A 144,179-nucleotide genomic window follows, 5' to 3' on the forward strand; every position below is an offset into this window, starting at 1 on the left:
TTGACTCTCGACCCAAGCTTGGTTTGGGGTTATTCCATGCAGTAGTTGTTTAAATATTTGACAGAGAAGGGGGTGACCCCTTCTCAAAAATGGATAGTTATATCTCCCATGGTGCATTGCAGGATCATGGTTTTTAGAAATGAAACAACTGCTTTCTTGTTTTTCTCTCGATGCAAGAGATATTCAAGGTTATAGCCGAGGATATGGGAAAATGAAACACAGGAGAAAGTCATTTGCAGGTAACAAAACATGCAAATACCATCCTGTGGGGGGTGGCTAGAGGGAAGCAAGTGATATTTTGGAGTTGGAGGGGGTCTAGGGACTGAGTTTGTAACACAAAGCATTTTCTAGCATCTTAAAGCAAACTGCATCCCAGAAAGAGCATGTGTTGTGGGAGAAGGGAGAGAGCAGGCCATCTGGTGAGTGAGGGAGCTGACACTTTGGGAGGGCCTGGGGGAAAGCAGACAGGCAAGCATTGTTCCAGCTGTTTGCAGCTATACATGACTAAGGATAGTCAAGGATATGTGTAGCTCAGTACCTGCGGTTACACTATTTTTTGTTCTTTGCTTTGTTTTTTACAGCTATAGTGACGTTGGGGGTGAAAAGGCACTGGCCACGGCCAGTGACACAATTACCATCCAGGTCTCTCATCCATAAAGTAACCAGGACAGACCCTGCTTACCTTTAAAGTGAGAAAAGGGCCAGTCTCTTCAGGCCATGTTGACAATAAATAAGCCAAACTTACAAGACCTTTTGGAGAAATGGGGGTCCTCTCCTTGCTTTGAAGTGAAGCAGGGTCAATCTAATTTTGAAGCTTTGCAGGGTCAGTCTCGGGTTATTGCATGGATGGGGGACCAAATGGGCATAACAATTATTTTTCTTTTTTAAACCATGCTACTGTCAGTGCTTGAACATTTTGCACTCAGAGATAATGTTTTGCCTTTTGCTGAATTGCATTCTGCTATTTGTAGTCTCCCAGTTTATAATAAATAAAATAGATATTTTTACAGTAACAGTGGCCATGTTGCTTAATAAATGGGCACTCCTTACAATACTACTTAGAGAAACAAGGGGGCTGGATCCTTCTTTGATTTGAAACTAAGCAGGATCGGTTCTAGATACTGCATGGATGGGAGACAGTTCACATTCCCGAATGCCGTGTGTTTTCTTAGTTTTAAATATCTCGTAAACACAATATTGCCATTATTTTTTTGAAAACCATGCTGCTGTCATACCTTCAAAGTATTGCACTCGGAGACCATTGTTTTCCCTTTTGTTGAATTGCATTCTGGTAGTTGTAGTCACACAGTCAAGATGTGTGGACTAATGCCACAATTGTACACTTTTTGCCTAACATAGTTCTATAAGGATGTATATATTTAAGTGTAAATGTAGCATGTGTACCTTTCAAGTTAGCTTTATAAAGCAGAGTATTGTTAAAAGCCATACATGAGGTGAGGAGGCGAATTGATGATAGGGCAAGTAAGTCATGAGTATTTGCCCACGATGTGGCAAGAATTTTTGCAATCCTGGACACTGGTGCAGTTATTTTCCCCTGATTGTGGCTGCTTTTCAGCGCACCAGTAAAGGACACATGTGGGTGGACAGCATAACCTTTTTTCAGAGGGTGGACACAACCCCTTGGGTTTTGTTGAGGTTCACAAGCCTGCTCAAGTATTCGGCTACCAGAATTTTACTAAAGTTGTCATGTTCCCAGTGCAGACGCTTACTCACAAAGACCACAAGCACTTGTTTCGTATTGGGATTTCGTTTTCCAGGGAATATTTCACAACAGATTGCTGGATTTAAAAGGTGAGCACCTTTTCTACGTTGCCAGCATATTTATTGGGACATTTCCTCTCTCAGGTTATTTTTCTGGTTCACATTAACTTTTTTAAAAATCCAATGCTATTTTGGCTTGCACATATTTGTCTAAGGAGTAGTTCTATTGAACTACATTTGTATATTTCACTAAAAGATATATGTTCACTTACTGTGCATATATTCAAGAGTGCCAGCTTTTGATTTTCACTATTGGGGCAAAAGTACCTGGGCATATGTTATTTTTGCAGCTGGTCATTTTCTTCCCTTTTACATGCTGCTTAAATGCGGTTACTTGGGGTTGTGCAATCTATGACAATGGTCCCCAAGAGACCGGCCATAAAACAAGAAGCTTGTAGCACGCGCCTTAACAAAAGTGTGTAATCTTCAGCAAAAAATGTAATCGCACAGGGCATTAACTAAAAACATTGGGAGTTCTCAAAGCCTGCAATATTTGATCCATACTACAAACAATTGATATTTTGGCCTCTACAGTGAAAAATCACTGGTGACCTGGCTCTCCCATCCATGCAGTAACCAGGACCGACCCTGCTTAGCTTCAAAGTAAGGAAAGGGCCAGCACCCTCATGCCATGGTGCCTAATAAGCAAGGAAAAGTTACAAGACCACTTTGAGCAACATGGCCTGAGGGGGACGCCCCATTTCTCACTTTGAAGCTAAGCAGGGAAGTACAAAATGCAATAATGCTGAAATCCTCATAGAAGCAATGGAAATAAAATGTTGCTAGTGCCTACTGTCCATACTGCTGTATGGATTTTCAACAAACTTGTTTGAGGAGCAGCGGCTTGGCCTGAACACATGCTTTTGAATATTTGCTGTACATCTGTCCAGTAGTTTTTTAAAAAATTGACAAAAAGTAGGTTCACACTAAATTAGTGATATCTGGGTCTGGTTCGCAGACTCATTTCCTGATTCAGAGTCTGCGGGTGCATCTGGACCAATCAGAGGGTGTCTTGCTGTCTGCGGACATCAATGACACACACTGATTGCATGTTCAAAAACGTGATGTGCGTCATCGTTTTTTTTAATGCTCGCCATATTGGATGCACGGACAGCCGCCATTGTCCACGGACTGCATGGTGAGCGAAACCTCTGGAAATTACATTTGGTGTTATTTTGTGGCCGAAAGAGTGCCTGCAAAGTGTAGCAGAATGGAAAAAAAATTGATAGGGAGCTGTTTTCATAGGTGAAACAAGGCTGTGCAGGTGCCACTGAGTCCACAGTCATTTTTATTGTCCACAGATGTCATTTGGAGTGGGGGGCGGTTCTCTGTGAGTCTTATTATTTAAAGGTGTATTGTACATACTTATAGTAATTATAGGGACTGTACCGGGAGCATACAGCATTTGTAATATGGTGGAATTATTTCATTGAAGTGTATACCGTATTTATGCGTGTTGTACAATTGAGGATAGTGTTTATGGAATATTTATTTTTTCCTTTATGAGGATAAACAAAAGAATAAAACGTGGCATGGTTGCTTAGTTGGATAAGTGCAATATTTGTGGTGCAGTATTTTTTTTAAGAAAAGGGAAACTGTGTCCTAGTGGTAATGCAATGGCAGATAATAGTTGGAGCAGTGTTTGGTGTCTTATAGTAGTGGTTGGAAAAGAACAGTAGTTTATCTGTAAGGTGAAGGATGTATATAGATTCTTTGGTAGTACACACATCTGTTTTGAGCAGGTGGAAAATAGTGGCACAATAAGCAATGTCTTGAGAAAGGTTGCAAAGTATGACATTTATTAGGAATGAAAAATTGAAAATGCTGTGCGTTTAAAAAAAGGTATTTTTAGGAGCATTTTGTTGAAAGTTAAAACATTGCATGTGTGCCTTTACAGCAGCACTGTGTTACCCTTTTTGTAAAATAAAGAAAAAGCAGATGTAAAAGATTTGTTCAACACTTTTAAGCAGTACTTGTGTGGAAGTTCAATATGTTGGCAGTACAAGTAAGTAACTGCCAGTTGATGTGTCAAGGTGCAGAATGCTGCAATAAATGGAGTTTGATAGAGTGGTTAAAAAGAGAGTATACTTAGTGAGAAGCTTATTAAGGGGTAAATGGCAGCAGCCCTGTATATATATGTCTGTGAAAAATAATGTCTGTAAAAAATAAAAAGCATACATGTACTCTGGTGTCTTGTTAGATGCAGATGTTGTTGAATGTGCAAATAGAAACCTTGGAGAGTTTCACAGTATTTTGTAATGCAGGTGGCTGTGAGTAGCAGGTAATATGTACTCTGAAAGTTCTTGAACTGAGATGACAGAATTACATGTAGAGTTTTTGTATCTGATTTGTGAATGAATGTGTGACTGTTTGAAAGCAGCCAATAAGGGAGTGTTACAAACATAAAAGTAAAAACGGTGGAAGGGCTGCTTTGTGCTGTGGGCGTCCGTGGTCATTAGGGGATTAGACTATCAGGTTTCCTGGTTGTGGTGTACAGGAAGACAGGGTAGCAAGAGTTAGTTTTGTTGTGTGCCGTTAAGATGGCTTAGGGTATGGTTTTGAGAAGGGAGAGTGTCTGGATGGTGGGTGATATTTGGATCCGTTGGTTAAAGGTGCAGTGTGAGCAGTGTGGATTACCTGTGAATATTGTATCTGAAGAATTTGAAGTTTCCTTGTATGGAGTCCGAAAAATGAAGTGGGTGGAATGGCTCCTGTTTTGTGAGAGTATGGTTACTTTGAAGCATTCAGACATCACTTTAGTTTAGTGGGAGGCAACAGTTTGGGCCATGGCAACAGCATTTTCTTACAGTTTGCTATGAAGGATACATTTGCAAAGTTAATTTAACTGTGTTCATGCTCGAAGATTGTTTTTTCTAAAATAGCTCAAAACAAATGTGGAAACGTTATCATTTATTTTGTACACAAATCGAGAAAGCAAGACGCAATGCAAAACAAAGCTGTATGTGTTTTTTTGCAGGATGCTGGAATGACATTTTTTCACTATGAAAACATCAAGTTTGATATTGTTCATATTTTCCAAGGAGATGGAGTGCATTTGACTGATGTTGGAAATCAGATTTATCTTTGAATATGCAAAATGCATTGAAACAGTTTTTGTGAACACATGAAATATGTAGTGAAGTATTTTTTAGTATTTGTAGTAAATAAAAAGGAAAAACAGAAAAAATAGAAGCAGTTCTTGTGAAATTTAGAAAAAATAATTAAGTTCAGTAGAACATTTGTTAGTTCAGTATATAAACCCCCAACCATTTTAAAAAAGGTTCTTTTAAGAGCTGCCATTTTTGAATGAAAAACACATTTATTGATTTTTATTTCTCCATCCCACGGCCTGGAATTTTCTAGGTGTCTGCTGACTATTATAGTGTCCGCGGACTAAAGGGTCCTGTGAAAAAATAATGTGATATTTTTTTTAGTTTTCTTTTTTAACTGTGAAAGGTGGCTCCCAAAGGAACCTTTTATTTTTGTCTATCTGGCTTTTATATGTTTTTGGGATTCTGTTTTTTTTGTAGGAGAGGCGAGGTGGTAAGGTGGGGATGGGAAGTGTGGGAAGGGGCACAGACCACAGATATGGAGGAGCAGGTGGATAATGGAAGATGTTGGGCATGCCTTAAATCTTAGGTAAAGGGCAGTGTTTCTCATGCTCCTTGACCGACGCCTTGAAAGCACTCCGAAACAGCTCCCCCCTGCAGAGTGGTGTGTCACAGTACAAACAGAAGACTGTGAACCCCAGAAGGTAATAATCAACAGTGTCCTGTATGGCCTGCGAGGAGGCCGGTGGGATGCTCTGCACCAGAGGAGTGCCGTGTGTGGTGGCAGGAGTGGTTGGGGAAGATGGGGTAGAGGATGTTAACCTGATTCTCCCTGAGAAAGGACCAGCCTTTCTCAGAGGACCTGGGTGGTTGGATTTAATGTGGCAGTGCATGGAGTTGATCCTAAGAGTACTGGCCAGGTTTCCCACGACTGAGTACGACCCCGCACTAAATGCATTTCAGATTGGCAGTCCAAGCTTTTTGTACACCCCCTAAGGTGGTAAAAAACCACCACACCCATGATTCTCTCTGCGTGATGGAGGTAGGCACTTCCTCTACCTCATCTTCCTGTTCCTTGTCATCCTCTTCCACATCACCATGCCTGTTCACCTGCCCAGGCCCTCCAGCTGGTGGTTGTGGTGGCCCCTAGGAAGGAGGGATGGCCATGACAGATAGCATTGGTGCAAATAAAGCTGGTCTGCAAAGCAGGTGTCACATCTTATGCTCTCTCCTGGATAGCCAGATTGAGAATGACTAAAAGTAATGGGTGGGTCCCTTCAGAGGAACCGTCCGCAGTCCGCGAAAGTGTCCACGGACTACTGAGTCGAAAATAGGACTTGGAAAGTTGTAAAAAGTTGGCATATCAACTAAGAATGGGTCTTTTATATATGACATATCTCTGGCAGTGATTAAAACCTGGTGAACACATTATACACTCTGGCTTTGCGCCTTATTATATTTATGATAACACCCAACCAGTAAAGTGAAGGCAGACTACGAGCCATATATTCTACTTTGGAGAGATGTATTCTTTGGGAGTCAGGTGCTGGCTGTCCTACTTTTGCAGGCAGGCAACTTTTGTTTTGTTCACATATGTCTTAAATTGCATCCATACTATCCCTACTGCACTCAGAAAAATGATGCTAGGTGTTACTTGGGGGTGACCAAAATCATGCTGGGTGCTACCTATGAGGACTAAGGTAGCTCTGGCAGTGCCCCAGATGATGGAGTTTTTTTGGAAGCTGCCCTGCCTAGCCCTGGCACGCTTAAAGTGCAGAGTACTGTAATGGTTTAATCAGTTTTGAAGAGTAATGAGGGCGTTTTCGCTAGTTTAAACCCTTCCAATATGACTTTGCAACCAAGTCACAGAAGCAGACTAGTGTCAGTTTTATCATCTCATTCGTATACGAACAGGAGACGAATGGAAAAAAGCATTTCGCACCACGTTTGGTCATTACCAATATCGGGTGATACCATTTGGTCTTTCGAACGCCCCTGCAGTTTTCCAAAAGTTCATGGACCATCTGTTCGCTGGTATCCTCCTGCATTATGTCATCGTGTATCTAGATGACATTCTGGTTTTCTCCAAATCTCTGCAAGAACATCAGAGACATCATAGAGAAGTGCTATCAAGACTCCGACATAATAATTTGTATTGTAAAATTGACAAATGTGTATTCCATCAGTCCCAAGTCTCTTATTTAGGATATATTTTGTCGAACACAGGGATAGCTATGGACCCTGCTAAGATCTCAGCCGTTCAAGACTGGCTAGCTCCAACTACAGCTAAAGAGATACAACTGTTTGTCAGATTTGCAAACTTTTACCAAAGATTTATCCCTCACTTCTCTATTTTGACTTATTATCCTCTCACATCTCTTCTCAAGAAAGGGGTTCCATTTCAATGGTCTGCCAATACTCAACGGGCATTTGAAGAATTGGAAAGGAGGTTTATCTCCTCTCCCGTACTGATGACTCCAGATCAAGACAACCATTTTATAGTGGAGACCGACGCATCTCATTATGCCTTGAGAGCAGTGTTACTTCAAAAAGACCAGGATGGACAGGAACGCCCTATCGCTTATTTATCAAAAACCCTGTCCTCAGCTGAGTTGAATTACTCAGTGTTGGAAAAAGAGCTATTGGTGATCAAATGGGCTTTCGAGGAGTGGAGACACCTATTGTTAGGAGCAAAGCATACGAATGAGTCAGAACAGACCACCATAATCTGAGAGCCCTTCAGTATGCACAGACTTGTATTAGCAGATAAGCCCGGTGGGCTCATTTCTTCTCTCCATTTAGAATTCTTTTCACCTTCATCCCAGGAAGAAACAATCTTCGTGCTGATGCACTTTCCCGAAAGGAGATGGTACAGCAAAAACTGTTTAGATCGGAACCCACCTGTCCACAAACTCATGTGGCTCAAGTGGTAGTAACTGATTTTCTTACTCGTATCAGGGAACAGACAGGAAGATTGAATAAGGAACAAAGAGAGGAACTCTCCTCACTGTCAATGATTAAAGAGGAAGGATCTTACTTTCTAGGACAAAAGGTGTTCATCCCGAATGATTCCTTATGAAGAGAAGTCTTGAGAATGTGTCATGACTCCAAGGTAGCTGGACATCAGGGAACGACCACTACCCAGATGTTAGTAGAACAGTATTTTTGGTGGTCTTCCTGGAAAAAGGCTGTGACAGAATATGTAAACTCATGCCCTCGCTGTTTACAAACTAAAACCCCAGGTCATTCCCAATTGGGGAAATTGGTCAAAATGCCTTTACCTTCATGTCCGTGGCAAATTATTTCTGCTGACTTTATAGTAGATCTACCTCCCTCTGGGGGATGTTCCTCCACCATGGTGACGATTGATTCCTTTTAAAAAATGGTGCAACTCATTCCGTTGAGCAAACTTCCCTCAGCAGCAGAGATGGCCCAAGTTTTCATCAAGAGAATATTTTCCTTGCATGGATTACCTGAAAGAATTATATCGGACCGAGATTCTCAATATACTTCGCGATATTGGAACCAAGTTTGTCACAAATTGGTCATTTCAAGAACCCTTAGTTCTGGCTATATCCACAGGCAAATGGTCAGACAGAACGTCTGAATCAAACACTGGAAGGATATTTAAGGACTTATGTATCCGCCGCTCAGGATGACTGGAAGGAATTATTACCGCTCGCAGAATATGCCTATAATAATTCCTATCATTCACCAATCAAAATGAGCCCATTTTATTGCACTTATGGATTTCACCCTTCATCCTTTCCGGCGCCGAGCCATTCCTCTTCACAATTCCCTGATGTTGATCGGCTGATAAAACAGCTCTGCCAGAGTCATTCTTCCGCCCGGATGGTGCTTCAAGATTCACAAATCTGGGTCAAAAAGTTTGCAGACAGACATCGAACCTCCGCGCCAGATATAAAAGCAGGAGACTATGTGTGGTTGTCATTACGCTTTCTTCCACGACATTTGCTCCCCTCAAAACTATCACCTAGGTTTTTTGGGCCCTTTCGAGTCCTGGCCATGGTAGGTCAAGCGGCCTTCCACTTACGTCTTCCTACTTCGTGGGCTCAGATTCATCCGGTGTTTCACATATCACAACTAAAACCGGATAGAAGAAGTAGGTTTCATCCAAAGACTGCGGCCAATCCTTCTCCTATTTTATCTATCTCAGGTCCTGAATTTGAAGTGGCTAGAATCTGTGATTCTCTATATCACAATGGGAAGCTCCAGTACTTAATAGACTGGAAAGGGTATTTCGCCCGCAGAACGATCATGGGAACCTGCCAAAGCTATACATGCCCCTCGATTGGTAAGAAGATTCCATAAGATTCATCCAGGCAAACCCGGGGGAACTCCGGTTAAGAGGGGGCATACTGTAATTGTTTCATCAGTTTTGAAGAGCAATGAGGGCGTTTTGCTAGTTTAACCTCTTCCAATATGGCGTTGCAACCAAGTCACAGAAGCAGACTAGTGTCTACAGCAGTGGAGGTGACGGCAGACGAACATCGCAGCATGTAGCTACTCTTCTAGAGATTGCCAGACGCTCTGTGAGTTCACTTCAGGGAATTTACATATACTTTGTACTTCATTCTAAATCTCTGTCTGTCTACTCTAACTCGCTTAACCCTTTTTCTTGATCCTTAGAAGTCCGCTTCCGAACGGGCCCAGTCTTCAGGAACCGTTCAACGAATAAGCTCACAGTTTACTCAAGGTCCAGCCTCTGCTTCATTCAGGTCCTTTCACGTGTAGCAAGGGTAGGCTGTAGTTTGTTCTTCTTGACGGCTCTTCGAATCCATGGACCCTTTTTGTTCTGTGATATTAGCATTACAAGGGAGGTGGAGTCCTGCTAGCCTGCCTTCCACTACTTCAAACTAAATGCCTCTTTCACCTCTTCCATCTAGGGTAAGGGCTCTTGGGGTCCAACGGGGTTGATTTTCATCTCAGTTAAATCCTTTTGCTCTGTGGTATTGATTTCTATTTTTACATACATCCAGCAGAACGGAGGAACTTTCACCATCCATTCCAGAGACTGGAAACTACGGTCTGTTCATCTCGACACTTGGAGTTGGAGAGTACAGGACCCGCGCTCACTAGCAGCTCAGCCCAGGGTTTTTTTCACCCATGAGGGTTTCCCTGGGACTTCCTTCGTGATTGAGCCTTGACAGTGCTGGGCCGCGCAGGTTGTCTCAGGGGGATTCTTACTTTCCTCATTATCGTTATTACTGCTTCCATAGAGGTAACCCGGAAGAAATTGTAGGAGAATTCAGAGGCTTATACAGTTTATTGTATCTGTAATATTAACTTGGCAAACCTGTGTGGTTTCCCAGTAGGATGTGATCACAAGACAGTGTTTATACATATTATGTAGGGATGATTAAGTATAAGATTGTAAATTGGGGATTTGGAAAAACAGTGAGAAAAAAGTTCTGTCTAACAGTAACACTCCCCTTTTTCCAAGAGCTGGTTAAAAACACTACGGAAAGAAAAGTTGCTACTCCATGGGACTCACACAAGCATTCGGTAGGGCATAAGAGGTATACAATGGATAAACATGCTTCTGTGTTCCAATACTGGTATGAATATAGGCCTGCATCATAGAAAGTACAATTTTGTTGAATAGACTTGGTCTTCCATTATTCTCGCCATTATTCTTGGTCAGCCAAATGTGAAATAGAGTGTTTAGAAAGACGTGTTTTTACATTACGCTCTAACTGCGTTTTGATCAGATTTCAAGTGAAGAGGGAGAATAAACACCACCACTACATTGTTTGGTGGGCAAAGCAAGCTTAACCGAGTTAAGAAAGGGTGAGCGCAGAGCGCCTAAATGATTTTTAAATAGGTTTAAAAAAGCTGTATGTGATCTGCAATCCTCATTGAAGGTTTATTCTGGAGAGATGTGATATTGATGTGAAGGAGCAGAAGAAAGGGGAAACAGTGGGAGACTATTACACTTCTGTTATAGGCATTGCACCATGTGTAATTTTGCACATGCTTATGAACAGTATACATCTATGCTTCAAGGAGATTCATGTTCGGATGACTAGCTATGGGCGAATAACATTCTGTGCTGTTTGTGAAAAAAATGAACGAGAGGAGGATTAAAGTGTGAAAACGGACATCGGCAGGAAAGGGAGTGGGAACAGGTGTAACAACATTGAGGTAGACATTTACAGGCCGATTCATGGAATTCCTCACAAAAGTGTCGCACGCGGCTGGCGCACAGCGTGCCCGTGCGAATGTCTGCGCCAGCCGCGTGCGATAAAATCAATTTCCGTGCACAGCGTATTCATGGATTCTCGCCTCCAAAAGCAGACGTGGCGCAGAGTGGCGCAGCGACCCTGCAGCAGCGCCAGTTACGCCCCCAAGAACGCCCTTGCGCAAGGAAAAGCCATCAAGATTGCAAAACCATCGCAAAGGGCCGTGCCAACCCTGTACCAGTTTACCGGACTGGCAAACAGCAAACGCAAAGCGGGGAACGTGTATTACAGGTTTCGGGAACATACGTGCGCTAGAAGTTTCACACGCGATCTGGCCTGGGGGAGCGTGTGCGTGTATTTCAGGGGTGCGCGAGAAGTTCCACACGCGATTGGCCTGGGCGCGTGTAGTTCAGAGGTGCGCGAGAAGTTCCACACGCGATCGGGCCTGGGGGAGCGGGGTACGTGTATTTCAGGGGCTCGCGAGTGGATTTACACGCGATCGGGCCTGGGGGAGCGGGGTACTTGTATTTCAGGGGTGCATGAGAAGTTCCACACGCGATTGGGATGGGTGCGGGTATTCCAGGGCTGCGCGGGAAGTTTTACACGCTCGCCTACAACACGTATTCATGGAAACGAACGAGGCCAATCCAGAAACACGTACACCAGCAGAAAGTAGGCGTACGTCCACCCGCACAGCATAAAAGTGCACGCAAACAACAAACAAGCTCAGACGCCAGGATGAACATACCGTTCCTAGCAGCAGTGGCCGTGGGATACCGCAGGAGGAGGAGGAGGATAGTCCGGGCCAGAATTTTTACACCCAGAACCAGCCTTTTTGGGATGCCTGATGACCATGTGTATGGGAGGTACAGGTTTCCACCTCACATAATACTCGACCTGGTCAGTGAGTGGGAGGATGACCTCACATCAACCACCCTGTGCTCCCAAGCACTCAGCCCATTGGAGAAGGTCCTCAATGGACTGCACTTCCTGGCCACTGGATCATTTCAGCGGACAAGTGCCATAGTGGGGGGGGTGTCACAGGCCACGCAGTCACGCTGCCTACACCAGGTCTTGGCCATCATCACTGCACGCCCATCAGTCCGCAGGCACATATACCTGCCCAGAACACCTGCAGAAAGGCAGGCTGTTGCCCAGGATTTCTACAGGGTGGCACAATTCCCCAAAGTGCTAGGTGCCATTGATTGCACCCATGTGGCTCTACGTCCCCCCAGGGCAACTGAGCACATCTATAGAAACCGCAAGCACTGGCATTCCATCAACGCCCAGGTAGTATGTGATGCCAAGGGAATCATCACCTCAGTATACGCCAACTATCCAGGCTCCACCCACGACAGTTTCATCTACAGAATGTCTACCCTAAACCGGGACATAGAAGCTGGGCGGCATGGCGATACATGGCTGCTCGGTGAGTATAAATGCCACTGCGCATGCATGCATGTCAGATACTGAGTAATGTCACAACCCCACTGATGATACCCATCACCACCTCCCCAGGGGACAGTGCCTACCCTCTCAGCACCCACATGATGACCCCAATTCGGAACCCCACCACACCACCCCAGGTAAGATACAACACAGCCCACATTGCAACCCGGGGCATCGTGGAGCGCACATTCGGAGTGCTCAAGTCACGCTTCCGCTCCCTTGACCGTTCTGGCGGGCAGCTGTTATACGCTCCCCCAGTAGTGTGCAGGATCATAGTGGCAGCATGTGTCCTGCACAACGTTGCAACATGCCGGGGCCTGGCCGTGGACATGGTGGTGCCCCCACATCCCCAACCACATGCATGCCCACTGCGCATGGGAGGGGAAAGGGCACGGGGTGAGGCAGCCCGTACGCAGCTCGTGGCTAATTACTTCACATAAAATCACACCCCTGTGGAGTGCACACAGCCCTGGCACATACCAGCTGACAATCAATGATGATTGTAACTGACAATTATGATGTGTCAATGGACAGTCAACTGTCACAACCATACCAGCCTGAGATTGTACATCTGGAAGTGTTCCATTGTGTGCTTCCCTACCTACACAAACACCACCAATGCTGTGTTCAAAAGACACACTTCTATGCTGCTAAAATCATTACCCCCTTGCAAGACACAACATGACAACAGTGCCATGTCACCCAACCCCTCCCCAGCATCGCCACCCAACACACCATGGCATGACATGCCATGTGAGAGCAAACAAATTCATCCCCCAAACATGACACGTGTCACAAAGTACAGTGTCCCTAATGGAAACTGGCCACACACAATATGCCCACATAAATGTAGAAACAACATCACACATGACCAAATACTTACCACAATACAATCGACATAGCATAAACATGACAGTACTAAGGCAAAAAATATGTAGTCTTACAACATGAGAATGCCAGCACATCCACCACCTCCAACTGTACAGTGTTGTTGCCACGCACATCTGGAAGTCCACTGCTCACAACATGAGCTCCATCTCCAAAGTGGACGGCCTTGTGAAGACATGAGGAATGAACCTGCAAATTAGGAGGGAGACATGGATGCACAAGCACACATCAATACACCATGCAGTGCACAATACAACAACAATATGCACTAGGAATGTATACACAGTATTGACTACAGACTGCCCACACAGCTCATGGAAGTCCAACATCACTGTGTAATTCACTGCCACTTGGGCACACCCTTTGCAAGCTATGGAAACGGGAAGCAGGAGGGGTGTGTGTCTCACAAACCCAAGCATCTAACCCAAACTCAGGACAAGCCTACATGTGCCCAGCCGGAATACAGTGGATGCCCACGGGAGCCACCAAGGCAACACACTGCAACAAAAAATCAAAAATCAAAAATGGCCATGTGTGGGCCAGAGGGGGTGGGGGAGGCCACCCAGGAGGTCCGAGGATAGGGTGCCCACCAACAGCCACCTGCGTGAATGTTGCGAGAAAAAAAACACCTCCATGGGCTCATGGCCTGCACGGCTACTAAATAGTGGGAGATTCACTGCTGGATTCGCTCTCCTCAACCTCTGCTGCTGCTGCCACAGGAGGTGGTGGTGCTATGGGAGGCAGCCCACGCAAAGCCCTAGTTTGGTCCTCCATGGCAGCAAGCATGCAGGTCTGGAAGGCCTCTTTCTGGAGGGATATGGTGCGGAGATCCCCATGCAACACCCGACGTGTTGCCCGGACCTCCGCCCGAGTTGCCTGCATCTCTGCTGAGAGCGTACGGGTGACGCGCTCCAGCAGCTGTTCCGTCCTGGTGACAGTGGAAGCCTCAAGGTCCACAAGAGTCTGCCTGAGGTGCGGACCTCTCCCCTCTGGGCTTCCCTCTGTCCCTGGGCATCTATAGAAATTGATTCCCTCAGATTGTCCAGGGCCGCCTGTCTGTCCCTGTTGGACGCCAACATGTCCTCCCTGACTGATTGGCAAATGGAGTCTGTTGCCTGCTGTAGTAGCTCCATCTGCCTTTCTGGGGGGACAATGGAAGTGGCCACCCTCTCCATGGCTTGAGCAATCATTTCTGATGATGCTGCCTGTTGGTTGGCCATACCGTAAATGGATTGCTCCCATGCGGTATTGCCTGGTGGCGGACGGCCACCGTGTTGGCGGGCACCACACCTGTCTGGGGCAAGGCGAACTGCGCCTTGCTGTGTCGGCACTGCCTGAGGCTGCAGGACTGCATTTCCCCTCTGAACTGCTGGCCCAGGAACAGGATCAGATGTTGCGGAGTGTGGCCCTGCATCCGTAACCACCACAGGCGCACCTACCAACACTGACATCCCCATAGTGGGCTCTACCCCTGGTGCAGGTGGGTTTGACAGGACAGTATCCCTTCCATGAACACATACCTGCGAATCCACATAGGCCTCATCCGAATCAACACCTGAAAAGAGTTCTGGGGAGGTGCAGCCAGGGACACCCCTGGACAGTATGGCCTGCAGCAAGAGAGGGTTCTCCCCCACCACCAAACCACGTCCCCCACTGGTGCCTGGTTGTGCTTCAGATCCCTCCTGGGCCTGCACCATCTCCTCTCCCTCAACAGCATCAGGTGCGTCATCCTCTGCAAAAACATGAAAGACAAAAAATGGAAACAGGCATTAGCACCATGGCACGCTATTAGGCCAGACAAGCTACAGTACCAGTACTTCATTTACACATGTCCCACATGACTATAACCCTCCCATGCATGCACTGTCCATGAGTTGGAAGGGGAGGAAAATGTCAGACACTGATGACACCAAGATGGGAGAGCAACACATCAGCTGCATGCTGGCTAGCAGTGCCATCACACATTGGCCTGTGAGTGGCATGTCCAATACACATACATGACACATGCCATCACACAGATGGCATGTACCATAGGCATGTCATATATGTGACAATAGGGCAGAGTGATGCGCAGTAGAACCAGGTGAATTCCTACAATCAGCCTGAATGAACACAGCTAAATACGGAACAATGTTGTAGCAAGATGCCACTTCAAGGGCAACTGGCGCGATGTATGCAAAACACCTACTGTGGCCAGAAGGGATACTGTAATACCCAAATCCCGGGGCGCCGAATGCATTGGATGAAGCACATGCGTGGGCCAAAACACTCAGGCACACACACCCTGACCTGGCACTCAACCAGAACCCCTCCCACAAACAACATACACATGGATCACACACACATGCATGTGCACTCACCGGACAATGCCTCGTAATCTGGCAGTTCTCCCACACCTTGGATCTGCTCCTCTGTGACGTAGGTCCCAGCAACATGCTCATGTAGAGTGAGTTCTATGTCCTCTTGTGGAGACCCACCTCCAGTCACCAGAGTTGCGGCATGACTGGAGGCCAGCTTTTTCTTTGCCCTACACTTAAGGTCGTTCCAGCGCTTGTAGCACTCAACAGCTGTGCGCCTCATAAACCCAAGGGCACTTATGCTGTCCGTGATGGACTGCCAGTGTGCCTGACGTCGAGCAGGTGTAATCCTACACCCTGAAGTGACCAACATTTCGGCGTCATGTTCGGACACATACTGCACAAGTGCATCCAGTTCGGCATCATTGAAGCTAGGCTTCCTTGGCGTGCCGGACCTTGTAGCCGTGTCGGGGTCATCAGCCTGTACTGGACGAGCACTCTTCCTCTTTCTTTTTGTGGGTGGTGGGGATCCGGAGTGCCCTACGCCGCTCTGGACACTAGAGGCAGGAGCACCGGTGGACTGTGTAGTAGTAGTGTGCGATGGCACACTGACCACATGACTTTCTGCAGGCATTAGCTGAAGTGTGATGATGGCAGGGGGAACCTCAGTCTGATGTACCGGGACCAACACTGTCCTTGCTGGGAGAGTCAGAGCTGGGGTGGACGGAGCTGCAGCTGCCCCTGCAACCTCCCCACCCCGCCTACTCGGGGCAGCAGATGACATGGCTGCCCCTGTACCATGTGGCCTGGTGACACTGGCTTGCGCCGCCACCCGTGGCCTAGACTTGGCGACCTGGAAGTCAGCCTGGGAGTCACCCTGTGCTAGGTCAGGTGCCACAACGGGCCGGTCCAACAAGGGCTGAGCAGGGATGGTGTCAGCCACGTTTCCCTCAACCATGGGGGGGGATGTGTGTCCCTGACTGGTCCTCCACACGTGGGGGGCTAGGGGGAGTCTGCAAATCCTGGCCATGTCCCCTACCGCGCCCACCACGCCCACCTCTTGAGGCTCGGCCACCTTTGCCACCCTTACCACTTGCTCGCCTCCCAGCCATGGCACTGATGGAGTTGTGCGTATGGGAGTTGCAGTGGACAATTGTCCTGTGCAATTGGGGGTCAAAGGGGTAGGTTACTAGATGGAATTCGTACCCAAGTGCTCTAGCAAGGCTGTATGGAACCCCTGGGGAAAGATGACGGGTCACGCAACGCACAGGCACCCCTAAAACAGAAAATGACGTGCACGCGACCCCTCGTAGACCACGTGCGTGGGAAAAGGAACCTGCACTACGCTGTGGCACCCAGAAACACAAAAATGAACGTATGCGTGTCACACGCAGCCTACAATGACCTCTGAAGGGGTACGCTACACACAGGGCTAGCACAGTTGGTAAATACGTGCGCGACTCACTGTCTGCCTGGGAAAAGAGCATGAAAAATACGCGCGTGTGCGCGTTGGCAACACCCCCGCCAAAAGAAGAATTGTACACTGTCTGAGGAGACAGGACAAAAGGAGAAGTCAACGCTGTTTGAGGAAACAGGTCAAAGAGAAAATCAGAAAAATACTGACAGAGGTAACAGGGAGTACGAACTAGAAACGCTGTGAAGTAAATCGCGTGTGAACCGACAAGAAGTACAGATTTCACCCACTCGCTCTCCACGGGAAGCACGTACAAGGAAATGACATACTACACGCACCTTTTAAACCGCACCACACATCCAATGTCACTTCCGCGTATACGCACTGAGACACTATCCTCCAATTACGCGGGCTGACACTCGGACGTGCACTTTTTGGTCTTGTAACATTCCCTCGGGTACAGGGACACGCCCGTGCGTGTCACGTCACAGACGCGCCTGCGCTGTCAGGGCCTTTGGTCCAATGGAATCGCGTACACAGGCCAATCGCGTGTGGAACTTCTCGCGCACCTCTGGAATACACACACACGCTCCCCCAGGCCCGATAGCGTGTGAAACTTCTCACGCACCGCTGAGATACACGCACACGCTCCCCCAGGCACGATCGCGTATGTAAACACCCGCGAGCCCCTGAAATACACGCGCCCAGGCCATTCGCGTGTGAAACTTCTCGCGCACCCCTGAAATACATGCGCCCAGGCCAATCGCGTGTGGAACTTCTCGCGCACCTCTGAAATACACGCGCCCAGGCCAATCGCGTGTGAAACTTCTCGCGCACCCCTGGAATACACGCGCCCAGGCCATTCGCGTGTGAAACTTCTCACGCACCCCTGAAATACACATGCCCAGGCCAATCGCGTGTGGAACTTCTCGCGCACCTCTGAAATACACGCGCCCAGGCCAATCGCGTGTGAAACTTCTCGCGCACCCCTGGAATACACGCGCCCAGGCCAATCGCGTGTGAAACTTCTCGCGCACCCCTGAAATACACGCGCCCAGGCCAATCGCGTGTGGAACTTCTCGCGCACCTCTGAAATACACGCGCCCAGGCAAATTGCGTGTGAAACTTCTCGCGCACCCCTGAAATACATGCGCCCAGGCTAATCGCGTGTGGAACTTCTCGTGCACCTCTGAAATACACGCACCCAGGCCAATCGCGTGTGGAACTTCTCGCGCACCCCTGGAATACACACGCCCAGGCCAATCGCGTGTGAAACTTCTCGCGCACCTCTGAAAGACATGCGCCCAGGCCAATCGCGTGTGGAACTTCTCCCGCACCTCTGAAATACACGCGCCCTGGCCAATCGCATGTGGTACTTCTCGCGCACCCCTGAAATACACGCCCCCAGGCCAATCGCGTGTGAGAAACTTCTCGTGCACCTCTGAAATACACGCACACGCTCCCCCAGGCCCGATCGCGTGTGGGCCTTCTCTGGCGCACATTTTTTTCCTGCGCATGGACGCTACCGCCTGCTTTCGTGTGGCGGACATGTATGGGGCTGTGCGCGTCTTTGGCCGTGCGCTGTTTTTCCCTATTCAATTCCATGAATACGTGTTGCAGGCGAGCGTGTGGGCGTTCTGCGCACTTGCCTCCTGTACTTCCCCCGTGACGCCCACATTTTCACGAGTAGTTCCCCATTCTGCGTGTGACGCCCCGTGTTACGCCTACTTTTGTTATGTGCGCCGCGCTATGTGCGAATTCGCTGTGGCCTTATCGCACGGAGTTCGATGACCTGTGCGCCAGCGTGCGCCAGCATGCGCCGCACACTTTTTCAGCGCACATCCCACATTTTGCGCGTGCACGGACTTCCATGAATTGATGTGCGATGTTTTCTGTGCGATAATCGCACTTGCACTGCAATTTTCGTTATTTCACTGCGAATCGCACATTTTCGCACGCGTGCGCCGTTTTTTCGGCGCACATTCATTCCATGAATCGCCCTGTTAATGATGTGAACTTCTAAGGAGTGTGCAGAGCATGTACTAACATGTCACCATTTTTGAAGAAAACAACATTATGCTTATTTATGGTTTTGATGCATTTTGGTGCTGCAAAGCACTAACATATGTGCCGACGCCCTTGCTACAGAAGGAGAAAGAGAGAGAAAGAAAGAGAAAGAGAGAGAGAGGGTATGAGAATTCAGAATATCTAGTTGGCATGGAAACTAGCAACGTAACTGGCATAATTTCAAAGCAGCACTTATTGTTATTTCTTGTGTGTCTCCACAATAACAATCAGTGAAGGTTTGCCTTACTAGATTTAGCAATTAAGGGCCAGATTAATGGAATAATTTGCATGGAAAAAAGGGTACTTGCGTGCGAAAACTGCGCGCAAAACCACGTTCATTGATCATGTAATCGAATGCGCTGTAGTTTTTCATGGACTTGCATGGATTTCCCGCTGGCCCGGCATGTCTGTGCGAGCCGTCGAGTGCCTTGCGTAACACTCCAAGCAGGGGTGGGCGTGGCCTGTGCAGAGGGCTTGGAAGGGGCAGAACACCAGAAATGGGGAATTACTTGCGAAGAAGTGGGCATTCCGAGGTACGCCTACAGGCCTTCCCTCGCAAGCCCACTATGGCACGGCAAGAGATGTAGTCATGGAATCGATCGCGCAACCTCTCGGCGGGGAAATGGCCACGCAAGTCCTTCATTCAATCCGCCACCCGAAGCGTGCCATAAGTACATTTGTGCGTAGGATTTTTAGCGTACAGGTGGGATTGCGTGTCAGATTTCGGGATGTGTGTACTCAGTTGTGGTTCTGATGTAACGTAGGGATGCGCGTAAACTGTGTAGTGGGGAGCAGGAAAGTTTTACATGGGTTTAAATGCACATTTCCCGAGTTATTGTCAATTTTTCATGCGCATGTTTTCACGGTGATGGATACAGATACGGGGAACCCCACGCTGGCTCCCTGAGTCACTGGCCTGCTTTTTGGTGGTGGGGGTAGCTGTTCATGCTTCTCATGCTTTGCTTGTGGGCGCGTCGAGGGCGTTCTGGGAGCGACCTGCGAATACAATAACTTTGCGTGGTCTATTCCATGAATACACGTCCCGCATATTTTTCTTTCTGCGCGCAGGCTTGGGCAGTGTCGTTGTCGGCATGCGGCCCTTGCACGATTTATGCACCCAATTCCATGAATCAGACCGTAAGAGTGCAGAATTATGCATGCCAGGCTTCTGGTTTGTGGATGGAGAGGGGATAAACAGGGATCCACGTGCTGTGTCCTGCCACCCAGCTCTGTTTTTACAAGTAGTTCTTCCCGTTACATGCTCGCTGACAGCAGCAAACGCCAACCAGACACACCCCTGAGCATTCCAATGCTGTCGTCAACCACCCACTTGGTGTGAAGTAGTCCTGACCTAAAGAAAAGATACTGTGCCACCCATGGATAAGATTTAGCATCCCCCTGTGCTCGAAGAATCCCAACTGAAGGGAAGAGTGACAGCTGCCCTTTGAGGAAAAAGTACAACTTTCGAAAAAGAAAATCGTGTGTTTGTGTATGCACGTTGTGCATGAAATTGTGTCTAAGTGTGAATTTGATTTAGTTTGAATGAATTGGCTTGTGTCTGAGGTTGCATGTATTTAAAAAGTTTATGTCTCTGTTGTGAATTGAATCTGTGTGCGAGCAAGAGGGTCAAGAGGGTCAATGAGTGTGTGAGTGAATGTGCTTGCATGCATGCATCTATGACAGAGCGTGCGAAATGTGAATGCGATAGGTGGGGTGGACCTACTAGGACAATGAACGCGATGTACAATAGCGTGCTGGCATATATTGTGGACAACATAACAAAAAATTATGCATTGAAAATACTGTCATATCTTGGAGCACTGACGTAATGAACAAGTGTTTTGTAGTGCAATGGTTATTCCCCTTTCCCCGTGGCAGCCTTCCGACTTGCAAGCTGCCACGGGGAAAGAGGAATAACCCAGCTCAACCAGAAAGAAGGGATTAACCCCTGATTGGAAAGCGGCACAGAAGAATTGATCAAGCAAATACGACACATAAAAGAGGCACTGGGGAATGAATATCTGTCCGGTTTCGATAAAGGCCAGAGCCCAAAACACATGTTAACCGGAGGACAAATTTCAAAAAAACGTGCTTGGGGCAATCAATGAAGTACCACACAACGTTTTGGTGTATATCAGTGACTGAAACATCATGAACATGTGCATTGCGGTGGTATCACTGACATATATTGTGACTACCATCATGAAAATGTCTTACAGTGCCAGTGCTGGCACAGGCAGCATGAAAATGTGCTTTACAGGACCAGGCTTGTATAATATGTGGACTGAGGAATCATGAACATATGTTTTACAGTAGCAATTAAGGCATATATTCTGGGCAGAGGTATTATGAATATTTTGCACAGTGCTTTTCTGTATTGTTGCTGATCTCACTCATCCATCAACTGCATTTTTGACTACACTCCTCTACCCCCTCATTTCCCTCCTTCCACACTCTCATTCCCCTCTCCCATGCTCTGATTCTTCCTCTGCACTCTCATTTAACCCCTGAACATGTTTCCCCCTGCACTATCATTAATCCTCCCCATTATTATCATTCCTTCCCTTGTGCTCTGTTCCCACCCTCTGTGCTGTCATTCCTCCCCTGTGCAGTCAATCCCCCACACTGTCATTCCTCCCCAACGCGCTGTTACTCTTCCAACTGGTACCGTCATTCCTACCCCATCTTGACATTCGGTCCCGTACTGTCATTCCACCCCTGTGCAGTTATTCCTCTGTGTGCTGTCATTCCCCTTGCTGTCATGGCTCCCAACTTCTATCATTCATCCTACTGCTAACATCCATCCACTTGCAGTCATTCCTTTCCATATGCTGTCATTCCTCCCCCATCCTGACATTCCTCGCCTGCTGCCAATTGTCCCTTGTGATGTCATCCCTCCCATTGTACTTGTTGTTCTTCCCATGTGCTGTGATCCCTCCCCTGAGCTACAACATGCTCCACACTGTGCTTTCATTACTTCCCTGCACTGTCATGCCACTCCCTATGCTGTCATTCTACCAACTTGTACTATAATTCCTACTCCATACTGTCATTGTGACCCCCTGCTGTCATTCCTCCCCATGCTGTATCCTCCCACTATCATACATCCCCCGCTGTCACTCATACTCCCCTGTAATTTCTCTGATCACTGTCATTCCTACTCATGATGTCATTTCTCCCCAGTGTTGCCAGTCCTCACGATATTGCCATTCCTGCTCTACTGCCTTTCTTCTCCCATGCTGTTATTCCTCCACCTGTGTTGTCATTTCCCCACGCTGTCAATCCTCTTTGGTAATGTCATTCCTCTCCCTTGTAAGATGTATAAAACAATACTCATTCTGACTTCTGCTGTCATTCTACCATTTTTGGTCATTCCTCAAACAACTATCATACATTCTATCTCTGTCATTCTATTGCAGATGTTTTCATTCCTATCCCCATGCTACACTACCCACATGCTGTCATTCTTGTCTGTATACTTTCATTCCCCATGATGTCCTTCCTCCTCTGTACTGTCATTCCACTGCTTGTGCTATCATTCCTCCCCTACACTCTCATGCCTTCCTCTTGTGCTGTCACTCCTCCATCCGGTGCTGTGATTCATCCTCTGTCTTGTCATTCCTCCTCTCGTGTGTCCATACTACCCCAAAGTCTTTGGTATCACTACAAAATACTGAATCCCATTACTGTGAGGTAGAAAACCTTGCATGCAAAACAACAATTTTCCTCACAAAAATGGATGGGGGGTTCGATAGGGGTATTTAATAAAGTGGGGGGTGTGGCAGGGAACTGGTGGGTCTCTGCATTATAAATACAGAAATCTGTTCTTTTACAAGCAAGGTTTTTGACCTCACAGTAACAAATTCATACAGTTTCACATAGATTTTTTGTCTTTCCACCATGTTTTCTCATTTCTCCCCTGTGCTGTCAGTCCTCCTCCTGTTCTGTCAATCATCCTTCTGTGCTGTCATTAGGGTGCTCGTGCTGTCATTCCTCACCCTTGCTGTCATTACTCCCCTTGTGCTGTTGTTACTCCCACCGTTCCCTCAATTCTCCCCCAAGCTGTCATTCCTCCACTCGCACTGCCCTTGCTTGAAGTCTACCAAATAAATGTGGGATACAATAAGTGATACAAATGCCCAAACTATTGGCTTTGCCAATGTTTGTTTGAAGAAATATGAACACAGAATTGAGGGAAGTGTCTCATGTTGGTAAAAAAAGGGAGATGGTGTGCTAATTATGAGTTAAGAAGAAAGTGGGGGAAATGAAAAAATTGCTACAACTAGCTGTACCAACCGGCGTTGCACGGGTCTGTAGCGGACATGCATGTGGGGTCTGCTATAGACTTGTGTATGTTTTATTGTGTCATAGCTTCCTATTTTTGAGAAAATCACTAATTCGGCAATCTCCCGAAATTGCCTATACTCTAGTACAGCGCTGGACCCTTCTCCAACCCTGGGTAAGGCGCATGGGTGGATTTGGTCAAATGTCGGCAGTATTCCCCAGACTGGTATGCTGAACTTGTCTCCTAGTGTCCTATTATTGGAAAAGTCACAAAATCAACAATCTCCCAAAATCGCCTATACTGATAGCACAGACCCCGCCCTGTGCAGAGTGAATGCATGGGGTTGGTCAGATTTCTCTATCGACAGTACACCCCAAACTGGTATGCTGACCTCGGGCCAACATTTCAGCCTACCAACTGTTACGGGTCTGGAGCCAACCCGAAAATACAAACTTTAACACATTATTATATATAGGTATGAGGGAATGGGTTTGCAATTGATATGCTGGCCCACTCAGGAACTGACTATAGATGCAGCAGTAATGTGCTGTGTGAAAAGAATCTCCAGAGAATTATGTATGTTTAAATGACACTGACATATCTGCAGATGGGTTTGAAGATAATGTTGGTGAGATAGTCAGGCAGTTTAGAGAAAAACTGGATTTTAAACGTAGGAGCACATTGATGCAATTATATGTTATAGAAAAAGGAAAGGAGTCTTCTGAGCATGGGCAGAAAGGAAACAATATGAATTTGACCAAGAAGTGACGGTCGTGCATTTGAGTAGCAGGAAATATTTGTGAAAAAATAAATGATTAAAAACTTGTTTTCTGTTTTTTCTTTTAAAAGGAGTACACTATTGCATCTGATTACATAATGGTGCTGTGCCTTATGCAGCCAAGGTGTGCAGTGCAGCAATTATTATGCAAGAGGAAGAGCCTCCTGCATTATAAATGTGCCAGGATGAAGGTGTGGCCAAACAAGTGGGTTTCCCCTTTGGTTGAAGGAAGTAGGACAGAAATGTCTCTCTGTTGACCTGCACAGACCTATTAAATTGGTGATTATGGATAGTGGGTGTGGTTTCTGAAATTAAAATAGGACTTATGTTTTAGGAAAGAATTTCAGATGACTGGAATTTAATAGGGAAGAGTGCATCCTGTGTGAGAAGAAGAGTCGTGTACTGTGGAAAGAAAAGAAAATTCCGATGAGTCGGTGGGTTGCCAAGCCTCTATAAATCCACTAACGCAGCTGGTCCATAAAATGCAGAAACTCTGTCCTAGTATTAGAGGTGACAAAGCGAGCATTAGATCCTTTAATCTAATTAAAGTCACCACAATATAAGATAGTATCAAGGTTCATTCCCAGAATTCTCGATTTTTACTGTTTTCAAAAGCCTGTGGATGTGCTTGTTGGGCCGTTAATTTTAAAATATTGAAGTATTGATATATGTTAGGGAGAATTCTCATTCTATGGCTAATATCCGTTACCTATAGAGTCCCCCAGCAGCTTTGCTGGATTTGAAGGGTTAGTTTTTTTCTCCTGCTAAGAGTGAGACTCTTTTTCCCACTCTTAGGCATTTTTGCTATGTGTGTTCTAGGCTATGTTTGTGTTTAATGGCTATGGGTTTTTCTCACCTCCATAGGAACCATCTTTATTCACATGTGTTACACAGCACCCTACGTGTAGTGACACAGGAGTGTCATAGCGACCCCCAAACATAGACTCCATACCCTGGGACTGACTACTGTCTCCCTGGGCATGTAAAGTCCCAATTGACTTTACTAGTCAATATTTATGAACTAAATCAGTACAAAACATCTTACAATGGAGGTACTGGAAAGGGTTCATAGTTTTTCCCTTATGTTCATTTTCGAGAGGGTACCGTACAGTCCCTCTCTCAAAAGTTTCTGGCTGGTGGCAGTGGTTACTACCGTAAATATTCAACCGCAAATATTTTCTTATGGGATTTTTCCATTGTTCGAGGCTGCCACCTTTTCTGACAGCCTCTAACATACTGCTGGTGTATTTTAATATTAACTTTACTCCGGTAGGTTTTATTTGCCAGAACATTAATATAACTTCTTTCTCCTGTCTTCCTCTAAACTCCTAACCCAGGTTGGGGATCCTTTGATCGTCCTTTTGGCGGGTTTCTGCCAAGAAGCCCTCCTTTCGGCGCCACTGAGTCTTGGGTGAGTCCATTGTGTTGGAGCGGGAGTAGGACCCCTGGACCGGGTTGCCTCAGCAACACATGTCGCACTCTATCCTAATAGGCTGGAGAGTCTCGCGCCAAGATGACCACTCCACTGTGTGAGTTACAGCCAGGCAGTATGAATGGGAATCTTTTTGCATAAAAGCAGGGTCCTGAAGACTGAAAGAGCAAGACGTCGCCGAAGCAGAGAGAAGCCAAAGACATCTGCAACGACTGAACCACCGGTGAAGCCCTGCTGCAGCGTCTCACCACTTTTCTCCACACGACGAGAGAAGATCTTCATCTGAAAGAGCCTTCTTCCCTTGAGCTGGTGGGGCCAACCAGTTTGCCAATCGCCCTCCCGGACCTACCTTGGTCGAATCGCCAGTATCCTGTACTCGGAGGCCGGATAGCCAGGCACCAGTCCACCTGGACCGCGATTTAAAGGAGCGTACCTTTTATTCATCGGTCCAGGTGGACCACGGCTGGTTTCATCCCTGGGTAGTGCAGTAACTCGAACCTTCCTCCACGATGAGAGTCTCTCTTCCTCTGCTGGATCCCCCGAACTGCAGGAACTACCAGGAACAACCGCCACCGCAGGAGCCACTTCTTCATTTTAAAGGTACATTGTTCCGCCAGGCCGCCCTTTCTGTGTGGTAGAGCTAAAGGTGTTTTAAATCCTTTACCTACCTGTTGTGTTGGTCACCCCTCTCTCTTAACATTGTCTTTCACCTTCTGCATCCACCTTTTCAAAATCGTTAACCAAAGACTTGACTGCAACTACAAGAACATTTTGCTCCTGGGCCCTTGCCCTATACCACTGACTCTGACACTGTCTCCTTCACCAAAACTATCATCTTAGAGGTAGAGAAAATCATCCTATCCCTCTATCCGTCGAACTGCAAAGGTGACATCTGTCCAGCAAAACTAATAAAAGACGCTGCCAGAGACCTCTCACTGTTCATCTCAAAATTGATCAACTCCTCCTTCGCCACAGGCAAAATCCCGGCGAACCTAAAACAATCATGGGTGCTCCCACTTCTCAAGAAGCAGACTCTTGTCCCCCTCATCCCCACTAATTATCGGCCCATCACTACCGTACCTTTCCTACTGAAGATACTAGACAAGGTTGCCTACACACAAATTCAAAGACACCTGGGATCTAACAACCTACTAGGAGCTAGACAATCTGGATTCCGCCCACTCCACGGTACTGAAACTGCACTCATTGATCTAAAGACCCAAATAGACGAACTGAGAGATCAAGGTAAGATGGCACTCCTCCTCCTACTTGATCCCTCAGCTGCTTTCGATCTGGTGGATCATAGGGTCCTCTGCAAACACTTGGACACTGCTGCACACTTCTCCACGCAGGCCACCAAATGGATTGAATCCTTTCTGAGCGAGAGAACGATGGAGGCTTCTCCCCCTTGGCAGCAGCCAACCCTCTTCCAATCACGTGCGGTGTCCCTCAAGGCTCCTGTGTTTCACCAACCTTGTACAACATATTCACCAAACCCCTCTTCGATGATCTGGACCTTCTAGGTATCACCTACACTAACTATGCAGATGATACACAGATTCTCCTCCTGCTTTCTGGGGATTACAGCGAGGACGAGGAGTTGGTGAATAGGGTGTACCTCATTATTCAGGCATGGATGGCATCACATGGCCTCTGCCTGAATGATGATAAGACTGAACTGATCATTCTGGGCACACAGGCTAATATCAACAAATTAGGCAAGGACTATTCCACGTTTAACATAGATGGCAACAGCATTAAGGTTTTGAGCGAAGTAAAAACATTAGGCTTCTATCTTGATTCCACCATGTCTTGTGCCAAACAAGTCAACTCCCTAGCCTCCACGACAGCCTATACCTGCAAATTAATAAGAGGAGGTAAACCCTTTTTATCTAACAACAGTTGCATGATCCTAGTGAGAGCCCTAATACTATCACGACTCGATTACTGTAATGCTCTTTACAGTGGCGCCAATAAAACTATCACCAAAAGGCTACAAATCCTACAAAACAACGCCCTTAGAGCTGCCTTAGGCATAAATAAAAGGGAACATATCTCCTCCACTAGACAACAATACAAATGGCTCTCCACCAACAATAAAATTCACCTAAAAATGCTTTCCCTGACGCATAAATCTCTCAATAATGCCGCCCCCATCTACTTGATGGACAAAATAAAAAGAAAAATCTCCAGCAGACCTACAAGAACTCCTAACTCTAATTGCCTGGAAATTCCAAGATTTAAACTCGCCAAAATTGGAAGCACAAGCTTCCCTGTGCTAGCTGCTAAATGGTGGAATGCCCTGCCACACAACCTTAGAGCAGATCAACCCTTCCCTCACTTTAGAACAAACCTTATCAAACACCTCAATGACAACAACATGTGAGGCCTGGAAGTTTTAATTTGTGTTATGCTACTTATCTGAATGTATATATGTACTATCTAAGTTTTGTTACTATTGTAAATCTTTAAATATGCAACACTGTAATTTGCTGTAACATTGTAACTTCTTCGCAACATTGTAAGCTTCGCACATTCTGTTCACTGCGCCCGGTTGCCCCTGGGTCTGGCGCGCAATACAAATAAATAAACAAACAAACAAACAAACATATATATATATTCTTTTTACTACAAAGCTTTGGTCAGTGTTTCCTTGTTCCATAGTACTGAAGGCCTATTGTGTAAACCCTAAATACTGCTCATCTCCCTTTTGAGATAAGTCTGACTGCTCAGCCACAGCTACCAACTAACAGGGTAATTCATGGAATAAATGTGCGCCGAAAAGGGGAGCGCAAGCGTGAAAATCACAGCGCATGCGTGCTTAAGATGCGCACGCAGCCGTTCATCGATTCATGGAATGCGCTGCGCTTGTGAAACCTGGGATGTGTGCCAAATCTGTGGGTGACGCACGCGGGAACACACGTCACTAAACGGCATGCGTGACGCACACAGGGAAAGCGCACATCGTGTAGTGCACATAAGAAAAGTGGGCAGAACACGGGGCGTAACATGCGGAATGGGGAACAACGTGTGAAAATGTTGGCGTTACGGGGGAAGTACAGGAGATAAATGCTTGCAATGCCCACATGCGCGCTAACAGCATGTATTCATGGAATCGAACAGGGGAAAGCCGTGCGCCAAAAAAGACACGCTAATCCGGAAACACATACGCCAGCAGGAAGCAGGAGTAAATGGCCCCGCGCAGCATAAAAGTGCATGCAAACAACAATCAAGCTCATACGCTACAATGAATATACCGTTCCTCGCAGCAGTGGTCGTGGGACACCGCAGGAGGAGGAGGATAGCCAGGCCCCTCATTTATTTACCCAGGACCAGCCTTTTTGGGATGCCTGATGACCAGATGTATGGGAGGTACAGGTTTCCACCACACATAATCCTAGAACTGGTCAGGGAGTGCAAGGATGACCTCACATCACCCAACCTGTGCTCCCAAGCACTGAGCCCCTTGGAAAAGGTGCTCAATGTACTGCACCTCTTGGCTAATGGGTCATTTCAGCAGACAAGTGCCATAGTCGGGGTTGTCTCACAGGCCACACAGTCACGCTGCCTATACCAGGTGTTGGCCATCATGACTGCACGCCCCTCAGTCCGCAGGCACATATACATGCCCAGAACACCTGCAGAAAGGCAGGCTGTCGTCCAGGACTTTTACGGGGTGGCACACTTCCCCAAAGTGCTAGGTGCCATTGATTGCACCCACGTGGCTCTATATCCTCCCAGAGCCACTGAGCACATCTATCGAAACTGCAAGCACTGGCATTCCATCAACGTGCAGGTTGTATGTGATGCCAAGGGAATCATCACCTCAGTATATGCCAACTATCCAGGGTCCAGCCATGATAGTTTCATATTCAGAATGTCAGCCCTAAACGGGGACCTGGAAGCTGGGCGGCATGGCGACACATGGCTAATTGGTGAGTATAAATGCCTCTGCACATGCATGCATGTCAGAGACTGACAAATGTGAAAACCCCACTAATGACAACCATTATGACCTCCCCATGGGACAGTGCCTACCCCTGAGCACATACATGACGACGCCAATTCGGAACCCCACCACACCACCCGAGGTAAGATACAACACAGCCCATATTGCAACCAGGACATAGTGGAGCGCACATTCGCAGTGCTCAAGTCACGCTTTCGCTCCCTTGACCGCTCTGGTGGGCAGCTGCTATATGCGCCCCCAGTAGTGTGCAAGATCATAGTGGCAGCATGTGTCCTGCACAATGTTGCAACCCAGCGGGGTGTGCCGGTGGACATGGTGGTGCCCCCACATCCCCAACCACATGCACGGCCGCTGCGCATGGGAGGTGAAAGGGCCCGTGGTGAGGCAGCCCGTACCCAGCTTGTGGCAAAATATAAATCTAAAATCCCACCCCTGCGGAGTGCACACAGGCCTAGCACATACCAGCTGACAATCAATGATGATGACAAAAGGGACAGTCAACTGTCACAACCATACCAGCCTGTGATTGTTCACCTGGAAGTGCTACATTGTGTTTATCCCTAGCTACTTAAAGACACCCAATGCTGTGTCAGAAAAAGCCACACATTCATGCAGCATGAAGGGCTACCCCCTTGCAAAATACCACATCAAAATAGTGGCATGTCACCCAACCCCTCCCCATCTCAGCTAACCAACACACCATGGCATGGTATGCAATGCGAAAGCAACCAAATGAATGCACAACACATGACACAAGTGTCACAAAGTGCACTGTCCCAAATGGAAACAGGCCTCAGACGATTTGCTCTCAATAATGAATAAAAAACAACAAACATGAACAAATACTTACCAGCAAGACAAAACATCAGTACAGGATCAAACAGTAGCAATATATGACTATATGACAGTAAAAAATTAAAGTAGTGCAAGTGTCACAACATGACTAAGGCAGCACATCGACCCCTTCCAACTGCAGAGTGTTGCTGGTAGGCAAATGTGTCAGTGTACTGCATACAACATGAACTGCATCTGCAAAGGAGATGGGCTTGTTAAGACATGAAGAAGGTACATGTCTATAAGGAAAAAGTCATGGATGTAGAACCATATATAAATCCACCATGCAGTGGAGAATTGAACAACAATCCCCACTAGGGATGTATACATAGTTTTGACTACAGACTGCCCACACAACTTATGGGAGCCCTATGTCACTGTGTAAGTTACTGTCACTTGGTCACACCCTTTGCGAGCCCATGGAAAGGGGAAGCAGGAGGGGTGTGTGTGTCAGGAACCCAAGTTTCTAACGCAAAGACAGAACAAGCCTGCATGTACCCAGCTGGAATACACAGTGAATGCCTACGGGAGCCACACAAAGCAATACACTGTAAAATAAAAATAACATGCGTGGATGTTGAGAGAAAAAAAAAACCTCCATGGGCTCATGGCCTGCACGACCACGTTACAGTGGGAGAACTGCCGTCGCTGTCATCTCCCTCTGGTGCTACATCAGAAGGTGGGCGTGATATGGGAGGCAGACCATGCAAAGCCCTGGCATGCTCCTCCATGGCAGCAAGCATGAGGGTGTGAAAAGTTTGGTTCTGCAGGATGATGGTACGGAGATCCCCATGCAGCACCTCACGGGTAGCACGCATTTCTGCCTACATGGCCTCGCGTCATGCCCGGATCTCCTGACGGGTTGCCTGGAGCTCAGCTGACAGTGTTCATGTCAGCTGCTCCAGCTGCTGTTCTGACCTTGTACTCCGGGACAACTCAAGTTCACACAGAGTATCTCTGAGGAAGCTGTGTTCTAACCTCAGGGCTTCCCTGTGGGCCTGTGACTCTGCAGATATGGCTGTGCGCAGAGTCTCCAGTCCAGCCCGTCGGTCCCTGTCGGATGCCAACATGTCCTCCCTGTGTGAGTGGCAAATGGACTCTGTTGCCTGCTGCTGGAGCTCCACCTGCCTTTCAGGGGGGAGAATGGAAGTGGCCACCCTATCCATGGCCTGAGCCATCATTTCACACAATGCCCCCTGTTGTGCTGCTATAGTGTAGATGGAGTTCTCCCACGCAGTATTGCCTGGTGGTGCACGGCCACCGCATTGGCGGGCACCACACCTATTTGGGGCAAGTGATGTGCACCTTGCTGTGCTGGCACTGCCTGAGGCTGCAGGACTGCATTCCTCCTTTGATCTGCTGGCCCAGGAACAGGAGCAAATATTGTGGAGTGTGACCCTGCATCCGTAACCGCCACAGGCGGACTTTCCAACACTGAATGCCCCATAGAGGGGTCTACCCCCAGTGCAGGTGGGGTGGACAGAACAGCATCCCTGCCAGAAACACTCACATGCGACGGACATATGTCTCAATGTCCAATTCAGCAACTGATTCATAGAGGTCTCCGGAGGTGTACCCAGAGACACCCGTGGACAGTATGGTCTGCATGAGTAATGGGTTTTCACCCACCACCACCCCACGTCTTCCACTGGTGCCCGGTTGTGGCTGTGAGTACTCCTGGCTCTGCGCCATCTTCTCCTCCTAAACAGCATCAAGTGCCTCATCATCTGCAAAAAAAGACAGAAAAGTAATGAAAACAGGCATGAGCACCATAGCACACACACATAGGCATAACGAGGCAGACATCCAGTACATAAATGACACATGTAACACATGACAATAACTCTGGAATGCATGCACTGTCAATGAGTTGGAAGGGGAGGCAAAAAGCAGACACTGAGGACTCCAAGATGGAAAACCAACACATGTGCTGGATGCTGGATAGTGCTGGCATCACACATTAGCCTGTGAGTGGCATGGACAATCCACATACATGACACATGCCAGCACACAGATGGCACATAGCATAGCCATGGCAGATTTGACAAGGACACCCAGATGGTAGTAAATCACTACTGCCACCATCCATGTGAGATGGACATCATGAAATGAAACATGCAAAATAGTGTGACAAAACAAGCATGTGCCACACGCCGCAACAAAGCCAGTGTTGACTGATGCAGTGATGGCAGGCACATGGATACATCTATGGTTGGTCACTTAGACATGACAGAAGACAATTGTCATGTTCAACATTCAAACAGGGCCCCAAAATAATTGTGTGCAGGCCATGTGTAAGTGCACATTACTCAATCAGCCTGATTGGTCAAATCATTCCCATAATAAGGTAAGAAATGTGGGCTATTGTGGGGTGTAATCTATGACTGAAGTATGTCACATTTGGGGCAGTACGGCACAAAAATGTGTGGGAAAAATGCTAATGATTTCATCAATCAGGCAGAATGAACAGGAAAACAGTATGAACAATGTTGTGGCAAGATGACAGTTGAAGGGCAAGTGCAGTAATCAGGTGCAAATTGTCAACTGTGGTCAGAAGGGATACTGTGAAACCAAAACCCAAGTCTGGGGAATGATTTGGAGGGACCACATGGGTGACCCATAGCAGTCATGACTACACAGCCTCACCTGGCACTCAATCAGAATACATCACCCAAGCAACATACACATGGATTGCACACACATGCATGGGCACTCACCGGCCATTGCTTCAAGATCTGGTAGGTCTCCCACACCTTGGATCTATCGTCTGTGATGAAGGCTCCAGCGATAGACACATGTTCAGTGAGTTGTTCCTCCTCTGGTGGAGACCCACCACCAGTCACCAGAGTAGAGGCATGATTGGAAGCCAGCTTGTTCTTTGCTCTGCATTTTAGGTCATTTCCTCCGCTTACAGCAATCATCAGCTGTGCGCCTCACAAATCCAAGGGAACTAATGTGGTCCGTGATGGTCAGCCAGTGGGCCCTACGTTGAGCAGTCGTAGTCTTGCACCCTGCAGTCACCACCATTTCGCGGCCATGGGTCGACACGTAGCCCACAAGTGTGTCTAGTTCTGCATAATTGAAACTAGGCTTCCTTGACGTGCCGGAGTGGGTAGCCGTGTCTGGTGTCCCAGCCTGTACCGCAAGAGCACCCTTCTTCCTCTTGTAAGGTGGTGCGGACCCTGAGTGGCTTACGCCGCTCTGGTTGGTAGGGGCTGAAGCGCAGGTGGACTGGGCACTGGAAGTAGCCAAAGGCACGATGACCAAAGGTCTCACTGCAGGCATTGGCTGCTGGGTGAGGTTGGCAGGACCAACCTCGGTGTGATGGACTTGGACAAACAATGTCCCGGCTTTGAGACTCAGAGCTGGGGTGAATTGAGCTGCAGCTGCCCCTGCAGCCTCCTCACCCTGGCTACTTGGGGCAACAGATGACATTGCTACCCCAGATCCACGTGGCCTGGTGACAGCAACTTTCACTGCCACACATGGCTTTGACTTGGTGACACGGAAGTTAACCTGGGAGTCATCCTGTGCTGTTCGGTTGACAATATGGGCTGGGTTAACAAGGCCTGAGCTAGGATGGTGTCAGCTACATCTCCCTGACTCATTGGGGGGGGGGCATACGTGTCCCTGATTGGTCCTCTACACACTGGCCTCTTGGGCCACCCTGCACATCCTGGCCATGTCCCCTACCGCGCCCAACTCTTTGAGATCGGCCACCTTTGCCTCCCTTACTGCTTGGTCGCCTCCCAACCATGGCACTGATGTTGTTGTGCGAATGGGAGGAGCAGTAAACAATTGTCCTGGGCAATTGGGGTGAAAGGGGTAGGGTACTAGATGGAACACGTACCCTAGTGCTCTCGCAAGGCTGTCTGTGACCCCTGGCGGAAGAATGGGCACACGACACACGGGGGAACACCACAGTTGAAAAATACATGCGCGACTCACCGTCTGCCTGGAAAAAGAACTGGGGAAAAGAGGCGCATGTGCGCGTTGGCAACACCCCCGCCACAAAAAGAGATATGAACGCTGTCTGAGTATACAGGGAGTACGAACTGGAACCATTGTGAAGTAATTGCGTGTGAACTGACAAGAAGTACAAGAATCACTCGCTCGCTCTCCACGAAAAGCACGTACAAGAAAATGGCATCCTACGCGTACCTTTTAACCCAGCCCACACGTGCTACATCACTTACGCGTGTACGCGCTAAGGGCCTTTCCTCCAATTACACGCAGTGACACCCAGACATGCAGTTTTTGCACGTGTCCAATCAACATGCACCCGTGTTGAGGGAAACGCCCTTGCGTGTCACGTCACAGATGCGCTTACGCACTAAGGGCCTTTCCTCGAATTACACGCTGACGTGCAGTTTTTTCACGTGCCAAATCAGTCCGTATCAAGCTGGCCAAGCAACAACACACGGAAGACCACGCTCCTGCCCAGAAGGCCATTTTCCTGCCCCCCAGAACCCTGAGCATGCTCCCACCTCCCATCTGCTGCTGGCCACGTGCCCTGCTGTTTGGTGCCTGCATGTCAGCCATCTGCAGGGGTCCAGTTGCTGTGACCACCCCTGCTGGAACAGAAGACTCCCGACTGGGATTCCATCGCTCCAAAGCCCAGCCCCAGGACCCAGTTGCCCACCCACACCTGCCTCGGGGGTTGCCATGTCGGACACAACACCATCTGGTACCAGTGGCCACCCCCCAGCAGAGAGGCAGAGGGCTACCAGCTTCAGTGCCAATGAAGTTGGTATCCTGGTGGAGCGAGTCCTGGGGCAGTATGATGCCCTCTTTGGAAGTTTGTGCGCCGACAATGAAGGACAGAAGATGATCTGGATGGACATTGTGGCTGCCATCAATGTGGAGGGGGTGGCAGTCCACGACATTCAACACGTCCGGAAGCGCTGGGAGGACTTCAGGTCCAGGACCCTCAACAAGGCCCGGCGCCTCTTGAAGGCAGCAGATGCTGAGGGGTGCCGGGTCCGCCTAACGAACAACCAGATGAGGGTCCTGGAATGTATACACCCAGCGATCCAGCTCCAGATCCTTGAGAGGCAGACCCGTCCGGAGTCGGGCGGTAAGTGTACATGCGTACTGATTGGACGCTGTGCATGTTGAGGTGTGCCAGGAGTGTGCAGGTTGCACATATGTCTTTGTAGGCCCATGTATGGATGTGTATGTACAGGGACATGAGCCTGCCGCATGTGAGTCCTGTCATGTGTGAGACACATCAATGGTGTATGTGTTGGAATGCATGCTGGCTGAATGCATGTGTGGGTGCACACATGTTTACATTTCTGTGTATGTACTGTGGCATGGTTGTGGTGTCACACATGGATGCTGGTTCCACCTGCATGTATCTGCACTATGTACATGTGCATGTGTGTGTATTTGACAAGTGTGCAACTGTGATACACCATGGATGCATGTGACACTAACATGTAGGAGGCTGATTGGCAGATGTGACATGGATGGCGATGATATCACTGCGACAGGTGGTGGAGATGTACAGATGCATGTATGTCTGGTGGCGTGTGTGCATGTGTTCTGCACTCCCCGTGTTGCATGTGACGTCAGACTAACCTTCGGCTGCTCATGCTGTTGTTTGTGGATGGAGCTGCCTGGTGCAACATTCCTGTTGATTTGCTCATGTGTGTGAGTTGAAATGATATGTGTGTTGGGGAGTGTGATGCCATGTGTGAATTTTGACACTGCCACTCATGTGCAACTGTCATGTGTGTATCAGACCATTGTACAGTGCCCTGATGCCTGTGTTCTATCTCTCCCTGTCTGCAGCTTCAACTGATAAAGATGGCTGAGACAGTGCTGTGGAGCAAAGCGGCAGGGATCGTACCGCCAGCTGAAGACGCAGGCTCGGCTCCCCTCCCATGTTGTCATCTCATCGGGGAGTTAGGAGTCTGGTGCTGTGTCTGTGGCCGCAGCTGCCGAGAATAGGTCCAAGAGGTGGACTCCTCGGCAGCAGAAGGGGCAGCTGGGACCCCACAGGGTCTGATGGAGGAAGATGGCACGGAGTCATCCAGGATGGTGGGGGGTTTGGTTGAGGAGCAGGCCGTGGAAGGGACACACACAGAGTATGGAGGGGGGATTTCACTGGTGCTAGTGGTGCAGTCCAGGGGCAGGGACAGGAGGCAGCACAGGCCGCCGCAGAGGTGCCTGTGTGTAATCCTGTCCCTGATCCTGTGACTGCATCATCCCGCACCAGCAGGAATGCCTTCGTCCAGACCCGTTTTCAGGGAGGGGATGAGCTCACAACAACTGGCTTTCCTCTCCCTGCGGACGTGGCAATCCGGGACCGCGTTGAGCCTGTCCTGGCTGGGATGGCGTTGCGTCAACGGGGCATGCGAGATAACCTGCAGAGTTTTCGTGAAGACTCTGCACGTTATCTGGGATGCCTCATTGACCGCGTCGACCTACTAGGATGGGTCGCCAGTGCTGGATTCCTCTGTGTGCTGGACCTTGTACCGACCCCCTCCTCAACTGAACCCGCTATGTGCCAGTCGTCCTCCGTGCCATCTTCTGGCCCAAGTATCACCTGGGTACGCTGTGGAGCTGCCTCTGACCCAGCGGCCAGCCTGGTGGAGGACACATCCCTGCCACAGTCGGGAGTCGGCGGTCTAGCAGGGCTGGGCACCCCAACAACTGGACCCCAGAAGGAGGAGGACGTGCAGGCATCAAGAGGCAGGGCACAGGCACGGCAGCAGCAGGCTCAAGGTGGGAGCGATGATGGCTCGGGGCCGTCAACATCAGAGGGGCAGGCATCAGCCGGAGGGCAGGAGGACCCTGGATTGGGAGTGTCTTCCGTGTGTCAGCGGTTGGGCCAGAAAATAGATGCGGAGCGGCGGCGGGCGGAAGAGGCACGGCTCACTATGGTCAGGGCGGAGAACTCCATGCGCAAGGCGCTGAGGTGGGCTGAGTGCCTCGAGGCAATTCGCAGGGAGTTGGAGGTGGACATGGCTTTATCCTTGCGAAACCTCGGGGCCATGGAGCAGGCCCGCCTCCAGGACATAGAAAGGGAGTTCGATGATGCCCTGGCCCAGGAAATCAACAAGTGAGCCGTAGGACTTGCCTGCCGCCATTGTATATAGTTAATTAGTGTTAGGTTTCCTTTCTGTTTTTCTTTCATTTGGGGCACTTGGAAAATGTCCCACCTTTTTGTATATAGTTGTTCATTAGGTAGGGTTTTTTGTAGGTTTCCTTTCAATAGTTGGGCTCATGGACCCTGGATTTGTACTTTGCATATAGTTGAACACTGGATTTCACTTCATTATTTTTTTTTATTTTACCATCGATCAATGGATTTGTCTTATTTTTTACCTTTGGATTTGGTTTGAGGGACGGAAACTTTGGACCCATGTTCATTCGGATTAATTTGGATTCTGCTTTCACACATTTTTTTTTCTATTATTTTGAACATGCAGCATTTTGTTTATTATTTCCATTATTGTGTAATTTCATTCCGTTCCCTTGCTTTTGTGTTTAATACATTTTTATTTCATACTTCAATGTGTGGTATTTTCTCATTGGTTTCATGCATGTCAAAATGTGGGTTTTCTCATTCACTTGCAACCATTGTGTGTGTGTGACGGACATGTATTGATGTACATACTTGCCATTTGGGATGTATCATGTGATGGGGATTTCAATGTAGGGTGGATGTAATACTTGGTTCTGTGTTTGGACTGGTGTGGCGTGGGGTGGGATTTGGGTGGCCATAAGGGCCATGTTTGTGGATCGTGATGACGTGTTGGGGGGGCATGAGTCGGGGCCTGCTGGCAGGTGTCTGTCACTGCTGGGTGGGTGGGGGTACAGGGGGACATGATTCAGGGCCTGCTTGCAGGTGCCTGTCACTGCTGGGTGGGTGAGTGGGTGGGGGGACATGAGTCGGGGCCTGCTGGCAGGTGCCTGTCACTGCTGGGTGGGTGGGGTGCAGGGGGACATGAGTCGGGCCTGCTGACAGGTGCCTGTCACTGCTGGTGGGTGGGGTGCAGGGGGACATGATTCAGGGCCTGCTGGCAGGTGCCTGTCACTGCTGGGTGGGTGGGGGTGCAGGGGGACATGAGTCGGGGCCTGCTGGCAGGTGCCTGTCACTGCTGGGTGGGTGGGGGTGCAGGGGGACATGAGTCAGGGCCTGCTGGCAGGTGCCCGTCAATGGTGGGTGGGTGGGGGACATGTGTGAAGTCTCCCAGGTGCATGGTGCCATGCGGCCTGCCTGTGGGGCATGCCCAGGGGTGGGTGATGGGATGCCTGCGGGGCATGGGAATGGGGGTAGGGACACAACAGGGAGGGATCACACTGCCAAATCGCGTGTGCGACTCCCTGCGCACCCCTCAGAATACACTTACCCCTCTCGTGCTAGTGAAAACGCATGTAAAACTTCTTGCGCACCCCCGAAATACACGTACCCCACTCGCACAAGGCCTATCGCGTGTAAAACTTCCCACGCACCCCCGAAATACACGTACCCCGCTCACACAAGGCCTATTGCGTGTGATACTTTCCGCAAACCCCCAAAATACACATACCCCGCTTGCACAAGGCCTATTGCATCTAAAACTTCCCGCGCACCCCCAAAATACACGTACCTTGCTCGCACAAGCCCTATCACATGTAAAACTTCCCGCGCACCCCTGAAATACACATACCCCGCTCGAACAAGGCCTATCGCGTGTGAAACTTCCCAAGCACCCCCAGAATACACGTATCCCGCTCGCACAAGGCCTATCGCGTGTGAAACTTCCCACCCACCCCCAGAATACATGTACCCCGCTCGCACAAGCCCTATCGCGTGTAAAACCTCCTGCATTGGGGATTTCAATGCCTTTTCATTGCTCAAGGGGCGGTCTTGGGGGCGTAACTGCCGCTGCGGGATGTTCTCTGCGCCAGCGCTCAAAATGGCTTTGAAATTCCATGAATATGCGGTGTGCCAGAATGCTGTTTAGCGCACACAGCTGGCGCATGTTGGCACATGATCCCTCTCTGTGCTGCTTGCATGCGCTGCCTCTGCGCTGAAATCTATGAATTACCCCATAAATCTTTGTGGTACAGACTGATACCAAAGGGGATTTATTGTTCTCACCTGTAGTCCTAATCTTCTGTAGTGCTCCCTAAGGGAACTGCACAGGATTCTGCCTAACAATATAGTAAATTGATAGAAAATTCTAAACCATCTCCCTTGAACCTCAGATTCCTGGTCAAAATGAAACAATGTAAATGTTTGTGAATTAATGGCAACTCCACTTTTTGCTGAAAGCCGCTTGAGCAATTACCTCCCCAACCCATGACCTCCTACGTTTGAACACTCATTCATAGACAAGTGTGTTTCTTGCAAGCACACAATAACTTGTTTATGTTAAGATAAATTGGATTTTATTTTCCTGGGTCTTTTACCTGTACCCCTTATGCCTTTTACATTCCATGGCAAGATGTTAGGTGCCATATGAAAGGAAATTGAAAAGAGAGTTAGCTAGTTTGAAGGAAAACAATTATGGCCTAGTTAAAATAATGGTTTGAGAAGTATAGTATATCTAATCACATCCACATAAGAAATGAGGCAAAAAGAATAACCAAAGAGACAGACCAATATAAAAGCATAAACACACTAAAAAGCGATATACACCACGCAAATATTTAAGTAATATGAGTGCAAATCGTTTGCTATAAAGATGAATTAGAACTAGATTTAAAAAAAGTGAGGTGCCATTAGACCAGATGCAATATAACATCCCCAACAGGCAAACCTCATAATATAATACCGTAAGTAAACACTTCAACAGCATTAAATAAGTAACTAAGAAAAGCGAAGAACAAAATACTGCATTACTTAACCTATATTGGGTAAATCAACCATATTTACTGAAAACAATTCTTTCTACAACAATAGCTGTAAAACTCTGAAACAAACTGAATATATTGAGAATTACTGTTGATCTTTAAAGGTTGATAATGAACTCTCTGAGGTTTTAATCGGTAATTGCTGATATTCCTTTGCTTTTCAGGTGAATGTTTGCAAGAAACATCGGTGGCACACTCTTTATCATGCAATTCGAATTGATTGTTTTTATATCTGGCTCCTGTCCATCTGTTTTCAACATTTGCAAATGATGCAGGATTCGCAGATGAAGTAGCATTGGTTGAAGAATTAGGATTGTTTGGTAGTGTAAAATCCATATGTTCAGGAATCAACCCTTTGAAGAAAACATCCTCAGGCTCCAGAAAGCCCCTTGTTGGTCCATCCAGATATGTAATTTATATTCTGGCTGAGTCTAAAAGTTCACATTTGATGCTAAATTCCATGAAAATTGATCTCTCCCCCAAAAACATTTTTTCCTTTTTTCCTGTTTTCTAGCATGTTTCAATTGGGCAACATTTAGTTCAGGGGAATTTACCACCAACCCCAAATCAAGCACATGAAAAATGTTGATTTATTTAGTAAAGTTATTTTTATAAACACAGGGTTGTACAGACACTCTGTTTAGTTAGAAAATATAAATAATACACTAATTTTGTATCTATGACATTCCAACATCAATGGTCAAAACAGCATTATTATGACACACATCACCATGTGAACATTTGAATTATCCTGAGAGTGCCTCACCAGCCTCTCTGGGTCTCTGCTTCTCCTCTCATGTCCCTCTGTGTTCCCACAGGGAAACAGAAGTACCTCTCTTGCCATTGTGTCCTCGATTTAAAGTTCCTGGCCTCAATAGGAATATCAAAAAGAATAGACCGCTCATTATCAAACCAACAGTATTTCTTCTGTATTTGATGCCTCTTTCTCATCTCCGTACCAAAGTGATGCCTGTGTATGCAAGAGACATTCTAGAGTGAAAGTATGGCTCTGTTGTGTCTCTTCCTCATCCAAGTACCTGATGGATGTCTACTGTGAAATGATGTATGGGAAAGATAGGGAAGGGACTGTTAGTAGCCTGCAAAGTCTTGGGGGATATTAGGTTAATTGCAAAAGGGTAATGGGGGATACCATGTCTCACTCAAGAGTGCCTCATCTCCAAACCCCAAGTCTCCTCCACCCACTTGGTCCTCCCTCATATATCTACCCCCAGGATCAGGATCCAAAAGCGATGGCCTTTCCCTGGCCACGTGGGAGGAGGATATATTGGGGAAAGAAGTGAGGACACCCTCAGATTCCTCACAGCATGCACACAATGAAATGTCCTTTTAGTTCCTATTAATGCCTCTATGCTTATATATTGCACAGAGATGGAGTCAAGGGATCACCCAGTATATACACCATAGGATCTATTTAATGCAATCTGTAGCTCCAGAAACACATACACTTCTGAAATATTTACGTATTTTCTAGGATGAATAGTCAATTTATCTGCCCCTCCACCACCACCCTCAACACCTACACAAATAACAAGCGTTGCAAATGTAATCTATTCCGCTATAGCATATAGCTCCCCTCTGAAATGTGTCCCCTTAGCTTTATACTTTCATATGTGTTTCTTTTACCTGCCTCACAGACAGGTGAGCACCCTCATAAGGACTGCTTTAATTCTCCCACTCTGGAACTAGTGGGGTTCAACCAGCAAGATGGTGTCAGTTTCCTTCCAGAGTATGGTTCCTTTCTTTCTATATCTGACCTTGTATGAGGTATTTTTCACTGAAGAAGTCCTAGGTTTTTAAATCGAGGTAGGCCTCTCTTTCAGTGGTCTGCTCAGAAATAAAATAAAATGGGACAAAAGGAAAGCAATCTATTCCATTCTCCTTTCTGCTGTTATCAATTCTCCTTTCTCTCCTTCTACCCCTCTATCGGTCAGTGAGTGAGTGATTGTCTGAAGAGGTATAAAATCTATGGGTTTTGACTTGAATAGAGCCAAGACCACACCCTTTAAGGATGTGTATCGGTTATTTAGTGTAATTTGTCAGTGCATATGATTGGACAGTGTGCCAAAAGTGACAACACACTAAAGCAACCCCTCTGTATTCAATGACTATATTAATGAGGATGGCATTGTGATGGAAGTAACTCCCAAAACAAGTTTCCCTCCCATTTGATGCTATGTCATCTTAGAGATTCACACATTATACAATTGTAACATTCTAAAACAGCATATCACACACGTGATAAAATTACTAATTGGTTCATTAGATTTCTCTCACTCAGGTGAATTAAATGATGCTAATTTGATCTTGTCATGACATGGGATGTGTGTGCCACAAATGTCTGTCTTTTTCACCCTCATATGTTTACACACAAATTCCCTTTCCAGCTCAGAATAATGTGATCTCTAGGACACCAGGATATATAAACAATTTCTGTGCAAAACTATCTGCATTCACTTAATTTGCATGATTACCTTATATAAAAAAAATCTTTTGTATTCAGCTAATAGGGCTTTTCAAGCTGAACATTAAAAAAATAACTATCGTATTTCGTTTAAAAGTTCCAAACAATAATGTATATCCAAATGTAAAATTCAAAAGGCATTGTTTTCTCTCTTCCACTTTACACACTATTACATGGCAGTAACTAGCTAATCTACTCAGTAACATAACATCTGGTCTCCCATACTGTTAGTTCAGGGCTGGGGAATTTATGACGCCTGTGTATGCATTGTCACAATGGCAAATGTTCTTTGAAATTGGGCTTGGAGGGTTTTTTATTGACTTGAGTCCCACTTCCTGGAGGGATTCCAGCCCCTTCCTATCACTTTCAGTCTTCACGGATGTCAGGTATTTACTTTTGGAGGTGCTGGCAGATATCAGCATCTGATTACAGGAGTGGAAACTGCTGCAGTGAGTCTATTTCTTGAATATTTAAGTTATTTAACATAGACCCTGTGACAAATGGAAGTTGTAAATGAGTACCATTTGTTTTGTTCTGCAGTGCCCTGGCTTCCAAGGAGTCATCAACTTTTATGGTTCAGCTTCAAAGGCCATGTGGTTCTTTTTATTCTCTGAAAGCAAGTCACCCACCGCTCCCACCCCCGCTCCTGCTGCTGTGTTGCTGTGGGTTCTGAATTGAAAAACCATATGGTTTCTAGGCCCTTGGCTGGTGCTTTATTCACAAAATGTAACATTTGACCTTTTTTCCATGTTGCAATTATCACATAAAATGGAACAAGATTATAACTTTTTTTTATCATCAAATTCCTTTCAAATAAATTATATTTCTGATAATTCTGTAGGTTTGTTTCTATAATGCTGATTTTCATTCCTGTAAAGGGAAATAGGCAAAATGCAAGGCACACATTATTTTGTTTTGCCTATCCTGTCACATGCTGTGCATTTAATCTCAGATTGGACACTTCTGCATTTTAATACAATTTTGCTGGATTCTTCCATGAAACCAAACAATTCCTTTTTGTGCCTTGTCAAACAATGTCATACACTTTTATTTTAGATGGGCTGTGAACATCACATATTTTCCTTGCACATGTAATTTTCAGATGCTGTGGGCAGACTTCAGCTCACATTTTTTTAAACTGACACTTTCTTTTCTTTCTTTGCATACTTTTCTTAAGCAAAAAGGACTCTAAAGGTGTTCTTTGAAAAAAGTCAGAACAAATGCAAATCTTTTTACCCTCGAATGAAAGCTGCAACCTCTATTTTGTCTCTGTTAAAATCATTCTGACATGCGGGAAATGTAAAAATCACACAATCATAGACTGAGCTATCTTTATTGGTGGCCGTCTGAATTTCTAATTAAGGGTCAAACTTGAGGCCAAAGAGTTTAAGCAATCAATTCTCCATACAGAAAATGTGATCATGTCAGACCAATTTCGAAGCAAAACCAAACAATTTTCCAATAACTCTGTTACGTCCTCCCAATTAATTGTGTGGTGATTCCAGCCCACTCAGTCTCATTTGCATGGGTTGTAGCCCATATAATCTGTCATCCACATCATAAAACCTTTCCTCTACTTCAAGTCTCCCCTCTAATGACTGCACCTCTTTCCTTCAAATTCATACAGCCTCTTTAACTTTCTGAGCTTGATAGTCAGCTTAAACTCCAGTTGAAATCCAGAAACGACATGTTGCAGGTTATAAGGATAGCTAGTAATAACACATTGAGCTTCCATTTCCATTTTGAAAATCAAAAAAGGGGACATAAAATACAATCTCTGGCATACATCTGTGAGAACATGGATGGTGATTAAAATAAAAGTACTAAAGCACAGATCCACTAGTCTTTTGGTCCAAAGAAATAACAAGGGTGGTCAGGCCAGTCTTATCACGTGGCTATGCCCCAACAGTTTTAGTGGACTAAAGCCTCAGTATATATGCATATAATCAACACCATTGACCATTGTATAAACACTGTGTAAACACTGTGAGAAATTAAGATGAAAAATTGTTATAGTGAACACCCAAGGTCCGCTGTTGTAAAGCATAACTCACATGCAAAGGCATGGAGTATGGTGTATTTAGGATGAGAGGTCAAGTTAATTTCTCCTCAGATTGCAGCCACCATTACCACCAAGGGAAGGAACAACACTGAACCATGGAGGAAGCCATTAGAGACTAATTACTGGAACATGGTCCTACTGATTTAGTTATGATATAATGAGCCATCAATGCAACAATGAGAATTTAGGATTGGCACAATCTAACAAACAGTATTAGGGAGTAACCGCGCATAAAGGAATAATTGTTTGAAATTGAATTTTGTTGACCACTTCTTTCAGCAGTTACCATGTCGATCTATATTGCAGATTTTCTTACAATTTAATGTGATCAACCCAGAACTTGCAAAGTTATGGGTGCAGAGATTCCTTGAGAAGTTTGCAACAAGAGTTAGTTAGAATCTTTAAAGCATTTACATATTAGTCGCTTGGAATTAGGTACTATGAGAAGTTATATGTTTGGGATATTTTGCCAAGAATTTTAAGGAACAACAGAATGAAAGACTTTGGTCTTTTTTAATGCCTAGAACAGATGTGTCAGTGAGTTTGCCAATTGTAAATTACTAAAATGTTACTATTGGGTAATGTAGGAAAGCATTTTTTCCATTTTTATTATGATTATTAATGATCATGGAATATTGTATTAGTTATCATATATTTTGCTGTAACCTATTAAGATGTAATATTAATGCAGTGGTAAATGTTTTTTTTTAAAGTACACAAATCTATTTAAAAAAATAACAATTAGCTGCTCCATGTTGCAGATAGAGCCTTATCATTGGCCGATTGAATCATAACTAAAACAATACTATCACTGGTGGAATCTGAGAATGCAAATTAAATGAAAGTGTATTACCTGGATTTTACTATCAGGTAATGTAAAGTAGGAAAATCTTGAAGTATGTCATTTTTCCATTCCTTTTTTATGATTATTGCTGATCATGGAATATTTGACCAGTTATATATTTTTTCTGTAATCTCTAAAAATTTAAGATTAACTATAACTATACAAATCTATAAATAAAATAAAAAAATATTACCTTCTCCTTGGTGCAGAAGTGCCTTTCATTGGCCTATTTTAACGTGTGCAATCTTGGAATGTAAATTAAATGAAATTAAATTCCTGGGATTTAACTATTGGGTAATGTAAAGTAGGAAAGTCTTGAACTATGTTATTTTTTTCATTTCTTTTTTTATGATTATTAATTATTATATAATTGTGTATTAGTTATATATTTGTCTTTAATCTCTCAAAATTGAAAATTAATGCAGTGGTAAAAGTTTTGGTAAACTATATAAATCTATAAATTAAAAAGAAAATAACAAATAACTTCTCCAGGCTGCAGATAGTGCCTTTCTTTGAACAATTGGATCCTTACTAAAGCAATATTTTCACTTGTGCTATATGGGTATGAGTGGGCATGTCTTCCAATATTATTTATTAATTGTTTTTTAAATTGTCACAGGTTTCTCAGTGTGTGTTTTGCTTGTGTGTTGTTGAGAACTCTGTGCTGGAACGTGTAATGATACATTATGGTGAATGAATAACTGCATTTTTTGTAGATGAAGATTTTAGATTAGATAGTACTCTTTTTACAAGACAGTGTAATTGTTGCCATCAAGCATATTTCAAGACAGTTGGAATTGTACCGATGTATCATGCATCTCTTTTGCTAAAGTAGCTTGTGATACTTCTCTGTGATGCAGAAATTACCCTTCATTTGCCCATTGCATGTTGACTAAAGCAGTTACGGGTGTGGTTTTATTTATTTTTACAGCTTTATACATCTTAACGCCTAAGCGCTTTACAAATGAAACAATGCAGTCAAAAATTTAAGAAGTAACAACTGAACAATTCAACCAGAAAATAGATATTCCTTAAGTCAAGATTTGGAAAGAGACAAAGAAGATAAAGAGCAGAGAGATAGAGGGAGAGTTTTCCAGTGCCTAGGTGCAAGTAAAGAAAAAAGAGTGAAAAACAGGAGGATAGCATAGGGGGCAATGAACAGATAGGAGAGGCTGAAACCGGGGAGTGAGAGAAAGGGAGTAGAAAGAGATAAGGGCCAAAATGTAAGAAGGGGCAAGGCAGTGGATACATTTAATAATGATGCAAAGAAAATTGTAAACAAAGACGTGATTCAAAAGATAACCAACGTAGGGAGTTAGCCGAAGAGTTAGAGTCCCTCAGAGAAAGTCCATACAAGACACAAACTGAACAAAGATAGATAGATCGAAGGCATGTAACGTGATAAACTGGGAGACTGATAAGAAGACTAGAGCAGTAAAATAGAAGGATAAAATAGAAGCTTAGAATAATCAAAAGTGAGCAAACAACAACCTTCCAGATACTAAAGATTTGGAAGTGGCAAGATCGAGAAACAGGGGAGATGTAGGATGTGAAAGAAAGGGAGGAATCAGAGAAAACACCCACATTATGAGCAGAGTGAGAAATAGGAAGAGAAGAAGGTGGAAAAAAGAAATTGAAGAGGCAGTTAGAGAGGAGGGATTATAGAAACACGGGAGAAAAGGGTCTCAGTCTTAGAAGGATTGAGGAGCAGACAGTGGTTAGACATCCCAGAGTTGAAAGTGAGCAGGCAGGCCGAAAGAGGAGAGTGGACAGAATCAGAGAAGGAGGAAAAAGACAGAAAAATCTGGGAGCCATTAGCATAAAGAAAGTGGGAAAACAGGAGACGAGTGACCAGGCCAAGAGACAGAAAGGGCACAGTCAGAAAAATAAGAGTGAAACTAATGAAGAAAGGAGTCCTGATAAAAGAGTTGGTGAAGAGAATAAAGGACAATCGAGTGGTCGCCCATGTCAAAGGCGACTGACAGAACAAAAAGAATTAGAAGAAAGGAACACTTAGAACAGCGATAGGATAGAAAACAGTCAGCGACAACAAGGAGTGCAGTTTCAATTGAGGCACAGGCCTGAACGCCAGATTGAAACTCGAGGAAGTAGATAGTTAGGACTTACAAATCTAGAAACCAGAGAAAAGGCAAGATGTTCAAGGAGTTTTGAAAGAAAGGGAAGAAGTGAAATAGGATGAAAGTTTGGGCGGTGTCAAGAGTAGACTTATTTAGGATGTGTGAATCAAAGAGCAGTAAAATAGGGAAGTGAGTAGGATAGACAGTAGGTATTAAAGAGGAAGGAAGAGGGTCCACTGGCACAGCAGTAGAATAAGACTTGGAATAAAGAAACATGCAAATCAGAAAAAGAGAAAAGGAAGAGATAAGAGTTGAGGGTGAAGGGGGTGAGTCAGAGCCGGTTAGGGTAGAAGAAGAGGTAATATCAGGACAAAGAAGAGAATTCGTTGAGGATAAGGTATCAGCAAAGCAAAGTCAGAGGAGGACAGAGAAGAGTAGCAGGGGCAGGAAATTGGGAGTGAAGGATCTGGTTTAAGTTCAGAAATAGACGATGGGTGAGAAGAAATAGAGTTGTACAAAAGCATTGAAGCATAGCTGTTTCATGGAGAGAAGCAAATAATCAAAGGAAGAGTGAAGAAAAGGGAAGAAATTCAAGTTTTACTTACCTTCAGTATAACTGTGTTACCCTAAAATAAGTTAGAATTATTGCTTCCTTGGTCTGTGAATTGAAAAGCAACTGTAATTGAATATTACACCGCAACGTCCATCTCCCCTAGAATAACTGGTTTATCCTGAATCAGAGTTATATGTTTTTACTGTTCCTAGAATAAGTATTACACTATTCTGAAAAGTATATTTTCAAGATGTCTTACTATGTGATTTTCTGCTGAGCAGCAGGTACAACTGAAATTAATCAAAAAGTAGCTATTGGTTTTACTCCCCAAGAATAGGTGTGACCTATACTAAATGTGTTTGTAAGGTCTGACTTCCCTAGAACTACTGTTAGGTGTTCCAAATAGGGTTATATTCTTTGGTCTGTGCACCTTCAAGCATAGTGTTGGGTTTTTATAAATATGGGTATATATATTGCGAGAGTACTTACTCTCCCCAAGATTTATCTGGACCTACTTGTATTTAAATAAACCATTTATTTTTTAGAATACATAGTGTTTCAGTGTTTCTTTGGACCATTTATAATACAATTTTATTGTACTGATTCTATAGCCCTCTCTCCCTCCTATGATGAGCCTGGCTGCTCTGTCTACGCCACCATGAAATCAGGTGGTACAGTCTTATACTAAGAGTGGTGTATTGTACTATCTCAGTTGAATGTTTTTAATAAGCCCTTAGTTGGACTTCAGAAAAACTGTCCTAACGGTATTAGTACATTTGTTTGACTATATTTGGAAGAATGGTACATTTGCCCGAATTTGGCCTGTACCATTTGACCGAATATGTTCGATCAAATTGGATAATACACACCGATTCTGCAGAGCGGGTGATGTGGGAGTGTCCCCCGCTCCACATGATTAGTGTGTGTTGGCATTGGGGAGTTGCAGTGGTGTCCCCCGCTTCCTCGATATTGGAGGCAGGGTCAAAAAAAAAAAAGAAAGGATACCTGTGGCGTCAGAGCCAACCCTTGTTAGAGGGTTGGATCCGACGGCGCAGGGCTGAAGTGGACCAGGCAATGAGAATCAGGTAAGTGGGGAAGGGGGATGGGAAATTTGGTTTGAGCGCGTTTCAGCATCTGAGAACTGATCGCATGCAGGTTGGTTTTTTTTTCGGTCAGTTTGCCGCAATCAGTTCTCAGATGGCCAAACGCACCCAAACTACACTGTTGGCATGTGCTGTGTTAAATGTAGATTGCATTACATTGATTATTAAGATACTTTGTGTCCAAATGACACTATCCAGTAGGTTTGGTTTAACTCAAGTGAAGTGTACTTATTGTATTTAACACAAGAACCAACACTACCTGAGGACTACTCTTATGTTACAATATAAAGATTGTTCAAAATGTGTAAAGAGGAGAGCCTCAGTTGTAAAGGAAGTAAACCTGATTTAATACAAAGGTTGTGGGGCTATGAGAAGGTCTCCAAAGTATCTGTGTCCACTTCTAACAATATTACTGAGAGTGAGGATGATGAGGGTTCAGCCAGCTGTCCAAACTCCTCTGAGGAGGAATATGAGAGTTCTGATAAGGTGGATGTTAGTTCACCCCCTTCTCCTTCTCCTGCTTCTACTTAACCTCATACCATGACTTCTGAAATGTCTCTGCAACTTGATAAAAGGCAACTCCTGTGGGAACACAACCTGCAGATCTGGAAAAGTGAGAGACAATATAACCTATCATTCAAAGACAGGTTTCTGGACACTACCTCTATCTCAGGGTCTTCTGCGCCTGACGTTTCCAGGATCACAAGACTGCTGAGTCAGTATGATATGGAATGTGACATTGTTGTATGGCCGAAAACCTAGGCTTCCCAAGAGTCTACCAAGTAAACTTGGATTTAAATGTAGCTAAAAGAAGTAACTGGATAGGGTAAAATAAGCTCTCATAAAAAGATATAAGAATATCTAAACTCCTTCAGGGACCATGAGAATAAAGACAGGTCTAAAAAGTGCTATCTCCTCAACCCTTAAAGGAACTATTTCCAGTGAGTGTAGCAGAAAAGCTGTGATCTTAGACTCAGCTGAACCACCTTGTAAAAAGGTTGAGGCTCCTAAACCTGAAGTAAGAGAGGTCCCCTTAGGAGACCCCTCCTCAGAGATAAAAGGCATTAACTGTCACTCTGAAGGGCACTTGAGTGTAGCACACATAACTTCAAATTGGGACCAAGCCCATAGGTCCACAAAGCTAGAGGTCACTCCTTTGACCCCAACTTTAGTTAACACTGAAGTAAAAGAACCCCTTGAAAATCCACCTAGAGTGGAAGTGATTCACCCTGTTAATTAGAACTTAAGTGTTCCTATTCCCTATATAGCACTGTGTAGAAACTTTGTTCCAGTCACTGATGTGACTCTGCATACAGCCGAGCCTGCGGTAGAAAGTCCCTCTGAAAACTCAGAAACAGTGGAGGGCATCCTTGAATCTCAAAACCTGCGCCCTCGACCAACTGCTGTGGAGGCCATTCCTAAGGTTGGCAAGAACCTTGGTGTTCCTGTCACACACCCTGTGTGATGTAGGACCTTTAGACTAAAGGCCCCTTCAATTAAATCTGAAGTGGCTGAACAACTTGAAAACCCACGTGCAGTGGAAGTAGTTCCTAAAACTCTAAACATGGATACAACTGAAAACCCACTTACAGTGGAGGTGATCCAGATGGATGCAAGGAACCTAGGTGTTTTTTTAACAAACCTTAGAGGACAAGGGGTTTTCTTGATACCAAGGTAGGAATTAAGTTTTCTCCTATAGTTCGGAGTGCCCAGAAGGAAACGTCCAGGCCTGAAATACTGAAAACCAAAACGAGTAATAAGACACCTAAAAATAGCTTTCTTACTAGACATTCTAATAGAAAGACTGTGACACCAATTGGTCCTCTAGGAGAGATGGGCCAGTGCTATGACCAGGCTAGGGTCTCTGCTTCAAGAGACCACTCTAAATCTATGGGACCCTCTACAAAGGACCCCACTGTAAGTTTTTTTGTGAGTACGGCAACCTCTAACAAGGCAAACCTAAGACTAGAATGTTAGGGAAATGGGAGCCCAAACCATGATCCACCATTTCAATTCCATTTGTGAAGTCTTCGACCCACACTGCTTCTGAGGAAGAGGTGGATAGACAAGTTGGAAGCCTATCTAAGCCTTTGGGGACTGGTAAACCTCATAGCTGGTGGAATTCTAGAAAGTCTCAGGCTAAACACATTGAGACTTTGGTATCTGGAAGTGGAAACTTCCAGGCCTGAAATACTGAAAACCAAAAAGAATAATAAGAAACCTAAAAATAGTTTTCTTACTAGACCTTCTAATAGAAAGACTGTTACACCAACTAGTCCTACAGGAGAGATGGATCAGTGTTATGACCAGGCTAGGGTCTCTGCTTCAAGAGACCACTCTAAATCTATGGTATCCTCTACAAAGGACCCCACTGTAAGTTTTTTTTATGAGTATGGCAACCTCTAACTAGGCAAATCTAAAACTAGAATGTTAGGGAAATGGGAGCCCAAACCATGATCCATCATTTCAATTCCATTTGTAAAGTCTTCGAACCACACTGCTTCTGAGGAAGAGGTGGATGGACAAGTTGGAAGCCTATCTAAGCCTTTGAGGACTGGTAAACCTCACAGCTGGTGGAATTCTAGGAAGTCTCAGACTAAACACCTTGAGGCTTTGGTATCTTCTGCTGAAGACCCCATTGTAAATCCTAGTGTTAGAAGGAAAACCCCTAACAAAGATAAAACTAGATCTAAGAAGAAGTGCAAGCATGTACAATGCTTTGACACAATCCCTCCAACTAAGATAACTGAGACCCAACCGGCTCCCATGAGAGAGGTGGTGAGGAATCATGGAGACCCCTCTAGATCTTAGGGATTTCTTTATAAGAATCCCTTTAAAAGGCCTGTTGTAGGTTCAGAAGTTGTCACAACCTCTAAGGGACTGTTAAATCAGATCCCCTATACATTAGACAAGAGAAAAGTGCCAGCAATACCTCTAGGTCATATAGTTTACAAATGATAACTAATATCAAAAGATATCATAGCAAGGGTTACATAGAGATTGCTGGTGGACTCAGCAAGCAGTTTAACCAACTGAAACATGAGTCTGGTAGGGACGAGTGTTAGGTAAGATGTTCATAGCAATGATACATCTTCCTGACCTGTGTCAACCCCAGACCTTTTTACTTTTACTGGTGGATTATTTTTTTTATAAATCTGTGAGTGGGAACCTTTTTTCACACTCACATAATGGTTTCCTCTTTGTATGGGTGTCATTTCAAAGACTCTCCATAGTGTGCTTTAAAAGTTATCCACTTGGACAACTTTTTGGCAATAAGTGCCTATTGTTGCTGGGCTCCCCTTTTAACTTTCACTGTCTAACCTTGTGAGAACTACAGTTCCCAAGGGTAGAAAGGATATTTGGATCCCTTTTACATTGTATACGTTGAGACCAGCACCCCCCACCTTATGGGGATTGCTGGGGAGATACTGTGAGGCCCAGGCGGGATAGGTTTAATGGCACCGGTAAAGGTGCCAGTGCCGTTGAACCCATTCCGCCCTATTACGATGTTCCCTTGCGGGACCCGATCTGGACGTCTGGTCACACCAGACGTCCTTTGCGGGTCCCACGAGGGGACCAGGGAGCTAACAACAGGCCCGTTATTAACAGGACCATTGTTAGCTCCCTCCCCATTCCCATTGAGCCCTATGGGGGCTCAAATGGGAATGGGGATGTGTTCCCTGAATGGGGAAACACCGTGTCCTCCAAGATTGGAATGGCCCGGTATTTCCCCATTCAAGGACCACGGACCCAGACCTGAGTTTGGAGGCAGCCATGCCCTTATTAAGGGCATGGCTGCCTCCAAACTCGTAATGAGGCCCCATAGGGGCCTCATTACGGCCTCATCACAGGCACACTGTAGATAAACGCAAGGTGAGATAATTAATTTACATGAAGTTGCCCTGCAACTTTGCAGAAAACACAAATGTTCTTTCTCAAGCAAAACAAAGATATATTTGGAAGGATAGCTCAGTGGCAACACACTTACTTTGGGAACAAGAGGATGCAGTGCAACATGGGCTCAGCTCCTGTGCAAGTGCTTAGAAGATGGAGGAGGCTGTCATTAAGCAAGATATAAACTACCAAAGCAAAAAATAAAATGGGCCTTTCCTAGGCGTGATGTCATGGAGCTGCTGCTGCTGTTTATATTTTTAAATAAAAAAAACAGCAATTACTGTGACCTGGAACACATCCTTCCCCTCTGTCTCCCATATAACAAAAACAACTGTGAGTTGCTTACCAAATAAGCAAAACAGAAAGGTGATAGCTGGAAGGTTTGAAATCATTCCAAACCACCGGCAGAGCTTGCTCAACCCTCCAGACCATCGTTTGTCAGCATGCCAAGCCACTATACGATGGGAAAGACCATATCCAAATCATGCTTGGTCAAACACCAAAAGGGACCGTCCTGACCAAACAGCTAGGTCACATCCCTTCTGCATGAGACCACAAGCATCCCAATACATGTTACAGCATCATTGGGCGTCATGAGTGAGAAGTAGCCTAGGTCTTTAGGCCCTGCAGTCTTTTCTAGAGGTGATATCATGGAGCTGCTGCTTACATTTTAAAATAAAAAAAACCTGCAAATAGTGTGACTTGCAAAACATCCTCCAACACATCCCCTCTGTCACCCATCTAACAAAGAGAAATGTGGGCTATTTACCAAATTTGCACAACAGAAAGGGGATAGCTGGAAGATTTCAAATCATTCATTACCACTGAAACAGTTCTTGTACAACCCGCTAGACCATTGTTTTTCAACCTGCAAAGCCAGTACAGGAGGGGAAAGACCATATGCAAATCAGGGATGGTCCTATCCCAAAAGGGACAGTCCAGACCGAACTGCTAGGTCACATCCCTTCTGCACAAGACCACAAGCATCCTCAGACATGTTTCAGCCTCTTTGGGAGCCATCAGTGAGGGGTAGTCTAGGTATGTATGACCAGCAGGCTTTTCTAGGGGTGATGTTGTGGAGCTGCTGCTTCTGTTTACATTTTTAAATATTTTTTTTAAACTGCAATTACTGTGCCACATCCTTCCCCTCTACCTCTCATCTAACAAAAACAACAGTGGGTTGCTTACCAAATAAGCAAAACAGAACGGTGATGGCTGGAAGGTTTTAAATCATTCATAACCACTGGCAGAGCTCTGGGCAACCATCCAGACCATTGTTTTTCTGGTTGTACTTGTGTTGGTCAGTTGCTGTTTCCAGACACTAGGCAGGCACTGGATGTCTGCACTTTGGGGTTTAGGCATCTTTGAGATGCTCTGTCTGTTCAGTTTAATCCGAGTGACATACAATAGTACAGGTTGTTGTGTTGGACGTCTGCTTACATTCAATGTAGTAATATGGGCCTTTACACACTTATATTAACGCTACATATGGTGATCCATTCTTATATGAAATGTATATCATATTACAGTGATATCGTAACCATATTTTTCTTAGTATACTGAGGAACAATGCTATGTGATGTAACTTCCTCTTTTGTCAAGGAGTGAAAGTTTGTGTGCCATCACCTCCCATGATGTAACTTTGGGGCGGTGTCAAATGACACCACTTGCTGTGATGTCATCAGAGGTCAAGGCTCATGTGATGTCACTTCCACTACACGTGGCATTTTGGTGAAATGACATCCCTGAGAGGATGCGTACTCCACCCCTAGGGCCTGCCGGGTAACAGACTTAAGCAGAGCTCTCTGCCACCTGTTGAAATGTTACGGTGGGTGGCAAGAATGGTCTTATGTATTTAAGATTAGAAATGACACGAGGGAGTAGCCCTGCACAGAGTGAACCAGATTAGCATCGCCTCAAAGTGCATTTGCAGGAAAAGAAGTTAAAAGCTTTGAAATCTCCCATGGTAGTGAAATGCAGCATACACTTAAAGCATGTAGGAAAAACATTGATCTTTCTGAAAGTGATGTGTTTAGAATGGCATCAGTTACCACAGAATCATGTGCATTTGTTGAAATTAAAATGCGTTTTCCCCTTCAAAATAATCAGCCTTATTTGTAAAGCTTTCCACTGTTAATAGGAGACAATACATGTAGCAGTGTAATTTCTTCTTTGGAAATGTACTGCTGTACAACATAATGCTGCTGTTCTACTTTACAACGCACAGCGTTTCTCTAGCACTTCAAATATCTTGCTGCATCTTCTAAAGGCCATGGTAGAACCTCCAGACGCACAGCTCAGTAGAAATGTTGCTGCTCTTTGCTGATTACTAAGGCGATTTACTCTCTGTTGATGAATCTGTAAATTGATCAAGAAAGAGCTTTGACCTATTGCAATGCCTGCTGGGAGATAGCTTGGCAACACATGTGGTAGGAGAGATATGCAGCCGAGGCGGCAACATGGCCCCAGGGAGCTATTGGATAGGTCTGGTCAGGAAGAGAAAAGAATTAAAATGAACAAAAAATAACTATTCATGTAGATAGCCCACTGGCGCCTGCTGAGATCTTTCAATTAAAAATCTAGTACTGAAGGCAAAGGATTATTTGGGCATTTCCCTGACAGTTGATGTTGATTTTCATAGATATGGATTGTGTCCCAGCACATCTTGGAGTGATATTGCAGGAGGCTGGTGCGCATAGGGGGTCCTCTGTGGAAGCAGAATTCTAAGACCGCCCGTGTAGGCCAATCTAATTGTGAGGGTCAGCACATGAGAGATGTTTCTGATGCAGGACAGATGCCAGAACTGAAAACATATTTGTGCTTAATTGAGTTGAAGCGGCAGGAGAACCTGAGTTGCCCGGCTCAGCAGGGCTACATTTGGCAGTACGTGTTGGGATAGCGAGCTATAGTATGTTCAAATGCAGAGTGCTACCCATGTGGCACATTCAGCGCTCCTGCCCAAGACACACGCACATCACAACGCTTCCACAGCTTTGTATGCTACAAATCAAGAATGCATAACCAGACAGATTCCTCAACAGAGAACTTTATCAGTCCATCTTCCAAAAAATGCAGATCTCTCTGAAAGAAAAGATGGCGACTCAGGACATGGAAACAGAAGACCTGCTGGGATAGGAATGGGAGATGGCCGCTCATTTGAGTAGACAGGGAGGCAGCGCACTAATACAAAGAAGCGAAGAGAAACTATTACCATTCACAAGAGAAAGAGGTGGAAACAACATATGGTAGGAGGTGCCAGGGTAAATAAGCGGGTGATTTAGCAGAGTGTATGGAATTACCTCCTCTCACATAGACATTCATTTAGTCAAGAGGACGTTTCCACATCCAGACAGAGCCAGAGTGAGTGACTTCCATTACTCAAGACAATCCAGAAGTACTGATACCAGAGTGTCAGTGGAGTCACAGAGCAGTGTCAGGGCACAGTTGGAGGAAGCCTATATTATCCATGCAGCCTGTAGACATGACAGAGTACTGATGAAGGAGGTTCACACATCTAGAGTCCTACTGCACATGTAAGGCAATATTAGGGTCCAGTATCACTCACAGGGCACATCTGGATGAATCAAAAGAGGTAGGGCCCAGTAGCCATAAGAATACATGCTGGGGTAAGTGCCCACTGCTGGAGTTTGATAAAACTTACAGGACACATCTGGAGATGGATCGCGTGTCCTAGGGCACTGACAGTTTTGTTGTGGCAGCTGCTTGCACTACTGTGCTCCTGCAATTATTATAATTATTATAATAATAATAATAATTATTATTATTATTATTATTATTATTATTGTATTTATTGAGCACAGATCTAGTTCTGAGAAGCAACGGGGCACTTTACAGAGGTATACACCAATACAAATACATAACGGAGGGATTTACAGAGGTGAACATCATTACAGATGCATAATGCAGCACATTTCAGTGGTAACAACAGAACAGATATACAAAGGCGGTAGGATATAGAGCGGGGCAGAGGAAGGGTACAGCTGTACCTGGTGTAGGGGAGGAGAGGGACAGGCGGCGTGTAACGAGTCAGGTAGCGTGATGGGTGATATGATGACCTAGGTGTTGAGGAGGAGAGACTGCTTGAACAGGTGGGTCTTCACTTCTTTTCTGAATTGTACGAGCACGGGGGCAAGTCTGATGCCGACGGGGAGGAGGTTCCATAGTCTTCGAACATAGACAGAGAAGGCTTATTTTCTGGTCCTTACCTTTTTGCAGCAGCAGATTTCAAGTCTGCATGTGTCCTGGCTTCTGGTGGTGTACTGTCCCCTGGAGAGGCTGAGTTTCTCCGCAAGTTACCTGGGTGACTTGAGGGCGACTGTCTTATAGATGAGGCAGCAAGTCTTGAATGTGATTTGTGCATGCAGTGGGAGCCTTTGAAAGTCGATTAGGGCTAGGGTGATGTGGTTGTATCTGGGTAGACCCTTGATGAAGCATGCAGCCATGTGTGAGACACTTCTCAGGGGCACAAAGGAGGATGACAGGAGGCCTTCAAGGAGTGCATTGCCCCCATCCAGATGGGATAGGTCCAGTCCTTCAGTGGTGGATCTAAAGCTGTCCGGAGGGAGGAAGGTCTTGACTTTTATCAGGAGGGAGAGCTAATACCAAGCTGTCTGAGTTTGCTTAGCTATGTGTGTCTTGAAGGCAAAGGGTTTGTTGATGTGGAACCCGAGGGACTTGGTGCAGGGGGTGAGCTTGGGTGTGATTAGTTCATGTTTGATAGTCAGGTACATATGTTTGGGTGTTTGGTGTTGTTGGTGAGGAGTAGGAATTCGGTCTTGGAGGGGTTGAGCTTTAAGAATGCACTGGACATCCAAGACTGGATCGCGAGAGGTAGTTTTTGAGACCATGGATGTCCTTGATGGAGTTGATCTTGAATTCTAGCTGTCTGTCATTGGTGTATTGGTGGATGTGGATGTTGTGTGTGACTAGGAGGGTTCCAGTGGCTCCATGTGTATATTGAAGATCACAGGGGGGAGGATGGAACCCGGTGGGACTCCACGGGTGACAGGTAGCATTGGTGATATAGAAGAGTCCATCTGAACAAATATGCTTGCGGTTGGCGAGGTAGGACTTGAACGAGCGTAGGACAAGGCAGCTGATCCCCAGGCACGGTTGTCGGGTGTCCATAAGTGCCTGTTGTCTACTATGTCAAAAGCAACCAAGAGGTTGAGTAGAACCAGGAGGCAGGGGTGGCCATCATCAAGGATGTTGCCATCATCAAGGATGTTGAGGTCGTTGTCTACAACCTGTATGGTTGCTGTCCTCATGATGCATCTAGGTCTGAATCCGGATTTGTAGGTTTGGAGGAGATTGTTGGTGTCGATGTGCAGCTACCACTTTCTCAATGATCCTACCTAGGAAGGGAAGATAGGTGATGGGGCAATAGTTACCTAGGTTGTCGGCATCCAGAGTGGGTTTCCTTATTAGAGAGGATTTGTCCTGTTTTCAGGCTCGATGGAAAGGTGCCTTGAGTTAGGGAGCTGTTGATGATCTCTAGGTAGGGAATGAGAGCCTCTGTGGCAGGGTCTTGAGGGTGGATGCTGGGAGGATGCCATCTCTAAACGGTTGTGGCTTTGAGGACGGCCATGATTTTCAACCTGGTCATCTGTCAAGAGTGTCTTAAATGTTGTCCAGGATGTGGAAATATTGTGAGGAGGTGTGTGAGGTGGGTCTGTGGATGCAGAACTGGTGTCTCCGTGCTGGGGAATCTTGCTGATTTTGACGATGAAGGTGTGGATGGTGGTGGTTTTTCGATGGAGTGTGGTATGGCAGGATTGGGAAGTGGGTTCATGCACTGCTTGACCACTTTGAAGAGAACTCTGCTTTTGTTGTTGGCTTCTTCTATGGTATTCTAATAGCAGGAAGCCTTGGCTGTGTTGCTTAGTTGTCTGCGGGTTGCTTGGAGTTCCTTGAGGAGCGCTAGGATGGATGCAGCCCTGGAGCTGCGCCAGGTTTTCTCCAGTTTCCGGATGACTCTTTTGCTTATGTTGAGTTCTAGCACGTACCAGGGTGCGGTTTGGAGGTGCATAATTTAGAGGCATGTGTAGGTCGATGGAGGCAGAGAGGGTGGCATTGAGGGCTTCCAGTAGGGAGTCGCAGTTCAGTTGGGGTGTTCAGTCCATGTAAGGTATAGGTTGGCAAGGTCTTCAGTGAGGGCTTCAACTGGGAAGTTCTTAAAGGACCTGAAGGTTTGTCTGCTGGGTTTCTGATGGGAGTGCTTGACTGGGGGAGGTGTGCAAGATGTTGAAAGGCACGGCTAGGTGGCGAGACCAGTCAAGCGTGAAAGCAGAGATGTAGTGGAGGGAAGACAGTGTGGTAATGATTAGGTTGAGGATGTTACCTTTCACTTGTGTTGGGTCTTTCTTTTGTGTGCTGCATGAGGCTGAGGGTGTCGAGAAGGCAGAGAACGTCCTTCATCAGTTTGGTGGGCTTGTTGCCTGGGAGCTGAAGTCACCTTGGAAGATGTTGGTGTGTGTGAGGGACATGGTGGGGAGCAGGTCAGTGAAGTCTCCAATGAAGGCAGTGTTGGATTTGTATGGTCTGTTGATGAGATGGAAGGTGACTATGTCTGTCGGGGAGAGTGGGAATTGTCAGTAGAGGACTTTGAAGGAGCCAATGTTGTTGACTTCAAGTCTGGTGCAGGGCCACAAGGTCTTGTGTATGACGGCAAGGCCCTCCACCTGTCTTGTTCGACCGGCCTCTGTGTTGGATGCTGTAGCTGTCGGGGACAAGGATTTCTAGGATGTGGGTGGAGGTGGGTGTCAGTCAGGTCTCGGTGATGAGGATGGTGTCAAGGTCATCTGTAGTGATGAGGTTGGTATTGTCTGCTGCATGGGTGATAGCTGAGCGGACGTTGGCCAGCATCAACTTCCGTGTTGTGGATGATGAGGGGGTGTTGATGGGCTTGATACTGATGTGTGTGAGATTGCTGCATTGCAGAGTCCATGCCTTACAGGAGGGGAGATGTCCTTGACATTGGCATTGCCTGTTGATGGTGGGGATGGCCTGTGGGACAAAACACATGTTGGTGCATGCATCCCTGTTGTCTGAGCAGTGGTTCAGGTCCAGGGCCCTTCCGGTCCGAACAGGTCCAAACAGAACTTGCCCTTTTCTTCGTCTGCCTTTCACTTTGGACGCCTGGGTGAGGGACTCCGTTGATATAGAGGTTAAGAGCAGAAAGGATGATGCACAGTCAAGACGGTGGGTGGGGCTTATGCCAGGTGGCCTAGATCCACTTGCACCACCAGAAAGGGCAGGAAAACAGGAAGGTGCCAACAGTTTAAGGTGGTAGCAGGCTACTGCTCAAGGAAGCCCACAATGTTGGCAGAAGCCCACATCACTGAGTTCCTGTTGCAGCAGGGCACTGCTGGAGGAAGCCTGCAATGTTGGCAGAAGCCCACACCTTTGGGTTCCTGTAATAGCTGTGCACTACTCGAGGAAACCCACAATGCTGGCAGAAGCCCATGTTTCTGGGTTCCTGTAGCAGCAGGGCACTGCTGGAGGAAACCCACAATGTTGCTAAATCCCACACCGCTAGGTTCCTGTAGAAGCATTGCATTGCTACATAAATCTCACAATGCTGGTAGAAGCCCATAACAGTGGGTCCCTGTCGGAGCAATGCACTGCTAGAGAAAGCTCGCAATGTTGGTAGAAGCCCATAACGGTGGGTTCCTGTAGTAAAAGGGCATTCCTTGAGGATTTAGAAACAAGCATGTCCTATGTACTTAAAGCACCAGGTTCCTGTTGTAGCCCACACCACTGGGTTCCTGCAGTAGCAGGGCACTACTGGAGAAAGCTCAAAGCGATGGCAGAATCCCACACTGCTGGGTTCCTGTAGTAGCAGGGCACTGCTGGAGGAAGCTCACAATGCTGGGAGAAGCCCACTCTACTGGGTTCCTGTAGTAGCAGGGCACATCTAGAGGTAGTTTAAAATGGTGGCAGAATCCCACACTGCTGGATTCCTGTAGTAGCAGGGCACTGCTGGAAGACGCCCACAATGCTGGCATAAGCCAACATTGCTGGGTTCCTGTAGTAGAAGGGCACCAACGGAGGAAGCTCAAAATGGTGGCAAAAGCCCACATTGCTTGGTTCTTCTATTAGCAGGGCACTGCTGGAGGACGCTCACACCCCTGGCAGAAGTCCACAACAATGGATTCCTGTAGTAGCAGGGCACTGCTGAGCGAAACTCACGATGCTGAGCTTCTTTAGCATGATTGAACACTGCTGGGGTTAGCCCCTGCTGCCAGAGATTTACAGAAATTACAGGAAATTGTTAGGGGAAACTCAAATGAGTAGGAAACTACATTAAAGTGAGGTCATTTTCTGGGGCCTTATAGCACCGACGGTGTTCTTATGGACAAAGCACAATCTGCAAAAGTGGTACAGCCCTGGCAGGCATTGCTGGAAGAAGCTAACATTGCTGAGGTTCAACCAGATAGTCTTCCCACATAGGCCCCGCGTGACGAGAGCTTTCATCTTGCTTGGAAGTCTCGGCCTTCACCTCTATGGCAGAGGACTTTGGAATTGACACTATCTCCACCAGAGTTCCATGTGAATACTTCTTTTCTTGAAGTCTAAACATGAATCAACTAGGGGGAGAATCTCCCCCCTTGTATTGGCAAAATGCTACAGCATATTGGTCCAGAGCAAGGCTCTTGTCATCCAGGTTGTTGTAGTTTGCCCTCTGATGTGGTACTCAGTGGATTTTGTCTGCACAAAGTGGTGAGGAGGCAGGAAATGCAGTCCTAGAAATATTCATCTGCCCTGGGCTACTCTCACTCCAAGCCTTCCTTTGTCTGCCTACTTCAAAAGGACTCCAGTAATCAACACCCTGGTTTGAGAAAGCCATCACCATATCAGAACTGTCTTTGAAGCATCAGTTCAAGAATTCTGTTGTACAGGTGCACTCAGATATTGAGAAATCAGTTTAGTGATGTACATATTAGTGAGAGGGTGTGGGGGAGATAGAAACATTCCGGGCACTGGGCTGCATAGTAGCAATAGCAAAGAAAACTGGTGTACACAGTCAGTGGAACACTTGCGTCCCCTGCACACCGAAATAGTATTGTATAACAAACAATAACTTTGAATAATAGTCGAATAGTTAGCAAAAATATATCATTTTTTCTTCAGGGATGAGTGTAGCATCAAAAAATACACTTATTCATCACACTTTCAATCAAAATAATTCGTAAAACATATAATATAAAATATAATGCAAACAATATATCTGCTCTATGCATTTCGGAACTCTTGTCCCTTCTCCAGGAGAATACATTCAAACTATGCTTCATTCAGGAACCATCACGGTAATCTATATTTCAGATGAAAAATGATAAATTTCTTTAAGTGTCAAGAAGTCATATCTTCATACATGTTAGTATCCTCACAGATCGTGTCTATCATGCCCCATCCCTGTTCATTCACCTGGCGTCAATCAGGATATTCTATTCAAGTTGGATGTCCTCACATCTCATGTACTAGGTAATGGTAATTCATCAACCTGTATAATAAATGAAGAATTACTATAGTGGTTTGGACACTTGTGAACTATTGTAGTACATAATGTGCTGCAATCAGAGATGCACAACTTCTTACCTTTAGTGTAAGCTGCCAAGTTATGCTAGATGCATTTTTCGTATCTACTGGCATTGTCTTGTGTACTAACTGTTAAGAATAATGTTTTGTGAGTGATTGAATACATTATTCCGAAGGTATGATGTTGCTCATGATTGCTAGCATTATATGTTCATTAGTCAGTCACATACCTTCAAATCCACTTCTGAGGATAATCGTATCCAAGGTGAATATCTAGAAAATACAGCCTTGCTGGTCTGTAAGAAAAAGTGGTACATAATATCCGAGATATTATAGTATCTATGATCTATAGAGGCTTACCTCTCGCTGATATGTCATATGATGTTCTAGTATAGCGCTATGCTGTTTGAAAACTGGGAATTCTTATATCAAGTAGCCAGGTTCCTGGAACCCTAAGGATGTCAACAAGTAACAGTGGGATAAAAGTCTGCTAGTTCTTATTGTGGGTCTCTGTTTCAACTTCAAGCAATATTTGGTCCACAAGACTTACCATCTAGGTAGCGCAGCTCAGTTCAGGGATCTGTTTGTTTCCGATCTTGTGCGCCATACAAAATGGCTATTTATGCGCTGTGATCGCATGATGACGTCATGGTAAACAAATAACATTGCGCGTATTTCATTATGCTTTTACATAGCTACAGAGTGTAACTAGGTTATCTAGAATAGTACCTATATCACAATGATGCATTCTTAATCCAGCATCAACCCATTGATGGATAAAGGGGTATAGGGGACATGCAAACCACATAGCTAGGTCGAATATATGAAATTATATAACCATCCATAAGAACAGAGACTATCAACTAAATTAGTCAAGTCTATTCAAGTCATAGTTTTAAGATGTACCCACAGGGGGTTGATCCTATAAATATGTGTATGGCACCACAGTGGGTGTCATTACAAATGACGTATGGTGCTGATAATCACAAACAAGGGGGGTCCTGGGATTCCCTCTCTACAGGCCTCTTTCACGGGAGAGCCTCACCCAGATTCTTTAACTCATTATCCCTTTCAAAGAAGAGACATTTCTATTTAATATCAGTTTTTGTCCTGCCCAACGGCAGTCCACCACCGAAATGCCAGGCAATTCTATTCAGAACACGAGTACCAACAGCAACCCCAGACATGTGTTTCGGCCTGGTGGGGCCGCATCAGTGAGGTGGAGCTGTGCCTCTCTAAGAGCAGTGAGCATGGGGTCCATGTCTCGATTACCCTAGTAACTTAGGGTGAGAACCCAAAATCACTACATTTTCAAAAACAAGGGGGGTCTTGGCAGTCCCTCTCTACCAACCTATATCCCGGGAGAGTATCAAACAGATTCTTTAGCTCACTATCCCTTTCAGAGAAGAGAAGTGTCCATTACATATTGGTCTTTGTCCTACCCAAGGGCAGGCCACCACTGAAATGCCAAGCAATTCTCTTCTCAAAAGGATTGCCAACAGGAACCCCAGGAAAGTGTTTCTGTCTGGTTGGGCCTCGTCAGTGAGGTGGAACTGCGTCTCTCTAAGAACAGTGAGAAAGGGGTCCACGTCTGGATTACCCTAGTGAATTAGGGTGAGAACCCAAAGCTACTTAATATGCACAAACAAGGGGGATCCTTGGAGTCCCTCTCTACTGGCCTCTATCGCGGGAGAATCTCAATCAGATTTGTTAGCTCACTTTCCCTTTCACGGAAGAGAAATTTCCATTACATATCAGTCTTTGTCCTGCCCAAGGGCAGTCCATTACTGAAATGCCAGGCAATTCTCTTTTGAACAAGAGTACCAACAGCAACCACAGACCCGTGTTTTGGCCTGGTTGGACCACGTCAGTGAGGTGGAGCTGTGCCTCTCTAAGATAATCATTCCCAAGGAAAATGCCTTGGGCATCAGAAGGGTGCCTCTACTGTCATAACCTCATATTTCAGAAGCATACAATTAAGACTATTAAGACTACTCCAGGTAAATGATTCAGAATGGGCAGCATGCATGAAGTCTACAAGCTATTTACCTTTTAGTGATAGGCACACAACAGTTATTGTCAACATCTTGTGTACCCAGTGAGAGTATTTCTGAACATATTATAGAAAACCTCTGAGGTAGACGTCCTCTTTCATTCCATTTGTGCTTAGACTGTTCCGCTTCTCAATCCAAAACAGTTCTCTCTGGTTAAGTTTCTTGGCCTGATCACCACCCCTACTGGATCTGTGTATCACTTCCAATACCATGAATCTAAGTTGGCTACTGAGTGTCTCTGTTCAGTAAAATGTCTCACTATGGTTGAGCATGTATTCTTTGTTCTTGTGCTACTCTTGTGCTCATTACGTCGATCCTTCACTTTTCTCGCTGTCTGTCCAACGTAAAATATCCATAAATTACGGAACTCGAGCCACAGGTTGAAAAGTCTCTAAGCTTAATTTTGGCCCCTGTGTGGGGGTGTCTCGCGTAACTGCCCTTCTTAATATTGTTGCAATTGTTACAATGGAGGCAGGGAAATGTGCCACTCTGCTTTCTCTGAAGTGTTGTTTGAGGGTTAGGTTTCATTCCGTATGCCCTAGCAAGTAGGTCCCTAAAGTTCCTACCCTTATTGAAGGATATGGAAAGTGGAACACAATAGCCAGATGAGAAGGATAAAGTGGATCAACAGACTGGATGGAGTAGTTTATGTAGATGAAGGATCGAATGATAGAATGGATGGAAAGACTAGTAAACTAAATGATGAACCAGACGAAATGTATGAACAGACGAAACTGAGTGAACGGACAGAGTGAATAAAACGGATAGAATAGATGGTACAGATGAGCGCTGGATCTCAAGCGCCTTACTGAAAACCACCATATCACACTACCACGCTTACTCTCTCCTATACACCACCACTCAATTAGAACAGAGCGATACTATGTCACATTTGGTATAGCTGTTCTCATACTAACACCTGCCACATACTCCACATCATCCTAATTAAACACAGCTAACTGAGCACACACCGCTAGCCTAAGCATCTCCTCAGGCCTAATGCAGCCAGAAACCAGTCTGGATATCAACCCACCAGAATGAACACATATTCCTGACCTCCCAACCACCACACCTACTGCTAAGAAGCAGCCATCATGCAAGTGCCACACCAGCTGCACACATATCCGGTGCACCCACGCACCTTATGACTCTCTCTCTCTCTCTCTCTCTCTCTCTCTCTACTGACTTGAACTACGATCCCGAAGGCGTTCAACCTACCAGCGCCTTCATATCATACCAATGATACAGAAGGCGCTGTATAAATGCAAAGTAACATAACATAACATATGGGGCAGTTTGGAAAGAGATTGCTGTAGCTCTGTGTCCAAATGTATTAATTTCAGTTTTTTTTTTATAAGTCCGGTAACATGGTGACTTCGGCTTGAATATTTCAAAGTACAGAGAACGAGGATCTCCCAAGAATTAGGTTTAACTTTCAAGAGATCTTTACGATGCATCTGGTTTGCTTTAGTCTTAGCTGTGGCAATTATGGTACTCGGGTATCCTCTTTGTCTATACTTCATGGTCAGTTTATCATTCTCAACCTCCAATGTATTGTCATCTGAAACAATCCGTTTCAACCTCAAAAATTGGCTACAAGGAAGATTATCCTTTAAATTCCTCGGGTGCTGACTCAAGTAGTGTAGAGAGTTATTTACATCGGTGGGTTTATGAAAGATGTTTGCTGTCAGGATGCCTTCATTGAGTTCTAGTTCTACATCCAAATAATGCAATTTCTGTGTGCTTTCATTGTGAATGGCATACGTTCATGTATAGAGTTCAGATACGTCAGGAACTCATCAAGTTCACTACATTCACCTCTCCAAATTACAAACACATTGTCAATGTATCTTTTCCAAACCAGAAGTCTTTTGGGCCAGTGTGGATGTTTCAATACTGACTACGTTTCCAAGTGGCACATAAAAAGATTAGCATATGCTGGGGTCATTGCTGACCCCATATATGTGCTTGCTGCCTGTAGGTAGAACTGCTTGTTAAATCTGAAAAACATTGTTATATAGAATTATCTTTTGTCCTCCTGTAGTAAAGACCATTCCAGGGCTTCCAGCCCAACTTCATGGGGAATAGATGTATACAGACTCTGTACATCGAATGATACCAGCATGTCATCAGCTTGTAGGTTGTCCATTTCTCAAAGTATGTTAAGAAAGTGGGTGGTGCCCCTCAATTGTATCCCTGTTTTCTGAAAAATTGGTTGTAACACCTGGTCCAAATAGATAGCAAGTGGAATAAAAATGCTCTGTCTCTGTCACAATCAGTCTCAATGGCGGATTGGTTGTATTTTTGTGTATGGTAGGTAACCTGTAAAAGACAGGAGTGATTGGAAAATCTTGTGTGAGGAATTTCTGAGTTTTTGTATTTTTCCAACCATTCAGAATGGCTTTCTCTAGGGTTTCCTTATTCAGAGTAGCTATCAACATTGTTGGATCTTGTTCTATCGTCACATAAGTGTTGGTATGGTCTAACAATGTCATGCATTGTTGATTGTATGTAATATGTAGTGTTCATAATGACTATCACCCCTCCTCTGTCAGCTGGTTTTAATGTCAGGCTGTGAGTTCTTGTAATTAGTAGGCTCTGGTTTTTTCTGATGTTATATTTTGAGATCTTATTAAAGTTCATCAAAGGCAAAGGTTGTTGCATGTTTGTCGGTAATAGTGTTCTTCTTAAAAAAGACATATCACTTAGGCTATAAATTAGAATAGGTGCTATCTGTAGCTTAGTAACAAACACTCAAAGAGAAGAGAAACAAACAATACAATAATTCTGTTGTACAGGTGCAGTCAGATATTGAGAAATCAGTTTAATGATTTATATATTTGTGAGAGGGTGAGGGGAAAATAGAAACAGTCCTGGTGAATCTAGCATAACCTGACAGCAGACAGCTTACACTGCAGGTAAGAAGTGGTGCATACCTGGGTTCAACAAATGATGTACTAATAAAGGTTGCAAGGGTCCAAAAAACTATAGTAATTCTTTATGCATTATACAAATTGATGAATTACTGTTACATAGTGCATGAGAAGTGGGGACATCAACTTGAATAGCATATCCTGATTGACACCGGGTAAATGAACAGGGATGGGACAGACGCTATCTGTAAGAATATGAGTTCTCGAAACTAAAAGAAATGTATAATTTTTTAGATGAAATATAGATTATTGTGATTTTTCTTGAATGAAGCATAGTTTGAATTTTTGGTCCTGAAGAAGGGACAAGAGTCCCGAAACGCATAGAGCAGATATATTTCTTGTATTCAATTTTATATTATATGTTGTACGAATTATGTTGATAATAAGAGTGATGAATGAGTGTATTCTTTGGTGTTACACTCATCTCCGAAGATTTATTTTTATTTTTTTGCTAACTATTTGACAATTATTCAAAGTTACAGTTTGTTATACATTACTGTTTGGTGTGCAGGGGACACAGGTGTTCCACTGACTGTGGACACTGGTTTTCTTTGCTTTTGAAGAATCAGTTCCCAGGACTGCTGCCACTCAGGATTCCTGTCTCCCAGAGGTAGGTGTTGACACTATTCACGGGGATCAAAAGGGAAGTGTCCTGGGAAGAGAACCACATGGTTTTTGTGGGTACATCCAGGCAGACAGCTAATACATACCACCCCTGTGAAGAGTCACCTCACTAAGTATTTACTTCCAAATGCTTTGATATTTATAATTGTGTGAACCAAGTAGCTACCATGCCATAACCAGAAATGGCTTATTTTTAGATGTTAACTTGCCACCTGGCTTCTGAGGTCCATAATTATAAGAATTTGAAATGTTGGTGCAGATAACTAAAACTCCACTTCTGCCTGTTGGAACCTTGTGTTCCTGCAGCTGTTCAGGAGTACACATGTGGCATTTGGACCTGCCTTGGTGTGACTGTGGGACAGATGCTTGAGATGTCAGAAGATTGTCACAGCAAAGGTATAAGGGTGCACTATGTATTTGGATTGAAGCGTTATAAAAGGGGATCTAATTAGCAGGCCTCCCTTTTAGTGCTAAAAATCAAGAAAGCTCGGGCAATCGCACCCTCACCAGATGAAATTCCGTTACAACGTGTCTGCTAGATGAGGCCTGCACAGCTAGACCATACAGAGCTGGGGTTTCTGGCATCAGTATTGTATTTACTGTTAACGTTTAGAAACACTGAAGTGTAATTCAGGAGGAAGCTCGCACTGCTGCTGAGCTGTAGCACTAACAGTGGAGGATGATCGCCTTGTTAGGGTACTTTAGCACTGACAGGACCCGGCTGGTGTCTTTAAGAACAGACAGCACACTTCTGGGGGAGATTTGCACTACAGGGGTCCTGTAGCAATGAGAGTGCACTGCTGGAGGAACCACATACTGATATGGCCTGGCAGAGTACTGTTTCGGAAGGCTCTCACTGCTAGAGGTACATGGTGTATTGGTCACTGTGGAATAAAACCCACACTGCAGGGGATAATTTGTGCGTGACAGGGCACGGTTATACTGCCAGAGGAGGCTTTCATAACTAGAGTTCTAGTGAACTGACAGGGCACAGCTGGGACTTTGCATCACAGTGATTAGATTTCTGTATAAATGCTGACACTAGAACAGTCGTAAAGCAGAGACAGTGCATTTTCGGAAGACCTCAATTTGCTGAGGGCCTATAACACTGACAGGAAGATGGTGGAGGAGACTTCTACAACCCTACCCTTCACCCACATAATGTGAAAGGATAATTTTGATTAATTATCTATGGGAAGACAACCACGGTGCACAGTTGACGTTTTGTCATGTTTGGGATTGGAGACAATTCAGGCTGTGATGTGCATAATATAAATATATTATACAATTGGTCAATATTATTATACAGACACACAACATATTTATTTATTTTATTTATGCATTGAGCATTTATAAGGCGCATATACAACAAGACATTATTTCAAAGCGCCACAAGGCAAAGGGAAAAGGAGCAAGAGAACAAATAACCAACATAAATGACGAAGAATAAATTGTAAAACAACAGCGTTCCTACTATGCCTCATGACATTCAGAGCATGCAAGAGTGCCGAGAAAGAGAAGGGGGGGGGGGGACAAGGGTACGTGATGGAGTGTCCCCCAGGGGGGAAGTGCCAACGGTGCCAGTTGCAGAGGCAACAGGTAAGTGCAAGGGCGGAAACGTCCCAAGTGAAGGGGGGGTCAAACATCCACCAGATAAGCGCAGGCCTGAGACAAACACCCAGCCATGTGTAGGCCCTTGTTATTGAAACATCCATGAATTAGCCATTTTGCATAGTTCAAACTTACAATCATCACTTGTAGGTTATCTCATTGGTCGCATGTAAGATCAAAGAAGCGCAGGGATGTAACTTGATCTGCCTAGGATCAAATTGTTCGGTCAAGATGGTGAGTTGGGATATGAGTCTAGGTTCTTAATTCAGGTAGTATGCTAAAATACAACACATTCCAACATACAATGTTTTCTGCATCGCTAAACAAGTACTATCATCAATAAAGCTGACTTTTAAAGAGTGAAACCTGGTAAATCAACTTGGCATGATATAGTAAATCTGTACAGGTACATGTTGGGCAAACCTAGCACGACCCACCCTAAAAGTGAAAAAGAACACAAAGGAGAATCAATGACTCCAAACTGACTACAAGGTAATTAAGTAAAGTACATGATTAGTAGTGGATCTCTTTCTCCTCAATGACTAACTTGAACAATCTGTTGAAAAAACATACTCCCACATGTAATGTAGTGATTTATTAGTGTAGTGTGCTCCGATGCGTGCAGCAGCACATATCTTACCCTCTTTCCATTTAAGACACTAATGATAACATAGATCAGTACATTTAAGGGTTGCTGCCGAGATGTGTTTGTGAAATGTATCCCCGAGGTCTGAATCTTGGTAGAGTGGACATGGTGCTTTATCCTTCAGGCATCAATTGAAAGATTACCATTATGTAAACCAGAACGCTGACACCACCCACAATCATCATGAAAAGGAACCTTGAAAAGTAAGAACTCTGCACCTCGATGCATCCCGATGCAAAATAACATTGAACATCTTCACTGCCAGGTCAAGAGAAGACTGGAACCCCAACTGATTACTTTAGCACTAAATTCTAATAACAGGAGTTATTGCACGGGCTGCCACAACTTCATACCACACACCCTCATGGCAGCAGCTAACCTTGTGTCCCAGCTCTGTAATCCCATAGATCGTGGGTTCTCCCTTCTGGTAAAAACACAACCCAAGTGGCACTGCCAGAAATTGCACAGAACCACAACTGCACTCTGGACTCGAGCACATTCGGTCTGCACACTACATCTTTTCCTACAGAGCCAAAAGCAAAATGGACAACAAAATGGCAGAAGAGGACTAAACATGACCCCTTCACAATACATCACAATAATAACACTGTTTAATGAAACGTGCAGTCAATAATGGGACATGCTTTTAAAGGGAACACATTCTGGCACGTTTTGCCTGCAAATGGAAAACCTTCCACAAAGTGCCACCTACAGTCCCCAATGCCCTTAGGAACACAAAGAAAGCACACTGGGTGATAAACTACTGCCAGGGAGGACATATTTTAGCCAGAAACGTTGCCGTGTAATGATGAACTTCTAATGTGGGCTGTGGTACTGCATGCATTGTGCAGTAAAATTTATAAGAAGTGAAAGGTCAGCAAGAAGAGTTTAAAGGTTATGGTATGCTATGTTAAAGGATATTTATACTGCACACTATCACCACCTGAGTGGTCTCCTGGTGCTCTAGTGGATCTGAAAGGCAAGAGGGTAGGGTAAATTAGTAAGACTGAGTGCGAAAAGTACAAGATAGCTGTGATGTGCTGTTGGCAGCTTCAGATCGGTTTACAATGTTCGCTGAGCATAGGTGTGATTTTTCAGTCGGTAGCCACCATGTGCTATTGTGTGAGGCTGTGTTAGTGTGTTTTGTTGTTGCAGTGAAGTGAAGTGAAGTTCATGCAATTTGTTGTGCTGTTTAGATATGGTTGTGTTTTGTTTAGAGTTTGAGAGGTTTAGGCAGAGGGATAAGTTTTTTAGTGGGTTGGTTAGTTGTGGTGCTCCATCGCTGCACGTCCATTTTGACCACCTGTGGCACGTGTCTCTGCCAGTGTCATGCATTGAGGTTTGCTGGGGCGGGTGCCTCCCTCCTCTATTGAGCAGATATGTGTGTTGCCAGCAGTGGGTGGTCAGTGGTGGTGCCTCCTGCACCCCTGTGTTCAAAACTAATGGACGTGTACATTGCTTTTGTCCCATGGCGAATCCTGGTGTGCATCCACCATTGTATTCCTGTGCCCTTTTTTAGGGGGGCATATTCCCTGTGCCCTTGAGCTGCCCAGGGCCTGTGAGTTATCTGTCTGATCGCTCCTCTTTCCCTTTATCTATAATGCTCTCTGTTTGTGTTTCAACCTAGGATGCTCCTGTCTAAGTCCCTGTCCTCTGGTAGGGTCCTCCATGTGAGCAGGTGCACCCCGGTCTCACTCCCACTTGGAAGTTTCTCTACCTCCCTGCATTTATTGTGTTTCAGTCTGGCCCTCTGTCTTACCATTTATGTGTTCATGTCAAGGGTTGTGGGTGGTGTTCATTTGTTTTCATCTGGTTCTGAGTTGAACAGCCAGGTTTTTAGGAGTTTTCAGAATTTTAGATGGTCCTTCACATTTCCTATTTTTCTCGGGAGGGAGCACCACATTTTTGTGCCTGGCCAAGAGAATGCTGATCGAGTGGTTTCTTTCCTTTTTTTTTGGTTTGGGTTGTAGGTGGAAGTCATTGCTGGATCTGAGTGTTCTTGTCGGCTGGTAAATGGTGTTTTTCATTTGTAAGAATTCTCCTCATTGGCCATGGATTGTTCTTTGTGTTATACAGATTGTTTTGAATGTGATTCATTTTTTTGATTGGCAGCCAATGTAGCATCTTTAGTGCTGGAGTGATGTGGTACCTTCGTGAGAGTTTGAGGAGAAGTCTGGCCCCCGTACATTACAGTTTCTTAAGAAGATAATCCAGCATTCCCGAGCTACAGACTATTGGTGTAGTTTATCCTAGACATGATGAGTGAGATGATAGTCAGTGTTTTGTGCGTGAAGAATAGGAATGGTAGAATATCTTTTATGGTGTGTAGGTTAAAAGAGCATTTCGTGATTACAGCATTTACTTGTGGTTCTAGGGTAAGTTTGTTGTCCATTAGTATTCCAAGGTTTTTGACTGTTTTGGAACGCATGGGCACTGTTCCTAGTTCTGTGGACCATGAGATGTATTGGTTGCTTGCCTGGTCTTTGGATATAACCATGAATTCTTTGAGACAGTTTACTAGTGTGGTGCCATCCTCTTATACATCTTCGATTTTGTAAACAATTTGAGTGTCATCACTGCATAGTTGTAGCCTGTGATGTCATTCCTTTGGATGAGTCGGGTTAGTGGAGTCATGTAGATGTTGAAGAGGAGTGGGGATAGGGATGATCCTTGTGGTACTCCACAGGTGGTGTCCCGCGACGCAGGTTTGCATGGTTTCATCCATACTGTTTCTGTTCTTTCAGATCAAAAAGATTTAATCCAGAGCAGTGCTTGTTTCAGTGATCCTATTTCTTCCAGTCTCTTGATGAGGATGTTGTGGTTGACTGTGTTTAACGCTGCAGAGAGGTTTACTAGTATCAGTGCTGAGTTTGTGTTGGAATCTGCATCGGTCTTTAGATCATCCCTGATGGAGAGGAGTGCCATCTTTATCCATCTCATGGGTCTGATACCCACTTGTGCCAGGTCCAACAGATGGCAGTTTTCTATGTGTTCCAGTGTCTGTTTGTAGACATAGGTCTCTAGCACTTTTACCTGATAGGGAATATTTGATATTGATTTGTAGTTAAAGAGGTCTTCCACATCGCCTGGAGTATCCTTGAGAAGGGGTTTGATGAAAGCAGATTTAAAAGCCTGCAGTACTCTCCCCGTTGAGAGCGATTGGTTGAAGAGGTTTCTGTGGCATTCCAAAGGCATGCCCTGTTAAGTATTGATTTGTAGATGTTTGCTGGGTAGGGGTCCATTGAGGAGCATGTTTTGTTGCTAGGTTTCACCAGCTTGATGAATCTCTCTTCTGTTATTTAGTTGAAGCTTTTCAGCTTGTTCTGTAGTTCCAAGGTAGGCGGTGCATGGTGCACGGTTCGGTTGATTGGTTTACTTTGTATGATCCGATGTATGTCAGAGATTTTATTTTGAAAATGGTCTGTGAGGTAAACGCATAATTTTTGTGACCGTACCGGTGTGTTGTTTTTTGATAGTTTGATAGTTTATTCTTTTTGCCTGGTAGAAGTTTTTCGTCCATCCTAGTTCATGTTTCCATTTAGTTTTTTTCATTGTATTGAGGTGGGGTGTAAACCATCTTTCCACTGATTTCTTTTGTGATGGGATGAAAGGTTTTTTCTGGGGAGATGCTGTCTATTGTTTTGGCAATCCGATCCGCCCAGGTTTGCACTTGGTGGTTTCGAGGACTACAGATTTCTTGAAGGTTAATACTTTTGATGGTATTCCAGTTTCTTTTCCAGATCACTGGGAGCTTTTGGGGTGTTTGGGTGCTTTGGCAGGTAGTTGGATCGCGAATGGTATGATGAGGTGGTCGCTCCACAGCATTTGTATTGGTGGTGCAGTTGAGATTAGTATTTTTGTTGGCCAAGATTGTGTTGATAGTGGGTCCTGCTGTGTGTGTTGCTCCTTTAACCAACGGGCGTAGTTTCATTGTCTCTAGTTGCTTTATCAGTGATTTTGTGAGTTTGCGTTCTCTTCTTCATACCATATGTTGAAGTCCCGGAGGATTATCAGGTTGTCGTGTTTGATGCCCACATTCATGATGGCTTCTATGAGTATCCTGGATAGAGGCCTAAGTTCTGGATATGGCTCACTAAGACGATTGGCCTAAATTCCAGATAACATACCACTGTGGGTGGCGTACATCAGAATACAAGCTATGTGGTAATAGGAATACTAAGAGAGGCGGGCCAATTAAATAAGGAGCATTACTATCTGTTCCCCCTGCCCACACCTTGCTTACATTGTCAGTCGCTGCAGGTTGATGGCTGCACTACAGACTCTTCCGGCTAACATCGACAAACACCATCAGGAGGATTCCATGTGTTAATATCCCCGCAAAAATATTGCGATACAAAAAAATTGTCATATTTTTGCGGCAATATTGACCCATGGATCCTGCGGGGGACACCCCTGCAGCCACTGCATTATTTTAAAATGTGCGGGGACAGCCCCACAACCCCCGCTCCCACAAAATATCCTGTCCAAAAATATCACCTATGGCGAGACACACGGCCATATGTATGGCAATATGTTTGGTGGGGATATTTTGTAGGGATACCATCAGGAGCTTAGCACAGTAGCCCTTTGTTGGAGGGGCTGCCAGGGCAGCGGGCTGCCTAGCAGGGTTCAATAAGAGGACATAAGGTCCAATCAGGGGTCTGGGGTGGGTGGGAGGTGGACTGGAACCTGAAATAGCACCTAGCACACCACTTGACGGGCCTTCCAGATAGTCTCATAAGCTTTAGTGGTTCTGGGTGTACAGGTAGAGACTGTCACAACCTAACACCAGACCCTCGCCTATTCCAGCCCTGCCCTAGTCCTGCCGTCAGTAGCACTAGCAAACAAGTATTAGACAACCAAACATTTTTTCATTTTCTATAAGCAGATACTTTCTTCCCATTTATATATTTTTAACATTAAAACTTGTATATGTTAAAATGTTCAACACATAAAACCAATAAAATGAAGTTCCTAACTCCTACAAACTTAAAAATTGCTAATTATTAGTTTAATTTAGGGATATTTTCTGGGATGTAATGTTGCTTATAGATCAACTGTCCAAATGCACGCTTAGTAAAGAAGAACATACTGCACCTTGAGCTATTAATAACAAACATAAGCCCATTACTTTCTAGACAACTATTGTTCTTTTTGCAGAAGTGGCTGGCTAAATTCCCATTAACTTGAATGGGAGTAAGATAATATAAAGAATGGGCTAATCGTCAAGCTAGTGCTTTCGTTTTCCTTCACAACTGCCATTAAAAAGTGACAAACCCATACATAAATTCAGGAGCAATACATGTTTTCTAATACAGGTGGATATAGCCAAACCTGTGAGCTAAAACAAACAAACTGAGCATCGTCTGAAATATGAATAATTGAACAACTCCCCTACCGTGCTATTGGGGATGGTGCTGTGACACAATCACCCTGTCACAACTAATCCTAGATGCCTAGTACATGTCCCATAGTTGTTGCAGCAGGCAGTGTGCAAAGGAACACAATCTGCTAAATTATGTATAATTCATTAGCATCTGAGGCAGGAGAGGCAACCAATCAGGTTGCTTGGGTAGCAGGTTAAACCCACAATCTCAGTCTGCATTCCAAGCAGCGTGATGGCTGCTACCCCAGCCCCGCCATCCCCTCACCCACCCTCCCCTCCATTCCCCTTATGTCTCTGGTCCGTTCCCACCCCCAGCCGAATGTTATTTGTTTGGCAGCAGCAGCACCCCCGCCACCAATGCTGCTGCTCCATGTCCCTCCTGGCCACCATGGAAATGAAAGAGGGACTCCGTATGGAGCCCCACATTCTAAATCCATGACATCCATCTTAGGTAAATATTTTGTTTGGGGTCCCATTCACTCAAACCAAAAATATTGCTGTCAGCTCCTCAGGTTTCCCGATTCAAAACCTGGGGTGCCAATGACAACATTACGCGATCCCGGTTCTGAATGGGGAATTTGCTGAGCTACTACTTAACAATTAATATTTCTGCCTATTGCGTGTAAAGACATTGCAAAATATGGAAGTATGTTTGCCCATCAGAATCATTGTCTTACCCTCAGAAGGTAAAAGCATGGGTTGGCTGTAACCACTTTGGAGCCTATGAACGTCTGATTATGCACACATTTCTATAGCAGGTACCAAACTCCTTTGTTATCTCTTATCTGAGTTATTTCTCAAAATATACGACTGGTGTTGTTCAGTGGCGTAACACAACACCAGTTGTGGGAGGCCTGAGAGCCACGCTGAAGGGGCACCCTCCAACTCGGCAACAAATCATGGGTCGCAACACACTCTGGGTCAGTCTAGATTGCCTTGCTTGGCAATACGAACAAACGTGCTGCTAAAGAGGTATGACACACACCGCACTAGGAGAAAGATATAAATATGTGTTTTAATGCAATATACAGCACACCTTCTGAGAAAAATTGGTTAAAAAGCCAGAGTGTTTGTAATTGTTTTGTAGGGTAATACCAATCCAATACATGCAAGTTAGCAACAGTGCACAGGAACATTAATGCTTTGCTATTAAAAATGCCATGCCACAATGAAAACATGTCCAACTGGCTGCATAATGTAGACTAATGTAGACATAAAATAACATTACAGTAAAGCATGTCAGGCCACATTTAGACATACCTAGACTGGTTGCACCAAAATGCCAGTCGAAGCAATAACTCTCATCAAGAAGAGACCACACATTCAAGCCTGCTTCTCTGCGGTCTCTAACAACACGGCTGAACTCTTTAAAATCTGCAAAGAACTGGACAATCGCGTTGCAGTGTCTATCTCTCCTGTTACCCTCCCAGGCAGTCTATATGGCTCTGGCCTCTCACTTCTCTGCTAGAACTCAGGACAGGATGTCCTCTATCTCTTCTTCCTCTTCCTCTTCCTCTCTCACCCCGCTCTTTGGCCATTTCTCCCTCTCCTCCCCCTTTCTCCTCTTTCTCTCTGACAACACCTGATGAGATTTCTAGACAACTCTGATCTATGAAAGTGTCATCCAAACAGGTGCTCCCCTGTTCCTCCAGAACCATCAAAGACCATATTGACACCCTCGCTCCAGCCTTGGCCGATTTCTGTAATCACTCTTTCGCCACTGGAATTTTCCCCTCTCCCCTTAAGCACTCCCTTGTGCACCCACTCCTCAAGAAGCCGTCTGCCGATTCTACCTGCCCGGCAAACTATCGCCCAATCTCAATCAACACTTTCATGGGAAAACTTTTGCAAAAGCTGTCCATCTCCCAGCTTACTCTCCACACTGAATCTGTTGGTTGTCTCCATGGCTATCAGTCTGGCTTCAGAGCTGCCAGAAGCACAGAAACTGCTCTCCTGAACACCTGTGAAGATCTACTCTCTAACCTTCATTCCAGCATTCCTTCTGGCCTCATCCTGCTTGATCTTTCCACTGCTTTTGGCACAGTCAACCACGCCATCCTGATCAATCTACTCTGTGAGAACCTGAGCATCAAGGATTAGGCCTTGAAGTGGCTGACCTCCTTCCTCTTGGACTGCCCCTCCCAGTCGAACTTGGTCCCTTTCTCTCCACAACCTCTCACTCTACATGTGGCATTCCCCAGGGCTCTGTCCTCTCACCATGGTTTTTCAACCTCTACTGGCCCACCTAATCTCTACCTTCTTCTCTAACTTTTGTTGTTATGCGGATGACACTCAGCTTTCCTTCAGGCTCCCATCAGCATCCTCTCCTCTCTTGCTCATTCCTGAATGTCTATCCACGATTTAGGATTGGTGCACTTCCACCGGTCTTTGCCTTAATGCCAGTAAGATGGAGATCCTTCTCATTGGGACCCCTGCTTTCCCTCTCTCACTCTGGCCACCCGCCTTGAGGCCTATTCCTTCACCTTCCTGCAAAGCAAAAAACCTTGGTGTCATCTTTGACTTCACTCTCTCTTTCTCTCCTCACATCTAGGATGTTGCCAAGAAGTCACACTACCAGCTGCACCTCCTCAAAGGGACTCTTCCCTTTCTCACTTTCCCCCAGTAGTTCACTGTCTCCGGAGCCCTGGTTCTCTCTAGGATGGACTACTGCAACAGCCTCTTTCTCAATCTGCCTACCTCTACTCTCCACCCTCTGCAACTAATTCAGAACAGGAAAGCAAGACTTTTCCTTGGCCTCAAGCCCAAAGACCCTATCTATCCACCCCTGAAATCTCTCCACTTACTCCCGTGGCTGCAAGGATCAAGTTCAAGACCCTTTGCATTGTCTACAAGGCTTTCTGTGGCCAGGGCCCTCACTACACACAACTCTCTCTTCCAAAATAACTTCCTTCTCGAGCCCTTCGCTCAGCTACCTCGAACTCTATGAGGGTTAGACGCTTCTCCAGGCAGAGAGGGGGGGGGTTGATCCCTCTCCTCTTCAGGTACCTCCCTCTGGAATGGTCTCCCTGCCCCTCTCAAACTTGAGCCGGACCGCCCGAGTTTCCAGAAGCAGCTTAAAACTTACCTCTTCTCTGCTTTCTCTCTCTCCCTCCCCTGCTGACCTACCAGGCCTACATGTCTGCTGTAGTGGCTGGTTGCTTGGCTACCCTCAGAGTCTCATTGATTCCAGGCTCTTTCTTGATCAGTCACCCTTGCAATGCCTCCGGGCCTACCACGCACTTAGGGGCTGTAACTTTAACCCTACAGTCCCTTGTTCTCCTTGCACTACACAGAGCCGTGCTGCCATGGTTGCAATTACTCAGAGCATTGCTGCCCTGTTTTCCAACCCCTCTCTCTTGCAATTCCCCCCCTCTATTTCCCCTTGCACTTCTTGTTCTCGCACTTGCATGATCTGAATGAAAAAGATGAGTAAGATTGTTTGTCTTGTCCTCCCTCTGTCTTCCCTCCCTTGTCGCACCTAGAAACACTTGTGTACAGGCGGGTTATAAATGACTTATCATATAATATCATATCATTTTATCACACACAGATGTCCAGAGAAATATACAATGCCGCAGTAAGAAATGGCTAGACTGGCAGCACCCAAATGCCAGTCTAGCCAGGTAATTAAACTTAGCAGGACTGCTTTGTCAGAAATGCCCAGCTTAAAAAAAAGTCATACCAAACTGAGGAATGACTACACTGGCTGCACCAAAATGCCTCTCTAGCCACTAATACCACATATCATTCCTGCTTAGCCTGGACATGGACGACCATTGTGGTTTATTGCAAAATCCCACCCCCAAACATCCCCTCTCCCTCCCGCCCCTAGCCCAAACTCCAAAATCAGCTCCATGGCCCAGAATTACCTCCACGTCCCTCTTCCTTGTCCCAATGCTTAAGTATGAGGCTCCTCGCTTCATATGTAAGTACTGGGATGAGGAAGAGTGGGACTAGCAGTAATGTGGATTAAAGGTAGCAAAGTCAGGCATTACCTCCAAGTACTTCTACCTCATCCCAGTACTTGTATATGAAGAAGAGTGCCTCATACACAAGTACTGCCTCATACACAAGTACAGGGACGAGGTGGAATAGGGCTAGGAGTAATGAAGATTACCAATAAGTAAGCAAGGGATTAAACATAAGTAGTGGCGCCACACCATTGTGCTGACTGGGCTTCCGCACTCCACCCATTTGAAATTTTGGGCTATGTTGACTAGACCTGGCTGACCGACAGAGCAGTTCCCGGACAGAACAGGACACAGATGTTAAACGGCACATGGGTTTCGCTGTTAACAAGGGCCCAGCAATTACTAACGTAAATCATTTCACTGTTAGTACCTGCATTCAAATGCCACATTTTTTAGGCAATTGAAATCGTGATGTGGGTTTAGTAATTGCATGCCAGGGGAGTGATTGGAAGGGTAGAGAGTGAACAATAGACAGCTCATTCTCACAGCAGTTCATAAGTGGGTGCTTTCAGACTTAAATGAGAGAGTTAATTGCTCGTAATATTGAAGCTGCACTAGAATAGTCTCATTAAAATGTGTAAAGAAGTTAGATGCCCCCACTCAAATAAGTTTGGCCCTCTGCCCATGAAGTTAGCACCTCTCCCTACATTTAAAGGGTTAGCCCCCCCGAAATGTAACTTTTGTTGCACCCTTGAACAGAAGCACACACAGCATTCATCATGTACACTCACACTTACCCAGGCAGCCACCATACATTTAAGTGTGTACCCTTTCACTGTACATGCACACACCCACACCCAGCCACCCATACATGTGTGTGAAAATGTTCACCATACACCCACACAGGCAGCCACCAATACATTTAAGTGTGCACCCTTTTCTCCATACACTCACACACGCACACGTCGTGGGGTTGAGGGGAGCCCTATCACTTCAAAAAGAAATGGTTGCTTTTTGAAGTCACTCTGACTTCATAAAGAAATTATTTCCTTTAAGGACCGAACTGTAACGGAAATAATTTTTTTATGAAAGCAGAGTGACTTCAAAAATAAACTATTTCTTTTTGTAGTCATAGGGCTCCCCACCACATGACATGAAGGCCTCCAGCGAGGGTCATCCATGCCATGGGGTGGGGAGAGCCCTCAGGCTTCAAAAAGAAAATTTATTTTTGTAGTCCCTCTTCCTTCATAAATAAATTATTTCTGTGGTAGAAATAATTTCTTTATGAATGCAGACTGAAGTAAAAAAGCAAAGAAAATTTGAACCTTGTTTTTTTTCATTTTTTTATTCCAACAGGAGCCCTCTACATGGACATGTGGTGAGAGGGCCCCCCACACTGAGGGGGCTGTGGGAGCCCCCGTTACACCAGTTTTGTTGTTTAATTTCACATACAGTGTGTATCCATGCAAATGCACTCTCTTTTCTCTGCTCATTAGAAAACATCTCAGTATGGAGTAGGTGTCTCGTATTCAAGAAACAACAGTGCGCAAAAACATAATTTATTTGTATTCCTAGATGGGCATGTTGTTTTGAGCAGAAATATTTAAAACAGCACTGATCGAAATTCAGAGCAATGCTGTGGCCAGTGGATTACAATATTGAAGTACTAGGAAGGGCAAGAAAATCAGCTGAGAGAAATGGGCCACATGGGTCATGAGATAAGGAAAATATTGACAGACAACAAAATGATTTGAAAATTCTTACCTAACCGACATAGCTGTATGAAGCAATAGAACCCAAGGAGGTGGGCATTAGTTACAAGCCAGAGTGATGCAAGGGCTTAAACATAGCCCTGGGGATATTACCAGACTGGAAATGCCCCCCTTGGAGGATTCTATTGCTCTTGGTACTCCAGCACGTTGTACCAGGGTACTAATAGCACATTTTCCCGAATTGAGAAACAGCAGGGAAACCGCTTCTCGACTCGAGAAAAAAAAAGAAGAAAAATGGCCACCAGCGATGGGGGAGGAGGACTACAAGTAGTCACTTCTCCCTTTCAATGGCGGCCATTCAAATGAATGGAAACAAAGTAAACAAACAAAATGGCCACCAAGGAAAGGGGAGAAGGGATGGCAGCCATTAAAATGAATGACAAATAATAACCAATCAAAATGGCCACCATGGAAAGGGGAGAAAGGACTTTTTGTAGTCTCTTCTCCCTTTCCACAGTGGCTAATCGCGCAACAGAGAAGCGCAGGGAACAGTACTGTTCCGTGCACCCGCGAGGGACATTGGAGTGCAGGCAGGTGGTGCTTGGGTAGGGAGGGGAATTGATATGTGGAAAAGGTGGGTGGAGGTGGAGGGAAGGGACAGGGGATGCAAGAAGCGTGCTTACCTTAGGTGCCGGCGAAGGAAGATAGCAGCCTCCTGTTCTGGTGAGGCTTGGAGCAGGGTCTTTCCCTTTGTGGTAAGAAGCCCGTTCCAAGCCTCCTCATTAGCTGGGAGGATGCCACCCCTCCACCCTGTTGACGGGTATTAATATACAATAAGTATGGGAATGAGGTGGGGACCCCCGTCGGGCCCAGTGCCATGAGCATTTCTGCTTACTAGAGCCTCCAAGACATGAAACAGCACCCTCCTCCATCCTGCATGCAAAGTCACGATCCCGTGGCAAAGGTACACCCTGCTGAGCCCCTTAAAAATAGCTCTGAGCGCCCCTCTAACATGTGCATCAGCATGCTGATGACCGCACCATTGTTGGTTGCCCCACAGATTGCCCACCTCAACCCACAGCTGATTGGATAATCTCCCAGCATATACATCTGCCTCAGGAAGCTGGCAGGCAAAGCCATCACTACAAAGGTCACCTTCTGAGGATGTATCATCCTCTGTCTGGCCCTTTGCCACGAGCATCTCTGCTCATGAGAGCCTGCAAGACCTGAAACAGTGCCCACCTGCACCCTGCATGAGAATGCAGGAACCCATGGCAAAGGTAAATCCTGCTGGGCCTATTACAAGTAGTTCTAAGCACCCTTCTAACATGGCCACCGCTATGCTGACAACTGAACCATTGTCTAGTTGCACCGCCAATTGCCCGCCTCCACTCACTGACTGCTGATTGGAAAATCTCCTGGCATATGCATCCTGCATCAGGGAGCTAGCAGGTGACGCTGGACACCTACAAAGGCCAACTTGTCATGCCTGATGCATCATCCCCTGTCTTGCCCTGTCTGGGCTGGAAGGGCCAGCTAGTCGCCCTAGCTCCTGCACCAAGGAATGTGCATTTTGATGTTGCCAGATATCACGTCACACTGTTTTTGACCAAATTCACCTCCCACCATTCTGCAATTACTCCGACTGCCTTCCTTCCATCATGCGTGCTAGCTAACCACACCCCCTCTCTTATCCAGGTACCTCTCTGCAGTCCTGAGATCAAGCAAGCCCTTTCTCCCACTGCATCAGCCCACTCTCCTTCTATAGGCCTCCTATGACTCGCCCCCCTCGTCACACACAATAGACAATCACATCCCTCTTTGCCAATCTCAACTCTAGAAAGAAACTCCTGACTTAGAGGATGCACACACTCTAAACAAAGTACCTTCACTAAATGCATCATGAACAGCCCAGGCCACAAAACACTTCGACTGACTCTTCTCTCTGATGACAGCAGCAGTACCATCTACCTCACGGCTCTGTTCCCCAGAGCACGCTGCCATACACCCGTGCAGCCTTATGGTTCCGAAAGTCCCACATAAATAGCCTACTCTACCTCCAAACTGCACCACAGTTGACTCGATCAGCTCCCTGCTCACTGGCACTACAAGTACTAGCCAACCTGCTCTTCCTGCTACTCTACTGCCATGCGCACCCAAAGACTCTGTAAAATATCCTCCCCAGCAGCACAGCCAATGCCACCCTGCCTATCCCACCAGCCCCCCATTAAGCTACGCCCTAGTTATTGCCAGATCTATCCAAGCCCACCTCTTGGACATCCATGACCTTATCACAGCCAATGGCCTGGCCATCCTAGCCATCACAGAAACCTGGCTACATGCTGCTTCAGGCGCAGCCCTGTCCATCGCTATCCCCCCTGGGTTTCACTATCTTCTGTAGTGATAAACTCGACTCCAGAGGCAGTGAGGATGCACTGATGGTGAGAGACACCTTGTCTCTCAGACAGATTAGCACCACCCGGATACCAAACTGTGATATATTTACCATTTATCTTCCCCTATCCCACACAACCACCATCACCATTCATATAGTCTAACACCCCAGGCCCTCTTCTATCATTTGAAGAGGAACTCTTACACACTCCTGGCATGAATATCAAGCCCACCTCTAAAACTATCCTCCTGGGAGACCTTAACCTGTTTATCTCGGGAGGATAGCTCAGGGGCAACATGCTCTCCTTGGAAGCAAGACAACACTGAGCAACACAGGTTCGATCCCTGGGTCCTCACTTAGAAATCTCTGGGCATTAAGTGCATTATAAATAACCAATTACAATTACAACCTAGCTCTCAACGATTCTGAAGACACAAATGTGGCCTCCGTAGCCAACGCTCTCAGCACCTTAGGATTCAGACATTGCATAATGGCTCCGGCTCACTCCAAAGGTTGTACCGCTGATTGGAAAGTAGACCTCAACTGCCAGATCTACATCCTCTGCAATCTTCCATGCCAGTGGACCAACGACCATGTCATATCCTTCACCGTCACGCCCATCCAACTGGCCACACGCATCTCCCTGCCATGTCACCCACGATTGCACGCAGTTCACAAAATCTAAGTAAAGCCAGAATTCTGCACCTTTTTGGCACATTACATTCTGCGCATCTACCCTACACTGATCCTGCCCTCTGAGTCGACCTAAACTTGAAATCAATGATGAATGCAGTTGACACCATCGGCCCACTTTCAGCACGCAAAAACAAACCGACAAGACACCTTAACTCGTGGTTCACTCCAGACCACAGCGCTCCGATCTAATAAATGTAAAGCCGAGTCCAATTGGAGAAGAGCACCTTCTGGCATCCGAAAATTCCAAACCAAGATGTACAAACAAGCTATCCTACATGCTAAATCCACCACATATAACACGAGAATTGCCAACACTAAATCTAACACAAAAGAGATTTTCACCATCCTTAGAGAATTGGAGTCCCCCTCCACTCGCCCTCCCAACCTCACCAAAGATGAGGCCTGGTGCACTAAGATACAAAATGCCCTCCTTGACAAAATCTCCACCCATCACAAAAAATCTAACTAAAGCAAGTCACCATCAGCACCAACTCACAACCCCCCACATCATCCAACCTCCCACCACCGTGCTAGAGCACCCTCCATTTCATTTAACCCTGTCACCCAAGCTGAGGTCACTTCCATCTTGAAAGGTCTGAAACATCCTCATGAAAAGGAGATGCTTGCCCGGCTGCAATCATCAAGAACTGCTGAGCCGCTTTGGCCCCATTCATTACTATTTTCATCAACCCCTTCTTCTCCTCTTGCCTGGATCCTACCAGTCTCAAGGAAACTTGGGTATTTCCATTGTTCACAAAAACATCCTGGACACCAGCACCCCCACCAACTACCATCCAATCACCACAGTCACCTTCCTCCTCAAGATCCTGGAAAGAGCTGTTTACCTCCAAATCCAGCAATACCTGGAATCTAACCCTATTCTGGGGGTGCATCAATCAGGGTTCCACCCTGGTCATGGCACGGAATCAGCGCTGCTTGACCTGAAGTACCAACTTACTGAGATCAAGAATGCTGGGAAGCCAGCCCTACTACTACTCCTAGACATCACATCTGCGTTCGACCTGGTAGACCACAAGATCATCTGCCAACACCTCACATCTGCAGACAACTTCTCACCTGAAGCAACAAGCTGGATCTCATCCCTCCTGGAGGATTGAACTAATAGAGTCTTCACAGACAATGCAAGTGCCCCTCCCACCCTGGTACTAATCATCTGTGATTTTTCCCAAGGCTCCTGCATCTCCACTACCCACAACAGCATGTTTACCAAACCTCTATTCAACCACTTAGATTCAATTGACATCTCCAATACCAAATACGCTGGTGACACCCGAATTCTCCTTCCCCACTCAGGCAATCACGCTGTTGACTCTGACACTTTAAATGCTGTCTACCAGACCATCCAGGTGTGGATAGCCACACACCGTCTTTGTATTAACAATGAAAAAACTGAAATCCTCCTTTTGGCATTTCCAGCGGTGCTCAAAAATCTTAATGAGCTATTTGCCTCCTTCACCACTGATGGCATCTCAATCCCCTTGCCCCCGACAGTGAAGACACTGGGAATTTAACTATATGCCTCACTTTCCCTTACTTGTCAAGTCAATGCCATTGTCTCCTCCGCTGCCCACAGCACCAAACGTATGAATGCCTCGGCCGACAGCTGCCTCACCATTGTCCGAGCTGTCATTGGCTCCAGACTAGATTACTGCAATGCAGTATCCGCAGACTCTTCAACTAGAAATATCCAAAAGATGCAAGCCATCCAGAACAACGCATCCGAGCAGCGCTTACTGTACCCAGGCAAGCTCACATCTCTGGCGCAAGAAGAAAGGCTGATTAATTCCCAGTACGAGATCGGAGCACCTTCAAAACATAGCTTTCTAACTCTGCCCCTCCTTACCTCTCACAGAAAATCACTAAAGCCCAGTCAATGAGACTGACTAGAAATGCTTCATGCCTAAACTCAGACGGTGCAGGGCAGACAATGTTAGTTTCCCAGTCATGGCAGCGAACCCCTGGAGCACTACTGCCTGCCCTGGCTTTCCACAAACTTTAGAAAACCTGGCTCTTCTCTGAGGGTAGTACCCGATCTGTTCTGTCAATACAAGAACCATGGCTTTGTAACCAGAAATGTAACAGCTCCTTGATGCCCTTGGGCTTAGAGCGCTTTATAAATGTAAAAATAAATAAATTAATAAATAAATGGGAAAAAAGGTGATGTCCTGAGTTAGGGCATGGTCCCCTTCCAGGAAGAGAAGAGGGAGCTTAAGGGCAGATTTCATTATAAAGATAGTGGCAATATTTTGATATCAGGAAGGGGTTAATGGTGGGTCAAATGACGATGTGCAAGGCGAAAAAAGGATTGGAATTGAGAGACTCTGTAGGGGATGCAGGAGAAAGAGCCATTGAGCAGGGTAAATAAGGTTCGTGTGCAATTGTTAGGACGTTTGCATTAGGTAGATTCTATAGGAGTAACTTCCCCCAAAATGTTGGGGGTGAGATGCCAACCTCCTTTAGGGCGTGACCATCTGGGTGGGTATGGTAAAATAGCGCATTAAGATGTGCATTGCAGTGTTTTTTCAAGTCAACTTTCACTAAGGAAACTTGTTTCTAAAACGAAGTACAGGACCAATCAAAACACCCTGGGCAGGGGTGCTAGCCAAACATAGGAGCTTGGAACGCAGGCTTTATTCTCTGCAATAAGCCGCGTTCTGAGCTCCACCACTGCTGTGTGCCCCTCGCTCTGTGCCTCTATTGGCCCCCTTTTCCCTCCTACTGCATTTAGCACCAACGAGTAACCACAAACTGGAACAGGAGTCCGTTTTCATTGTTCATTCGTAATCAACACTGAAAACAGACTCCTGTTCTCAACGCTGCATTGCAGGATTGAAGAACAATACGTTTTACTTTTTTGTTTATTTTGACTTTGTCTTTGGCACTGTAAGGATATTTGGCGTGTTACAGCACAGAGTACAGCACTACTGCACAGCTAGCAATTTTTTTGATGCAGCACCATCAATGTGGTGCATTGCTATATGTGTTGCCAGATTAACATGGACATATAAGTAAAGACAGGCTATTCAGTCAAAAACGATTTTAACATATAAGATGCAAATCTATTTTTACAGTTAAAAGCACACGTGCACATTCAAAAATGCACACTATTTTTCACCTGAAATGCCTATGGTGCAAGAGACACATTTGAAAATTAATAACTAACATTATTAATAAATAACCTGACTAATAAAACTGCATTTAACATAACCCACTAATAAAAATGTGTCTCCACTGCAGAATTAGGCCTACTCTGAAAGTGAACTTTTAAACGCACATTCATTTTTTTCTTTTTCTCTGCTGCTCTGTCCACATAACTACAGGAAGCAAAAGGGCTCGAAGGAACAGGAAATCAGTTGGTTACAAATAATTACTGTAGAAATGAGCCATTGTGTAGTGAGGGAGGAGATGGCATGATTGATTTCTGATTGGAGCAGCATCATAGCAAGTATCATGCTAGAGGCAGTGATGAGAGTTTTGCTGGGCAAGCTTGAGGAGAGGGGGAGGACAGTCGGGATTTGGCAGAGCTGGGAGAAGGACCTGTTTCCTGGCTGAAGCATTCCTGCTGCAAAAGCTGAGAATTCCAGGCAATAACCCTGATTTGAGAACGAAAGACGCTTGTTTTCACTGGGGTTAATCTTCAAGGGAGCCACATTCAGAAAGAGAACAGCTGGAGAAAACTCATGCTGAACAGATAAGGTAATTACAGAAGTGTGGGGGCTGAGTGTGTACGAGAATATTCAGTCAGTGTAGGAAAGGAGATTCCTGTGCTTTAATCACATGTTTAATGTTGCAAATTGAGTTCTTGTCTCCACCACTCTCTTTTCAGTGTATCACAGACAATCCTGTTACTGTGCTATTTTATTTATTTCTGTAAAGAGTGAGATCGTGTTTAAATGCAACTTTTATAATACACAAAAATATTTGAAAGCAGACGGGTGGTGTGTTTTATATTTACCAATACAGTGCTGATGATGTGGGGAGATGTTTAGACAGTGCAATTGTCATTTTCAAGGTAGCTAAACGTCAAATTTGCTGCAGCCGGGTGCACAATGTAATTCAGTATGAGCAATTATAACTAACTGTGTGTGTTGTAGTTTGTCGGAGGTCTATGAGTCGGCAAAAAGGGAGGCCCGGGACATAGTTCACTACCGTATATAAGATAGTGAAAATACCACATGATAGCTCGCTGCCGTAGATAAGAAATTGCCCATGGTGGCACACTAAAAATGAAAATGTGGTGTTCCTGAAATGCAAGCCTGAGGTCTCTCTAGTGATTACACGAAAAATCTAAGCAAAAATAAGGGGTTCTGGATATTGGGGCCAAAAATAAAACAAGGGAATTATGCTCACCAAAATACCACCAACCACGCATACCAACCACGCATACCAAATACGCATGTCTGTGTGCTGAAATAATGCATGTCCACTGTATTGTTGTTGTACATGGCCCAATCTGAATACAAGGAGTGATTGTTGCTAGGTTATTTTTCGGCGGTAAGAAAATACCGTCAGGCCCCAAATCTCCACAAAATACCCTACAGCACCCACATGTAGATATTCATGGTCGCTAATAGCAATATAACCCTCTGCGAAGGGCCGACTGTACCGCGTTTAGGGACCCTCGCTTCATTCAGGCCATTCATTTGGGCGGGGGTCCATTAATGACAGGATCGGCCTGCTGCTTCCGGTCTTATCACTTCAAAACACCATAAACATGCATTATGAACAGCCACTTACATTGAGTGAGGACTTGTGCCCTTTGTAGGCCCGATTGGCTTCATTGTAATATTTGAGCTTCCTGGAGGGTCACAACAACTAGGCATTTGTAATATGACTTACAAACGAGGATTAAACAGGAACTTGGATTCCCTCAATGACAGTTCTTCGACTGGAGATCTATGCATTATTGCTGGGCATGCTTTGCAATTCACCAAGACACATTCTGTAATTGCAACACTCCTCAAAATGTTCCATTGGAACGGATTACAGGTGGCATGCCCCTCCCACCACACCTGCTTCATATATCTAAGTCCCCAATCCTTCACTTAGCACCATTTTTGATTTCCGTAATGATTTTCTTAAAGCACTCTATACTCTCCATATATTCCCCTGTACACACTTCACATTTGCAAGGAAAATAATGCTTCAGGTAGCAAACTTGCAAATGTTATTTCATGTCATATTTACTGTGACATACACATCAAGGTTGTAATTCCAAATACCCCAGTATGATCATTTTGGAAATTGCATAATGATTCAATTAGCTCTCTCAAAACTCTCAGTCTGTAGCAACAGTGGGTCTCTTAACATTCAAATGCCGGTCCAACCTGAAATTTGAATACCACCTCAAGAACAGTGAAAACGAGAATTATGGAGCAAAGCAAATGTCTAAAAGTCGGGGAACTATTTTGGCCGGCACTTCAGAACATTGAACCACAAACATGAGGATTCAATTTTGTCAATGATCCAGCAGTTAAAAGGCAATATTACTAATAATATAAACAGGAAACTTTTAAGAAGGGAACAGGATTTATTTGTGTGACCAAAAGTTGCCAGTTTGGTGTTAATAAGAGCGTTGAATGGCACAAAATCACCTAAGCAAATGATTTGCATGCGGCAATTAGACCTAAAAAATATGAGATACAGATTACATAGATTTAACTCATCTTCATATGCATAGCAGTTCAACATGCACTTTTTAACAACAGGGTCATATGTATGCAATAGTACTTTAGTATCTTCAGCAATGCGAATGGACACCTGTCAACTTTATAAGAAGTCATTTATAAGCTTCTTGCGATGTGGACAAATTCTTAAAATGCATTAAGTTATTTCTATATATTGAAATTTGAGTTGATATAAATCATGAATTGATAAGAAGTCATACATATGCTTTTCATGATGTGAAGAACCCAGTTGTGTCCCATGAATACCCTGCAGAACACTACTTGACTCGTCTCAGAAATGGCTTTCTTTTCTGGCAGCATTCGATTGGTATTAATGATCTAATTGTTAAAACCTGCCCCAGTAGAAACTACTACTTGCGCAGAGCAATAGGTAGGCGTTCTTGAACTGCAGAACCTCTGTCCCAGGGAAGCCGACGAAGTGAGCTAGCTCATGCTGGCTCTCAGGGCAAAGTAAGAAATTAGTTGAGAGCTTTTATCCGTTACTATACATCAACGATTAGGCGGGGTTAGTACGTTCAGGAAGTTGAATATGTAGTAATGGGAATGTGTGTATATTAAGAAGAATGGAGCCATGCTAGCCTTTCTATGCGGCAACAAGATTTCTCAGTTTTAGTAACAGAAGGGGGCAAGGGATGGCAAACTGGGGCTTGGTATTTTGGCCGCGCCTCTCTTCTTTCTGGGCTGCAATGTTGTTTCTACTAGTTTCTACTTTAGTAAGTGTGATGTCCCCTCCCCCACCTGTCCTAGTTAGTGGCAGGATTTCAGCGTTTCTCCGAAGATTTCCCAGCATTTCATGGGATCAGGGTGTAAAAGCAAAAAGAAATATCGAGGCGGAGTACCCCAAAAGGAAATACACCAAACACGGGTTTATAAAGATTCACAGATCTTTATTCTAAAACTGTACAGTTACAAAGAAAACAAAATATCAGATAGCTATGTGGCCCTCAGTACATCACAGCGAATACCAGCCCTTTCAGTGCAAGAAGTGAGAGGTACTGGACGTCTAAACAGTTGTACATTTTATACATTTCCAATTACAATGTCCACCCCCTCTAGAGGTTAATAATACATGGTCTAGAGTTTGTGCCGAGTTTACTTCTGGCTTGTCCAACTATATGCATGTGGATCATCCTCAGTTTACATATAAACAAGTTACAATGGCAACAGTGTATTCTTGGATTTAACAATAATCCTTAACACATGTCCTTTACAATGCAGTTCAGCTAGTGTCCACGTTCAGTATTTGTATAACATTGTAGCAGATGTAGGTCCGCGGATCGGACTTATTGGCGCAGACAATCCTCTGTCTACAAGTCAGGCATGGGACAAGGTCTCTTTCCTTAACCCAAACATTCGGCCAACGGACAGTTTATACGTTAACTTTCATACAAGGTTCAGGACAGCTCAGTTACAAGCGGGAAACACTGTCCACCATTTTAGAACACAGAATTACTTTGGAGTAGAAATCAAAATGGCGGATGGACCTAAAATGGCGGCAAAGTTGATCTACATTCGGAACTTTGTAACACGGTTTTCTTCGCAGAGCGACTGGGCTTAGGCCATTATATACAATAAAGGAGGCACGATATGATATCCCGTTTAACAAGGGGGTATAAATGAGTTTCTTTCTCGCTTTCTTCCCAGGTGAGTCCATCTAGCTCTGATGCTTAACATTTCCACTCACAGTTTCTGGTATAAACTGGTCATCAATCAGGTAACTCGTTGTCTTCACTTAAGGTCTTCTAACCACTCATTCAGGGTCTTCATTAATTTTCTTTCTTTTTATCTCTGTTGGTTCCTTGGGTCAAGGGGAGGTCTTCGGTTCATCCTCTGGCCTAATTTATATAGTCAGGCAGGTAGCTCCCGAGTCCTGTAACAATAGATTGGCCAAGTTTGTGCAGTTTGTACCAATGTCGGTCTGTTGCTGCCTTGCTGGCATCAGGGTCGCTTATAACATTCCAATTATCATCACTAACATCAAATCACTTCACTCGAAATAAAATTCATAAAGGTTACATCACATTCATGCACAAAAACACAATTATAGATATCAAATAAATTAAATACAACATATTTAATCCAACTATAATCCAATTACATCATAATTCCAATCAGTAACCTAGATTTTGGATACAAAATATAGAATGTAAAATTAGGACTGCACTGTTGGTGTTAAAAAGCGAATATCCTAAATGTAATGATATAGAGCTAATTTGATAATTTTTATATTGTGCCCCTTCTTCTGAAAGCCTTAAGTAAAAAAAGATGTGGTCTTCAAGCTTATACAGGGTTTTTCTAAGTTAATTAACAACTTCTGTGTGGCTAGATAGCTCTTGTGTTCTATTGTTTCCACAGAATCACCATAGAGTTGTTACTAATATCTTTTTATGTTGGACAATATGAACCAAAGTTCTAATTGCCCGATTCGGTTACGTGGGCATAACAACTGTTTGTTCCACCTTTTCCGTGGTCCCTGTTGAGTCGCTATCAGCAGTATTCCCACTCTTAGGTGAATACAAACAAACCTATGTTGTCCCCCAAAGCACCCATTCCAAATAGTCTGCAGTCCATCCTTGCATGTATGTTGAAGGTAATACTGTTCTCTTATTTTTCCTATGTATCCCACTTTTTCCACTTTCCATCTATCAATCACTAGCTTTTTTTGGCCAAAGCCAGAGCCTCACTGGTAATGCTGTCCAACTCTGTAAACAAGTTAGCCAAACCAAGACTAAGTAGCACAGATCTTAAATACTATAAACAGGGATGGAGAAATGCTCAATTACATCTCTAATTAATGATTATGTTAAGCATGCCTCATCATTAAGCCATAATGTTGTCTTCATCACCACTGGTTCCACAGCTATTAAGTTATATATATATTTGAAAGCTATAGATAGGCAAAGTTAAGAACAAAAAAACATGTTGAAAGGTTTGCATATTACTGCTAGCTGCAGAATATCACCGTATTACTGAGCCATATTGCCCTATTGTTCTTGACCTCCTAGACCTCTAGAATCTTACCATTCACCTGTATTACGATGTTATTTGTCATGATTCTTATCTCTCTGGTCGCTTGGGACATTTTAAAAACTTGATCCTAGATATGTGGCCTATTGGCAGAGTGTGTGAAATGCATTGCACAAGTAGACAAAGTTAGTTCAGCTATTCAACTCTTTCATGGCTATCTTCAGTCTTTTTTGTCTTGGGAGGATAGCTCAGGCGGAAAGTGCTTGCAATGGAAGCAAGATGACACGGAGCAACACAGGTTCAATCCCCAGGTCCACACTTATAAACCTCTGGGTATTAAGCGCGTTATAAATTTCAAATCAATCTGCACTTTTGCTTTGCAATAACCGTTATGTTATGTTTCTTGGAATGTGCTTTTAGACCGTTGCAACCATATTTAGAACTTTGCATCAAACCTCAGAAAATATTTGCTTGTGCTACCTGACTTGACCACGTATGCAACCTGCCTGTTTAAGTGATTGTATGCCTTTCTGTACCTGCTGCAACCAGCGCCCAGATACCTTGAGGGTTTGGCACGCTATACAAATGCCAAATAAATAAATAAATGTAGTTCCTATATGTTGTAACAAGGATTTTCAATGCTTCCGGTGTTCGTGCCAATAAGACGGCATTGCCTGCTTAGCAAAGGACATGGATGAACCTTTTGTTGATTCCAGTCACATCGGAAGTACATTCACTTAATTCTTCTGATAGTGAGTTTGTATATGAATTAAACATTAGTTGTGCTAGTACACAGCCTTGTCTCATCCCGTTCACAGCAGGAAATTCCTCAGTCCATTAACCATTTGAGCCATACCTAACTCTAGCAGTATTCTTCCCATGTTCCACTACCGGTATCTGTAGCAAGACATCTGGAATTCCCATTCTCCTCAATGTGTCCCAGAATAGTGTTCGGTGAACAAAATCAAAATAAACTTTGGATTTATGACCAAACATATTACTGGATAATTAAAGACAGGCTGAGTCCTTGGTATATCAACCCGGCTTCTTTCTAAGAACTAGTGTTGAGTCCCACAGCATTTTCTGTTCCTCTATCCATTCAGTTAATCTAACGAGTATAAGTATACCAACTATTTTGGAAGTTCATGCAAAAAGGGTAATTGGCCTATATGATGAAGGGAGAGATATGTTACCTTGTTTGTATAATTGCACAATCAACCCTGTCTTTCACATTGATGGAACCATACCAGTTCTTAATATCACATTAATTACGGATGTTAGAAAAGGAGCCAACAAATCTGCCTCATACTTAAATAGATCCATTGGTAAACCATCAACCACCAGCGTGTTCTAGGACTTCTACTCAATTAACACTTGCCTTACATCATCCATAGTCAGGACCACATTGTTATTTGATTTACTCATATATTTAGAAAAATATTCGTCTGGGTAAGGTAACCAAAACAGCTGGAAAGACCTGCGTGAATTCTCACTCTGAGTATTAGCGTCTATTATGTATGGTATATTTTCTTCTTTTCTTCTTTTTGAATATAGAATGAAATAATTCTTTAATTCGAAATAGTTCAAGTATATCTGTAGATGTTTTATTCCAAAGAAAGAAAAGGCCTGTAAAGTCCAATGCATTTCAGGACCAGTGACCATCTTCAGGGACAATTTCAGGCTTTTGTTTCTTTGCTTGGACACCATTACTGCATTAACCTTATCGTTACATTCTCTGGTCTGGAGCCCTTGAGTGCATCTTATATGTTTGAGCTGCGGGACACCAGGATCAAACTATTGCGACCTGGTGTCCCGCAGATGCTCTGAAAACTAATCAAAGAAGGGCACCAGAACAGGAACCCCAGAGAAACCCAGTGAGCAAAAATTTTAGATGCACTCATAATAGACTGTAATATCAACAATGAACTCAGAGCAAGAATTCAGGCAGGTTCTTCCAGCTGTTTGGGTTACCATACCGACAAATATTTCTCTAGATTTTACTCATAACTCCATTGTGCAAGTGGTGTTTCATCTGGTGACAGGACAAAATAACATACAATACGACAGTTTAAATAAGCGTGCTTGCTCAACCCCATCTGAAAATCCATGTGCCCATAAATAGCCTCACCATAACCTGCCAATCATAGAATACTATGGACAAAAAAGTTATTTAATTTGTTATGTAAGAGAAATAGTGCAACATGTACCTCTAGCCGTGACAACAGATGAAGCGGGCCGTGTCTACTGCGCATGACTGTATCGGACAAACATACATCTGGCCTTTTATTATTATAGAGATTTGGATTAGGTTCTGAGTGTCAGTGGCACTTCCCATCCAGGGGTGGCTTGACTATAATAGGTGGCTCGCCAGAAAGCCACCACCCATCTGTCTGTTACAGTGGTGCCCCGAGTCCAGAAAAATTCAGAGAAAAAGCACTACACAGGAATGCTCTCTCCCCCTACTGGAATTCCGAGTTGTGGTATATAACCAATGGGTCATGCCTTGCTGGGGCATACAACTCAGAGAGAGCCTAGGGGAGTGTATGGTTCACAGCCCTGACATGTGCAATTCCTTGATGCCAAGTGCTCTTAAACATGACTATCCAGACACTTTCTAGTTCCTGCTACGTGGTTTCCTTGGTTGAAGGATATCAGATCCTTCCTGGAGGCAGAGAAGAAGGGACTGAAGTGAACTGTTAGGTACGTGGATGTGTGTGTGTGGGTTGTGTGTGTGTATGTGCGTGTCTTTTAGGGAGGGTGAGATGCAGGTGACTCTGAGCATGTGCATATTGTGGTGATTGCCTGGCTAGAGTTGTGACAATGGTGTCACTGGGCATCACAGTAACCAGTAGTAACCAGCCACATGGTCGCGACCCTCGTTTTGAGTCATGGCCGCTAGTGGGCGCCACGAGGCAGGTATTAGAATTGATGTGGTGCCAATCGGTCTGCGGGATGCACGAGTATGCAACCGTATGGAAATACAGGAAATAAAGGCACATACTTATCCCTTAAAGTGGCGACTCTTTCTTCTTTGGCTTAGCCCGAGAACACAACATTTGGGTGATCACTGGATTGCTGAAAAGAAGATCCCATGCAGGAGGCTTCTCACTGTGCATTGGTGAACAATGGCACATTGCCACCTGCTGGAAACAGTAAGAATGACAATTTCCTATACTTTTGTGACAACTGGACATGGCGTAATTACAAATATATGAGTTCAATACAACAACAGACTTTACAATGCAGAACATCACACTTCATCCACCTCCACCACAGAGTTTCTTGAAGACGCCAAGGGAACCACCAATCGCATGGGAAGAATGTAGAGATTACTGTAAGAATTACATAGCCACAGTAGACAATGCAAACATTACAGCTGATAAAAAGAAGTTTCTACTACTAATACCTTAAAACCAGAAGAACAGAAGCAATTCAGGGAGTTACCACCACTGACAGCAGGAGAATTGGGTGATGGAGACATAAGTGTATATGACATAGCACTTAAATAATTAGACAAATACTATTCGCCAAAGGTGAATGTTGCAATAAATAGTGAAAGAAGACACACAGACAATCAATGGTATGAATCCAACCATTAAGGAAGATGAAAAAAGACAAGTGTGAGGGGTGTAATGCAAGGCATACAACTGTTTGATGATTGTTCAAAACATGCCATTTTATTAAAGTATAAATTATATTAGATTCCTCACTATCCCTACTCTGCTGAGACGGAAACACCCTAACACAGGATATCTGGCCTTCACACTAAACATTAAATTCAAAGAAAAATATATGTCAATTGAAATAGCATCAACAACATTCACACTTTCTTGATAACCTCTCAATAACCTGGTTGTGTTCCCTTCCCGAGGATTCAAAGTAAAGTCTACTCCAAAGTTCAACCAAAAGAAAAAACAAGGAAATCCTTTAAGATAAGATACTTCCAAATCAGTTCTTGAGGTTTCAATGTCAAGATTATGTTCCAACCAGAGCAAATCATTTCTCCTTGGGCAATATGGGCTTTCCACTTCCTTAGAACAGCACCAATGGTATTCGCAGACACAATGCTTTGCCACCACTTTTAGTAATCCATGAAATGTTTCCACAGTTTGAAAGAAATGCACCTTTCACAACTGTCAGTGAAACACAGTTCTTGGTTAACAGTTAGTATGTCATTAGTCACAAGATTTTGATTCACAATAGGTATATTTGTCCGGATGACTTCTCAGTGCTACTGCTTCCCCTTCAACAACTGCACTTGTGCTCCAGTTTACCATGAAAACATTCTCCTTTGTCTCATAGAACTTCACTTCATTTGGGCTTTTGAAATGTGCATCTACTGACAATTAAATATACCAACACAGTTTCAGTACTTTGAAATACCACCACAGTTTTAATACTTTGTAATTCAAAACAGATTTGAGTTCTAACAAGATTTAGGTTAAGGCGCTTCAACACCTCCCAAGCAGCAAGGCACTCTTCCTCTGAAAATCTCTTCAAAAGGGGCAGCCTCTTTGCCACTCTTGTCTGTCTCAAATTTAAATAATACTAAGCAATTTAGATTGTGTCAACTTCATATTCATGAAAGCAGAGTTCCCTTCCCCAAATTTGCCTTCTTCTCCCTGCCAACTGTTAGCCCTAATAATTACCCAGAAGCCTTGGTGTCACTCTCTTGGCTCCAGGTAATGCTTGCACACTTGTATCTTAAGCAACGTTAAATTTTCTGTAGGCTAAAAGTCTTGGATGGTTCCCTGGATTTAGGAAAATCTGATTTCAGAATTAGTAGTGGAAGCTCTTGGCTTGGGAAATGCTGGCTCTCTCTTCAATTGTAGATACAGAGTTTAAATGCTTTACTTCTTCATTAGGCTTTAAGGGTTGTGTGAATAAATATGTAAAAGGTCACTCTTGTCTTGGAAAGTGAAATTAGGCACACGCGACCACTTCTTCATATGGTTTACCATGTTTAAAATGTTCGACAATGGCTTTCGGTAGCGTCTGCTCGTCACACGAGTGGTAAGAAAAATTACTGATCACACACAAGTGCTACTTTCTCATTGTTCCATTGTCAAAGGTTTAACGAACAACATCAGTTCACTTCTTTCTATATGTGAGTGAAGATAGGACTGGATATTGTTGCCCGCAGTGTTCATGCAAGGAATCAGAACGCCAGGTTTGACTCACCGGTTTCTGTAATCCTTGTTCTGCGGGTTGCACAACTCCCACGACTTCAGGCAAAACTTCTACTGCTTCTGGCTTCACAGGGACCCACACCCTTCCTTGTTGAAGATGTCTCCGGTCTGGCCAATCAACAAAGGAAGCCTTCTCGCTCCTGAGACCCACAGCTTACCTGCAGCTCCTCGCCTCGGTCTCTGACACACCTCTGGCATGGCAATCTTCACAATTTGGCTCACATGGAAGGAGACTTTAGGCAGGGTTTCAGTGTGGGATCCCTAGGATTCATTACACAAGAATAATGGGTTCACAAACACAGACAAAGAAAGGGAAGTCACAGAGAAAAAGCAAGTACGATCAGAAAGACCAACATTTGCAACAAGGAACACAGAAAATAACGTTTCAGATATGGCAGACCGCTCCAGTATGCAAACTCACAAAAATCTCCAACCCTCAACCAAAAACAACCAAAAATGTGCATATTGTGGTACAAAAGGACCTTTTGCTATTGTTTGCAGAAAGAAAAAGTAAATCATTGCATGTGTACAATAGAATGATGTATCAGGAGAAGAGCACTTATTGAGTATAATAATTTACATGCCGAAAAAATGCACTGAGATCGCCAAGTTGCAAGCTTCAAATTGAAGGTTGCTGGATTGAGATGATGGTGGATAGCAGCTCCCTGTACACCATTATAACTGCAGAAAATTGGAGAGAATGGCAATTTGTACAATGTGTATGTGTACAATAGAATGATGTATCAGGAGAAGAGCACTTATTGAGTATAATAATTTACATGCCGAAAAAATGCACTGAGATCGCCAAGTTGCAAGCTTCAAATTGAAGGTTGCTGGATTGAGATGATGGTGGATAGCAGCTCCCTGTACACCATTATAACTGCAGAAAATTGGAGAGAATGGCAGAAAAAATGATGGGACTTAAGATGCACAAATAAGATATCAAGAACTCAGAAAGGTTTGAGGGTTCCAAAATCTGAATATTGGGATGTATAGGGGCAGAAGTGAAATTACAACATAAAATTGCACCAGTGAACGTGTACATGTCGAGAAAGGTTGTCAATCTATTAGAATGGAGAGACCAAGCCACTCTGGGTATAAAATGATATCCTAACAGTAAAGAACAAGTATTGGGAATCAATCCAACAGGAAAACCAGGAACTTATACCAAAGTATTTTAAAAGGGGATTGGAAAATTAACAGGCTATGCCCACAAAATCTGAAAGGCAGAACAACACCCATATGCCACAAAGTGAAAAAATATACCAATAATGGCTAGAGAGAAAGTGCAACAATGAATCAAAGACTTGTACAGCAAGAATGAATTGAGCCAGTTGAGTCTGCTAAATGGATAAGCCCCATCAAAGTGATATCCAGAAGACAAATGGTAATCTGAGTATTTGTGTGGACCTGGGGGACCTAAAACAAAATATTAGAGTTGAGAAATACCTCCCTCGATACTATATAAAATGTTGAATTATATCAGAGGGGCTAAGATCTTTACTACACTGGATCTATCCTCAGCATACCACCAGATCACAATCACCAATGGGCAGCAGGCATTGTATGACATTCTTAATCCCCTTTCCATTGTTCCGATACCAAAGAATGCTGTTTGGACTGGCAGCAGCGGTCATTCAAAGAGTCATGACCCACCCATTGAATGGAGTGCCTGAAGTATTAGCATATCAGGATAACCTATTGATATGCAGAAAAGATCAGAAGGAACATGATGCTAGACTCGACAAAGTCCTGGAGGGCGTCAAATAAAGTGTTCATGGAAACCTCTTGGGATAAACATAGTAGGTCCATATGACTATGGAAAGAGCAAGACGTTTTTCTTGATTATTATGGTGGATTATTATTCAAAGTTGCCTGAAATCAGAATAACTCATGAGGTGACTGAATTTCTGATTGCTATTTTCAGGCGAGAAGGATAACATGAAGAGATAGTAAGTGAAAATCGAACACAGTTTAGGGGTTCCCTGGTGAGTGACTATGCCAAAAGCAAAGGAATCAAATGGAAGTACACTGCAATATATCATCCACAAAGCAATGGTCTTGTGTAAAGGTTGCACCAGGGGATAACTGCAAACATTGACCTGGCCATTCGTAACGATATCAAGATAAGCAAGACCATGGGTATGGTTTTGTGGAGTGTGTGACCTGCTCCAAATGGGACATCTGGGGATGGAGGTCAACTCCATTCTTAATCTGGTGTGGATGAAAAAAATAGTACATGCAGGAATTACTGTTGAGGTGGAAGTAAGGAGGACGAAAGAAGTAGCCTGTATGAATAGTAAAGAGAGTTATGATAAATGTATTCATGACAGCTCCAAAGGAGAGGTGAGGGCATGAGACACAGTCAGAATTAAAAAAAAACTGTGTGTGCCATATGAAGGTTAATCCAAGTGTTCAGAGCCCCACTAGAGTAATTGTGAAATTTCCCAATGCTGTGAGGGTGGAGAAAGGGAGCATATGGAATGTAACAAGAATTGTGAAATTAATATCTAGTTGTGATGCGATCAAACCATTAAAGGAAAACAAGGAATGTGTACATGGAGGAACTATGGAGTGCTACAGAGCAGAATCGTTATTTGGATTGCAAAAAGACTCGTTCGTGCATAAGGGAACAGAGCCAGTAGGTCAAGGATTTGGAATTATATGTTTTAGACTGAAAACAAGCAATCAAGCAAGGTTAGGACAATGATAGAAAGGTGGAAGGAAATGTAATGAATAAGACAAGATAAGAACTATTGGGAAGGTTGTAGCTGGTGAAGTGATCATAAGTCAATTTGTTATGTCATGTTCAATGTGAAAGTTAGTTTAGAAAGAGGTGAGAGCACTAGCAACTAGTGGTTGCTGTACCTTACTCTTTATGATATGTCGTGTTTTGTTGTACATGCAGCCAGTTAGTAGAAACTATAGGTCCCATGCTCTTGGTACCCAAAATCTAGATTAGGCATTTTTGTGTTGGATTCCTTCTTATATGGCGCTTGTACACATCCTAAATGAGTTTGCTTTGTTCACTGTAATTCGTAGTAGGTACAGTCCACATGTTTAATTTTGATACCATTGCAGTTTTGTATTGTTCACCATAGGTGGTGACACGTGTTTCCACCAACTGAGGGTCTTTATCAACGCTAGGATTTAGGTGTATCTTGAGTGGTGATTTTGGCCCTGGGCGGATGGTCGCAACAGGTTATGTGCATCTGATTCAAAAGGTGCTTGTCAACACTGGGGTACGGTCTGCCGGTGGTTCGGTTCGATGGTGGTTCCGGAACCATCATCGAACCACCGGCAGACCGTACCGCAGTGTTGACAAGCACCTTTCAAAATCACCACTCAAGATACACCTAAATCCTAGCCTTTATAAAGACCCTGGGTTGGTCAAAACATGTGTCGCCACCTATGGTGAACAATAAAAAACCTCAATGGTATTAGAATTAAACGTGTGGAATATACCTACTACGATGTTAAAGTATGGCCCTTATTACAACTCAGGCGTTAAGGGTTTAACGGCGCTGTCGGCGCCGTTAACCCTTAACGCCTGATTACAAGTGTCCCTTTGTGGGTTGGTGTTTAACGCCTGCTTTTAGCAGGTGTTAAAAATCCAACCCGCAAAGGGACTTTGGAGCTCATTACGGCACCGTAATATACGGTGCCGTAATTAGCGCCTTCCCCCTTCCCATTATGCCCTCTGGGGGCAAAAATGGGAATGGGGAAGGGCAAATGGTGAATGGGGAATTACCGCCCCACTCACCTTGGAATGGGGCGATAATTCCGCCATCCACCATGGCGGAATCGTAACCTTCGCGGCATGGACCATGGTGCTAATAGCACCATGGTCCTCCGCCAAGGTTGTAATGAGGGCCATAGTGTCATTAGTAGTTATTTGTTTTTAGTACATTAGGGGGGGCGATGTGGTGATTGCCTGACTGGAGCTGTGGGAATTGGCATCGCTGGGCATTCCAGGTGCAGCGCATTTAGTCCCAGTGCGCCCGGCGCCTCAGTGCTTGTGGTTTTAACTAGCCAAATGGTCGCTGACGCTGCTGGGCACCGCCAGGAAGGTATTAACATTCTCGTGGATCTAAATGGGCCTGTGGATCTGTGCCAAGCAACAACGACTGATCAAAGGGAGATGGCAGAGGGGGTAGCTGTGCTGTGCAGCGGCTCCGGTGGGGAGCCTTGTTACCTTACAACCTGTATGGAAATAAAGGCACATTCTTACCCATAGAATTGACTCCTTCTTCTTAGGCTGAGCCCCAGAGCACAGCCCACATGTGCACACGTTTGGGTGAGCAGTGCAGGTGTCGGTAAGCTTTTTGTATGTATCTGAGCGTGTGTTTGTGTGTGTATGTATGTGTTTGTCTGTGTAAAAGCACCAGAGGAGGGAGCATTAAACAAGGCAATATTTTGTTTATGGGCTTATTTTAAGTGTCAATGATGACACATATGGTTGTCTAGCCTTATGCAGGTGTCTTTTAGCGAAATTCTGACATAGTTTTGCTGCAACCAATGTAATCAATATGTTATAACTTGCAATGATGTCATACTGACAGCAACAGCATCATAAAAGGGTTTTTAAGTGTCAACGCTGACATCTATTGATGGCACTAGCATTATGAAATTATTTTAAGTGGCAATGACGAAGTATTGCCAGCACCATGAATGTGTTTTAGTGTCAATGTTAACATATATTGGTAGCGCAAGCGTCATGAAAGTGTTTTAAAGTCACATGATGATATATATTCAAGGTCAACAGCTACATACGCAAGATTTAAAATGGCAATAATGAAAAATATTGTTGGTGCCAGCCTCATAAAAGAGTTTTGCAGTGGCAATGATGTCATAACGTGGGCACCAGCATCAAAGATGTGTGCTCTAGAATGGCACTGCTGGCATATATTGTGGGCCGAAACATCATGAAAGTATTTAGTAAAAAATGTTGGATATTTTCATGTGTTACCCTAGAGAACTGTTTCGACATTGTATGGTGTTTAACCCAATATTTAGCTAACAATATGCTTCAAAGTTGCACTATTCAAATCTATTATTGACAAAACAGTTGAGAACCCCCAGGCCAGCTCTAGCTTGTTTGCCCCCCTCCCCGCCTCCCACTATGCTTGGTCCTGTGTTCAAGTTTGTGGGATCTTGCTAGGCCTCTCCATTGTAAAATGTTACCACTGCCCCCATCCGTTATTTTAGCTGTTCTGAAAATGGAAGAAATTGACCCACAAACACTTGTGTTTTTTTTTATTTTTTGTAAAGGTTCCTCAGTACAGATTAATCCTGTCACCGTATATCATCAGATCGTGCAATGTTTTTATTAGACACAAATCTGCAGAAGGATAAGTGGGATTCATTCGAGAAAGAAAAGAAACGCCAAGAGGGTGTGAGATGATCCAAATGTGTTACATGACCTATCATCACCATATGCACCACAGCAATGCATATTTAAAAAGTTCCTATAGTTAAGATGATGTTAACAGAAAAACTTGAAACTGTCCATATTGCTCCACTTAGCACATTTTACATGTTTCTTATTCTGACACTGCACTCTTTTCATTTGCAATGCCCCAAATACTGCAGTTAGCACATTTTGCAGTTTTTGCAATTTTACACAACGATTCACATGACACAGATTTCTACTTCCAATTATTAATTATAGGCCACCGCTCTTTAACATTTATTTGCAATAACTTTTATCTTTTCCCAAAATTCTATTGCTAAGAGCATTCGACTGTCTGGATGGATTTGAAAGCCATTTTCCAAAAATTCAAACTGTCTGGCCCTGGCACCACCAAACGGGTCATTTTGAGGAAAATTCTTTCATCTGTTCAAACCGTATTAAGAAAGTAAAAGAAATCTATGTTCGGCCTACTTCCAGTGAATTTCCCAATTGAAAAAAATGTGTTTTCAATTGAACATTTAGCACAAAAACCGCTTGATGGATTTGTACCAAAAAAGAAGCAAGTTGGGAACAAAACATGTGACTATTCATGATCATTGTTTGATATAAATTCGTCCAGTAGCTTTTTTTTCTTTTCTAAATGACTCAGAACGGGAGTCCCCAGGACAAAACATGTTATCTGCTATTGCGCATTGCAGGAGCAAGACTTTTCAGAAATGAAAAGCACTTTTTGGGGGGGGTTGATGCGACTAAATACTGCAGAAATTCTATGGGAATCCAAAAGAGATAAGGGCTCAAACGAAATTGGAGTGGGGAAAGGGAAAGGGTAGTGTGATATTAGCATAGAGGCAGGCATGAGGAAAAAGAATCCCATGCGTAGTTAGGCAGTTTGGGGTGTGCTGATGAGTCAGTTTTGTGGCAGAACCTTTCATCTTACTGCAGGAAACATACTCTGTAAAAAGAATATCTCAAGGGAAGCATTGAGTAAAAGGGATAAATCGTAGAGGGTCTGCAAGGGTTTACATAGAGTGGGGCAGATGGAGTACCTAGAAATAAGGAGGAGGTTACATGGAGAGCAGTAGTCGGCATAGGGAAGACTTTTAAATTGCCAAGCCTTTCCTCATTACTGTGGTAATCAGCAAACGATGCATTTCTGACCGAAGGATAACCGGAAAAGCACTTACTATACTAATCAAGAAAGCCTCGATGTAGCAGTGGGATATTTTCCAAGAACATTCTTGAGGGAATGTACCATGGATAGGAGAGAAGGGTGAAAAAGGGAGCAAGGGCTATTGCCAGTGGTCAATGCACTTTTAGTTGTGCTTGTGTATAGGGACAGTGTACCTGGCCGATGGCATCTGATCGTTTAATAGAGAGGGGGAATTTTTCTAATTGGTACCACAGGCCATGGCCAAAGGCTGTTGGTGGTGGGATCTGGTTAGTTACTAGGCATGGTAGATGGGCTGTTGCATCATCATGGATACAGGGGTGTCCCTGACACTGTATTCAATTCTGAAATCAACGTCCCATCTTTCCTCCTCAAATCCCTCAGTTGAATATTTGGTTTCCCTACTTTCCCAAAAAAAAATGAAAGCAACAATGCCAATAGCACTCACCCACTGTGACTAAGTGAATGATTAGTGCAGTGGCCAGCATCATACTCCATCCACATTTCCAGCTCACTGCTCGCTCTCGGTCTAAATCTGTATCACTTTGAAAGCCATTTCCAGCACCCAGCAGCCCTTGCGCTGCCTGGGTCTTTTTTTGTAGGGGTAACATTGGTTAATTAATTGTCCTCATTGCACCTATGTTCAGTATCTTGATGTAGTAATTTAGTACCAACCGTCATCTGGTGCAGAATGCAGATTCCAAATCTTTATGACACAGTGCTAAATGTCCCCTGAAACTGTTGTCTTTTCCCTTCCCCACTAATTTAATAGTTAGCTGTCAATGGTGGGGGCTTTCTCAAATGTACCCACGCAATGGGGATCATAACTACAGATATTTCAGGTGAGATGAATATCCTTCTACATGTTACTGGTTTATCCCATCATCCTGCCAATATCCTGCACCTAAAGCTTATAGGACCCCTAATTACCAATGAGTATACAGAACCTGATTTATCCAACAAAATACGTCCCTCCCACTTACAAGAAATCTTTTGCCATAATGCATCTGCAGATCTAAATAACAGTAAAATGATCAATAGCACATCCAAACATCACGTCCAATGGCCTGATGTGCGCCTTGTTGTGTAAATGTGAAGAGTGAAAGAAGGTAATGAAACTTCAAATGCAAATGTGGCAGAATTGATGCACGAGCTGAAATCAGTGATTACCAACATTGTGCAACAAGCTGATAGAATTGACGAAAATGAAAAGAGGATTGGTACCACAGGAGACAACTATGATACCCTGAATAAAGAATACGATTCAGCCATCCGCATGGTTCCATGTGTATCCGAGAAGGTGGGCGAGCAGAAAAACTGGGTGAGGTGCAACAACCTGCACCTTACCGGACTGCCAGAGGGCTCTGAAGGGTCAACTGTCATTCCATTCCTGTTAAAGCTATTTAAAGATTAACTTAATGTGGCGTCATTGGAAGACTTTATGATAAAGAAGGTGCCTAGATCTCCTGGACCCTATCCTGTAAAAACAGACCACCCGAGAATAATATTTATATATTTTATTAATTTTCAACACAAAGCAGCCATTCTGGGAGTATGTACAGCTCGCCTTGAAGTTATGTGGGATGGAGCTATAACCAGATTCTCTTATGATATCTCCAAAGAAGTGATTAACCATCGGACAGAATCCAACATAGTGTTCAAAGCTGTGCATGGACCATCCCTCTATTTCTACCTGCAATACTTTTCTGTGTTTCATATTAATTGTCAACAAGGCTGGCATATGTTTGAAGACCCATAAACAGCAATAACATTTCTTAAGGTGCATGATCTAATGTGGGCTGGTATTGGCCAATCTTCAGAGGAGTTTACCACACAGGGTACCTCGCAATCAAGAAGCCGAGGAAGAGATGCACAGCCGGGATCATCACAAGAATGGTCAACAAGAAACAGATCATGATCTACACGATGCAAAGCAGATCCTACCGAAAACAAGAAATTGAAATTGCTAAACCGAGGAGCCCATAATTTAAGTTGAGATATTCCCAAACAATATCTGTAACTTATATCCCCTCCAACATGTGTGGCAGAGTTAACACTGAATGGTTACTAACCTTAAAGTCCACAAATGTAGTCGGGGGTCTTGCTTTTCCAGAGTGGAGGGCGAATCACAAAGCAGCTCTATTTTGTGTGATTAGGAGATGGGTAAATGATGAGGAATTTGTTTAGCCTGCCAAAAAATGGGAAGAGTTAAGATTCTGTTGGTGGCACCTTAAAGTCTGATAGAAAACATTACACACTAAATATACCCTTTAGACAGCCGTCCTATAACCTGCTGCTGCAGTTCTAGAATCAAGGTGTTAAATGGACAGGAAATAGGCACTTCCTGTCTTGTAGTGGCCCGAACAACATGACACTGAAAGATTTGTATTCAGGAGTGACCCTGTTGGACCTGGACATCCTGAGAGGGAAGGTAAATATGAGTTCTGTGAATTGGCTTGTTCTCAATTCTCTACACAGAGAATTAAGGCTGAGTATTGACTCCTGCACTATGACCCGCAAACTTACTTGCTGGGTATACGTGATTGTAGACCATGATACTAAATTTCTCAGAATTAAACCTAGTAATCTCCTACTTTTCCTTGACAATAAGACATATGCAATTTCTCTAGTGCAGGCCTGGTCGCAAGAACTATATGTAGATATTGACCCATGGAGAATTGCTGCATTTGGCACCTTCTCCCTGATGTTTCATCCTCTCTTAGGGTACAATAGTTACAATTTAAAGTACTGCATAAATTATATTTAATCAACAAAACTGTTTGCTATAGGATTAAGGGACTTTTCTGACTGGACGATGGGACATATGTTTTTGTTTTTCCACATGTTACAGAAAATTTGGCAGACAGCGAGAAGATTTATTCATTCATTATACACTGGCAATCCACAAGAGCTGCCAACCTTGTGGCTATTCTGGGTGGGCACCCCCCTTTGAAATTGCGCCACTTGCAGAAAGCGTGCAATACACACTGTTCTTATGCGCATGATGACATGCACTTGGAAACCTGATAGGGGCCCCTTTGTGAGCGAATGCCAACACCATCTCTCTCAGTTAGCAATTACAGAGAGAAATGGTTTGATGAAAACATTGCTGCCAAATAAAAAACAGCGGATTTTGACAATTTACGAGCTGTTCACTTGATAATAGTCAACGTTTCTTTAAGCATTGGCACACTTTATATCTCTGGGCACTTCTTTTTCGATTTACTTTTCTATTCGGCCGGATCTTATCTTTAGCTTGATATATATTGAAACTGTTGCTAAAGTATTTATATCTCTGTTTGCCCTTGATTGCTGTGTAGAGGTTTACAGTGGTATGGATCCAATGTAACCATATACCGTCTCTAGCGGATACTTTCTTTTGCTAAACGTTTAGCTTTACTTCCTGCTCCAATTTTTCAATGGGTAAAAGATATCTGGGTTAGACTTAATAATGACATGTACATAAAGTGATACTTATGGACTGTTGCAAAGACTCAAAGTATCAGGATGGAAATTAGATTTGTCAAATTGGTGTTACCTGATGTTAATGCCCGTCCTACCCGCCATCTGCTCCTAACATATGTGGACTTCTCCCATTGTCGATTTAACATAACATCTTTTTATTGTACATACATTGGTATTACAATGTTAACTTGTTGGTTTAAATCAAGAAAAACGTTCATAAAGAAAAATTGTTAATTACAGATCTCTCTGTCTCGCCCCACTCTAGTCCAGACTTCTTTGAATCCAATGGGGGACACCGGAGATCGGTAAGACCTGTAGTCCGTATTGGCTAAGTTCTGCCTAGCTAGTGGTGAGAGGCTAAAGGCCATTGCCTTATCTCTTTTACTCACTCCCGGGTTTTTTTAGGTGGATCTAAACCTGGGATTCCATAAACTGAATGATTATGAGAAGTGGTGCCTTGCGGTCACCGGGTCGCACTCTGTCCTTTCCTCTAATGCTATTCTACTCCTTGCCCTGCTGTTCTTTCCTTCCTTGCCCTTCCTCCTCCTATCTTCCTTTCTCTTCCTTGCTTTCTCCTCTATATCTCCCTTTATCTGTCCCTTCGATGTTCTTACTTCTCATGTCTACGTCTGCTCTCTACTACTCTCCACTTCCCTCTCCACTCCCTCTCCACTCTTCTCTACTCTTCTCTCCACACTGCCCCATTCTCCTCCCCTATAATCTACTCCCCACTCCCCTCCCCAATACTGCCCACTGCCCTGTCCAATACTTTACACTGCACCTTCTTTCAGTCACCCTCTTTTTACTCTCTCATTCTCCCCTTTCTCGCTCGCTCCCCTATACTCCATACACTTGCATTAACGCACAGTCACTGCTCTTCACTCACCATAAATGCACTCTCGCACCCTAGTACCACCTTGTCACACCAATTAATACCTCAGCTTGCCCATGCTCTCCTTAATCGTCCTACACACTCTGCTGTACTGTGCCTGGTCTCTCTGTCCACCTTCTCCTTATTTGACTTCACCCAAACAACCCACTCCTCCTCTGTGTCCCTTTATTATCCTACTCCCCCTCCAATTGGCCCTTGAACCCATCTGGGTTGCCGCACCAATTGCTTCCTTCCTTCTCACCCTGGGTTCACTGGCGTCTCGCTATGGAGTCACACTATGCAGAAAGTCCATTTTAAAATTCTTTTTCGTGGAATCTGGGCGTCTTGACTGTCGGTCCCCTGGGAGCAATGTGCTACTTGCTGAATATTTGCTGCTACGTCTCTTCACTAGGTTGCTCGTGGCGCTTGTCACTGCAAGGGTTTCTGGATGTGGAAGTCCTGTAAAAGAAGAGAGTGAGTGCTGGCCAGCATTGTAGAGGGTCAGTATGGAGTGACTACAAGTGGTACTTGACAATTGCAGCCAGGCACATGTAGAAAGGACGGACACTGTTAGCCCTAATCCCACACCCCATCAGTGGGGCAGGACTGGCTTTGGCAAACACCCTAGTAGGCCTCCTGCTGCCCCAGGTTGAGAGGCTCCTCATCCCTCCCTCTTGACCAGGCCTAGCGTCTAACCCTGTACACTCACAGCGTCGCAGGAATAATCCTATATGAACAGCCTGCGCTGTACCAAAAACAACAAAAAAACATCATCAGGCTTAAGAAGAAGTATGCAATATACCACACGTGCTTGGTGAGTAACTCCTTTTCAAGAGGAAAGGGTTACAGAAGCATGTTCAGGGGTGGACTGGCCTATAGGGAACTCTGGAGATTTCCCAGTAGGCCTCTGCACCCTGGCTCTCTTTTGTGTGGTACTTCAAAATGTTCCCCTAGGAAAAAGCACTGGGCTTCCTGAAAATGTGTAACATAGAGCCTCTTTGAAAATGGTTTCCAGGGCTTCTTTCGGTTCCCTGTCCACCCCTGTGTACAGTATTTGAGAGAGTGTCTCACCCACCGGGAGGGACCAACTTTCACCCTGGGAGCAGCTCCATTATCAGACTGCAAGCAGCCAGTGGTATCGCCAAGAATCAAATTTAGGAAGGGCACAGAAGGGCCAAAGCCAAAAGTAGGGGGGGCACAGATAAAAGCGGGGGGGCTGCCTCTGAAAGGTAATGTGTGACATCACAAGCACTGCTGCAAAGAGGCTTTCGTGTACACCAACTACCCACACCCCACCGCACCTCCCCTCCCATCAGAATGCAGACACGAAACCATTCACTGACTAATGGCCCATCACTAGCAGTTTTGTGGGCTACATTCTGATGGGAGGGGCTGCAAGCTGCCCTGCACACTATGGAGTTTGCTGTGCAGAAGCCGGGGAGGACACCTGAGAAGTGCCTCGTGCTCATGTTCATATGGATGCCAGAATGCATACCAAGATCATTGCTAAAGGAGAGTATTTTGCGGACATTTGCCTCAGTGAGTGTCACAAATAACACCACGAACAGAGAACACGGTCACTGCTCGCCTTAGGTAGGGGGGGCACAGGATTTCAGGGGAGGCGGGGGCGCCCCCCCCACACTCTCCCCAGTCCCCCTAGCCCCCCAGGAGCGACGCCACTGCATGCAGCTAAACTGATTGCCCTGCCTGCTCCCCTGACGATTTACCCAACTGTTGGACTGCAGCTGTCACACGCGATGTAATATAAAATAAATTGCAATTCATCGGCAGAATTATCCGCCGTGTCCGTGGCTGGGTGATGGACGTAGCCCACGAAGGTCATGATGCGTCCGCCAGTATGAGCACAGAGCCGGGGCCTGGCAGATGGGAGGCGAGCCGGTGGGCCTTAATGGATTAGGGTGATTCACAATGTCATAATGGTCGTGCTCGCAAAACCTTGGTCTGGGTAAAGTTTCACAGGAGACAGATAACACTTCTGTCTGACAGCTGCTGACATTACTGAATGCGTGCATCACGGAACCACTTTAATCCCTGAACGCGAAGATCTATCACCGCCGTGCAGCCCTAATCAGGTTACAATACCAATGCAAACCCGATAACCTTATCATTACTGGGAGCGAGTCTCTTTATCATCCTCTCGCGCTGATGTCACAGTCGGCCGATTATAGTCATGATGTCAGCGAACACTGCCAGGAAGCGCCTCCCATATGGGAGGGAGCTGCAGCCCAGAAGCCCGTCTCCCAGCGAGGCATTAATCCCCAGGCAGCTGCACCTTCCAGTAAGAAAAGGCAGCCTTCTAAACAATCCTTTTTTCTAACCTCAAAGCAACCTATTGTCTGCTTCAAAACTAGAACAACATTATCAGTGTCCTGTGACCTAGAATCATGTCCTGCCATCGTGTGCATCACAAGGACATTAATCATTTGTCTTGTGCTCTATATGTTATGCCAATTGACATTTATATACTGCAAATCTGCCATAGGTGTTGCCTAACATCACTGAGTTTGTTTCCGAGCAATACAGGCCATGATCTAGGTGCATAGTTAGGAGAGTGTATCTTAAACCGGTTGAATGTGAAGGTAATGTCCTGTAAAGTGATATGATATGATATTTTATTTGTATCGCGCCTATACACAAGTGTTTCACAGCGCGACGAGGCAAGGGAGGGGAAACAAGGGAGGACAAAACAACCATCTGTCTAGGCCCAGTGACATTGAGAACGTGCAAGTGCAGGGGAGAATGAAGGGGGAAAGTGTGAGGGGCAGGGGGGGGGTAGAAAGTGCAGAACACATGATAGAGCAACAGGTAGTGCAGCCAGCAAGTGGTAAGTGTGAGAATAAGGTGTAGGCAAGGGGTGTCTGATAAGGGCTGGAAGGGGACTGTTTGCAGATACAGACCCAAGTGCAGGGGTTGCCAGGAGGCAATGCGGGTGTTTGGATGGGAGGGCAGGGATCTGGGTCCAAAATCAGAGGGTAACCAGGTGCCCTGTGCCAAAGCAAACAGAGTAGCAGGGGAGAGGAAGAGCGAAGGCAGAAGCAAAGAGGAAGGTCTTGAGGTGCTTCCGGACCCAGAGATGGTTCTCCTCAAGTTTCAGAGATGCAGGGCGGCTATTCCAGAGGGAGGCACCAGCCGAGGAAAGGGATCTAACCCCAACATGTTGCTTGGAGAAGCGACTGACCCTGAGGGAGTTGGAGGTGAAGGAGCGAAGAGCTCAGACCCTCCAGCTTATAGCGATTTTGCGATCCCGCAAAATGCCGCGAAAACAGCCGTTTTGCGCAAAATGCCGCAAAAACTGCCGTTTTATGCAAAAATTGCATCTTTAAAAAAAACATTTTTTTAAACATTTTTTTTATTTAAGTAATCTGCAAAAATTACTGTTTTCAAAAAAATAATACTCAGGGTGACAGGTTCTCAACTTTTTTTTTACACAAGTAATGAAATGCGCTAACACATCTCATCACTTGCGCACCAAAAAAAGTGCAGCCCAATCCACAAGGGACACATGAATGGGCACATTTTATATGCGCGCCCATTCAGATGGCCTTTTTCACCTCCTTGATCAAATAAAGTGGTGTTTCTGTCAATTTAAAAGTGCATCCCGCATTTCCAAGCAAGATGCACTTTTAAATGTGCAGAAATTGTAGGCAACCCTATGCGCACGGGATGTGGGGCTGCCACTGCATGACAGGGTCTTTCCTGACCCTGTCATGCATTTCTTTTAAGGTATGAACCGCTGCTGTGCCGCTTGCATTTCTGTTCCTCAAACAGGAGAAAAATGCATTTTTTGGTTCGCATTTTACAGCGGCAGGCACCTGGAGGGCCTGTCCCTGTGAAAGACGCTAGGAGCTTGCAGAACACTGTCGGGAGAGCGATTCTATTCAAAGTACTGCCCATTTTGATGACAAAAATCTATTGAATGTTACAATTTGGCCTATTTCGTCTAGTACTATTTGATCAATTTTTATAAATACTGAACATGTGTTGCGGGGGTGTCACCCGCTCCCCATGTTCAGTATTTTTGGTCTAGGGTGGTTGCAGAAGTGTTTTCCCCTTTTTCCTCAAAATTGGAGCCATGGACAAAAAAAAAGAAAATAACGAAAAAGGGACCCTGCGGAATCGGATCAGACCCGCGTTAGAGGGACGGATCTAGCACCGCAGGTTTGTAGGGGAAGTGGCAGCGACCAAGCAATTAAGTAGGGCAGGGGGCGGGGTGGTGGTGAAAGGTACATTTTGGGTTGTTTGGCTGAAGTGCAAATCAATTTGCAGCGAAATTGACTACGGTCAATTCTGCCGCAAATAATTACATTTCGGTCAAACAACCCAGAACACCATTCAAGACAGCTGGCCAGCGCACAATTTGCACTACAGCTCAAGCCTGTGGAAATGCGCCGGTCACCTTTGAGAATAAGGTGACCTGCCATTTCCAAAAATGGGTTTACTAAAAATAGCATATCCTCCGTTCTTTTTTAAAATGCCCCATTATTTGAGGAACTGGGTCAAAATCTACATTTTAAAAAAATAAAAAAAATGGTTACACTATGAAAGAGGGAGAGTGATGGGTGAGATGTGAAGTGATAGGCAAGAAAGCAAAGGGAGAGCAGCGGGTCAGAGGAGGAAGCACTGCACAAGAGAGCAGAGGAAGCAGTGATGCGGTGGGCCAGAAATCTGAGAGCGAGCAGAGGTACATAAAGTAGAGGGACCGTGTGGTTAGTGAGCCGGAAAGCAGAGAGGAAGCGGTTGGCCAGAAAGAGGCAGTGAGCTGCAGATTGGGAAAAAGGATGAAGGAAGCGTGTGATAGAATGGGAGAAAGGATGCAAGATGCAGAAGCAGCACAAAAGAATGAAAGACTGTAGATTGCGGGAGGAATTGTAGAGTGTAAGGTGTGTGTTGGGAGTATGATTTGGAGTGTGGCAGGGGCTGGGCAGTGCAAATTGTGACTTGACAGTGTGACATAGCACGTGAGTATTTGTATGACAGAGTGAGAGGTTAAGGAATGTAAGTTGTGATGGAGAGTTGGTGAGATGTGTGTTGGTGAGAGAGGTGTGTGGGTGTTTGGGGGATTGGAGAACATAGAAGGGGAATATTTTCAGCATTACAATTGATAATGATCAATTTAGTTAATATTAATAAATAGTTCAAAGAAGGTAGCAGGCGCTCCTCTCCAGAAAGAACATGGCATGATAACACGTGTATGGGGTTGCTTTTGGTACTCTTGTTCAGAGAGGAATTGCCATGGCGTTTCGGTGCTGGACTGCCCATGTGGGCAGGACCAAGACTGATATGCAAATGGACATTTCCGATCCGTGAAAGGTACAGTGAGCAATAAGCATGTGCTGCAAACTCTCATTTCAGAACAGGTTATCATGCCATGTTCTTTCTGGAGAGGAGCGCCTGCTACCTTTTTTGAAATACTATTAAATAGGCATGAACATTAAACCAGAAATGTAGCCAAATCAAACACTGTTCCGCCAAGCCAGAGACATCTGGGACTCTTCCTGTTAAATTAATACAAAAGATACATAATAATGATACCCTGGCTCTCTTGTAGCCATGCACTCTGCCTATTTCCTGCAGTGTGGCAATCTTACACCCTCCAGTTAATACAAAATGTCCCGCAAAAATGCTGCAACAAATAAAGTTTTGTTCCGCAAAATTTGCCATTTCATGCCGCAACATTTGCCATTTCATGCCACACAATCCTGGAAGGTCTGAGGAATGTATTTAAGGAGAGAGAGTTGAAGGTATTGTGGACCCAGGCCACAGAAAGGTTTGTGGACAATGCAAAGGGTCTTGAATGTAATCCTGGCAGAAACTGGGAGCCAATTAAGAGATTTCAGGGCTTGAGGCCACGGAAAAGTCTTGCAGTCCTGTTCTGGATGAGCTGCAGAGGGCAGAGAGTGGTTGCAGGCAGATTTTAAAAAGTGGCTGTTGCAATAATCCAGCCTAGAGAGAACCAGAGCTCTGGAGACAGTGAGCTACTGGGGGAGGAGAGGAAAGGTAGAATACCTCTGAGATGGTGCAGTTGGTAGCTTTTTTTGAGGTGTCAGAGATGTGAGGAGAAAAGGAAAGCATGGAGTCGAAGATGACCCCGAGGTTCTTAGCCTCGCAAGTGGGAAGCTGTGCCAGGTATTGGTTGAAAAGCCAGGGAGAGAGGTTAGACCCCTGGGGAACAAGTGTTCTTTTATATTGCAACGCAGCCATTTTGGAGGGCTCTTGGTGCATTGGAGTAGGGATGGGAAGGTTAGTGGGAGGAAAGAGTGACCCCCAGGTACGAATCCTGAAGTGTTGAGTGATGCAACACACCATTTCCTGTATGTCAGTATGTTTCTAAGCCTCTCCTGGTGTTGACACCAGGGCTGTCTTTTTCTTTTCCAGAGGGGAACCCTAGGAAACCTGCTTGTTTCACTACCACCAAAGTAATGACTGGACGGTCCAGAATATGCGGGGTGTATGTGTGGAAGACAATAGAATTGTATAGGGTGTGTGCAGGTGCTCAGCTGTAGTGTGTAAGGAGTGTTTGTGTAGAGCCAGGTGGGAAGTAGAAAATGTAGGTAGGTCAGTGGTTTTATGGATCCTACTGACTACGGTGAGTATTTATCGGATCAAGGAGTCGGGACTGTCTTTGATTTTGTTCCTATCGAGATAGAGGGGAAGGCTGATAGGTCAGACGTGATGACATAGGCGCCGAGTCATCAGAGGGAGAGGGAGCAGTTGACCCCATATTACTTGAACCACAGGGGCAAGAGTGTAATTTTGCCCCCTTTGATATTCTGCATGTATTTGTATGGGGGCGACCAAAAACTAAAACAGAAAAAAGGATTGAGTGCTGTGCGCTTTTAAATTACTCATTGTGACAGGGCTTCTGGCTTATCTCCAGCTGGGTTCAGGCTTAGTGAAGTTTAGCATGCATCTTGCAAAATTAGCAAGTTCTGCACACTTTAAAATGAGAAGGCTGCCTCATCAATGGACCACTTAAGCCTTAATTGCAGGGTGGTGGCGGAAGGAGAGGGGTGGACAGGCAAAAGCTGATTGGCAAGTGCAGTAGAAGTAGGGGGACAATGGAGAGCCAAATGCAGAATGCTAATGAAAGACAGCCCAGCATGTTAGGCGATTGTTGCTGAAATGTTATCTGTTTTGAGCTGCCTGTAATTCCTATGGTGCTTTTTCCATTTCTTGCTGCAAAATATGCTCTAAAATGGGCTGGTTTAATCTGGGGATGTGTACGGCTCACTGGCTACTCTTGGGGGGAAGATTCCTGCCCTCGCAGTGAAAATCAAAAGTTGTCACCCACGCGTGGTTGCATAAATGCTTGTGCAGAGATCGATGATGTCCCAAGTCCAGGGTGGAGGATAAAAGTGCCCCGATAGTATCCAGGCAGCAGGGCTGCAATAACACTGACATTACTAAAAGAGAGAACTTCAGGTCCTGTGTCTAAATTTGGGTTGGGGGTGCTCCTGGTTGGGAATGAATAGCTTGTGACTGATCTCTGTTTCTGTGTCGGTTCTTGGCCCAACCTGTGCACGTGCATGTTCTGAAGGCTGTTTATGATGTCCTGTCTATCATGGAGGACAAAAGGGTGAGACTGACTCAATTGGGTACATCCTTGGGAGTGCTTCTTTCGGTGCCATTGTTCTCAAGCGTGGGACATTGGAGTCTTGAGTTTGCTGTGGCTGGTATTTGAGTGAGACCAACCTTATTAGGTCTAGCCTTTGAAAGAAACATATCAGCCCCATGTCTGATATTTGGGCATGGTCAGGTGAACAGCCAGGTTTAAGGGATCTATTGAAGGTCATGTGGTCTTCCAAGGTGCCGAATCTCATGGTTATGGACTGCTATGGATTGGATGTCAAGACTAAGAAGGAGGCCCCCGCTTGGCGTAATCAGTTGAAGTGTGGGACACTTACTAAAGCATCATGTCTGGATACAAGCATTCTCACTAGTGCTCTATGGATGAACATTTTGTCTGTAGTTTCTGGGCTCCTGCCTCAAATGGTGACTGGAAGTTAGCTCCGTCACAATGCACAGGTCTTGGAAGCAAGACCACACTGATCAAAGACGGGTTCAAATCCTGTATCCATGCCTAAAAAAAGAAAACATAAAAAAAGAAACCTAGTGTGTTATAAATAATCTGCATTTCCACAATTCAATGAAACTACCGCCTTGATACCTATGGTTTATGTGTGATGCAAATAAATAATAATAAATAACATGGTGTGCAAGATAGAGAATTTTTTACTGGATTGCACACTTAACTGTGAGCCAGAGAGTGTATAGAATTCTTGGTTGTTATGTTCCCTCTCTTTCTAGTCTTAGGAGGAGTCATGCTGCTCAGTTTTGTACTTTGTAAGAAAGTTTAGCAGGTATTCTGTGGGGTGTAGGTAAAGGCTCTTGGCATAGTCAAGTCTTAAGAGTACTAGGGTCATGAGTGTGAACCTCAAACATGAGATGATGCCACAAACAGATCTTAGTTGAAAGAATAAACTTCTGACTATGGATTTAACTCAAGTGTGAGAGTATTATCCACTGACACTGTGAGGGTTTTGACTGTCGAGCTCAGCTGGAAGCCTATTCCCATTTCTTCGGGAAAAGGATGTTTGTGGGGTGGGTTGTTTTTGACCTGGAGATCATGAGTTTAGGTTGTGTTGAGGTTTAGTCAGTTGGTCATTATCTGTGGTACTGACCAGGATAGCTAGTTGCACAGGTGTGTTTGATTTTGAATTGGGAGCTTGCAGTAGGTTGTAGATAATTTGATGACCGTCTACATACCAGATATGGTATGAGTTGCTGATGATTACCAAGGGTAGGGCAATGTAGAAGTTGAAGAGAAGGAGACATGTTGGACACTCAAGTTACACCATAAGCAATATATAGTGGGTGGATGATTTGAAGGGACCATGCAGGGAATTTCCCTCTTGCTTGATAGGAATAAAGTCATTCACCATGGCACAATCCCTTCCATTCCAAAGTCTACAAATCTTCCTAGGAGGCTTTTGTGGCTGATTGATTCGGGATCACAGAGATTTCCAGAAGGATGAGTGGACTGGGTGTGTCATTGTCTTTGCTGTTCTTCAGTGCTCTCCAGATGAATGAGAAAGTTGATTCCATTCCCCTTGCTGGTCTGAACCAATGTTGTGACACATGCATGAGGTTTCTGGTCTCCACATAATTCAGAAGTTTTTGGTATGCAAACTTCCCGAGGATTTCTGCACTGAAGAGAATGTAGCTCATGGTGTTGTCAGGATTCGCGGTGTGTTTTTTTAAATTTTTTTATTGAGGCTTCAAAAATGCAGCTTTGAGTGCTTGCGAATCAGCAACCTGTTCGGTGGACAAATTGAGAATGGATTAGCAGTGGGGGGGGGGGGCTAGCATTCATTGTGTTATGTCTTTGTTAACGTTAAGTTGGCAAGGATCTTCAGGTGATTCTGCTAGGATAGCAGTTTTGACTGTGGTGGGAAATTCCTACACACAGAAATGGCAGTAATGGCCCAGAGTCCCAAAGGGTTCTTCACAAGCTGCTGGTTCTGTTTCATAGCTCTTGGTTGGTTTCTTGCCCGATTGTACACATTTGTAAACATTTGTCAGTTTTACAGAGTTGTTATGATGGGGACCTATGAGAGCATTCTAAGGAGTGTGAGTTGTGGACAGTTTTGCCCTTTAACATCTCTGCCCTACAGGGAGTTGTCATTGTTGGTGTTAGGCAGAATCCTGTGCAGTTCCCTTGGGGAATACTGCAAAAAGATTAAGACTACAGGAGTAAGAAGTAAACCCAATTGGTAGCAGTCTGCACCACCCAGATTTACCTGGTAGCTGTGGCTGAGCAGTCAGACCTCTCTCAACAAGAGTAAGGCAGTATATAGAGTATACACAATAGGGCTAAAACACAGTAGAGCAAACAAACACTGACCAGAGCTTTGTATAAAAAGTGTATAATTATTTATTTAAAACAGACTTTAAGCAATATACTAGCACTCTAAATCAAAGGCAAGTTAAAACACAGTCAGGTAAAGTATACACACCTCCCTTAATAACTATTAGACAAGTCAGAATTAAAACACCAGGATTTTTTAAACAGGTGTGAGCGCATAACCTGATGGCACTCCAATAGTTCAGTTAAAGGGAGAGAAAAAGACAGAGCATAGAAATAAAACAGGTCCCAACACTTTTAGGAGTTCCCAGCAAGGGAATAAAGGCACTATAGACTGTAGAGCCAAAGTTCATAGGCCAGGCCCACTTTAAAGGGAGCAAAGCGAAATGTGCCCAGGATCACACGGTTTAAAATGCACTAAAAGTCTTTGCAGAATGTTCAAAAGAGGTTGGGGTGATTCAAGAAGGAAAGGTTAGAAGGTCTAGGGCCAACCCAGTTGGCAAGCCAATGATTTAAGGGTCACCTTGGGCAAATCGAAGAAAGGGAGGCCAGGCAGGACACAGTACCTTAAACAGAGAGGAAGCTCCAACGGTGGCAGTTGTTCCTGGCAGTGGTTGCAGTTCATTGTTTCAACCAGGGGAAGAGAGGATCTCAACGAGGAGGAAATGTGGAGTCATTGCACTGCACAGGGATGAAACCAGCCGCGGAGTTCGTCGATAAAAGATGCATTCCTTTTATTCCCGATCAAAGTGGTGAAGCTTGGCTATCCGGCCGCCGGGGTGCTTGGTATGGGCGAATTCAAGAGACATTTTTGGAAGGCAAAAAGGACGAAATGGTTGATCCCACCAGCTCAGAGAAAGAAGACTCGTCCAGCAGAAGATCTTCTCTTGTCGTCGGGAAAGTGATGAGGTAGTTGCAGCAGCGCTTCACCGGTGGTGTTGTCGTTGTAGATGGCTCAGCTTCTTCCCTCTTTGGATTCTTAGGTCCTGTGGTGACAAGTTCCAGTCCCTAAGGCCCTGCTTTTATACAGAAAAACCCCCATTCAACAGCCTAGCTGTCACTCAAACATGCTAAGTGGTGAGCCGGGCGGCTCACCACTGGCCAAATCAGAACAGAGTGCGACTTGAGTTGCTAAGGCAACGCAGTCCAGGGTGCCAATTCCCCTCCCCACCGATCCTGTGGAACCAGGAGAGAGTGGCAGCATTTGGATGGCTTCTGTGGAGAATCCCGCCAAAAAGTGGAACAAAGGGCTTGAGTTACAGAGACGGACACGAACGCCATTTTAGAAAAGAGTTCTGGCAAAAAGACCCAACCGTGAATTTAATATTAAATAAATAAACCGGCGGTATCTTTAACATTGCACCAAAAAGTGGTGCGTTTAAAATCAATGGGAAAATCCCATAGGAAATATTCCGGTGGAATATTTTGCATGGTAACCACTGCCACCAGCCAGAAACTCGAAAAGGGGGGACTGGACAGTGCCCCCTTGAAAACAGATCCAGGGGCAATATAATTAACCCCTTCCAATACTTCTACAATATGATGGTTTGTACTGGTTCTGTTCACAATTTAGGACTAGTAAAGTCAATGGTGACTTTACATGCCCTGGGAGACAGTAGTCAGACCCAGGGTATGGAGTCTATATTTGGGGGTCACTATGACACCCCTGTGTTACTGCACCGAGGGTGCTGTGTAACAGACACATACAAAATAGATGATACCCTATGGAGCAGAAAGAAACCCCATAGCCCATAAGCACACAAAGAGTCAAAGACATACCTCAAATCATGCCTAAGAGTGGGAGGAAAATAGTCTCACTCTTAGCAGGAGAAAAAAAAGAAAACAATCCAGCAAAGCTGCTGGGGGACTCACTAGGTTTGGGAAATTAGCCTTATAATAGAATTCTACCTAATAGTTGGCAAACCTGTCCCTTGCATAATAATTCTTCCTCAAGCTTTGTTCCATACTTCTGTGTTCTTTCATGAGATTGGCACGGTTGATTGTGTACCATATAAGTGCTTCTTCAGGACAAGCCTATGCAGAGTCTGCAATACCTACTGGTGAAGCACGTGGTTTCCTTCATGCTGGTTTCTAGGCGCCATGGTGAGGTGGATTAAGCAGCAGGTACTTCAGGAGCTGTGAGCATCTGGCCCATTATGATGTCCTTCCATGGTTTGATGTGAATTAAGTGAATGGAATAGTGACATTGTCACCTTAAGTTATAGAGGCCGTGCAAAAATACACTGTTGTGATGTAGTCTTTGCAAATCAGATGTGAATTTGTCAGTCCCTTTTCTAATTCCATGAAGGGGGCAGCAAGGTTTTCTGTGAATATTTTTTTTTTTTTTATTGATTTAGCTGTTAAAAACAACTTTTCAATATAAAAAATTCAAACATTTTAGTATTCTTAAAAGCTTACCATCATTTTCAATTAAAATTTTTTTTAGAATTTAAAGTTTCAAGTTTAGAATTCATTTAGGTTATACAAACTCAGGGAAACTCATACAAATTCAGACAGATTCAAACAATCTCAAACAGCGACAGTACAGTTAATGTTTTACATCACAAGAACAAAAACAGATTGATACATATCATTCAGTTTACACTCCTCCAGTAGCTATAACATCATATACTCAGATTATCTAATAGATAATTTATCAGACAGTTACTCTTTTTTTTTTTTTTTTTTTTTTTTTTAAATCAATCAGAGTTTGAGATTGAAATCGCCTCTCAGGTAATAATGTCCCAGTTTATGGCCATCAAAAAATTACTTAAGGCCACCTTAACAGAGTGATTGTTAGAACACAATAAGAAAGACCAGCGCATATCATAAGCAATGGTTGTTAACGTACTCAACACCTTTGAAAAATGTCTTGATCTTAAGATAGATAGTTGGGCACAATTGCAGACCAAGTGTTCGAGAGATTCAATCGTTGTGGCATCATTACAGAATCTGCATGACATAAGAGCTTGAGGCCTCAAATTGCGTCTCACTAGGACTTGATGAGTGGGCCATAGATCGAATCGCGCCCTTATTATTCCTGATCTCAGTGCTACTGATGGAAATTTTAGTAGATAAGATTCTGGACTTTTAACCGGTTTAGGCCAGAATCTATACTTGCATGGTTGATGATATTTTTGCCATTTGTCTATGGTCTTAATCCAATCTAATTGGTATAAAAGGTTTTTTGCCTTTGTTGGATTAGAGATTAGCAAGGCTATTGGTATGCTTGCAGCCGCGAGAGCTTCTAAACAAAAGTCAATCCATAGTTTTACAAACAATTTATCTGTTTTTAGGATATAGCCAGAGAGGATCGACAAAATAGTAACTTTTTGAGAAGCCATTATGCATTTGCGCAAAAACATACAGCAGCGCCATGTATAGATAGCATGCATTGAGACTAGACCCAATTCATAACACAGCCAGGGGCCGGGAACACAGTTCGGCAATGATAGCACCGCTCGCCAAAATTTACCCTCGAATCTATCAAAAATAGACTTTCTAAGGTTTTGACAATTCAGGATGGATTCCGTTCCATATATAATCGATGGGATGGCTTTAACAGTCCAGTAGACTATTGCCGATTTAATGGAACATTTTCCAAATTTATGCAATATTATTTTAGTTTGCGAAATGGCCGTGGACAATTTTGCCTCCATGCGCTCTACCTGATTGCGCGAATTGGGTAGGCCATCGAAGACAACGCCTAAGTAGGTGTAAGTTGGTACTATGTCTAATGGTGTATTATTTATTGACCACACTGGCCTAAACCTACTAAGTTTATTAGCTTGGTAGACTACAATCTGTGTTTTTTTAGTATTGACCACCAGTTGGTTCTTACGTAGGTACAGGTTAAATGCATCTAAAAGATTCTGTAGGCCTGTCAGTGTTTTAGAAATTAGGACAATGTCATCAGCATAGTTCAGGTTGGTGATTTTAAACCATTTCAAAACAGGGGCATCAGAACATATCTGTGAGAAAGAAGTACTCAGATCGTGTATGAAATAATTAAAGATTGCTGCCGCTAGTAGGCAACCTTGTTTTAAGCCTCGCGCAGTCTTAATAGGAGCGGATAACAACCCCTCCAAAGTGAGTCTTACGCGAATAGAGGTTGCACCATGAAATGCATGGATGATATCAAAGAGGTCTGATGGACAATTATCTCTTATTAGTTTCCTCAATAATAGTGGACGCGAGACCGAGTCAAATGCAGCATGCAAATCAATAAACGCGAAGTAAACTGACTGTTTATGAGACTGACAGAGGGCTTTAATTGTGTTCAGCGTAAAGAGATTGACACAAGTGCCCATGCCCCTAACAAAACCCGTTTGATAAAGATCACGTTTACCACAAGTTTCGGTCCATTGATTGAACTCTGACAATACTAGTTTTGCAAACAGTTTGCCTGGGGTATCTAGTAGGGCGATTGGCCGGTAGTTGCGAGGATCAGAGTGGTCACCCTTCTTATAGATAGGGACTATCACAGAATTTAGCCAGGAGGCTGGAAGTCTGCGATTAGTCAGTACTTGTACAAAGATTGCATGGAGATTTGAAGCCCAAAGTCTTGGGTTATCTTTCAGAATGGCATTATGGAGGCCATTCGGACCTGCAGCTCGTGAAGTGCTTAATTTTTTAATCATTGCTTCAAGAAGATGAGGGGAGCAATGAATGTCCCAGGGTTTAAAGGACTGGATCTGGTGATCGTTCGGATCAAATTCTGGATCGCTATAGAGGTCAGAAAAATGTGATACCCAAGCCGCCTCTGTTACAGTATTTGATTGTACATGGGCTTGAGCTGCATTTGGTTTTTGGTTTAGATATCGCCATATTTCTGCTGAGTTTTTAGAACAAATTGCAGATAGCATCGCTTCACTGTCTTGTTGAAAGAGCTTGGCTCGGTGTCTACGAATCCAATTCATGTATTTGCATTTAGCTGTTTTTAAGTTGACATTAATGTTAGCGTTATTTGTCATAAGTATTACTCTTTTTTCTTTGCGATATTCGGCCTTGCGAGCTTTAATTGCAGAGTCAAATGTATGCTTATGAGTTTTAATATTTGGATTTGGAACAATTGTGTGTCGAAACGGATCAAGAAAAGTAGTATACTCAATCAATTTAGATGATTTATTGTGTTGATGAATTGCATTCGTGAACTTCATAAGATTTCCATGTGTCCATCTAAGCCGATTTTTGGTATTATTGACCATGAAGTGCTGGTCAAGCCATTGTCTAGAAGGATCTATAGGCGTCCAAACTAACTGAAGGGAGAGAAGGTTGTGATCACTTACAGACCCCTGGATTATCTCAAACAGACGAATGCGGTTAAGCATGGTTCGCTCGACATATATATAATCAATGATGCTTTGACTAATGCCTCGCTGCCAAGTTGGATTCGGTGGAATGTCACTATCTACAGAGCCATTTACCATACACATATTGCAGTCAGACATGATATGGGTCCACGTGGTAACGGCCCTCGTCTTATTTCTATTAGCCAGAGATAGACAATCCATGTTTAAATCGCCCATGATAAGGGAATCAGTGATGCCGGGCATGACTGCTATCAAATCAATGAGTCCTATTAGACCCTCAAAGAAAGCCACATCCGATATTCCAACCGAATTGCGGTAGATGTTAACAAGAGCTATTATATGATTTTTACAGGTAATTTTCACCAATTGCATATAGTCGGTGACATGCTTCCAGGCTACAACTTTAAAACCCAATTTCTTATTAGCGGCCACCAATAGTCCTGACGAGGGTCGACCACGTGCTCCCATCTTTGCAGATAATAAAATGACATCAAAATTGTCCCAGGTTGGAGGTTCTAGATACCAAGTCTCTTGCAAAGCAATTATGGCATAGTCTGCTAAGATTTTTAATGAGGTATGTAAATGCGAATGGCCTCGAGTATTCCAGGAGGCTATTTTAATGACATGAGGCTGCAATATGGGTGATGGTTAATATCTAGATGTCTGCATGTCCTCTCGGGAATTCATGTAAATTTGAGGTTGATGAACTAAAGGGGCATCTACGTGTTTTGTGGTACGCTCCGGGTCTTGCGTCAGCAAGAAACCCATTTCAAATAGAGACATTTTGGCAAGCCATATAGTATTTAAGACTAAACCTGAGGGAATCCATAGTCTTACAATTGCTGTAGTAGTGTCAGAAATATATTCGACTTGAGCTATATCGTGTGATGTTAGGTCTTCTAGTTCAAGTACATCGCCAAATATATTCAAGACACTTTGCCTGTTTAGATTGTATTTAGGGTAAGGACCATCGCGACATTTCAAAATTAGCGTGTGGCAAGTGGGCGCAGTAGTAGGAAGGTGGCGAGATTGCCTATTGCTGACATTTTTCGTCTCAGAGTTATTGAATGAGACGTTATTTCTTTCCACGGTGTATTTTTGATGTTCTAGAGACTGGCATGAATCGTGTTTAGATAAAGACAGACCTCTATTATTAGGTCGGTGTAGAGGAGTTTTAGATTGTACCACCGGGGACGTCCAAGAGACTGATTTTGTTTGGGAATCCACTGCTGGCTTTGAAGCATGGTCATTCACTGACAGACATCGCTCATCCATATAGGCGTCCAAAGCGCGACGCATTTCACTCAATATAACAGATCATTGTAAATTAGAGGCCTGATTGCTAGAAGTTGGTAGTTGTTGAGCAGAAGATGTAGCGCGAGTGTCAGTACAGATCGGAACATCAGTCTTATCAGTATGATCAGCTTCAAGAGCCTCAACAAGAGAGTCTAATGGGTCATAAGTCACAGGTACTTTAGGTGAAGCATGTTCATCAAGATTAATAGATACAGGACAGGTTGAAGGGGGTTTTACTATTTCTGCAGCTGCAGGACGGTCCATAGTAATTTTTTTAAAAAAAGCATGTATTGAGGCTTTGGACATTCGTGCAGCAGGCATGTTCTTGGTCTTTTTTTTGGCATTGGTTTTGACAATCTTCTTAACTTTGGAGAAAACTACAGAGGGGCATGCATCCGGGGCTGTAGGATTCATTACAGACAGGGCGTTTTCCAACATAGAGTTAGGAGTTGGTGAGTCTTGCACGCTCACCCACGATTGATTAGAGGGAACTAAGGAAACAGCCGGTTTTGGAGGACTTACTGTGATAATCTGGGCAATAGAGGGCAACGCTGAATAAGGCGTGGGCAATGGTGTTGAAGGGACTAGCTTAGCAACCATCCGAGTACCAGAGGAAACACCACACTGTGTTCCTTCTGTTGGGCATGAGTGAAGCGGAGGTGCCGGTTTTACTTGCTGTGTCCATAACAGCAAATCATTTAACTTAGATTCTTGATTTGATATTTTGGAGTTCAGTACTTCAAATAATTTAAACAGAGACATTAGAGTGGTATTGATGGCTGTCAATGTAGTTTGTAACAACAGAGATTGAGCCACTGCAGAATCACCTTGAGGAAGTGCACTGGGACGGCGCGGTGTAGGGTGTACATATGAAATCGCAGACACAGAATGAGCTGGTAGTGACACATTCGATATTTGGTGAGAAATCTGCGAGTTGAGGATTGGTATTGGGGAATCACATTGACTCGCATAGAGAGAGACCTCTTGATTCTCATTTGGGTCAATAGAGTCTGCACTGTAATTAATAGACACAGATGAATGAATGGTTCGGTCTACTATAACTGGTTGAGCATGACAGGGTGAATTTAACATAGTATTGTCTGAGAGTTCACATGGTGTCTTTAAATCAGCCAATGTTATAATGAGTGGTCGCTGATGTGGTAGGTCAGAATTATTATTAGACTTAAAAGACTTAAGTGGCCGTGGAAATTTGGTAAGCGACTGACCACTTTGATTAGGAGTTGACAGACACACAGGATCAAACGTGGTAGTACTTGGTCCTTTTGGGGTCATGGGGCAAGTATTCAGAACAGTAGATTTGTTGGCGGACGTTTTTTATTTGTGTAAATTATTTTGATTACCATTAAAGCTATTGTCAACATGTACTATTGATGGCATGTCGGTTTTTAGTGAATATAGTCGACCCCGCTTCAACATTTCAAGAAGACTGAAAATAACAAATAGCACGACAAGATCACACCGATGCTAAATCTTCAGAGCTGTTAATAAATTGAGGTCTGAGGGGGGGCTAAAAAAGAGCACTTACTCGTAAGTCAAGATATAATAGAGGCTCCCTCACCCCTCAACCGACAACGCGGCAAAGCGGGTAAGCGGTACTCAATCCGGTACTCGCCCGTGTGCGCGTGCGCAATAGTTTTGAAGGCTAGGCAGGGTCGCAGTACAGCCAATCGCTGCGAGCTGGGGTGGAGCCAAGAAAGTGATCACGTAATTCTGGCACCAAATGCCCAATTCAACTGAAATAGCAAACAAACAAACAGCACAGTGTCACTTCAGTGTTGTTCACATCAGTAGCAATAAAGTTTTTCTTTTTCAAGTCTGACCAGTTCTTCACATCACCTCCAAATAGAATCACTAGCAGTCCAATAGTCCGGCACTTGGAACAGTGCGAATAAACACGAGCAGGAATCAGTGCGGGTAAGCGGTACTCAATCCGGTACTCGCCCGTGTGCGCGCGCGCTGTGCGCGTGCGCAATAGTTTTGAAGGCTAGGCAGGGTCGCAGTACAGCCAATCGCTGCGAGCTGGGGTGGAGCCAAGAAAGTGATCACGTAATGCTGGCGCCAAATGCCCAATTCAACTGAAATAGCAAACAAACAAACAGCACAGTGTCACTTCAGTGTTGTTCACATCAGTAGCAATAAAGTTTTTCTTTTTCAAGTCTGACCAGTTCTTCACATCACCTCCAAATAGAATCACTAGCAGTCCAATAGTCCGGCACTTGGAACAGTGCGAATAAACACGAGCAGGAATCAGTGCGGGTAAGCGGTACTCAATCCGGTACTCGCCCATGTGAGCGCGCGCTGTGCGCGTGCGCAATAGTTTTGAAGGCTAGGCAGGGTCGCAGTACAGCCAATCGCTGCGAGCTGGGGTGGAGCCAAGAAAGTGATCACGTAATTCTGGCGCCAAATGCCCAATTCAACTCCAAATAGAATCACTAGCAGTCCAATAGTCCGGCACTTGGAACAGTGCGAATAAACACGAGCAGGAATCAGTGCGGGTAAGCGGTACTCAATCCGGTACTCGCCCGTGTGAATATTTTGGCTCCAGTGCTTTCTTTTTCCTCAGTTCAAAGGTTGAAATCTCCTTTGCCGTGGAATTTGCTACCACATATGCACAAGTGTCTACCAATGCTAGTACGAAGGTGGTCTGATGATTAGGATTAAAAACAGCATATATATATACTGCAGTGTGGCCAGCTGTTAGCCAGCTTTTGGTGATGAAGAATAGGCCTGCAGGTCGTTCATGTCTATGCTGTGTTTTCTTTATATGGAGGTAGTACTAATGAAGAGACAGTGAATTCTGATAGTGCTTTCTTTCCTCTTGGCAGATCCATGGGGGAGAGGGAGTTTCTGGGTTGTTTATCGTCAAAGGACATGCTGGCAATTGCCTTGTGTATGCTGAATCCATCTACAAAAAGTCTGCAATGGCTCGATTGTCTGGTGTCCAGTCATTCATTAGAAAACAAAAGGATCAAATGCAATACATTCGAGTCAAAAGGACCAAAAAAAAAGACCGAAAGCCTTTTTTTTAATGTCTTTTTTTTGGGTGCGGGGGGTTATTATAGGTAAAATTAATGGTTTTTGGCCTAAAAACAGGGATTTGGGGGGAACCCCAAAAAATAAAAAAATAAATTAATAAAAAAAATGTCTTTTTTTCCCAGTCCTTTTGACTCGAATGTATTGCATTTCGATCCTTTGTATTCGATCCTTTCACCCATAACCCGAGTGTCTTCATTGCTGCATTATAATTTTGTATGAGGGCAGTCACTGTGATGAACGTTGTATTCCAGGGTGAGTTAAAGTAGGGTGGAAGGTGAATCATTGAAAGTGTCTTTGAATATTCAAGTACTGCTCTGATGGGGTTTGTCTTCTGTGTTCCAGGCTGGAACAGAGGGTGTGGACTAGTTGCAGGTCACAATTTAGAGTCTCTTCTCACTCTTGTACGCATTCCTCTATTTGGAGGGTATTTTGGGCATGGTGGGTGAGCTCTACTCCTGGTTGTTGCTTTTATAGCAAGGTATTTTGAGTTGTTCATAAGTGGTTTTGTGTAGGCGTTGTGGCTGTAAGAGCTTTAGATTCTTGTACACTGCTGTGTGGGAGCCTCATATAAGATCTACACTTATCCTGGTCCCTTAGTGGTCAGAGCCCATTTCCTGATACCCTCTGCTGTCGGGGTTCTACTAATTTTTACGGTTCTTTGTCATGCTGTTGCAGGCTGTTTGTGAGGCTGCGTGTCCGTCGAGCTGTTCTATAAAGCGAACCTGGGAGACAAGTGCAAAACCTGGACACACAGTGGTGCATAATTCAGACTGGCATGGGGAGAATGAATCAAAACTCCATGGACAGCGACGAGTATGGAGGATATATCAATCAATATAGAGGGGCAGCCATGAAGGATCCATGTATGAGATATAACAGTGGATAAGTCAATAAATGAACTATGGAATGCAATGGTTACGAAGCAATACAAATGGAAGCAGCAAACATTATATCAACATTGAACAAGTGAAGGCAACAACACATTTGTAAAATTCATCACTTGAGTAGAAGTATATGATATACTACAGTCTCAATACTAGCAATGGTCCATGGCGGGCAACAATCACTCTAAGGATGCTGTAGTTGAGGGTCAGTGCATAGTATGCAACCGTGGGCATGCCAGCAATTATTCTAGGGATGCAAACATTATCGAGCAGCATAGAGCAAGCAAACAATTAAAATGAGGGTTGTAACAATCAAGGAGCAGCAAGGGGATGCACAAATGAATCCATGGGGTGCAACGCTGAAGGGCTGTCATATGGATATTAGTGCCCTTGGAATAGCAAGCACTCTTTGAAGTGCAACTATTAATCAATGGGGTGCAGCAGTGCAATGGGAGGCAACAATTCATCTGTGGGATGTAACAAGCAACATGATCTCCACACCGGAATCTAGGTGCTGATGCCTTACCAACACCCAGCTGACTGAGTCCGCCAATCACGTAGCTGGGACCCGCAAGCATGGGAAAGACTGCCCCTGACGTCTGGGCTGCACACCTTGTTTTGCCAGCAGCTCTTGGGCCTCACCACCCACCAAACGGATGAGGTGTCATCTGAGAACTTGGCTGAGACCAGGAAAGAGGGGAATCTTGCCCTTAACATCTAGACTGCACTTCTCACACTCCTTGATACCCGCCCGCCCCACCAGAACGATTGTGCTGCTCTTCCCGAGCTGTCCATGGCTCTCACCACAACACAACCGATTGGGTCCTTTCCAACCACATGTCCAGCACCCGGAAAGAGGCAGAAAACTCCCCTCAACATCTAGTGTTGCACTCCACGCTTGGCCCCACGGCATCCTCAATCTCAGAGCTGATAGGCCACAGCAGCCCCAGCCCCCACCACTGCCCTGATGATGAGGTCCACACATGGCCAGATTTTCCAGAACCTTGAAAGAGGGGGAGTGTTCCCTTAACATCTAACCTGTGCTCCTTGATTAGCCTCAGTCGCTTCCAGCCCGCCACACCTGAGCCCAGCAGTCACTGGGTATGTCTGTCACCCTGCCCATCCACATGGCTGGGTCCCATTAGAAGTCAACAACCTTTCCTCAACATCTAGGACACAGTTCTTGCATGGCCCCAGCTCAGCATAGCTGCTACCCAGCTGTCCTACCTGCACCACTTCCAACCTGATTGGGTGAGGTGGCCAGTACTCTCTGAATAATCAAATCTCCATGCAGTCCAGCCAAAAGGACAGCCGGACAAAGGGTCTCACCTGTTAGCGAGGTGCTGCCTCCTACCTCTTACTCAAAACCGCTACCTCATCATCAAGTCATTCCAATCGACTGTCTCCCATTCTAATCTTTATCCGGACTCTCTGTTACCCTCCCTTCAGACCACAGATGTATCTGCTTACTGTCCCATTCAACTTGTTAAAAAATATTATGGTTAATACAGGACAAATTATATGTATTGTTGCTTGCTACTGGCCTTTTTTTAACATGTTTTGTCTTTACTGCTGGCCTTAGTTTAGATAATGTTGGCCACTGTCAGACTGCTTGAACATTTTTTGCGGGGTTACTATTGACCTAACTGTATTTACTGTTGGTTGTTGTGGCCTACTTAATAATGTTTTGTGGTTACTACTATTTATATTTATTGTTAGTCATTACCAGCCTACATAAAACATGTTGTAGTAATTTCTGGTCTGATTTTATTTATTGTTGGTCTCTACTAGCCCAATCCTAGATATTTTATTTAAAGATGCTTGTGCACTGGGGAATGAGCATTCTCCCAATAAGAGCTAGCCCCTTCATTTCAGACCTAGAACCACAATGGATGGACAGACATCACAGCCATTTTAAACTCACATCCACATGCTCTATTTGTCCGCATGAGTGTATATGGTTCATGGCTACAAACATTTGATATTAGAGTGAGTATTGTGAGAAAAAAATCAACACATAGCCCTGTGTGCCTTATGTACCTATTGATTTAAACATGCAGCCATTGTATCACTAACATATTTGTCCTATATGAAGCTATGTGGTCCTTCTTATGCTCGCAAAAGATTTTTTTAATTTTTTTAAAAGCAGCCAGGAACCCTCATTGGTGCTATTTGGTCCTTTACCCTTTCTCATAGGGTTATTTAAAAAAACTACAAGAGGAATGTAACAGAAGATCAGTAATGGAAAGATGACCTATCAGAAAATAAATGTGATATGCTTATTCTATGTTTTGATACTGTGCTTTGCTTGGTGAGACAAGTGTAGCATTTGTTTTATAACAACAATATATGTTGTTAGAGATAACCTGAAACGAAAATTGTGAAAGTTTAAAATGAACCACATTACAATGTTAGCACAATTAAATACCTTATATTTTTAATTACGTCTTTAACAAAAAAAAAACAATGCACTTCCCCACCCACCCTTCAATATATTTTAGATGTCTTCTCTGATAACATTGGCATGCCTATATATGGCTGTTGGAAAACCACATCTCATCCGGAGAGAGATAGCTCCATAGATTGGATAGATAGATAGATAGATAGATAGATAGATAGATAGATAGATAGATAGATAGATAGATAGATAGATAGATAGATAGATAGATAGATAGATAGATAGATAGAGTACAGGCGCGTTATAAATGTTACATTATCTGGGAGGATAGCTCAGCGGCAACGTGATCGCCTTGGTTCGATCCCCGGGTCCGCGCTTAGAAACCTCTGGGTATTTAAGCGCATTATAAATACGCAACTAAGGCAAACAACTATGCAACTAAAACAAACAATTCTTGTAACAGCACCTTGATGCCTGCGGTCAGTGTGAGCACTTAAAAAAATGTATTATGTGCCCAGCTGCCCCAGGGCAAGGTGTGCATTAAAAATAAACAAATATCATAGAGAACAATAGTGCAGATAGAAAGATATAGATTGGCATGTGGTATTGTTGCTAGACACTGCTCTTTTATTTCCTTGTCATTACGTAACTCCACTACAAGACATAAAAACGGGGCTATAGACATGACGCCCTCAACAAAGCAGTAATGAAAACCCACACAAAAACAAAGTCAGCATTTATTAACCACATACCTTCAGGAATCACAGAGTGCTACAGAATAAATGTGGTCTGTTACACCGTTCAATGTTCACATTATACAGATGTTGGAAGGCGTATTCTTTTTTTTTCCGATCTCCACACAAGTTATGGTGATTGTCTTGTTGAAATGCTCAGTGGAGAAAGATACAACGATGGTAGTAACTCACTAGCATCAGGAAGGCTTTTAACTCTTTTTTCAAGAGAGGGCTTGTTTAACTTCCTCTTGCTTCTTTTCTTGGGGTCTTATCAGCACATTTCCCAAATGCAACCCTGCGTATTTTCTGTTTGGTTGAGCCATCTTCCGTTTTATGGAAGATGTAGATGGCCCATATGGTCTCTCTTCCGATGGGTTGCATTGAATCACAATATCATTCAAGTTGGCCACCACTATCTTTCTGTAAGATCTTAACAAAAGATCTTTTAAATATTGTACCTCAGCTGGCGCCCCATGTGATCCAGATGGAAGCTCATTGAATTGGAACAACCTATCTGCGGGGAGGGAATGTGTTGTTTAAATCTGTCTTTGGGAGCTAATCAGACTTAGCTTTATGTCCAGAGTAGAAATGGCTGTAGAGGAACCCACCTTTTCAAAAAGGGCATTTATCTGTGGCAAAGTCATATGGAAGTGGCAAGGAGATTTATCCCTGGGGGCCCGGGACTGTCAACAACACATGATGCTGGTGTGGAGGTACTGAGAGTGGGGTCCCAGCCCATCCTGAGACCTGTGTGTTATAGAACTGCCAGGAACGCTAAAGGTACTCTCTATGTTGCAGTGCACATTCAGAAGAGAGGGCCATATGTTGTTATGTTAGGAAAATGTATAAAGTGCACGGTCACCCAAGTGTATCATGGTGCTGGAGAGAGAAGGCCAGTAATCCACAAGCCCATCTAAGCTAAGTCATCTAAAGCCTTTCTAAACGCCAGATGGTTAGACAGGTTTCTCAATGCCAGTGGGAGGTCATTCCATAATTGGGCGGCGACCACTGAGAAACCCCAGCCTCCAATACGAGAACGACAGAAGAATGGTACACGTAGCAGACCCGCCGAAGCTGATTGTAATGACTGAGTGGGGAGATAGCGAGTACATGTAACCCGTAGATATTCAGCCCCTTGATTGTGCAACGAGCGATGTACAAGGTAAAGCACCTGGAACCCAATGCGCTGAACCAAGGCAGCCAATGCAACGAGAAGTGAGTATGACATGCGTGCTATATGTACTTTGCGTGAGGTGCCACAATCATCCCCACAGAGGAGCTTGCGCTCCACACATCCGAGCGAGGAACCACACATTCAGGAAAACACAGCAGCAGCATACACTGATGGCTTAGTCTTCGAGTCAGGCAGTCATGGAGTCAGGAGCACCTGTCTTCAAGATGGTGGATGTCCCTTTTATCCCTTCGGTGTACTGTGACATGGCCCACTCAAGTAAATTCATGTGAGGAATTTGTAGCTCAGTGAAATCACCACCAATCAAAGGGCCTGTACTTGATTGCAGCACAGCTGCCATGGTATACCCATTCAAGAGCACAGTTACTGCCCCAAGAGGGGTCTGAAAGGACGTCCCAGAGGAAAGTGTGGGAGGTAAGAGACTGTTGATGATCGTGGATCAAGGCAAGATAAGTGGAAGGCGAGCGGCTGGGGAGGTCGACATGGAGCAAGGAAGCGAATGAGGTAGGGAGGAGGTAGAACATCAATATAGGAATACAGGAGAAGATGAGAAAGAATATGAAGCATAGAGTTAAGAGCAAGAGGTGGAATATCCATATAGAGAGAGACAGAGAAGAAGAGACCGCAAGGGGCTCAATTTCCATAGCAAGGTAACATTTCTGCATGGCCCACGTGTAGCATTTACACCTAATTGTCGAGCATTTACAATGTATGTACTTACCCAAGGTATAACATTAGTTGAAGTGTGGCTAATCACATCTGGTGTAAAAATTAGGAATGGACTAGAGGTGTTAATTCCTTGCCTAAGCGTCAACTCTCTAATCATAATTTAAGTATGCTCGAAAACGTGAAATCCTGCGAAATCACTGCAAACAACTGCCAAACACTAGCACAATCCGAGAGCTAACCATCAACCAAATGCTGCCTCATTTTGTTTACCTGTTACTCCTTGTCTGCTTCAGTGCCTAACCGATGAAGCAACTTACTCTCTGTCACATTTGTCCCACTTGATTGCTTCTGCCAACTGCACCCTTCTTAGACTACAGAACAACAAAAAAGGTGATGGCTGGAAGGTTTAGAATCAATCTTAACCTCTGGCATTGCTCTGGGCAACCCTCCAAACCACCATTATTCACCTAACAAGCCATTAAAGAAAGAGGAAAGAACATATGCAAATCAGTCTTGGTTCCATCTCAAAAGGGTCAGTCCACCCAAAACTGCTTGGTCACATTCCTTCCTCATGAGATCACAAGCAACGGCAGACATGTTTCAGCCTTGTTGGGTGTCATTGGTGAGCTATAGATTGGTAATCTAACCCCGGCAGGCACAGGATCCACAGTTGGGCATTCCCTTCCCACTTAGGGTGACTATAGCATAACGAAGTAGGAGAGGGCTAGAAGGGTTAGAATCAATCTTAACCATTGGCATTGCTGTGATCAACCCTCTAGACCATCATCCTTCACCTGCCAAGCCATTACAGAAAGGGGGAAGACCATCCCTCCTTGAGTGCTGGTGCCTGTTGTGCCCTCTCTTGACTGATGATTCCCCTTGTGCTTATCTTTGACTGAGGCTGACCTCTCTCTGCAGCCGCTTGCCTTCTGCTGCCCTTGGCAGCTGCTAAATCCACCCAACTGCAGCTACCACCTCCCTCCTCTGTCTTCTCTCCTGACTACAGCTACACCCACTCTGACTGCTTTCCCAACCTTTTGGATTTTTCTTGCTACCCCCTGACTGCAGCTACATCATCTCTGACTGCTTTTCCAACCTTTATATTATCGCCTTCTGTGACTGCTGTTAACCACTCTTTGTCTTGTGCTGCCCCTCCCTGACTGCTAGAATGCCCTTTTAGACTAGGCCTGGCAGTTATCGCCCTTCCCAAATGTATAATACCCCTTCTTTTATTTTTTTTATTTTTTATTTAATTGATTTAATTGCATTGCAATTAAAAAATGATATTACATTAATCCCATCCCCAATTTCGTTTCCATTTCCATTTCGGAACAATTCCTTTTCCTCCATAAAGAGTATTAAAACATAAAATGTTAATTTCCATATTAAAGTTCCATTGTGGCCTCTAATAGATTTTGCAGTCTTGTACCGTGTACGAATCTCAACAAGGACAGCCTTCAAATGCAAGAGTACTCGTATCCCCCTGACTGTTCAATAACTAGTTGGTCGTTGACGTTTACCCTTCACCAACATTACTCCGCTTCCAGGTGGAAAGATCTTCCTTATAAATGAAACTGCAGCAATGCCCAGGGTGTATTGTCACCGTTGATCAAAGCCGACCATCGGCTCTCATCGTCCATTGTATTGTACTTTCGCATAAGTGGTTTAAGGAGGAGTTCTCTCTCCACGTCAGCCCCAAACATGACATCATCACATGCTTAATTGTTTCTACTTGCTCTGGGACTCGCCAGACTCTGCATGCGTTGGTTGTGCTAACTCCGCAAATTGCCTTGATCTAATTTTTGGGATCAAATTAAAGCGCATTCTCATAAAAGTTTCCCTATATATTCTATAAGGAAACATTAAGAGATAAGCGCGTGATTGATTAAGTTTCCTACTGTTAGGAGGCAAATCTCTGATGAGTTTGTATGCCCCGCCCTTCTCTTCTGTAATGATCCAATCAAGCTCAAAGAGTTTCCTCTTTACTTTAATTTTAGCTTTCCCCATTAGTGCTTCTTGATGGGGGGCCTCTACAGAGCTGTTATTCACTTTGACCCCCAAATATTTAAATGTGTCGACTTTTTCAATTTATTTAGACCCCAAAATCCATGAAAAGGGCTCCCGCTTTGAAGTTCCTTGTTGGGAAGACATCGTCTTCGCTTGATTTATCTCTGACAAGTTAAGATATACATATCTCTGCAAACTATCCAGCTGCCGTTGGAGTTCTATTTTGGTTTGATCAATCAAAACGAGATCATCTGCGTATAGTAGTCGTGGGACTGTCTCTTGCCCAATCGTTGGTGGAAAGGATCTCCACTGCGGTTCAAAACGCTGAATGTCAGACATGAAAAAGTTGTCAATCACTGGGGCCAGCGGACACGCCTGCTTTACTTCTTGAGATGTAGGAAATGCAGAGGATAGTAAACCAACACAATTTAAACAAACTCTTATCATGGTATCGCTGTGTAGGGCAATCAGGGACTCCATTACTTCTTCCGGACATTCCCTCTCCTTGAGTTTTTCCCACAAAAGAATCCGATCCACCAGGTCAAATGCCTGCACAAGGTCGACAAATGTAATAAAGATCTTTTCTTTGCCTTAATGGGATTTGTTTTTTAGAAGGTTGAGTAGCATGATGTTTGCTGAAGTTCCTATTGACTTCACAAATCCAGTTTGGAATGGGTTGGTTGAATCAGACACAATAGTGCAGTCAGTGAATTTCTCTAATAGGAAAGACCCAAAGATTTTGCCAATCACGTCGGGTAACGTGATAGTAGGCCTATACTTTTTGGTGTCCTCCTTATCCCCCTTCTTGAAGATAGGGAATATAGTCGCCAGTTTCCATTACTCTGGTATTGACCTTTGTACGGATACGTTCTTAAATACTGCGTGAATAAAGGGTGACCATTCTTCTGGGTGTTCTTTTAGCATTATATTTGTAAAACCGTCAGGGCCCGGTGCTCTAGACGGATTTTGTTTCAATATTTTTGCCAGGATCACCTCACCTCGTATTCGAATGGCCAAACCTTCCCTTTATGTGTTAATATTACTGGTTGGGCTGTAGGTGTTAAGCCCCTGTACAGGCTTGAGAAGTGGTCTTTCCAAACTGCTTCACTTACTGGGTTTTGTTGTAAGTCTTCGGGGACATTTGGCATTTGTTTTATTAAGGCCCAAAAGTCCTTTGACTTTTTACCACTTAGGGTCCTTAACATTTGCTCCAAATCATGTTGGAGCAGCCTGTGTTCATGGTGATAATCCAGGTTTTCTATTCCTTACACACTTTTGCTGCTTGATTTTTAAGGTCTTTCTGATTTGAAAGTTCAGCGGCAAGCTTTAACCGCCTCATGTGACTCTGTTTCATCACCAGGTCAGGATCGTAGGTGTGGGACCCATATTTTTCTAGCTGATTAGGCCCCCGCTTCTTGCTACTGAACAGATCCAAAAGTGGGCTGTAGTCTGGTGGGTTAATGCTGACTTCAGCTCCTTTTATATATCTGATGTATTTCTTTGTTAAGGATGTAATGTCTTTTGATTTTAGACTTAGATGATTCTCCCCGATGTTCACGTCGACTTCCATCACCGCAAGTTTGTCCAGCGATTTCGTCATCAAAGTCAGTGTCATACAAAGAAGGTTGTGGTCGCTGTTCGATGTTCTGATGACCTTGTATCCTTTCAAAATTTGTAGCAATTCACGTGAAATATAAATGTGGTCCAGATCGGCCGACGTCTTTCCCAGGTGGGGATCCTGTCGAGGCCATTACAGTCTTTCAGTGTCAAGCGATGCTAATCTCAGAATCGCATTACTTCTGACCATAGCTTTCCTCTTCTGATTGCTAAGGAATTTGAGGTTTGTGTGTTCCAATTCCTCGGTGAAGACGGGCATATGGCGTTTAGGTCACCACAGAGCACCATATGTGTGACGTTGTTTTTTACCCATGCGACGTCCATTATACTGGTGATTGAATCTTGGAAACTGCTGTTTGTAATCGCGTTGGGATTCCAGTAACATGTTATGATGACCATGTTTCCAAAGTTCCTTGTGTTAGTCAGGTCGAAACCATTAGACCAGCTCACCAAAATTGCGAGACAATGAAGATCGTAAACAGTATCTTCTGTAGGCTCATACCAGAGCCCGCTTTTAAGGCTATCAATAGGCCTGAGGATGGGCACCTTTATTTCCCCCTTGGCTGCTGGGGCGACAATCACTTTATATCCGTCCAGATAAGGGTTGTTCAACAACCAAGTGTCTTGTAGGCATAATAGGTCGTATGCGCCTAAATTGACATCACTGGGTCTGGTTAAATGATTAAACCCTCTGGTGTTCCAAGATGCCATTTTAAAATCTTGATTTTGATTGGACTGATTGAGGGTTTCTCTCCTGGGGCCTTGGTCTTATCTTTCTGTGTCGTGGGTGGCTATTCTTGTTTCCCAGCTAGTGCTTCGGTGATCCAGGACCAATCTTCCTCTTGGACCCTCAATGGCTGGATAACTTGTTCTTCCCAAACTTTTATCGAGCCTAATTTCAGGCTTTCCATCTCGAACGTGACTTTTATGGTTGATCTCGGGCCTCGTGGGACTCTTCCTACACTCAGCGGGTCTTCATATTTTATAAGTGATTGAGCCTTTGGCGCAGTCTTCACCAAAGAGGGGGAACAGGTCTTAGGTTCTTCACTTTTAGGATCTGAATTGTTCTCTTTTTTATTTGATGACCCTCGAGTTTCCATTTGCTCAACTATCGTTAAGTCGAAACCAAGGATCCGCAAATTTTCTGTGGAGTCAATCAACATGCCTTTCACAACTGAAGATGGGATATGTAGGTATGCGATATCCGTGCAATGTTTAATACCAAATTTTACGATTTATAGATCATTCATGGTCAATTGACGTAGGTTCGGTATACAATGGAAGATTTGCATAACTGTCTTCCTATTGAGAATCAACTTTTCCCCTTTGCCCAGTAGGCTTTCTAACATGAATGTACGCTTACTTCCTTGACTAAAGCGTTGTGAGTTGTAGTGTTTGGTGTTAACCGAATAATTCATCTGATCATTGGGGGATTTAGATCTTCCTTTTTTTCCAATTCTTCTGTCTACCTCTCGGCAATCTCTGTACTTCCTGCTCTTACTGACAGATGGAACGTCAGTTCTTCGACTTGGGAATACGTGGCTTGTGGACCCTCATTGTTTGTGTACCTTATCACTTACACTCGCACCACTTGGTGAGTTAAAGTCTTTTCGGTGTATATCGAGTGAACAAAGAGGCTTGTGCCTTGTAGGGGTCTTAAAAGCACTCTATGTAAGTTTCCTCCTTTTTTCCGACAAGGTCATGAAACGTGGTCTAGACTACTTGACTTCTTTACTGGTGAAGCTTCTTTAGTCCTCCCCTCATTAGGACTCAGTTTGTCTTCTCCATTCTACTTGGATACTAGGAGATCTGAGACTGAATTTTCCACCGAAAACTGTGATAGGTCCATTAGATCTATCTATTCTTTTGTTTCATCACTTAGGAACTGTGCGATGTTTCTTGCAGAGTCCTTGGTCTCCGTTGTGCCTGGGGGTATTACTTTTAGGGCAAGCCGGTCCAAGGGAAATCTCCTAGGAGCTGCTTTAGGTGGAGTCTTGGTCTCCTTATTTTTTTCTATAGAATTTTGTCTCGCAACGGTAGTCTCGTCCTTTTGAACTCTTTTTTGTTTGACCTCTCTTGTGCCCTTCTCATGTTACTTTGCTTGGTCGTGCTCTGAAACACTTGTGTATTGAGCGCGATATAAATAAAATATATAATATCATACTTTTGTCAAAAATTAGGTAATCTTTGTTGCCACCCTCTCGATTGGAGTTTGCAAGATTAGTCACGCTGGATTGTGATGGTGATAATATTTCCGTTCTTATACTTGCTGTTTTTTTTTAGAGCACGCCAGTTCGTTCCCCTAATTCGGCTAGGTATTGTCTGCGTTGCAGGCACTGGGGGTTCTTTCTCGAATTTGTTCCTTTCAGATAATACCCCTTCTGTGCACCTTTATTTAACTGCTCTCCTCTCTCCCAGATGGAAGAGGCTCAATGTTTTCAGATTATCAGTTAAAGGCGCAGCCAGGTGGAGGGTTTCATGAATGTCCTTTGCAGGCCTGGAGCAACATTTGATCCCAATCAACCATCACACAAAAGTCTGTGAGGCCATCTTGTAGAACATCACTTCTGTGGTGACAACACCATCCAGGATGGCCCAGATCCACAATTGTTGGCAGGACCTATGGAGGTATGACTGGAAAATCGTCACAAGACGCTGCAGGTACTGCCTGACAACAAGAAGAGGCTTACCACCGCCATCTCTGCTGCTGTGATCTAGGAACAGTCGCTGATCTTCATTGAAGTCCATGGCTTCTCAGGAATTGGAGCACTTGAAAGTAGTACTCAAGATGTGTACACAACATGCCCACATGAAGAAAAGAAAGGTATGTTTGAAAAGGTTCATGAATGGGAAAGATATTATGCATCTGGCTCAAATGTGCAGGAGCTCAGAGGTCAACACCCACCTACGTGACAACAACAAAGCATCACCAATGCTTGCTCCACCAAGGCATGTCTCTTTTGGCATCCTCCACTTACCTGTGGTCATATTGTGCCATGATGAATTCATGGCTCTAAACATGCCAGTTGTCACCACACCCATAAATCTCAAGAAAATGTCCACTTGCATCAGGCTTCTTTAAATGTTGACAATTCAAATGCCAGAAAGAGAACAGCACTTCAACCAACAGAGACCACTTACCCACCCCCTTATACAGTTTCCCCAGTGACATAGAGTAGCCATTTAACCATAATACATCTACGAGCATGACTGAATGCATACCTCCACCAACATAGTGCAGCGCCTGTTATTACCAGGCGGCAGGTGGAGGGGCAGGTACATGCAAGACTCCAGGGGTGCCAGTCTGCTCCATATTCACGCGGCATGAAGGGCAGAGCCAGTGTGTGCACTGAATTCACTGCAGTCCCCTAAACGCAATTGTTCCCCTTTTCTCTACAAAGTGCAAACACTTCATGTAAATGCAGGTTTTAACTGCATCATTTTCACTCTGGAAGTTACACAAGTGTAATTGCATGCCACCAGGAAACGCACGGCCGGAGGGGTTTATAATTGATTCTTATGGAACTCCCAACTTGTATTAGCTGCTAAAGGCTGCCAGGTTCCATGGAAATGCATTTATGACCGCATGGGAAGCACATGCTGGCATAAACGCATTCCTATTTGGCAATCGGAGCGAAAAGTGAAGCCGACAAAATCAATGTTCATCTGTGCACCTGATCCACTTGCCAAAAGGATAGAAACATGCATAAAACCATGCGCGCACCCTGCGTGCATGTTTGTATGCATGCTTTAACATTCAGAGGAGGCAGAAAATGAGCCGCCATATACCATGTAATGTCTCCTCATACCAGACCCTACACCAATTCATGCCAATGTGCATGCACTGCAGGATGAGAACGGAAAAGGGAAATTGAAGACATCAAGTCATCACTCCCATGCCAAATACTTACCGTCAAGCTGACGCCGGACATGTTCGAAGCATGCATCCACTCACCAGTGTTCCGGCTTCAACATGAATGGTGAGGGCTCAGCAGAACCCTCTCAACACTGTGGCCTCAACCGACTGAATAGAATGGGAACAGAGATTGGGTGCAAAAGGGGAGAAGTGGAGGAAAAGGAAGCCTCTCAATTATTTGGTACAATTCCTCCAGACATATGGGAACAAATACAATGAAAGATGAATGCCACGTTGAGCCACTGTAGCCTTGTAGAACTATGCTATGGTACATATCGAGACACTCCCAGTACAAAGCAAGCAGGCATCAGCATCTGGCATGCTGTTCAATAATAGCCTGCTAACTCAGCTGCAGATGCAGACAAGTAAAAGTTCACAAGACACATAGATATGGATATGTGCCCATAGTGGACAGTCTGTGTGTTGTTATGGCATGACATACCGTCTCCGCAAATATATGGAGCATGTGATATCTGTAACACCACAGTGACATGATGACATCTGCTCCAAGACGGGGCCAGGACAGTAGAACCCCAAAGTGTGTAGACTAGATGTAGCAGTGACAAGTGTGTAGGTACATCTGCTGGAGCAATGTTAGCCACAGGAAAGGCTACTGAACGCCTAGGCAACAGTACATCAAGAGGCTGTGTTGAAATGGCCCATTATATGCTCGCAATGTGTGTATGTTCCCATGTTTTCATTGCAGAATGTGCTTACACCACTTCACTGTCCATACTCAATGCCATCACTCATTCCTAAATCTCACACATTAGCCACACATCTCCATTCCTGTTCATCACTGTCATTCCAGCAATGTACCGTGAAGTGGGTTACAGACAGTGTAGACTGATGTGATGCAGACATATGTGGTGTAGATGCATGACATGTTCCAACTATGTCATGCACTGTGTCTTCGGAACCCATGCTCTGACACAAAGGTGACCACAACTATACTGGTGATGGTGATGCTAATGGGGATCATGATAGTGATGATGGCAGCTCCATGGAGGGAACACAATCCTGGCTCAGACCTGCAGGAAGAGTATGATGCTCCATGGGATGCCAACCCACCACCATGCCACACCATTGAGCCAAAGCTCACACCAGCAAAAAACACCAGCTGCCGAACTACAGTGACAAGGACACCTCCACCACCATTACAACTGTAGACACCGTCACTATGGTCCATCCCAACATCCAGCAGCCGAGAGTGAGGACTGAGGTCATTCCTGGTGGTAATGGAGGATAACATCACCACTGCCATGACTCAAACTCTTGCCACAGCAGGTAGGGAGCTTTCTGCACCTCCAACAATGACCCACAGATTAGTCCCCGCCCAGGAACAGACATCCACTGCCCACATTCCAACAACTCTACCCATTCTTCCTACTACTGTGGCTGGCAGTTTTTTAGCTGACATCATTGAGGCACTGTCAATGACAGAATCAACCAAGGAATGAGTAGGAGAAAATGGGAGGGAACATTTGGAGGCCTTTTCCTCTTTGGGGCCAATCATGTCAGTCTGTGAAGAATGTCCAGCGATGGTTAGAGGCAGCCAACGAGGTTTAGGGCACATTTGCTGGAGGA

Source organism: Ambystoma mexicanum, chromosome 2p, assembly GCF_040938575.1.
Source record: "Ambystoma mexicanum isolate Mex_15411 chromosome 2p, UKY_AmexF1_1, whole genome shotgun sequence".
NCBI lineage: Eukaryota > Metazoa > Chordata > Amphibia > Caudata > Ambystomatidae > Ambystoma > Ambystoma mexicanum.